At 37.5% G+C, this 144179-nt stretch overlaps 1 protein-coding gene across 1 annotated transcript; it reads left to right on the top strand.

Moving 5' to 3' along the window:
- The first annotated feature begins 39218 nt into the window (after window positions 1-39218).
- On the top strand, window positions 39219-108080 carry TRAT1 (T cell receptor associated transmembrane adaptor 1). Its single transcript, XM_072614051.1, has 6 exons — window positions 39219-39419; window positions 53422-53532; window positions 73541-73577; window positions 95645-95706; window positions 98366-98454; window positions 102426-108080. Exons 1-6 carry the CDS (start codon window positions 39413-39415, stop codon window positions 102693-102695), a joined length of 576 nt encoding a protein of 191 aa, XP_072470152.1. The 5' UTR covers window positions 39219-39412; the 3' UTR covers window positions 102696-108080.
- The last annotated feature ends 36099 nt before the right edge of the window (window positions 108081-144179 follow it).

The following is a 144179-nucleotide window of genomic DNA, read 5'->3' as shown; positions in this document are numbered from 1 at the left end:
GGCTAGCATTTGGCACATTATGGCAAGCCAGCATGCATTAGCAAGAATATGTGGGTGTAATGACTTGTTTACAATATAATACTTTGCAGTTACATGATGCAATATTGCATCATCAAAATTTCAATGAAGGAAAAAACTCCAAAAATTGACAATAAATTATTAAACTTAAGATGCATCATTTCAAAAAGTTACATATTTTTTGGAATGATGCGAATTTAAAAAAAACTCATTAAAGGGTTAAAAAAATAGATTTCCAGGCTGAGTAATTTTTTAAAGGGGACAATAGGCCAAATAAGTTGGGAACTTCTGGTAGAAGGGATTTCCTAACTGGGAGCTGCCTATACTGGGGAAATAAGAGGTCTGGGTCAAAAAATAATAGTCCTTCAGAATCACAGAATGTTGGGGATAGAAAGAGATCTCTGAGATCATTTAGTCCAACCTTGTCATATTACATGTAGCCCAAACACCTGTATGTTCCTGTGTGTATATAGTCTAGGATCCTTATCCCAACTCCCAATTACATAGACAAGTCAGGTCCCAAGAAGGTAGCTATATCTTTCCCTCTGGGCCCTAGAGGTTCTGCTGAAGGACTAGGGGTGTTCTTTAATTCTATTGGCTCAATCTCTTATCTCCTCCATTCAAGCATGTTGTTAACAGCATTGATCACCAATTTTCTTTTTGATTTGACTACCATCGATTTGCATCTTACTCTCAATTTAACTAATAAACCTCAGTTAGTTTCTGCAAAGAGATATTTATTAAAAGAATATAGTCAGAACCAAAGCATAAAATGTCCCTGCCAAAACTGGGACTCATTCACCCCTTTACCACCTTGGTTCCCGAAGAAGAGTGGGCTCCAATTCAGAGCAGTTGCTACAAAACATTAACTTCTGCAGATTCACTTCCACATGTGACATGGTTGCTGAACAAGTTGTTCTTTGGCCACAGGACATGACACTTTGGCTTCCATTGATCTACTGCTAGGCTGGGTCATTCTTCACTGGGTTCCTCATTGGACTTGACTGCTGGCTAACTCTGATATGGATTCCAGTTACTGGATCTTTCTAGCTCTCACAAGGCCCTGTGCCAAAGGACAGAAGAAGCTAACAAAAGGTGGCCTCCATGAAAGATACAGGCTTGCTCAGGCATCATGCTCTCAGTGGCTTGCTTGATAAGGGGTAAGGCTGCCTTCCCACTGTCTCTCTAGAGCTCAGAGAGAAATTCTTATACTTTGTGGCCAGCAGGAAAAAAAGAGAAAAAAATTTAATCATTGGATACTTTTGTATGTATCCTCAGTTCTGGCTCAGCAGCCAACAAAAGGGACCAAAAGGCCTTTTCTTCACCTCAAAATAAGCAGATAGGAAAGAGAATATCTGTGCTTGCTCTGTAGTAGATGACTGGGCACCTCTATTCACATCTTCACAAATTTTCAGAATCAGGCTAATCAAACATCCACCTGGGTCCCCTGTGCATGCTTTCACTCACATCCCTACTCAGTCCTTACTGGCCAGGGTCCATTATATACAGATGAGGAAATCCAGGCTCAAAGAAGGAAACTGATTTGGCAAGAGATAAAGATAATTAAGGTTATAACTGGATTGCCAACGTGAGTTTTCTCATTACTTCCTGCACTCCAAGATTATTTGTTTATAACTGAACACACACACACACACACACACACACACACACACACACACACACACACACACACACAAGATAGTATAATGGAGAAGCTGAAAGACAGATTTTAATCGCAGCTTTGTCACTTATTACTTGTGTGACCTTGGGTAAGTCATTCAATTTCTCTGGGCCTCAATTTCCTCTATGGTAAAATGAGTGTAAAATAACCTGTTCAGACAGGTCTTTGACTGGTTGCCTCAAGGCACTGAAGAACCTGGGGATCTGTAATCCTTACAGACCTGGGAACTATTGTGCCCTTGGAATTGGAAAGCAGGATTTTCTGTTTCAGTGGGAGATTTTAAAATTGCTCTGTCTCAAATTCAGAGGATGGGAGAGAGGGGAGGTGAAGTTAAAAGTTGAGTGTGACAGAGAGAAAGCCATGGTATGCCTGTGGCAACCAGGGCAATGGACTGAGCAGAGAGGCTGGCTTTGGTAGGCTCTGCTTTCTGGAATGAAGAAATTAAAGCCTATCAGGCTACTGCCCCTTTAGTGACTGTTTGTCATGATTTTATTCTTCACTATTCTTTTCAGCTTTGTCTTCAACCTGATTTTTTTATTCACATAAAACCCATGCTTGGTCATGAATGTTGTATACCACATCGTCCACATATTGGGTCTATCTCAGGGAAATGGTGGAAACCAGTGATTAGCTTAAAACACACAAGAATTCCATTTAAATGGAATTTAAATTTAAAGTTAAATTTAAATTTGAAGAGAATATTTATATAGTACCTAATATGTTCTAGAAAGTGTACCAAGTGCTTTACAAAGACTATCTTACTTGATCTTCACAACAGCTCTGAGAGGTAGTTGTTGTTATTATACCTATTTTACAGTTGAGAAAACTGAGGCAAACTTGCCCAGGGTCACACAGCTAGTCTGTGTCTTATGCTGGATTTGAACTCAGGTCCTCCTGACTAGGTCTTGCACTCTATCTGCTGTACTGCACTCTATCCTATGGGTCATTCCTGAGAACCATGAATTAGGATACTCACAATCCCTGTCCTGATGACTAGATTTTGAGTCTGGCCTAGTTTGCCTACTAAAATTTTTTTTAAAAATTAATAATAACTGAAATAATAAAATTATGACTTGTAAGTTCCATAAAATAACAGAAGAAAAACCTATGTAGATTCCAGTCATTGTCTTTTGGATAAAACCAATCTCTTTCTTTGCAGTAAGAGTGGGTAGTAGTATAATTATTAGGATTAAGTAATCACTATCCCTTATTCTACTCACCAATCAGAGAGAAGAAGAAAGAAATCAAACAAGCAAAGATTTATTAAGCAATTACTGTGAGCCAAGGACTGGGCTAAGGATTTTACAAATATTATCTCATTTGTAAATGAGAGAGGGGAGGAGAACGGGACAAAGGATGTGGAATATTGGTGGGAATCAGAGAGATGACCATTCCCTTAAATCTCAGTGTCATTGGCAGACATGGTCTGGAAGAATTAACCCTAACTACTTCCAGATGAGAGAAAAGTTCTCATTTTCAAAAATATTCTCCATAGCAACACCTGCTGGTTACATCTGTCTGCTAAATGCTTAACCACTTATTGGCCATAGGATCTTGGGCACATCACTTAGCTTCTCTGGCTCTCAGCTTCTCTATTTGTAAAAGGGGAGAATTATATGATGTGTGCCATTGTACAGGTGTTGTAAGACAACACTTTGCAAACCATAAAGTGTAACATAAATCTCATCTATTGCACTGAATTTCAAGAGATTTAAAGACAGAAAATTTGAAGTGGGCAACAAAATGAGACCCATTCAGTCAGTCAGTGAGTAAGTAGGTGCACACAATTTGAGAGATTAGAAGGCATTTTTATGTGCCTTTCTCTTTGTCTCTACCTCTCTCTCTCTCTCTCTCTCTCTCTCTCTCTCTCTCTCTCTCTCTCTCTCTCTCTCTCTCTCTCTCTCTCTCTCTCTCCCTCCCTCTCTCTCTGTCTCTCTCTATCTCTCTCTCCACCTCTCTGTCTCTATCTCTTGCTCTAGTACTGGGTCTCTGATTTCATTGGTAAAGGAAACTCCTAGTCGGAAAATCCCTCTACCAATGGAATATCCCCTCTATCAATGCAGGTCAACACCTGTTCTATAACCTATACTCTTAGAAAATTGCCTAAAGCACTAAAGGATTAAGTGACTTGCTTATGGTCACTGCAACCAATCTAGGGAAGAAGCAGAGACTAGAATTGAGATCTTCTGGATTCCAAGGTCATCTTTCTATCCACCACACCAAGGTCCTCCGAGTGACATAAAGAGTTTGGTCAGTTAGTCAAACAACTTTTATTAAGCCCTTACTGTGTACCAGGCACAGTGCTAGGCACTGGAAATAGAAATACAAGCAACATATAAAAAGAAATTGAAAAAGGAAGAGGAGATAGGAGAAGATGCCTGGTGCTGGGGTCTGATGAAAAAGTTCAGACAAATACAGTCAGTCTGGTGGGAAATGAAGAGCTGGCTGACCTGGGCACCCTCCTTAAAAGTAGCCTCTGGGAAGAACCATCCACACTTAGGGAAGGGGATGTGGCGGAGGGTACTTCAGAGGTATGAGGTGGAAGGGATCTTCCAGGATGAGATTCTTGAAACTGGTGGAGTTTAATCTTCTTTGGGTTTCTCGTTTTGCCACCTTGCTTGAGTTTATAGTAAGCAAACAAACAAAGAAAAAATAGCACAGTTTTTGAGGTTAGGACCTCTGTGTGCTAAATAAAGACTATTGCTAAACAAATAAAAAATACAAGTACAGCGCTTACACATTTCCCATCTGTTCATTCTTTTTCTTAGAAATGTTGATCTTAGAAGAATCTCAGCTCGCTTAAAAATACTGCAAACTCTGCTAAGCTCCCTTGACAATTCTTCCAGTCATAGCTCAGAGGAGGGGTTGGGGTGGGATTAGGGGCAGAGTGGTGGTTTCCCACAGGAAATCCATTCTGCAGCTTGTAGTAGAACTGACTTCAAGAGCCCGCTAATGAGATTACAACTTGCAAACATTCAGAAATCCATTGCTTATGGGTTACAGACTAGACTGTAATTGCCAGGTTGTTTATCTTGAAACGCCTAGAATATTGAGCTGCAATACTTAGCAACACAGTCTAACAAACACAGTTTAAAAACTGACTTCAAATTAAGGCCAAAAGAAGGGAGAGTGTTTAGCTTTGTTGAAAAGTTTAGCCCTGTTGCTTTGCCTGTTGCAAGTTTATTCAATCAATCAATCAATCTCTCTCTCTCTCCTCCCTCCTCCTCCCTCCCTCCCTCTCTCCTCTTCTCTTCTCTTCTCTTCTCTTCTCTTCTCTTCTCTTCTCTTCTCTTCTCTTCTCTTCTGTTCTCTTCTCTTCTGTTCTCTTCTCTTCTCTTCTCTCTCTCCCTCTCTCCCTACCAACTAGATGGCAAAGTGGACAGAGTGCAGGGTCTGAAGACAAGAAGAGTTCCAATCAAGCTTCAGCTGTTTAATAGCTGTGTGATCCTGAGCAAGTCACAACTCTGTTTGTCTCCATTTCCTTATCTGTAAAATGATCAGGAGAAGGAAATGGCAAAACTGCTCTAGTACTTTTGCTAAGAAAGCACCAATAGGGACAGGGAACCTCTGTCTATGTCCACTCATGAATCCTCCAGCTAGGATCTACCTATGATTCTGGAGCCTTTCCTCTATGTCTTTTAACACTGCATTTGTCCCAGGATAGGATGCAAGCTGTCCTTCTGTTATCCTTTGCCTTCACTATGTGATCAGTCCAACACTTTTTTTCAGTTATTTCCTTGGATGATCTTTTCTGTTACATCTTATGCACAAGTCATCACTGGTCACTGGTCATATGCTGCAGTCTTATATTCTGGGAAGACCCACCATGTGTCTCCCTCATTTTTTTTTAAATTAAATCCTCCTTCCTCTCTAACCCTACCAAAAGAGAAAAGAGCGCTTCTATATATACAATGGAACACTAAAGTTTGTATATAAATCCATGAATCACCATTTTATATCCTATTTTTTAAAAAAGCATAAAATAAATTCCAAACATTAGTGTGAAACCATTCTGCTCATCTATTCCTTCTGTCCTCTTCTATTATACAATTAAAATATTTTGATGGCCCACTTTTTAATATCAGTATTACTTATATCCCTTTCTTCTTAAAAAAAATGAGAGAAAAAAACTAGTAACAAATAAGCATAGTCAAACAGTACAAAACAGCTTGTCTCTTTTTGCATCTTGAGTCTATCAGATTTTGGTCAGGATGAAGGTGATATTGTTCAATATAAGTCCTATGGAGACATGGCTGGTTGTTGTATTGATCAGAGTTCTTAAATTTTTCAAAGTTGTTTTTCTATTTAGTGCTGTTATCCTTGAATAAATTGTTCTCATAGTTCTGCTCACTTCACTTTTCAAGAGTTCATGCTACCCAGGATTTCCTTCAGTTGTGTCTCTTGGAACTTCTTACAGCACACTAATATTTTTTACATTAATATACAACACTATATTCAGCCATTCTTCCTCAATTCCAGTTTTTCTTTAATAGTATTCTCTCCTCCCCTCCCCTCCCCTCCCCTCTCTCCTTCCTTTCCCTCTCCCCTCCTCTCCTCTCCTCTCCTCTCCTCTCCTGTCCTCTCCTGTCCTCTCCTCTCCTCTCCTCTCCTCTCTTCTCCTCTCCTCTCCTCCTCTCTCCCCTCCCCTCCTCCCCTCCCCTCCCTTCTCTCTGCTCCTCCATCCATTTCCCCTCCCTTGATTTCAGGATTAGGAAGTTTGTTTTTCTTGCAACCAATCCCTCCCTGGCATTACCGTCCCTCTCAACTTCTCCCATCATCTTTGTTTTTTCCTCTGTTGAATATGATATATTTCTGTGAGAAACTGTGTGTTCAATCTTCCTTTATCTGTTTCGGATAAGAGTGAGGTGCATTTGATGCTCTCTCCTCCCACCATGTTGTTACACTCTTATTTTAAGAAATAATAAGAATATTATATAGAAGTATAAGAAATCATAAGAAATAGCAAGTTCCATCCCCTTTTTCCTTTTTTCAGCCCCTTTAGCCCTCTCTTCTTTACCTTCTTAAAATCTTCAGAACAGAGCCAATTCATTCCCAGCTCCTCTGGTTTTCTTAACTCTCTCAACACCCTTTGAAGACATAAGGGAGACTTGTTTCTCTTTCCTCATTAGAAAATTAGCACTAAATAATCATATGGCTCTTTCTAATCACTGAGATAAATTTACTTTTCTTTGTTTCTCAGAACTTTTATGTTTGTATTTCAGTGTTCCTGATGAGGTGCTTGGGTGCCTGTCCTTGGACCACAATTCTAAAATCATGTTTCTCTCTAAAAAATCACATTTCTTCCTAGCCTCAAAGGACTATCCCAGGTAGTTTCTCCTCAGCCCAAGGACACAGCTTGCCTCAGCAAGAACCGTTATCTCCCTTCCTGATATGGCAGCCAACTGCACCTATAAAATTTATTAGTTTGAACCAGCTATGTACTGACTGAGCTGGCAGTATACTGGGTGATAACATTTGCTACTCACTGACTAATCATATATAGCCTAGACTTAGATATAGGTATACGCTCTTACAATAATCTTGTCTAACAAGACAGTGATGAGAGCAACCTGGTATTCCTTAGTCAGTCCTGACCGTTAGTTGACTTAGTGATGATTCAGGCCTAAAACCACAGCTCCATGTAGCCCCACCTTGGGCTGTTTCCCATGAACTCTAGGTAAAATACCTGTGCAGTAGATACTAAAAGTGCAAGTTCCTGTAAGAACTAACCACTACTTAACCACTCCCTAATCCCACCCTGAATCACCTAGTAAGCATATTTGGCATGTGTTTTCCTGCAGAATATCCTATGTAAACTTTACCTGTACCCCATTCAAATCACAGGTTCCCTAAGAACTCTTGACCTCTGAAAAATGTAATAAATCTTTACTTTGACCTCAAGAATGCTTGAGTCTGTGAATTCATTCCAGGAGACTTGTCCCTGTACTCTGGTCTTTGGGGGATTTCAGAATTTCATCTATTCCATCCCCCTTTCCAGCCCTCATCATTCCTACTCAGCTGTCCCTTTTCCTCAAGAATGCTTGAAAGTTATTTCTTATAGTAAAAGTCCATTTTCCCTCACCCCCACTCCCAGGACTACTGTTAACATTTTTAGAGTAAGTTATTCTTGTTTATAAACCTAACTTTTTGCCTTCTGTAATATTGTATCCCAAGTTTTCCTCTCATTTTTTAGTAGAAGCTGCCAGGTCTTTTGTGATCCTAACAGTGAATCCTTGATAAATGAACTTCTTTATGAGTGCTTATGGTATTTTTCTTTTATATAGGAGTTTTAGATTTTGACTAAGATATTCTTGGAAATTTCCCTTTATTTTCAGGAAATGATCAGTGTGTGTGTGTGTGTGTGTGTGTGTGTGTGTGTGTGTGTGTGTGTGTGTGTGTGTGTGTGTGTGTTCTATTGTTGTTGTTGTTGTGTTCATCCTTCGTTGCCGAAGAAGACCATGCCATCAGAGAAATGATGACATGACTTGTACTTGACTTTGTTTTGAGTGAGGGAGGGCTGTGCAGGTCACCAGCCTCACTTCTCCTCCAGAGCCATCTGAATCCAGTGACCAGATATTCATCAGGATGACTGGAGATGACCCAGGATGCAGTGGGAGACCTTGGCCTTTTAGGCCAAGGTCTATTCAGTACTCACTTATGGTGAGGTAACACCCTTTTAGAGAATGGGCCTATTTAAGAAGTAGTCAGGGAATAGCCTCTTTAATAAGACAAAAAAACCCCCAAAGCAAAAAAACCAAAACCTAAATCAGGCTGGGAGGGAAACAGCAATAATTACTATTGATAATCACTCTTAATTCAGGAGGGTCCAGAAAGCAGCCCTTAAGTGGAGCTTGGGCAGGGGTCCAGTGTGGTACAATCTATGGACTTTAGAGTGCAGTAGGTTTAAGGATTTGGGAAAGGGAAGGGAAGGGCAGAAAAGGGAAGGACCTAGCCAGTAAACCCCAAGTTAACTGGGCATCCTGTGGACATCCAATTTTATCTTCCTTTGGATAAGAGAAGGAAGGGGAGGGGCAGAATCTTTACTTTGTACACTCAGTCTAACAGACTAGGCAGTTTTAGTTTATGATTTCTTAAAATATGGTGTTCCAGTTTTGTTTCAGATGTGAAAGAAATCACTTAGACATTCCCAGTAGCCATTGGGAGCTTTATTGACACAAAAGCAGCAGGCCTAAAATTTAGCAAGGAGCTAAACAAAGGCAGTGATATAGGAAAAAGACCAGACATATAGGAAGAAAACCCTTACATATTTAGGGTTTTCTTATGGGGGTTGGAGATCTAGGATAAGTCTTGCAAGATAAACACATAGGATGGGGATGATGAATGACACGAGATAAGAGAGACAAGGGAATCTCATGATATAGGATGGGGTGGAGGGAGACAAGGAATTCCATGGTCCAGGATGAGGGGAAGTTTTGTGGTATTTCAAGGTAAGGGGAGACTTTAGGGAACCCTGAGGGAAAGAGCAACTCAACCCTTAGGGCACCTTTGTATCCATATCATCAGAACAGGGTGCTAGGGACTTCAGAGCCCCAGACTGTCCTGTGTGCTATTGGGCCCACACTGATACTATCACTTCTCAGGGCTTTCAAAGCCATTCCCTGTGGTTTTATAACTACCCCAGGGTTTTTATGGGGAGTCTTTTGTTCTTGATGCCTCCAAAGAGAGAGCCCTGTAAGCTTCTTGTGTATCTTGTGTTGAGAGGTCTGTTTGCTTTCTCTTTTTCCTGGCTTTGCTGGTGGCTCCCTTTCCTATGTACTTTTTATATAGTTCTGAGGTGGAAGAACTTGCTGAAATTGCCATTGGATTTCTTGGTCATTGCTTGGTCTGGTGCAAATTGCAGGTTTTTGTTGGAGTAGCTGTTGAGCTGGGTTGCATGCTTCTGTTTGGGCCCCAAATTGGTTGGAAAAAGGCCCCATTATATGCCCCATTCCTCCAGTACCCTTGAGAGTTACTCACAACTCTGATATTTTTGGAGACTGTGGTGTTTGGTGAAATATGGTCAAATGGGATTAGCAGGAGAATATTAGTATTGCTCAAAAATACTCACTGTGCTCAAAATGTTTGTCAAATGCCTCTTTTAGAATTGTCTTCTGAGTCAGTTTTACAACCCTACCTACAAGAGAACTATTCTCATTATTTTTTAGCTAAAGGACATTAGCCAGAGGACATCCTATTATATTATTCCTCTCTCCTGTCCCTGCCCTCTCAATACCAGGTTCTGTTTAGTTTCATTCTTTCTCTTCTGGTAGCTGATAGTGCCCTAGAACCAACAGAGGAAGAGAAGTTGTATTAGTGTAGGCACATAAAAGCCCTGATGACATGAGTCCAGAAAGTAAAGATGTACTTTGTGGTGAGAGAACATAGTACAGTGGAACTCCCACTGATTGGGGAAACGAGATTTGAGTTGATATCGTGCCTCCAATTTATTTGCTCATGTGACCTTGAGTAAGTCACTTAATTTCTGTGTTCTTACTTCCCTCCTCTGCAAAATGAGGGGGTTGGATAAGGTAGTCTCTAAGATCCCTGCCAGCTCAAGAGTCAGAATCCTATGACAGATACCATGAGTCTTATATGTGGTACATGCGGAAGTAACTGACTAATCTCAGTTAATTTATTGAATGCCTGACTACCCTAAATAAGTGTAATTGGCTGAAGGTAGTATAGGCCAACTTCATAAATGGAGAACTAATTTTTGATTGATTCAAGTGTTATAATGGATAAAATCCTGGACTGGGAGTCAATAAGATAAAGTTGTTGTTCAGCTGTGTCCGATTCTTCATGACCCCATGTGGCAAAGACACTGGAATGGTTTTCCATTTCCTTCTCCATCTCATTTTACAGATGAGGATATGAGGTAAACAGAGTTAAATGACTTATCTAGGGCATCTGAGGCTGGATTTGAATTCAGGAAGATGAATCTTCCTGATTCCAGGCCCAGTGCTCTAATCACTATGCCACCTGGAGTCAGGAAGATCAGAGATCAAATCCTGCCTCAGATACTTCTTATTATACGACTGGGGAAATCATTTAACCAGTCTCAGCCTCAGTTTTCTCACCTGTAAAATGGGAATAATAAGAATGCCTACCTCACAGGGTTATTGTGAGGATCAAATAAGATAGCATATACTTTGTAATTCTTAAATCACCATATAAATATGAGCTGTTATTATAACTTACTAAATAGCATCATCCACAACACGTTTCTATCAAACAGTGCTATAGATGTAGGGCTAGAAGGCACCTTAGGGATCATCTAGTCCAATTCCATTTTATAGGTGAGTAAATTGAGCATAGAGGTTAAGTGACTTGCTCAAGACCACACAGGTAGCCAGTGGCAGATTCAAACCCAGGCTTTCTGATTCCAAACAAAGTGTCCTTTCTATTGCCCTATGCTTTCTCCACCAAAAATAATTTACTGAGCAGCTAATATTTGCCCCAGAATTATGTTAAGTAGTATTGGGAGGGAACAGGATTCTCAAGAAGTGTAAGATATATTCCTTTCCTTCAGGGAGCTTACTGTCCAGTTAGTGAAGCAAAATTAATATATATGAAACAAAAGTAAAATAGTTCATTTATTCAGGTTAAACCTGCCCCCTTCCCCTCAATCATTCTGTCAGTCAACAAGAATTTATGAAGTACCTACTACGTGCTGGGCACCATGATAAAAATAAAGGCTTAAAACCCCAAAACAAGCCCCATTTCCTGTAGTCAAGGAGCTTACAGTCCTACCTCATGATGTGAGTGCATATCTATGAAGTAACCAACCCATGATCCTTTGGACACCATTTCTACTGTTGTCTAAAAAGCTGGATCTTGGCTCAATGCCACTGACTTTTACCTTTCGCTTCAGATGTTTGTAGTCCCTTGGGCTCTCACTACATTGTGCTTGAGTGACACCAGATTTCTGTTCTTAATCACAGACTTGCATTACAGACAGTACTGTGGAACTAAACATTTCTGCCCTGGTCTTCCTGAGTGTCTCATCATCAGCGAATAATATTGGGTTCAGAAGAAACTAATCCTGGTTAATTTACTTTTAACAAAAAAAAATAGGAAATATTGTATTTAATGGTATGGGAATAGCTATAATTGACCAAGGCCATGAATGATATGGCAGTTCGATGAAAAAACAAAATTGTTATAGAAGGTTACACAGAAGAGGGAAGACTCCATCTGGTTGTCAAAAATAGATAGGATTTTGAAAGGCAAAAGAAAGAAGATAAGGAATTTTAGAGTTGTCTGAGGACCATGGAAATAGGAGTTATTATCAGTAAATGCATGTCAATAGAGAACTTTAGGTAGAGGTATTACTAAATAAATTTCTTTTGTAGTTTAGCTGTTGCGTGTCATTAAAAAATTTCAAGAGGAGAATAAAGGAGTTATTTTTTTTTTAACATTTTTGTTTTAAGGTCTACAATTGAAACTGATTCCATCATCCTTCAGAACATCAACCTGTAGTTTATGGCTCACAGATCAAGGATAGAACTAGAGATGATTTCCTGTGGCAGGTGGGGCCCTTGTTAAAATGTCAAAGCAGACAAAGGCTCGTCTTTTGTGCCCTCCTGCATTCTTTTCTGCACCTCTCTCCTACTTCCCTGTTCTTTCCCATACTTACTACAAATGTGGTTCAGTCCGTGACTCCTGGACTCCTAGACCTCCTCTGCAGTGGTCATCTTCAGAATGGCAATGCCTCTATCTCTGTGATTTCTTCTTCCGATTGGTGAGTTTGTCTCAGAATTTCCATTTGAGGAAGGAGTCACATCAGACACGTTCACTCTAAACCTAGCTCAGGGCATGACTGACAGGGCTCTTTCTGGACCTCCTACCATTACCATTTTTCAGCTCTTTTTCTGTACTATCCTTCCCTAACAAAATGTAAGCTTCCTGAGGTCAGGATCTGTATTGCTTTTTTATTTGCATTTGTATTCTCAGTGTTTTTGCACAGGGCCTATCACATTTCTGTCTGTCTGTCTGTCTGTCTGTCTGTCTGTCTATCTATCTATCTATCTATCTATCTATCTATCTATCTATCTATCCATCTATCTTCCTCTAAATGTCCAGGGAACTCATTGTCTTCAGGTAATCCTCTAACTGTCTAAAATTTCTTTCTTTGGAGCTACCCCCAAATCTCTTCTTCCACATGCCCCCATATTCCAGAATTGCCCTTTTCCCTCTCCCTAATCAAAACTTCTACCCCTAAGTACAATTCTTAACTCTGGGGAAAGTTATTTGGTTACCTGATTAAAGTAATGAATGCATGGATGATGTCTGTGTTTCGCCTTCCCTTAGGGATAATTGACATTCCTAGTCACTACTGAATCTAGACATCTGCTGGCATTCTTTCTGTCCCCGAAAGAGTAGCTAGTAATCTCTTGGTTTGCCTTAATTACATTTTCATCTTTTAAAAGATGAAGGTATCCGCAAGGCAGAATTTCTTTTGTGAAATGGATTTTCATCAAGGATGAACTGATTGCTGAGGCAGAAATAATAGTATCCCAGGGGGCAAGGATCAGAGGATCTCATTTTGAACCTTGTCAACATTTCCCTCTGCTGGGTGGGTGACTCTCTTAAACTCACTATAACCTCAAAGCATCCAAGCTCATAGCAAGCTGACAGCATGATTTATATTTTGTATAGGGCCTTGAATATAGTAGAAGCTGACTAAATATTTATTGGATACGTCCAATGGGCAGCATCCTAGTGTTATGCATGAGGTGCTAGATAGGAAGTCAGGAAAGCCTGGGTTATTTTCCCACCTCTAACTAGCTGTGTGACTTTAAGCAAATCACATTTTCTCATTCTCAGTTACTTAGGGGTAGAAGTTTTGATTGAGGAGAGGGAAAAGGGCAATTCTGGAATATGGGGACATATGAGGACAGCCAGAGGATTACCTGAAGACAATGAGCTCCCTGGATATATAGAAGAAAGAAAGAAAGAAAGAAGGAAAGAAAGAAGGAAAGAAAGAAGGAAAGAAAGAAAGAAAAGAAGGAAAAAAGAAAGAAAGAAAAAGAAAGAAAGAAAGAAAAAGAAAGATAGATAGACAGATAGATAGATAGATAGATAGATAGATAGATAGATAGATAGATAGATCTTACTGGTTTGTTCTGAGGCTTAAATGAGCCTCAGTTATGTTAAGTATGTTAACAGAGTATGTTAAGTATTTTGCAATCTTTGAAGCACTAAATGGATGGCAGTTATTATTAATAGTGCCTCTAAATAAGAGGTAAAAAGAGAGAATGACACTATCCTGGAAAGACATTTGTTAACAGACTCAAGGGTGGGGAACCTGAAGCCTCCAAGCCACATGTGACCCTGGACTAGGCACACTCCAGAAGAGCATGAATTTGTTACTTCCTAGATACATGTAAAGTACCATGATACTGAATAATCAAATCTGATTTTCATATGCCACATTAAGATCTGCAAAACTCTTTACATTTGATCATTTGAGTTTCACAAAGACTATGTAAAGCCATAGAGTCATAGCATCAAAGACCTAGAGCTACAAGGGACCTTGGATGTTAATTAGTACATTCTGTTCCTCTCCCCCTCCACCTTATACAGCAGAGGAAACTGAGACCCAGAGAGAGGAAATTATTTATTCAAGGTCATATAGATAGCAAGTATCAGAGCTGGGATTTGAATCCATCTCCAGTACCAGAGAGGGAAAACAATTTACAATGGTTTTACTAGTAAGTGTCAAAAGTAGAATTTGAACCCAAGTAGGTATGTTGCATCTCCTGGACACTGTTGGGATCCACTCCACTCCAGTGCCTCTAATAAAGTACAGGGAGGTAGCTAAGGAGGCTATGGTTATTGCCTCCTATGGATTGTGAGGAAGAGATATCATTTATTAAAGGGGATAACGTAAACTTAGCAGAGGACTCTGTGACTTCCTATGCTACAGAAACTGGCATGTTCACGAAAAAGGACTCTGATTGCATCCAGATAAAAATAACTAGTATAGAGAGTCACAGGATGTTAGATGTGGCCCGTACCTAATGTTGATTTCACACCTACTTCTTTGTTCAGTTTTGACCACATCCTAAAACAAAATATTGCATGTTAATAGCTCAGAATTCAAATATGGGATTGGAATCATAACAATAACATCAATAAAATATTAGCACAATCTGGATATGCTTTTACTTTGTTTAAAGCCTACTGGCTGCTCCTAACAATGTGACTAGGAAATAGTCACAGACCCAACCAACAAGTTAATGAACCATGCAACAGAAAGTAAGTTGGAAGGATTTAGGGTCCTGGAAATCATTGTTCAACGGCTTCCATTCCCCATCCTCCACTCTCCAATGTTACTTCAGTGTCAAACACAAATAGAAATAGGGCATTAAAGTATATATAAGGATTCCTGCAGCCACATCCTGACTTAGAAAAAAATGCATATTAACATTTTGTAGAGTCATTTCAGTCATGACCAGTTCTACATGACCCCATTTGGAGTTTTCTCAGCAAAGATACTGGATTGGTTTGCCGTTTCATTCTCTTCATTTTACACATGAGGAAACTGAGGCAACTAAGTTTAAGTGACTTGCCCAGGGTACCACAGCTAATAAGTATCTGACCCTTGATAGCTGTTGTTTTTCATCCTTCATTCTTGAGGAGCATCAATGACATCAGGAGGGTGATGTCTTGACTTGAAAGTGAATTGTATTTAAGCGAGGCAGGACTGTGCAAACTCATCAGCCTCACTGTCTCCTCCTCACCTGAGTCTACTGGCAAGACACAGGTCAGGACAATTGGCGTTGGACCTAGATGTAGTAGGAGACCCTGGCTGTTTTAAGCTAATGGTCTTTCCCAAGTTTGTCTGGGGCAACATCCATTCAGTGATTAAAGGCGAGGTAAGAATTGAAGCAAAAGATGACCTTGTTTGCCTTTGCAGAAGAATCAGTCTGTATGACTATAAACAGTTTCCTGAACTCTGTAAAATGAGGGGTTGGATAAGATGACCTACAGGGTTTCTTCCAAATCTAAATCTATGATTCTGCTTCACAGGTTGTTGAGTAAAAGTGCTTTGTAAACCTTAAAACACCACAGAATATGTTATTAATATTACATCAACTATTGAGATAGTTGAGCAGGAGTGGTTAGTAGTAGTGGGGCAGCTAGGTGGTGCCATAGTGTATAGAGCACTGGATCTGCAGTCAAGAAGACTCATGTTCCTCAGTTCAAATCTGGCTCTTCCTAGCTGCGTGGCTTTTGGCAAGTCACTTAACCCTGTTTGCGTCAGTTTCCTCATCAGTAAAATGAGCTGGAGAAGGAAATGACAGACCACTCCAGTATCTTTACCAAGAAAACCAACAGAGATTCACATGTGACTGAAAATAATTGAACAACACGAGTCATTACTGTTTTATAGAACTCCAAAAATTATTTGGATAATTCAGGTACCATAAATAACTTATCTAGTTAATTTCTTCCAAAGTGGATCTCATGAAGCAGCATGATAGAGTACTAGATTTCTAGTTATAGGAAACTGTTAGCACTACTGGTGTGATACTGGGAAAGTCCTCTAACTTCTTTGGAACTCAGTTTCCTTTTACATAAATGATCTTTAGTGTTCCTTCCTACTCTAAATCCCATGCCTTTGTAGCTAGGAATATTTTATGGGTCCAGTACTCTTCCCACTATGTTCTACTGCCTCTCAAGTCCCTGAATAATTGCTTTATAATCTAATTGCCTTTGTCTAAGAAAAACTTAGCTTAATGGGATGGGGGGGATGTCCAGTCACTTAACAATTAGAAGACAGACTTCAGTTAGGAGCCAAGTAAACTGCATTGAGGATCAGGTTGGAAACTACAAAATGAATGTGCTGTCAGCCCCTATTCTCTAGATAGGAGGTTGGGAAGTCATCTGTTAAGGAAAGAAAAGTCCATTACTTAGAGACTGGAGAGCCTGTGACTACCAGTATAGGTTGGGCTGTGTGTGTGCTCATCTTTCATTGCTGAAGACCAAGCTATCAGAGAAATAATGACATGACTTGCACTTGACTTTGTTTTGAGTGAGGGAAGGATGTGGAGGTCACCAGCCTCCCCCTCCAGAGTCATCTGAATCCAGTGATCATCAGTGTCATCAGGATGACAGCAGATGACCCATGATGAGGCAGTTGGGGTTAAGTGACTTGCTCAAGGTCACACAACTAGTGAGTGTCAAGTCTGAGGTGAGATTTGAACTCAGGTCCTCCTGACTCCTGCAGCTGTGCTCTAGCCACTGCACCACCTATCTGGTCACTGGATTCAGATGGCTCTGGAGGAGAAGTGAGGCTGGTGACCTACACAGCCCTCCCTCACTCAAAACAAAGTCAAATGGTGGGTTTAGGGCTAAGTTTGCTACATAGGGAACTTCAGAGAAGGCTCCCAGAATTCCTGCAAGACCAAATTAATGTGAATATCTTATGGTAATGAGAAAAAAAGATGCATAGCACTTGCAAAAAAAACAGAGGCTACAAATTGCAGCTGGATCCCAATTAGTACGAATAATGAATTCCCCTAAAGAAACTGCATCAAATCCAAATTCACACAATTTACAAGTTGCAATTATGTAGTTATGGTAATAGGTTCTATCTCAATAGGAATATGTAGTGTGAATACAAATAATGTGACCGCTTCATAGGATTTACTATTTATATTAATTGGTATCTAGCTGTATCAACACCCATTTTTAACTACAGGTTTTACAGGTGTGGATCTGTACTTTTCAGAAATATTTAGACATATTTAACTTTGTTGGAGATGGGGGACCATGGAAGACTTTATCGTAGCCAAGTCCTTTACTTAATCGTGGCCTCCTGAAAGCAATATCCAGAATCAAGATGTAGAGTCAGCATCCGTTCAAAGCCTTTGCTAATTAACCCCATTCAATGTATCTCTTCTTCAAATAAGACCCAACCAGAGTACACATTACCTCAAAACAAAGACATTTAATTAAATAGAAAGCAAGGGTAGATCACATATTCACACACACAGGACCACACTCTCCTACAGATTCTCATTGAGAAAATGCAGAAGACCCAGACAACTCAGACTCGGACAACTACTTCCCACAGCTGGACCACCTTTCTGCTTTTGGAGTTGCAGTTTGTTGTTTTCTTACAGAATTACAGATGTTTTCTCTACCCCGCTGCCTTCTGTTAAATCTTCTACCAACTTGTTATTGCCACCTGCTGGATCTTTGATGAATTGCACATATCTGTGTGTGGCTTCTTTCCACATGGGGAATGGTCACTGCTTTTTTTTTTTTTTTTTTTTTTTGATACATCATATAGGGTTTCAAGCTCTTCTGTGTTATGGCTCATTCTTCGTTCTCAAAGAGGACAAATGATATCATGGATGATGTCTTGACTTGTACATAAATTGGATTTAAGTGAGGCAGAGCCACACAGGTGCCAACCCCCCTCTCCCCTCCAGAGACAAAAGTCAAGGAAACTGGTGAGGGCCTGGGGTGAAGTGATTGACTTCGGTATTTCTAAATTAAAGTCTTTCCTCAGTTTGTCTGAGGCTATGTCCATTCAATGACTAAGGGCTAGGCAAGAGTGGAGACAAAATGCTGCCCTTGAGAGTAAATAGTTAAAGGGCAGTATTACTACTCAGAGAGAAGCTAAAACATAGGCATGTTCCATAGTTGCCCAGGTCTGCCCAGATCTAGAGTTACTCAAATTTTTTCTTTTCTTTTTTAACAAAAATATATAATTTATTTATTTTCAGTTTTTAACTTCACTTCCACAGGTTTTAAATTTTCTCCCCCTTACTCCCCAAGAAGGCATGTAATGTGATCTGGACTCTGCACATACAAATGCATTAAACACATTTTCACATTAGTCATGCTGCACTGAAGAATTATGACAAATAGAAGAAACCATGAGAAAGAAAAACAAAACAAAAGAGAAAAGAGTCTGCTTCACTCTGCAATCCAGTTCCATAGTTCTTTCTCTGGATATGGATGGCATTTTCCTTTGGAAAAGTTTTAGGTCCTTGCATTGCTGTGAAGGGCTAAGTCTATCAGAAACAGTCCTCATACACTGTGGCTTTTACTGTGTATAATGTTCTCCTGGCTCTGCTCATTTCACTCAGCATCAGTTCAAATGTCTTTCCAGGTGTTTCCAGTCTGCCTACTCATCATTTTTTATAGCACAACATATTCCATTACATTCATATACCACAACTTATTCAGCCATTCCCTTCAATTTCCAGTTCTTGACCACTACAAAAAGAGATGCTATAAATATTTTTGTACATATGAGTCCTTTTCCCATTTTTATGATCTCTTTGGATACAGCCCTAGAAGCAATATTGCTGGGTCAAAGGGTATGCACTTTTTTATAGTCCTTTGGGCATAATTCCAAATTACTCTCCAGAATGGTTGGATCAGTTCACAGCTCCACCAACTTTCCCACATCTTCTTCAACAAATATCATTTTCCTGTTTTGTCATGCTAGCCAATATGATAGGTGTGATGTGGTACCTCAGAGGTGTTTTGATTTGCATCTCTCTAATCAATAGTGACTTATAGCATTTTTCATAGGACTATAGATAGCTTTAATTTTTTCCTTTGAAAATTGTCTGTTCATATTCTTTGATCCTTTATCAATTGGGGAATGACTTGTATTCTTGTAAATTTGATTCAGTTTTCTATGTATTTTAGAAATGAGGCCTTTGTCAGAGACACTAGTTATAAAAATTCTTTCCTAGTTTTTTGTTTCCCTCCTAATCTTGGTTGTATTGGCTTTGCTTGTGCAAAAACTTTTCAATTAACCAATTTTTTCTTAAAGGAAATGTGTGTGGAGGGAGGAGCCAAGATGGTGGAGTAGAAAGATACACATATGCTAGCTCCAAACCCATAGCCCATAAAATACCTGTAAAGAAGAACTCCCAACAAATTTGGGAGCAGCAGAAGCCACAGAACAACGGAGGGGAGATTTCTGTTCCAGAGAGACCTGAAAAACTGACCTGAAAGGTCCATTGTGCACTGAACCCAGAGCAGAGCCCAGCCCTGCCTCAGCCACAGGGCACCAAGAGGAGCAGATCCAAGCAGGCTTCGGGGACAGAATCTCCAGCGGCCGTGCAGGTCCCTCCACCCACAGGTGCAAAGGTCAGTGAGAGAGTCTTTTTGGCTTGCCAAGAGGGGAGCGGGGTGTCTCCATAACTCAGGCCCCCTCAGGAGGCAGCAGCTGAAGCAGCAGCGGAGACAGCAGCAGACAAGGGCTCCCAAAGCAGGCAGGAGCTCGGATCCATTGTGGAAGGTCTCCACATAAGCCCCCTGAGGGAACTGAGCCCTTTGTGGTGGCCCTGCCCCTACCTGAGCACCTGAACTTAATCTCACACTGAATAGCAGCCCCACCCCCACCAAAAGCCCTGAGGCTGGGAATCAGCATTTGAATCTCAGACCCCAAGCACTGGCTGGGCAGATCTGGAGGCAAGGTGGGTGTGGAGAGGACACTCAGAAGTCAAGTCACTGGCTGGGAAAATGTCCAGAAAAGGGGAAAAAAATAAGACCATAGAAGGCTACTTTCTTGGCAAACAGAAATCTCCTCCCATCCTTTCTGATGAGGAAGAACAATGCTTACCATCAGGGAAAGACATAAATGCCAAGGCTTCTATATCCAAACATCCAAAATAAATATTCAATGGGCTCAGGCCATGGAAAAGCTCAAAAAGGATTTTGAAAATCAAGTTAGAGAAGTGGAGGAAAAACTGGGAAGAGAAATGAGAGAGATGCAAGAAAAGCATGAAAAGCAGGTCAACACCTTGCTAAAGGATACCCAAAAAAATGCTGAAGAAAATAACACTTTGAAAAATAGGCAAACTCAAAGAGGTTCAAAAAGCCAATGAGGAGAAGAATGCTTTCAAAAGCAGAATTAGCAAAATAGAAAAGGAGGTTCAAAAGCTTGCTGAAGAAAATAGTTCTTTCAAAATTAGAATGGAACAGATGGAGGCTAATGACTTTATGAGAAACCAAGAAATCACAAAACAAAACCAAAAGAATGAAAAATAGAAGATAATGTGAAATATCTCATTGGAAAAACAAGTGACCTGGAAAATAGGTCCAGGAGAGACAGTTTAAAAATTATGGGACTACCTGAAAGCCATGATCAAAAAAAGAGCCTAGACATCATCTTTCATGAAATTATCAAAGAAAACTGCCCTGATATTCTAGAAACAGAGGGCAAAATAAGTATTCAAGGAATCCACCAATCACCACCTGAAAGAGATCCAAAAAGAGAAACTCCTAGGAACATTGTGGCCAAATTCCAGAGTTCCCTGGTCAAGGAGAAAATATTGCAAGCAGCCAGAAAGAAACAATTCAAGTATTGTGGAAATACAATCAGGATAACACAAGATCTAGCAGCTTCTACATTAAGGGATCAAAGGGTGTGAAATATCATATTCCAGAAGTCAAAGGAACTAGGACTAAAACCAAGAATCACCTACCCAGCAAAACCAAGTATAATACTTCAGGGGAAAAAATGGTCATTCAATGAAATAGAGGACTTTCAAGCATTCTTGATGAAAAGATCAGAGCTAAAAAGAAAATTTGACTTTCAAACACAAGAATGAAGAGCAGCATGAAAAGGTGAACAGCAAAGAGAAGTCATAAGGGACTTACTAAAGTTGAACTGTTTACATTCCTACATGGAAAGACAATATTTGTAACTCTTGAAACTATTCAGTATCTGGGTAGTTGGTGAGATTACATACACACATACACACACACACACACACACAGCACAGCACAGAGTGAATGGAGTAGGATGGGATCATATCTTAAAAAAATGAAATTAAGGGGTGAGAGAGAAATATATTGGGAGAAGAAAGAGAGAAATGGAATGGGGAAAATTATCTCACATAAAAGAGGCAAGCAAAAGACTTTTTAGTGGAGGGAAAAAGAGGGGAGGTGAGAGAAAAACATGAAATTTACTCTCATCACATTCGACTGAAGGAAGGAATAAAATGCACACTCATTTTGGTATGAAAACCTATCTTACAATACAGAATAGTGGGGGAGAAGGGGATAAGCATGGGGGGGATGATTCAAGGGAGAGCAATGGGAGGAGGGAGCAATTTGAAGTCAACACTCTTGGGGAGGGACAGGATCAAAAGAGAGAATAGAAGCAATGGGGGGCAGGATAGGATGGAGGGAAATATAGTTAGTCTTACACAGCATGACTATCATGGAAGTCATTTGCAAAATTACACAGATATGGCCTATATTAAATTGCTTGCCTTCCCAAAGGGAATAGGTGGGGAGGGAGGAATGAAGAGAAGTTGGAGCTCAAAGTTTTAGGAACAACTGTCGAGTACTGTTCTTGCTACCAGGAAATAAGAAATACAGGTAATGGGGTATAGAAAGTTATCTGGCCCTGCAGCACAAAAGAGAAAATGGGACAAGGGAAGGGAGGGATGTTAGAAGGGAGGGCAGATTGGTGATAGGGGTAATTATAATGCTTGGCATTTTGGGGTGGGGGGAGGGGAGAAATGGGGAGAAAATTTGGAACCCAAAATTTTGTGGAAATGAGTGTTAAAAGTTAAATAAATAAATAAATAAGAAAAGTTTGCAAATCAAAAAAAAACAAAAGGAAATGTGTGTGTGTGTGTGTGTGTGTGTGTGTGTGTGTGTGCATGTAGGGGGTTTTGGAACCTGATATTTCATTGATGCAGGAACTTCATGATGAAGAACTTCTACCAATATAGATCCCCAATATGTAGTTCTGAGAGCTGCCTAGAGATATTGAGAGGTTAATTAACTTGCCCAGGGATACACAGATAACATGTTTCAGAGGTGAGACTTGTACCTAGGCCTTCCTGATTCCATGGACAACTCAATGCCTCTCAAGAAAATAAGACCTGAAATGCATTCTCATCTGAAAAAGACTGCAAAAACAAACAAAACCAAACCAAACCCCCACAGACGTACCTTCCAACAAAGCAAGAACCCTTAAATCTGTCTTAAAATGTCTTAATCACTCCTTCAGTGTCAATTCCTCCAAACTAGATTGCTACTTGGCTTGAGATGAGTAAGTGCCCCTGGCAGATGTATTTGGGTTACACAGGTCATCCTGGAACTTTACCCAACAGGACAAGAGGAGAGAGATACATTTGGCAAACTGTCCTGCATGCAGCTGCATGCAAATTGCTGCACTTTCTACATATGATTGGTTAGAGTTGTGGGGAAGGGGTAGGGAGCAAATTGGAAATAATTTTTCACTTTTTCCCCAGAAAATTGAAAAGCTTAAGTATCTTACTTACAGGTTAACACCCTTCTCTCCCTCCCTCCAGCATAAACACCCATCAACAGACTATTAGCACTTGCCCTGTGCCTGTTCTTTCATTTGTTCTGGCCTTTCTTTGCTTTCGATTCTCTTTTTTTTCTCTTCATATATCCTTTTGTTTCCAGTCTGACTTTTCAGTGTTTACATTCTGTAAGACAAGAAAAGAGCTTTATGAAAAGAAAAAAAAAGCTTGTGCCAAACCAAATCATTGTTCTTTACTTTTTAACTTCTCTATTTCCATCTGTGTAATTATGTTTTCTCTCTGATTTCTGTGGAATCTTTTGGTCTTGAACTCAACAAAAATATGAATCATCAGTATAGTTTCATGAGCTGTGATAGTGTTACACTGTAATTAATTTTTGAAGGATTTTACATATTTTTAAAAGCCTATTAGGAAACAAAGGATTTTTCTCCTCTTTACTTTCATAAAATTATTTACTTATGTTGTATTAACTTTGGTCTGACTGCACAATTAAATCACTGTACTACAGAGGGAAAGCACAGAGAAGAAATCAGTTTTATTGCTATCAAAGGAACAGGCTTTAATTCCACAAAGTATTTTTCAAGTGCATCAGTTCTATCTGCGATTTCACTTCTGATTTTTCCCCCCACATAATCAAAGGCTATTCCACTAATCTGCAAGCAATTCTTAACACCAAGGTCTGATTAATGTCAGTGAAGACATAAGGAAATGAGAAACTCACTCTACAAGAAAAGATTCTGCGAAAAAATGTTCTAGAATGGTCAGTGTTGTTTAGTGGATAGAGTGCTGGACTTGGCATTAGGAAGGTCTAGAATCAATTTCCATTTCTGATAGGTACCTACTATATGACCATGGACAAATCATTAATGTCTCTCTGTCTTTGTCTCTGTCTCATTTCCACACAAAATGTTTACCTTATATCCTCTGCATGTAAAGAAACCACTGTTAGTGTGTTATTCTGCCAGTCCTTTCCCCAGGGAGAGCCCAGGAAGAAGGAGACACAAGAAAACAGATTATTGGCTTGCTGAAGAATGGAGATTTTCTCCATTATCATATGTGGTGCTTACAACATTTTGTTAGGTTAAGGAAGGAGAAAAAGCAACACAAGAAGAGATGATGATACCATATCTATGAGATGGTTTCATTTTGGGGAAAGGAGACTGAGGGATATCAAATTAAGGTCTTGGTGTCACCCTTCTACTATTTGGTGAAAGAAACTTCAAACATCAGGAGGTTAGTGCACTGATATACATTTTTTTCCATTTAAGTTCTGAGTACTTTCTAACCTCACCTAAAGCAAGAGTAACCTATAGTCATTCCTTGGCTCTGAAAGGTTTTAAGATTCCCAGCTTAAACTCTGAGCATAGGAATCCTTGGAGATTTTTTTAGGGGGAATAGATTCCAGAGTCTTAGTTAATCTATGTGGACTCACAAGTATGAATCAGTGAATAAAGTCAAATTTTATTTTGTCTTCATGAATATCAAAATGAGCATGGAGTTATAAGACTCATGTCAGAATAGAGAAGACGTTTCAGATTATTGAGCCAAACACTAAACTAAGAGTAATAGACTAGCTAGACTGAAATTTTTTTTTAAATGCTACCTGAAGTCATTTTATTAGGAGCAATCCCATCCTGCTAGACTAATTAAAATACGAAATTGGGATTTAGCTATACTTATGTCAGAAAGCTTTAGGAAACTAGAGAAGATGGAAGGAATGGATGAAGACAGGGATGCTATGAAAGATTTTGGGAACATGGAACTTGCCATCTCTATAATATTTGGCTTTCTATCTACACTGTTCCTAGAATTTACTGATTTACTAAAAATTTCCACCAAATGTTCCAAGCTGTCAAGTTACACGTTTATTCTTTTGTATTCTTTAAGTACTGTTGTGTCCATTTTTAAAGATGCCAGATCGCCATTTTTATCGCTATTCTCAAGGTTCTTAATTTTGGTCCGTTATTTTTTCTTGGTATCTAGTTGTTATTGAGGTCTGGTTCTTTCCCTTGTGAGATTTTACCTTTATTGTTTATTCATTGTTGTTATTATTATTTTCCTAATTCATTTCTGCAATATCAACTATTCATTGTGAGATTTTCACTCTAAGGATTTCTTTTCTTTACCATTTTGGGGGGAGTGTATTGCTCTTTTTAAGAGACAGCATGGCATAGGACTTGGAGTCTGAAAGATCTTGGTTCAAGTTCCATCTCATACATATTCTAGGTATGTAACCTTGGGTATATCACAACCTTTTAGTTCTCTGGGCAGGTCTCTAAGGCAAAAAGTAGCAGAGAATATGTAGTTTGTCATTGATAGAAGAAGTTCCTCAGTGGTGACTCCCTATATTAATGAAATCACAGGTCCCCTTCCTATCCCTATTGTCCTTTTCCTTTATTTAACATTAGAGAGATGAAGGGGAGGTGGGCTTAATTATGATCGTTTCCTCAGTCCTCTTCACAGATAATCCACTCATCCACTGGACAATTTGGCATTTGTTCTGTCTTCTGGTCCTCCCTCCCCCATCCCCTTTCCCTTCTTCTCACTTGTAAACCTTGAGACTAGGTCTCTAGGGACCATACCTTTCGACCTGAGAGGAGTTAATGCATTTAGTTTTAGAATTCTGCCTTGGGACTGAATGGTCTTGTTAGATTGAATGGATTTAAACTTGCCTAATTCACTATATCTAGCTGTTGTTGTTTAGTTGTTTTTTCAATTGTTTCCAACTCTCTGTGACCCCATTTGGGGTTTTCTTGATGAAGATACTAGAGTGGTTTTGCCATTTTCTTCTCCAGCTCATTTTACAGATGAGGAAAGTGGGGCAAATAGGTTTAAATGACTTGGCCAGGGTCACCTAGGTAGTAAGTATCTGAGGTTAGATTTGAACTCAGGAAGATGAGTCTTCCTGACTCCAGGTCTAGAACACAATCCGCTGTGCCACCTAGATGCCCCACTATATCTAGTTAGCTCCAGACTATGTTTTATATCCCATTTCCCTAGGATGTCTTGTTATCTGTCCTGTTGCCACGCATGTGACTCATGGTCCAACTCCATTTCCATTTTTGGCTCTGGGTACAGTAATACAATCAAAAAATAAAAATCAATACTACCATTGCTTTTAAGAAAGAGTATGCTAATTAATTCCCTATGGTTCAATTATCATTCCTGTGATTCCTGGGACCAAAATTTCCTTTCCTGGCTACAGTTTCCCTTTGCGGTGTCTTTACCCACTAGAATGTAAGTTTCTTGAGGGCAAAAATTGTTTCTCTCTTTCTGATGTATGACTGGTTACTAGGAGAATGCTTGGAATATTGTAGGCCTTTGATAATTAAATGCCTAGCATTAGAATTAGCAATTTTAATTCATTTATTTTTCCGCAACTCTGAGCAGAGACCTCCTTAGCAAAGCTATTCCTGGGATTTCTTGTCCATAAGAGAGAAAGTTTAGATCAAGATAACTCACTGGAAGATTCTAGGGAATAATACTTCAAAACAGCTATATTTTTATTGCTGTAAGTATTCACTCCACTGATGCAGGTGGCAACCCTTGTCTATCACTGCAGTTTATCTTCATAAATTGTGACAAAGAAATCCCTATTCATCACTTAGTGTCCAACCCTTTAGTGCTTAGCCTTGCTAAGTATGGCTAAAGTTTTCCTTGGATGACAGACATTTCTAGGCCACTATGGTAGAATGCGTCAGAGCTTGGGTTCTGTGGCTTTTTGAAAACCCTAGGTCATCTTCACACCACAATGTGGTAATACAGCAAGACTTTAGTGGAGGCAGTGATAATTCCTTTTGGGATTCCTGTCAGAGGTAAATGACCAGAGCTTTCTAGTAGCCACTCCAATGACCAATTCAGAGGAACTGGAGCCCACGTCTTAGGATACAGTTGGATTTTTTTCCTCTTCCACAGGTTTTTTGAACCACTATTTTGTGATCATTAAAAATGTTTTCTGATGCTTCAGTAAAAGAGATCAGAGAGAGTGAGCATTTATTACTATGTGCTAGGTACTGTATTAATCACTAGGAATACAAGATTAGCAAAAAATAAGATAGTCCCTGTCCTCATTCTAACAGAGAAAGACATTGGTAAAAAAGAGCTCCAAAAAGGGGGGAAGAAGTACCTGGTAGGAGGCAAGGCAGAGAAGTCATCTGAGTACTCATGAGCTGGACCAAGTTTGAAGTGACCATGGCTGATGTGAATATTTTCTCAATAGATAAGCTAAGGGTTGAGAAATGGGATATAGAATGGCAAAGATAAAGGAAAAATACTTTATTTGATAAAGAAGAAAAGATTTGGTATGCCATTTTCACAAATCAGTGTTTTTGGACGCTAATTCATCTTCAAAAAATCATTAGTATAATTTTATTTCCATATTAAATTTATCTTGTTTTTAGTTTCTAGATTATGGGGAGGGAAAGTACATATGTATCACAATTTTTTCAATGAAATGAAAAAAATCATTTACTTGTGATAACTGTGTAACAACATTTAATGGAATTTGTTTTGTTATCCTATGTTAGTGCATGGGGAATCCACAGGGCACCTTGTGTTTTGCAGCTCCCTATGACGTAGTGGATCAAAATCATTATCATTAAGTATCTCTAGAGTTATCATAAGGAAGAGGCTATTAGACTTCTGTTTGTTTCTAGAGAAAGCTAGCATCAAAGGGGTCAATCAATAAATCAGCAAGCATTTACTACAGCATCCACTATGCTCCAAGCACTGAGCTGGGTAGAGAGGATACAAAGACAAAAATTAAGCAGCTCTTATCTTCAGGGAGCATACATCCTACTGAGTAAAAAACAAAAGATGTAGAAATATAAATATGTACATAATTTGTACAGCATAAATATAACTAAGATAAAAATAAAGTTAAATTTCATTTTAAAAATATTTGGAGGGATAATCCATTGCTCGTGGTTGGGCCATTCCAATGTAATAAAAAATAAAGATACTCCATAAATTGATTAACAGACTCAATGCTAAACTAATCAGATTACCAAGGGATATTTTATAGAACTAGACAAAATAACATCAAAAATCATTTGGAAGAACAAAAAAAATCTCGACCCTCAGGAAAAATAGAGAAAAAAAGTAGGAATGAGGACATTACAGTACTTTTAGCTCTCAATTTTAAAAGGAATAATTGTAGAAAAAAAATGGCACTCATTAAAAATAGAAAAGTAGATCGGTGGAATAGATTAGACAATGAAGAATTAGAAACAATCAAACTCAATAACCAAGACTTCAATAAATCATCCTGAGGGGGAAAAAACTCCCAATCAGACAAGAACTACTGAGTAAACTGCAAAGCAGGCTTTTAGAAAGCAGGTTTAGAGTAGCATCTTATGTCACTGCATTATAATAAGTTCAAAATGGAGGTGGGTGACTTGAGTATTAAAGGCCATACCATTAAAAACATGAAAAGAGAAACAACCTTTCACAGCTGTGGTAAGGGGAAAAGTTCTTAATGAAAAAAGGGATATGAATGATCATGAATGATGAAATAAATACTAAAATTGAAATTCTTTAGCACTAACAAAATCAATTCAACAAATATAAGGAAGGGGAACAATACGAGGTCAATAGAGGTCAAGTGGAAGTTATATGACCAATTGTCATGAGTTCTGTAGAAAAGGCTACTTCAGGACTAGATTACCTCTTAGCGTGCTTCCAGCTCCAGGATTTTGTGCTTCAGATGAGGTCAAAGAGCAGTTTTGTCATGGAACCAAGAGTCCTAAACCTGGAGGGCAGACTAGGGGGGTATTATCCAAAAGGTATTGAGTGACTAATGTACACCCAACCAACCTCAGGATGAAATATTGAAGTCCTAGATGAAGCTAATGATTCCTTAAGTCATGTCCAACTGAAATGAATGATTGTACCTATAATTCAATTATTCTTCATGCAATTTATCTCCTGAAATTCCTTCACAGTGTAGCAAAATGATTTGTGCATTTAAATGGCTAACTTTTTACAACCTCAACCCCAATTAAGGTAATTAACAAGATTTTTTGAGCCCTGATATCTATATACTATCAGTTATATACTAGGTGTGAATAATTTTTAGATACCTGTGTTAAATCCATTAAAGATATGAACAAAATGTGGACACATTCTTAATTAATTTGAGAGGTGGGAAGTACTTCTAAGTATTTGGTGCAATCAGGTGATGATGCACAGTAAATATGTTGAGACTAGTTGAAAGAAAAATAATATTACCTTTGGACCCATGTATATCATAGAAGAGATTTCAATAGGAATCTCAAGTTTCAGGAACATTTTGAGGAAACAAACTCTGTAGCCCATAACCAGAGGGGAAATGATCAGAGAGTAGGAGCGGGGTATGATTGAGTTTCTCTCCTTTATATCTGTTGACCAGGGTATGATCTTGTAAATTCCAAAGATTAGAAGACTTGGACTTTCCACCAGGTCCCCAGAACAAGATTGGCTGATAGCAGCATCTGTCTTGGGAGTAGAGAGAAATGCGGAGGACAAACTAAAAATAGCTTCAGGACTCTACAAAGAGGCAGACACTCAGAGTCCACAAAGAGCTACACCCACTTAAGAGAAACTTCATGAGGACTCCACAAAGGGGGAAAGAGAACTGCCGTTGACCAAAAATTGTAAGTTATCCTTTGACCACATGTGCTATCTGGGTTTCAGCCCATTCTCTCCAGGGAACAATTGTGTGACACTACTTGTCTTGGTTTAGGAGAGTATTCTGAATCAACTGTTTTCACTATATCACATGAGTAAATGCCCCTCTCTCAAAGTTAATTAAACCTAGATAGTTGATAATAACAAAGAACATACTGAATGGGGACTTATGAGCAATACTACTGGAAACCCTAAACCCCAAGGGTCATACCTAATATCCTGAGAAATAGACAACTGCCTTCTAGGGACCTGGATCACTACTGAGTTTGAGTTGGAGAAGCAACCCAGAGGGATTTTTTTCATGTGCATGGTACAAAATAGAACCACAGAAGGAATGAATGGGAAATGCTTAGAGGCTTAGCCTTTGTGGAGAAATCCTCCTGTCTTATGTGATGTTGGAAGAAAGTTGCCCACGTAGGGAAGTAATTGTTTGGAGGAGCTCTGGATCCATTTAATTACTGGTTTTAACTGGGCCTCCTCTGGCTCTCTGGAGCACCCTACTTCATATTTAGAAGGTTCCAAGTGGCAGCTGCCACTTTGATGTATATCCTACATTCACTTTTGACAATAAAATTCCAATTTTGTTGACCTCAGAATCCTCATTTCTCTGACACATGTTCATCAAGATTATTCTACATCCCCTCAAAATCCCTGCAATATTTCATGGTCTTTAATAAGCCTGTCAGTACATGTCTTCAAACCTGATGAGTCTAGCCATATTCTAAACTTCCTTTTGATAGTCCTGTCTTATTAAAAATTATTATAAAAGCACTCATGTTTATTTATTATGTAAGTATGATGTATGAAATCATCAACCACATCACTAAGCGCATTTATTGATATCTTTCCTGACAAATATATATCTATAGCACTTACGTATTCCGATAATGTCCCTTAGTGCAAAATTATCTACATTTAATGAAAAGTCATTACTTTTTCCTCCTTTTCAGTATTAATCATTTGCATCTTGGTAAAACAGGGACAAATTCACAAAGACCCATAGTTTCTATGTGACTTTGAGTGATCTGTCAACCCTCTTTATTACATATGGCTATAAAGCAGAGAAACTTGTATGCATATCTGCTTTCTAATGGCATTAAGATAACTACAAATTGTAAAGTACTTTTGCTATCTTTTCTTATTCCACAGATATGTATTAGTTTTCTTGTATGTGCATTTATTTTTAGGTCTCCAGTTGATTAGATTATTACTTACTAAATTACCATTTAGTGTGTTAAATGGAACCATATTATCAAAAAGTGATAAATAAGCAGTTTATAGATTCAAAAGACATAGGTCCAATATGCAAAAAGTAACACTAATGTTGTTGTTGTTCAGTTGTTTCAGTCGTGTCTGACTCTTTGTGACCCCATCTGGAATTTTCTACGCAAAGATATTGGAGTAGTTTGCTATTTCCTTCTCTAGCTCATTTTACAGATGAGGAAACTGAGACAACAAGCATTAAATAACTTGCCCAGAGTCATATAGCTAAGAAGTGTCTGAAGCCAGATTTGAACTCAGGAAGATGAGTCTTCCTAACTTTAGGTCCAAGGGGGCAGCTAGGTAGTGCAGTAGATAGAGTATAGGGCCTTTGACAGGAAAATCCCAAATGGGGTCATGAAGAGTCAGATACAATTGAACAACATTCATATACATATATATGTATAAATATAAAATATGTACCTATGTATATATGTACACACATACATATATACACATATATTCACATATATCATACATGTATATAATATACATATTATCACATCCTTTTGAAAGAAACCTCTAAGTCATTAGCCAGTACACTTGTTCTTTCAGGTACCCGTTTTGTGCTTTGATCACCTGCACACATTTGTCAGAGAGAGAAGAAGGTACTTCACAATTAATTTTTTATGTATGGTGTGATAATTATAGCTTCTTTGACGTTTCTGGTGTCACAAGAGATGAAATATAACACGATGTAAATGGAACATTTTGGGAGGTATTGGCAAAAAATCCCAGATGCCAGTTTACTATAAATTTTTTTATTTTGGATGGATTAAGAAGTGTATAGAATATAAAATATAATTGATATTCACATTACAATGCATATTTACAGTAATATATTAATATATAATCATATAAACTTACTAATCATACTATATTAATAATGTGACTATTTGGGGGTACCTTGGTCACTTTGCTAGTGTTAAGTGTGAAGAGTTCCAAAATGGAATGGGCTGTCTTAGGAATTTGTATGTGTCCCTTCACTCGAAGTCTTTATGCAGAGCCTCAGTGACCATTGTCAAGGTCACTGTATGAAGGGATTCCTATTCATCCAGATGAAATTTTAGACCCTTACCAACTGATAATCACAGAACTTCAGAGAGAGAAGAGATTTTAAGGGACATTCAACCCAAATGTACTTAAACAGGAATCTCCTATACAACAAGTCCCCAAATGATCAGCCAATCTTTATTTGAAAATTTTAATAATAGCAAACCTACTACTTCTCAAAGTTCCTGTTTTATTTTCCTATCCCTCCAACTGTGAGGAAGTTTTTCTTACATGAATTCAAGTCCACTAAAACTCCCAGATCTTCTAAAACAAATGTATAGTCATGCCTTCCCATCATGTACTACTGAAATTTGTTTTGAAACTAAATGAACTTTATATTTATCTGTATAAATTTCATCTTATTAGATTCAGCCCAAAGTCTGAGTCTATTGTACTTAATTCTGAGATTCTATGGCAAATAACCTAATGATCTGCTAGAATTCTTAACATTTTTTACGTTTGACATCATCCAGGAAAAATAAAACTACCAAGAAGGTTCATCCCAAGCACCATCTTCTACATGAAATTATTCTTGATTCTCATTTTTTTATTGCCATACCAGTCAAGCTACCAAACTGTTACTATACAGAGCTAGAAAACAGAAGTTTATATGGAAGCACAAAAGATTAAAGATCCCAAGTAAAACAATGGAAAAAAAGTAAGGGAGCCTAACAGTACCAAATCTCAAAGTATGCTTTGAGACTACTACACAATAATGATCAAAATTATTTTGTACTAGTCAAAAAAATAAAAAGTTCATCAGTGAGACAGGCCCAGAAGCAACCAAATATAGATATTAAATAGACACAAAGTCTCCCAACTGCTGGAGAAAAGACTTATTATTTGACAAAAAAAATGGCTTTTAAATCTGGAAAGCAATGTGACAGAAACTGGATTCAGACCAACATCGCACACCATATACCACAATAATTTCCAAATGATCTAGATCAGGGGTGGGGAACCTGCAGCCTCGAGGCCACATGTGGCCCTGTAGGTCCTCAAGTGTAGCCCTTTCACTGAATCCAAACTTCACAGAATAAATCCTCTTAATAAAGGGAAAAAACCTAGAAGGCTGCAGGTTCTTTGAGGCCACAGGTCCCCAACCCCTGTAAAAGGTCACATCCTAAACAGGAGAGCAGAGAAGTATATGTATTTTTTGTTTTTGTTTTTGTTTTTTTTTTGAGCTATGAATAAAGTCAGAATTCTTGATAAAACAAGTGATAGGGAGGATCACAAGAGACAAAACTGATAATTGTGAGTATATAAAAATAAGCTTCTATTTAAACAAAACCAATGCAGCTGAAATTAGAAAACTGAAAATAAGTTAACTAGGGAAAAAATCTTTGTCACACATTTCTTGGATAAAAGTTTGATAGCCAAGATATATAAGGTTTAATCAAATATATAAGAGCAGCCACTCCCCTTTCTGGGCACTAAATGGTCACAGGATATGAACACGCAGTTCTCAAAAGATGAAAAGCAAGCTCTCAATAGTCATATGAAAATGCTGCAGATTATTAATAATTATAGAAATGTAAAGTAGGCAGAGCCAAGATGGCAGAGTAGAAAGACACATATACTCTAGTGCTTCCTCCACAGCCCACAAAATACCTGTAAAAAATGTCTCTCAACAAATTCTAGAGCAGCAGAAGCCACAGAACAACAGAGTGAAAGAGGTTTCCAGCCAAAGGTAACCTGGAAGGCCAACAGGAAAGCAGAGCCCAGCCCTGGCCACCCAGCACTGGGAGGAACAGGACCTGAACAGACCTTCAGGGCAGAATTCCCAGCAGGAAGGGTCCCAGACCCCTAAACCCACAACCAACAAAGAAATCTCCAAAAGTCAGTGTGGGAGGGCTTTCCCAACTGGGAGACAAGGGAATGGGGTTCCCCCAGCACTTGTCCCAGGCAGTGGCAGCAGGGGGAGGCTCCACAGAAGCAGCCTGGGTCCATTGTCCAGGAAGCTCAGCTTAAAGACCTGGGGAAATAGAGCAGCTGATCTGAACCTCAGCCCTTAGTGGTGGCTCCATCCCCACCCAAAGCCTCTCGGGGAGTTGAGCAGCTGATCTGAATCTCAGCCTTGAGCATGGTACTAGGGAGAGAAGGAGCACTAGGACCCTCCTCTTGACAAAGAATTCAGAAGTCAAGTAACTGGCTGGGAAAATGCCCAAAAAAGGAAAAAAATAAGACCATAGAAGGTTACTTTCTTGGTGAACAGGTGTCTCCTTCCCTCCTTTCAGATGAGGAAGAACAAGGCATACTGTCAGAAGAAGTCAAGGCTTCTGCCTCTAGTATCTCCAAAATGAATACAAAATGGGCTCAGGTCATAGAAGAGTTTGAAAAGCGTGTCAGCAGCCTGCTGAAGGAGAACCAAAAAAATGCTGAGGAAAATAACACCTTTAAAAAGAGGCTAACTCAATTGGAAAAAGAGGTTCAAAAAGCCAACGAGGAGAAGGAGGCTTTAAAAAGCAGAATTAGCCAAATGAAAAATAAAGTTCAAAAGCTCACTGAACAAAACAGCTCTTTGAAAGGGAGAGTGGAGTTCAGGGAAGCTAATGACTATGAGATAAACCAAGGAGTTAGAAAACAAAACCAAAAGTTTGAAAAAATAGAAGATAATGTGAAATGTCTCATTGGAAAAAACAACTGACTTAGAAAATAGATCCAGGAGAGACAATTTAAAAATTATGGGACTACCTGAAAGCCATGATCAAAAAAAGAGCCTACACATTATCTTCCATGAAGTTATCAAGGAAAACTGCCCTGATATTCTAGAACCAGAGGGCAAAATAAATATTGAAAGAATCTACCAATCACCTCCTGAAAGAAATTTGAAAAGAAAAACTTCTACAACAATTGTAGCCAAATTCCAGAGTTCCCAGGTTAAGGAGAAAATATTGCAAGCAGCTAGAAAGAAATAATTTGTGTGTTGTAGAAATACAATCAGGATAACACAGGAACTGGCAGCTTCTACATTAAGGGATTGAAGGGTTTGGAATAGGATATTCCAGAAGTCAAAGGAACTGAGATTAAAACCAAGAATCACCTACCTAGCAAAACTGAGTATAATATTTCAAGGGAATAAATGGTCATTCCATGATATAGAGGACTTTCAAGCATTCATGATGAAAAGACCAGAACTGTATAGAAAATTTGACTTTCAAACACAAGAATCAAGAGAAGCATGAAAAGAGAAATCTTAAGGGACTTACTAAAGTTGAACTGTTTATATTTCTACATGGAAAGATAATATTTGCAACTCTTGAGACTTTTCTCAGTATTTAGGTAGGTAGAGAGATTACATACATACACATACACACATACACACACACACACATAGACAGAGAATACAGGTTGATTTGAATCAGAAGAGATGATATCCATAAAAAAATAAAATAAAAATTAAGGGATGAGGGAGGAAAATACTGGGAGGAGAAAGGGAGAAATGGAATGTTCAATGGAGGAGAAAAGGGAGAAAGTAAGAGTGGAAAAGTGAAGCTTACCCTCTTCACATATGGCTTAAAGAGGGAATAACATGCTCACTCAATTTGGTAAGAAAATCTATCTTACACTACAGGAAAGTAGGAAAGAAGGGGACGAGTGGGGTGAGGGGGATGATAGAAGGCAGGGCAAATGGGAGAAGGGAGTAACTAGAAGTAAACACTTTTGGGAAGGGATAAAGTCAAATGAGAGACTAAAAATAAAAGGGGGGACAGGGTAGGATACAGGGCAATATAATTAGTATTACACAACATGATTATTATGAAAGTCTTTTGCAAAACGACACACATATAGCCTGTATTGAATTGCTTGTCTTCTTAGTGGGGATGGGTAGGGAAGGAGGGAGGGAGGGAGAGAAGTTGGAATTCAAAGTATTAGAAATGAATGTTGAGAATTATTATTGCATATAACTGGGAAATAAGAAACACAGGTAATGGGATATAGAAATTTATCTTGCCCTACAAGAAAAGAGAGAAGATGGGGATGAGAAAAGGGTGGGGTATGATAGAAGGGAGGGTACATTAGGGAAGGGGTAATAAGAATGTAAGGTATTGGGGGGTGAGATGAGGGGAGAAATGGGAAGAAAAATTGGAACTCAAAATTTTGTGGAAATGAATGTCAAAATCTAAAAATAAATAAATAAATATAAGAAAAAAAGAGAAATGTAAGTTAAAACCACTCCTAGGTGCATATACTATCATATTGACAATGATAAACAAAAAGTAAAATGACAATTGTTGGAGGGGATATGGTGAAACAGGCACACTTATGTACTGTTAACATAGTTATGAATTGGTATAGCATTCTGGAAAGCAATTTGGAGATATTGTCCTAAAGATGTTAAACTCTGCATACCCTTTAACCCATGATTATCCTTATTAGGCATATATCCCAAAGATATCAAAGAAAGAAGGAAAGAATCCATATGTACCAAAATATTCATTAGCACCTTTTTCTTGTATCAAAGAATTGGAAAAATAAGGGGATGCCCCTTCCCTAAGGGGAATGACTAAGCAAATTATGGTAGCTGAGAATAATGGACCTTTATTGCCCTATAAAATGATAGAAGTGACAGATTCAGAGAAACCTGTAAAGTCTTGTATGAACTGCTAAAGAGTGAAATGAACAGAAACAAGAGCACAATTTATGCCATGAATACAACACTGAAAAAAAAGACGAGTTTAAAACTCTGATCTATGCGGTAACCAGTCACAATGACACAGGATAGATGATGATATTTCCCACTTACTGACAGAGAGGTGACAGTCTAGAGATGCAGAATGGGCAAACGTATCTTGAAAATTAAATCTTTATCAGAGAAACTTGCAGCAAAAACTCCCCCCCCCCCCCCCCCGGTTGTTTTAATTTTAGCTTCATTAGATTTATTTGTACAAAATGTTTTAATTTTATATAAGTGAAACTATCCATTTTATCTTTTGTGATCTCCTTTACCTTTTTATTAAGTACTTGCTACATGCCATGTACTAGAGACGCAAAAAAGGCAAAACCCTTTCCTCCCTTTAAGATTACTTCTATGCTAAAGATTAACAATTAAAAAGAAAAAGAAAATACAAGTACATGAGCTTGTCCAGGGATTGTACAAAAAGGCAAAGTTAAGAGACCCAGAACTGAACACTGGAGAAAACCCATAATTCATCAGAAAAGAGTTGAAGGGTAAAAGAGAAAGAATTTGAAAGGAAAACTGGAAGACTTTCTTCTCATTAAGGAAATTGAAGTTAGCAAAAGGAGAGAAAGGCCTGCAATTCAAAAGTAAAGATTGAGGATCATGATTTGTTCCTTAGATTTTGCCAGAATCTTGTAGGGTTTGGTTTTTGTAGAAAAACTCTCTGTTGTTACATAGAAATCTGAATGGGCTTTTTTCTAAGATGGCTTTTACATCCTTCCCTATATCTCTAGACTAAACAACCCCATTTCTATCAACTTATCCTTTAATGGGATAATCATTCATGCATTATCTGTCTCACAGAGTTGCTATGAAGATCAAATATGGTAAAATATGTAAATCTCTATGTAAATGTCAGTTATTATTATTGTCGAGTAATTTAGGGCTAAAAGGAATGTTTTATAGATGTAACCTACCTTGGATGAGAGTTCTATTTTAAGGCTCCATCTCCCTAAAAGGGAGAAGGGGTTGGAGGGATTAGGGAAAAGTGAGAGTTTTAAAAGAGGACTGAGCATAAAAGAGGTTGGGGTAATGTCACTTGGCTAGTGCCACCTGGGCATCCTTTTACCCAGCAGCCTAGATAAAACAAAGAAATCTAGGCCATTCATGTTTTTTCAGAAAAGAATTCCCACCCTTTGCACCTGCAGGTGTGAAAGGGCACAAAGCTGAGGAGTGAGCAGAGATCACAGGGGTCTTTTGGGATAAGAGATTAATGCCCAATATTTTTGGTGAGGTATCTGCTACCTACTCAAGTTGAGCCCACCCACACAGGAGGTAGAGACCAGCCAGAGGTCCTCTGAGGTCCTGATAAAAATCTGTAGAAGTTCTACAAAAACCAAAGTGCTAAAACCTTGCTAGTTCTTTGTTTCACGTTTCTGGAGTGCTCCATTCATATTCCTTTAATGAGTCATCTTTCTGATTGTACAAAGTAAGCTCTGAAATGCACAAACTGAATCCTGAAATATTATCTACAGGTCTACACTTCTTCTCATTAGGATGACTCAGGTACCTTCCTTCCAGTTATGGAATTTTGTCCTAACTCCATTCATTCATCTACCTAGAAACATGCCTTCCTAATGTAATTGCCCACCCCCCACCCCTGTGTACCCCTGATCCTCCTCAGTCTTCAACATATGCAGATATTCTCTGTCTGCTTTTAGAAGACCATGTAGGAGCTCTGAAGGGCAGTCTCTGGACATGTATTACTTGTTTTCTGAGAGTGTTCTAATTGTCCACTGAGGCATAAGAGATGATAATATAGGATGCCATATATGGCATACGAAGAGGTACCTTATATATGTATACACACACACATACACACACACACACATATATATATATAACAGGATATACACAAGATATATATATATATATGTACACACACACAGAGGATATATACATATATACAGGATATACACACACACATATCTATATATATATATACACACATATATACATATACATATGTGTATATGTATATTTCCTCCTCTGTCCTTCTTGACAAACACCTTCTCCCCATTTTACTCAGAAATTGCTGAACCACATGCGTGTTAGCCCATCCTGGAGCAGGGTACAACAGATAGCAATACTTGTAATATGTGCAGGGGCCTTGTGAGGAAATTTATGTAGTCCAAGGACTATATAAATGGCAACCTGTTATTATCAGGGATATGTAATTCTGGCTTGGGCTCATCCTAGTTTAGCATTTTTGTTTTCATTTTCTTCTTCTAAGGACTTCTGTTTGCTAGGGGACATTGTTCTGCTGACACTCCTCATTGTTTACTCTGAGTAGGAAGAAGAAATTCAGAGGATGGGAACCCAACTACTCATAGAGTGACCTAAAGAAATTTTGATGGATAAGCCCAATGAGTTCCTTCTAGTGTAACCTGTGTCTTAGTCGAATAGTTTCTTTCCTTGTTGGATTCACATCATTGATGGAGAACAAAAGCCAGAATAGAGAGAGGCCTGTGAAGTTTTCCTCTCCTGTTACAAAACAAAACAAAAAGGACCCGCTAGTTATGTATTTCAACTGAAGAAGCCTCTATCACCACATTTCCTGTTTGCAACTGAACCAAGTGCACACAAAGGATTTTAAGAAACAGGCATGAAAAACTGAGTTGCAGATGAAGATCAGGCACATTGCCATGTTATTTGTAGTGCTGGGGAGCAGAATCATTTAGAAGAAAGATATTTGTGGGCATTTATTTCTTTTAACTGCTTACATTTTACTTATGGGGGTAAACAAATCTGTCTGAGAAAACAAGGATGTCAGGTAAGTGTTGCTTTAAAATCTATTCCCTTACTCTATGTAGGCTGAAATTAAATGCTTTTAACAGGCCAGGGTGAATCTAAGCTCTTAAAGCAAGAAATTCATGACTTAGTATCTAAATTTCTCACTGCAAATGATGTGAAAATGGAAGAAAAACTGATGGAATTAGAAAATGTACTGAAGATTATACAGCAATGAATAGTTGTTGGGAAAGCAATGATATCGAAGGCCTTGCTGTAGCTGTAACGTCAAGGTTCTTATGGGTTCCTGGATGATACCACAATTGTTTTTGACTTAAAAATATGATTCCCATCCTGAGGAGCTCCTGGTTAACTGAATTTTTTTTTCCTTTGGAAATAATCACTTTAGTTTATAATCAATGAACCTTGTTCTAATTCATAGCAGTTTAGGCAAAGGAATTTTCCAAAGGAATCAATTCAATCCCTGTGAAAGTTTTGCTAGCAGTAACTCATCTACTTGCCCACTTAATGGATTACTTCTGAATCCTGTGCCTACTGAGTTCATTTTATGACCCTCTTTAACAGTGATGGCATATTTCTCCTTCTTTTAATTTGCAAGGGCAGCATTTTAAAAAAGTTGTTTTAAAATTATAACTTACACTAGAAAAATAAACTGGTAGATGATTTTCATACTTCTGGGTCAGCAGGCATGAAAAGTAACTAAAAGAAATGCTGTCACTTTAATGGAAACTAATTTCATTATCTCTTCATAGTGGACAGGATTTTTTTTTTGTTTTGCATTAGTTTGATTGACAGAGAAGTACCTCTCTTTACAGTACCTTATTGTAAAATTTGGTTTAAGCATTTGGTCATAGACTCTGTGTGATCTGCTGGTCTATGGCTTCTACAAAATTCCCATCCTCCCAAATTCCCATGATATATGGAAACCGTGATGAGGAAAGTCGTGATGAGGAAGGGATAAATGTTCTATAAATATTTTTGTACATGTGGGCCTTTTTTTTTCTATTTTTTTAACTCTGGGATTATATGTCACTTTAATTTTCTCAATATTATTTCAGGCATTTATTAATTATGCATCCATACAAAGCATTCGTGACAAGGAAGGAGTATATAATTCCTAATTTATAGAAGAGGGCACAGAAACTGGCTTTGGTGCTCAAACTAAAACAATGAATTAAGGAATAATATTCAGAATTCAGAGTCACTAGATTGGAGACTTTTGCAAACCTTAAAGTGCTATATTGATACTATTATTATTAACGAAGATTATTTCAATCACTGAGATACTAAGGAGAAAGGGAAGTAAAATCTAGACTAGCTAGAATGCAAGTAAAGAGAGAGAACTTTCATCCAAAATTTTCAGAAATGACTAGGCATTTTGAAAGCATTTTGCTCTAAATGTGAGTTTTGATGTTGTCTTGGCCACTTTTCTTCCCCAATAGTCCAAGATATTTCTCTTGCTTTACCATCTTCCCCTCTTTCAGATATTTTGATAACAGTTTTCTCAATGCCCTCCCAATTCTGTCTCCTCCAGTATAGACATTCTCTGAATACATTTGTTCTGATCCAACTTCTTTACCTGTCTCCGCTTTCTGAGGGGAAATTTCTACCACCTGTATAAGTAAACTAGGACTATGGTTTTAGATTCTGATATCCTTGATGTTGAAGAGTTTGCTCCTGCTTAAATGGACCCAGAAAGCCTTTAGTAAGTTAAGTCTCTTGCTAAGTTTTCTTACACTGGCTTTTAGCTTCCTTTGTTCCTTTCTGGTTTATGCGGTAATATTACTTACAATCGTCTACTACCCTTCTCTGTAGGTTTTACGTGCAAGTTTATATTCTAAATTGCTGTTGACCTCAGTTGTCATATCTCTCTTGGCAAGTGATTCAAGTGTTGACTGAGTAAGGTGACTTCTAATTGATTTTATTCTCCTCATTATGGAAACTGATATATATAGTTTAAACTCTATGAAAATACTGTAATTAGTGTCAATAGCCTTCTTTCCACCCATATCTCAATTGTAAAGTTCTTTAATGACCCCAAACTATTCCTTAAAACAAAGACCCATTTAAAAATGTCAAAAGGCTAGTGGTGTTGAGTAACTATGAAGAATAGAACATTATAGTCTCCAAAAAATTAAAAACTCGTATCAGTAAGAAGGCACAGACTGTAACATGTTATAAATAAGGAATTACAAAGGATGACTAGAATTTACAATAAAAAAATAAAGAAAAAAGAGTATTGGTCTCATGGTGAGAGAAAGAGATAGCTGAAGGATGGCGTTTGTACTCAATTAGTATCAGTGTTAGGCAAAAGCAAGGAAGACACCTATTGTTTTGGGAGGACTTTCTATGATGAATTTATGAGAGAACATGGCCAAGCGTTGCAAATAATGGGCTGGCACAGATGAACATTTTCTCTAATGGTTTTCATCATCAACGGAAATGTCTTCCTTGATGAAGTCACAGATCTCTTTGAGTAGTTGAGTAGATTTTTAAGATCAGCAATCTAAATTAATTAATTAGTCTAGTAAAAAAGATTGGTCATGACCTGGAGAATTTTACTGAAAGAACTAAATAATTGTGTATGAACATCTCTCTGATGCTGTATGATTCTTCAGCTTTGTCACCAACATATTCCTTAGTAAAAGTACAGCTCAGTCACTGAGCATATGATACAAGAAAGATGTATTTACAATCTAGTTGATGAGTTAACTGGCCATGATTAAGGATATATAGAATTTTCTCTGTGTATAGTCTATTATTTTTGTGCCTCCCCACTTTAGCATGTACAATTCTGCATGTACAATTGGTACTCAAATAATCCTTCTGAGATTCAGTTGCCTTATCATTGATCAACAAGCTTCCATTATTAAGCTTTTAGGGTCTATAGGGCTCAGTGCTAAGCACTGGAGATACAAAGACAAAAATGAAATAGTTTCTACCTTCAAGGAACTTACATTCTAAAGGAATAAAAACATGAAAATTTGTACGTATATACATAGTGTATACAAAATTAATACAAAGTAGTTTGAGAAGGGATAACACTAGCTTCTGGGGGATCAGGTAAGACTTCATTTAGATGCTGGTATTTGAGCTGAGTTTTGAAGAAAACCAGAGATTCCCAGAGGTATAGGAGAGGAAGGAGTGCATTCTAGACACAAGGTATTCACCACAAAGTTATGGAGAGTGGATATGGAGTGTCATTTACACAGAACAGGGAGTAGGTCAACATGGCTAGATTATAGAATGCAAGGAAGGAAATAATGTATAAGAGGACAGTTCAGTGTGGAGGGGCCAAGTTGTGAAGAAATTTAAATGTCAAAGAGAGGACTTTATATCTGATCCTAGAGGCAGTAGGTTATCTCTGAAGTTTATTTAATAGAGGGAGGTGATACGGTCACATACATGCTTTAGGAAACTTTGATTGATATGTGGAAGATGGATAATAATACTTTAACACCTGAGAGGCAGGAGTTGGATAAGACGATAAAATCTTGGGTTTTAGATCTAGAAGAGACCTTCAAGATAGACTAAATCAGAAGTTTTCAATCTTTTTTTGGTAAAGCTTCTCATGCCCCTCTATTAAACATAAAAGGAAATAAATTCTAGAATTTAACATTTTTATAAGGTAATTAGGTAATACAGCAGAGAGAATGCCCATCTTCTCAAATCTGGCCTCAAACTCTTACTAGTTACTTAACCTTTTTTGCTTCAGTTTCCTCATCTGTAAAATGAGCTGGAGAAGAAATGGCAAACCAGCATCTCTGCCAATAAAACCCTAAGTTGGGTCACAAAGAGTTGGACATGACTGAAAAATGATTGAACAACAATACTATGTATATGCATATAAGAAATAAAATAGAGAGGTTATTTAATTTTTTCATAAAGACAACTTTATTTACTTTGTAAGAAGGCAGGGGAAGGGAATAAGCCTTTATATATCACTTATTATGTGCCAGGTATTCTGTTAAGCCCAATTGTGAAGGGAAGTCTTTAGCTAGAAGGGCACAGTAATCAACTCTTGGTTTTTGCTAATGTATTCTTTGCACCGTGCTACCCCACAGTAGGTGTTGCTGCTGACAACTTAGTCCTAGTCTAGGTGTCTGGTTTATGTTCATGAGGCTCCTAATGAGGAACCACATGGTGTTTGCAGTTGGATTAGAAGAGAATAGGACGGTTCTTTGGATACTGAGAAAAGTGATGTTGGCAATAGGTGGGGGATAATTAATCACACTTTAATGTGGCACAGGGACTACAGAGAAAGGTGGCATGGGGAAGGAAATGGGGGAGAAATAAGGGTACATAGAGTCACATAACAGCAGATGAGAGTTGGGAGCACTCAAGGCAGGATGATGTGAGGAGTGCTTGAGAGGCAGGGTTTGGAGGCTTCATTTGTATAGGTTTTAGTTGGGGGCGGGGGATGGACTAAATGTAATCCGTACCATGGTAGGTTTGCCTTCCTAGTATACTGATGTGCCCTTAGAGTGGTCTTATTTGTATATCATTTTCGGATTTTACTGAACACGCTGGGCTGGTGCTTATCTTGCACCTGTAGACCAGGGGCCATTTACTGGGACCTAATTGGCTTTTCCTAGTTTAGTATATAATCTCTGGAGGTATAAATGTGGTCTTAATTAGTTTAGGATACAGTTTTAGCCAGTGACATCCATGTCCCTCTTTTCCACTTTTAGATCCTGTTTGTTTTTATAACTACCTTATACTAGTCACATATATTTGTTTACCATATTGGTGAGGTGGCCATGGGGACCATAATGAGACATATTTTCAACAACACGCCTTGTACTAAGCACTTTACAACTATTACCAAATTTGATTATAACAACATTTTTAGTATCATAAAGTTGTTAGATACTCATAACAATCATCAAATAAATTAGTGAGACCTTTAATTTCTGATTCTTTTTTAAAATCAAATTTTATTTTTTTTAATGAGCAAGTATCCATTCTCTCTCCTTCCCTTCACACCCTCCTCTAAATAAGATGACAGAAAATCAAACTCCGCAGTATAAACACGTGTAGTAAAGTAAAGTAAATTTCCACATTGACCACATCTAACAGAAAAAAAAAAGTCTTATTCTGTGCTCCAAGTCTTTCAGCCCTGTCAGGGGGAAGGCAGTACATTCCATCATTAATTCACTGAAATTATAATTGGTATTACACTGATCTGAGTTCCTGAGGTTTTTGTTAAGTTGTTTGTCTTCATATTATTGTTGTATAAATTGTTCTCCTGGTTCTGTTCAGTTCACTATGCATCAGTCAATGCAAGTTTCCCCAGGTTTCTCTGAAACTCTCTTTCATAATTTCTTACAGTACAATAGTATTCCATCATAATTTATACACTGTAACTTGTTCAATTTTCCCCCAATTGGTGGGCATCTCCTTAGAATGCAATTTTTTTGCCACTTTAAGATGAGCTATAAATATTTTTGTACAACCTTAGAGTTTGTTTCCCTTAGGAATTATCCTTCCTTTAATCTACCCTCTTGCTAAATCCTCCCTTCTCCTCTTTCCCTTTTAGTTCCCTGTTGAGTGAAATGTATTTCTGTATCCAATTGTGTCTATGCATATGTATGTGTATTCTTCACTATTTTGACCTATTCAGAAGAGTGAGGTTGAAAAGTCAGTCACTATCCCCATCTTTTTCTCCTTATATTAAATAATTTTCATTAATCTTCCTTTCCCATCCCCCACTGCCATCAATATGTTTCTCTTCACTTCTCTCCCCCCTCTTTTAAAAGATTATCAAGACATAAAAGAATTAAGCTAGGATTTCTAACTAGATCCCCTCTATGACCTCTGATAATAGGATTCAGAGGAGACATGTGTATCATCTCCTCTTATTAGCATGTAAGAATTTTATCTTTGTTTAGTCTTTTATCATTGTTCATACTTACATTTTGATGTTTCTATTAACTCCTGTGTTTTAACTTAAAAGTTTCTACACAGCTCTGACATATCATGAAGACTTCTATTTCATTAAAGATCTGTTATTCTTCTGTAAGATTATACTAAATTTTTCCGGCTAAATTATTCTTTACAGTAGTCTTTGTTTTCTGGAATGTCACATTCCAAGCTCTCCACTCCTTTAGAGTGGAGGGCATAACTGTGGGCCATAAATATTTGAATTATTTCTTTCCGACTGTTTGCAGTATTATTTTCTTTGACCTGGAAGCTCCATATTTTGACTATAATGTTCCTGAGAGATTTCATTTTTGGGGTTTCTTTCAAGAAGTGACAGCTTCTATTTTTAATTTGCCCTATGTTTCTAAGAGATCTAGGCAATTTCCTTTTAAGATTTATTGAAAATGAAATTTAGGTTCTCTTCTTTGGTCATGATTTTCAGGTAGTCTGATGATTCTTAAGTTTTTTCTCCTCAGTTTCTTTTCCTGGTCAGTCATTTTTGTCAGGAGATTGTTTACTTTTTCTTCTTCTTCTCCTCCTCCTTCTCCTCTTCCTCCTCCTCTCTGAGCATTGGTCCTAGATCTGAAAAGGGTAGTGGGTAACAAAGTTGCCTTCTGACACTTGTTCCCACGCTCTGAATAAGGCTGCCCTCAGTATGGGTTTGGGACCTTGTCATTACTCTGGGCACAGACCCTGGGAATGGTCAGATCCCATCCTTGGTGCCTACTGACTTCTCTGTGTCTTTCTCGCTGTGCCAACCTAGGATGTGACTTTTTCTGGGATCTCCCCATCCACATTTGGTCTGGTGTATTTTCTGGATCTGTTTGGAAGAGTTTTTAGTGCAGAGCTCACAGTATGTCCTGCTACTCTGCCATCTTGACTCTGCCTCTACTCTGTTCCTTATTTACTAACACTTTGACTCTGGGCATAATTTTTGAAAGATATGCCTGCACTTATGATCACCCTCCTGTTTGTTTCTTCTTATGGATTTGACTGAGAACAAGGCCGAGATTCCTAATTCACAAAGAGGAGTTACTATAAATGGAATGAATGGCTTCTGGTCACCTTTAGTAAGAATGGGGTAGGCTTATCTGAGAATATATTAAAATTTTGATTTTATTAATTCTAGGTGTTGGGAAAATCTGTTAGCTTATGTTTGACTAGGTTATTTGTGCTGTTTTTTTTCTAGCTTGACATGAAAACAGTTTTGTGTATAAATATTATTGTTTTGGTTTTGGTTAGAAGGAATTATTCCTTTAATTGTCACAGTTTTTTCACTTCCCCACTTTTGTCTCCTCACTATTCTCTCTACAAATCAATTTTTTTCATTAACACCACTATTTTTAGCATATCTAAATAGACTGATATAGTATTTACTAAATCTTCTCCATCCTTTCATGTCAAACTTCTTGTACAATGTTGAGGGTACACATACAATAGGTCAGGAATCCCCAGACTAGATGATTTCTTGAAGTCCCTACAGCTCCAAAATTATTATTCTAATACTTTTTGGTGATGATGTGCCATTACATATAAGATTCATGGACAAAGTGAATGGGTAGTTCAGCACAAACTTACCATGACTGCAAAATTTCATACTTCACTATTGAGAGACTAGTTATAAAGTATACACAAAAGGAAGATTCAATCTATGTTTGAGAAGAAAGTTTTTACATTAGGAATTTCCTACATGTACAATTTTCCACATTAGTGGATGTTTAGTCTATAAATACTGAAAATGCTGATTCATTATACCAGCCTGTAGCTATTATGTATTGTTAATTTGTCTCTATAGACATTGATAACATAATATTCACAAAAATACAATGTTATCTTTGGAGAAGAATTAATGGGCTGTAATAGGATCTTTCATATGAGTGTCTTTAGCTTAAGAGTTCCTAAATATTTAACTATACATTCCCCAGCTAAATAGATCACTATTTCTCTTGTTTCTTTAAAACAAGGAGACATCCGTCATTACTAACATTCAGAAATTTGAAAGAGGCATCAGGAAGGTAAGCATACCTTAATATCATTAATTAGTTCTGCGTAAAGATAAATTTAGGTGACATAGCATTACAATAGGCAATTAACTCCATAGGAGCTATTTTATAAATGTTATAAATGGGCCATTGGGTAAGTGAGTGGGGAAGTAAGGGTTTTGCATCCTTAAGGGAAGGGTTGTTGGTATTTTCAATGTTATTGGGAAACGTTAGTCAAGGTATCCTGTTGTGGAGTATATTTGTACTTAAAACTCTGAGATGCTGTATTTCTCTTTTCCCAGTCAAAACATTAGATTAGTAATCTAATTAGTAATCAGGAGTATGAAATCCTGAGAAATAGAAGGATCCAAGAGAAATCTTTGCAAACTACAGCTAGAAGGAAGTTTGAAAGGTAATAGTGGTGATGCTAAGTTGTAATAGTAGTAGTAGTAGTAGTAGTAGTAGTAGTAGAGGTAGTAGTAGCAGCAGCAGCAGCAGTAGTAGTAGTAGTAGAAGTAGTAGTAGCAGTACTCATAATATTCTTTCCTTCTCTCATTTGCCTATCCTATTCAAGTTCTTTGAATCTGTTTAAATTATTAATTTTCCTTTTTCTATTTTGCTGTTTCTCTCACTTTTAACCCTTCTCTCCATCTAATTAAGCAAATACTAAAAATCCTTTATTCCTCCCCTCCAACCTCATATTTTTAGTAGCTTTACTGTACCCTTTTTAAAGAAGTATTCCTTGGTCTTCCTCATTATTTCCCTTATCTTCCATTCATCCCAATGCTTTTATTCAATTAAAATATCAATTATTCTCACCACCTTCATGAGAGTTTGCTATACACTATTGACAATAATAACTTTTATATAATTGTTTCAAATTTGCAAAATGTTTGAAAAACATAAAAGGAACAATAATAGAATTCCAACTTGTCCTACCACAGTTTTTGCCTAAATTCCATTGAACATAAAAAGTCAAAAACACAAAATAGTAAGTTTCATTTATATAATGTTATGTATGGTGACAAAGCACTTTCATTTCATTTCAATAAACATTTATAAAGCACCAGTATTCAAGTTCTTTAGCTAATCTACAGTGATTACATTTAATCCTGTCATTTAGAACATCACAATCTCAGACAGGTGAGAATCCATGTTGTTTTAAAAAGGCCTCCTGAGAAGGCATTTGAACAATATGTTAGGAATATTTATCATGTTACATTAAACAGGTTTCCCACTCTCAAAGGAATATACAAAATGACCCAAATTCTGCTGTGGTGTTGATGGTATGTTTTACAATGACTCTTAGGATATTCCCTGAAGCTGTCCATGTAAATGCAGCTTTATAGTACTAAGCTGATTGTGGCATTGTGGCTAAGAGCTAAATTATCTTCTTGAGGGAGTTAATGGACTAATACAATTATTTCAAAGCTCCATTTCATTTGAAAAGGGGAAAGAACACTTCTATTTGACAGCATAATAGTGAGAATCCTATCATCACCAGTGTTAGTTGTAATTTCTGTAAAAATTAGGATTTTCAGCTTACTTACTTGAAACATGGGAATTACAGCACATTAAGTATAGTCATGTAGGTCAGGAGGCTGGTAGGCTCTTTTTTTTAGAGGGCTCTCAAATCCTGCTATTACTTCTGTGCTTTCCTGTCTGGTTCTCAGCTTTGAGGAATCTGATTTTATGAGCTCATTTTAGATGAAATAATGGGTGAGGAGGCTAGGGTCTTTTGTTCTCACCTCACCCTCATTTGTGAATGGGTCCTTTCCCAATCCCTTATCTAGTGAGCTATCATTCATGGCTATAATTACTTCTCTAGAGTCATGGCCCAGGGTTCTTGACGTCTAGAAAAGAGGAATATAAACTGTGTCACACACTGCCAAGCTAGGAAGGTTTTGAATACGGTCACAGTCATGGATTATATATATATATATAATCTGAATTCCAGTCTAGTGAATATCAAAGTGGCTCACTACCAACTGGGCTTCAGGCTGGTGATGGTTTTTTAACTCTCAAAATATTTTTTTCTTAAAAAGTTGAACATAAAGATTGTACAAACAACTGATTTCATGAATCAAATTAAAAAAACCAAACTTTTGGGAATGGAAAGAGGGAAAGGAGACACATGAAATCTCAGCCTGGTGCTTTATTACTTATATTTATTCCAAAACTTCTAACATGATGATATAACTTCCTTACATTACTACCATTCCCGTATTGTTCTTTTGTACACCAGGCGCCATCTCTATGCATTCATCAATCACAAGAAACACATATGGATTAACCCTCCTTCTTTCTTCTCCCTGAATTCTTTGGACATGCCTCTCTCTCAAAACATCTTTTATTTTGGGTGGCTTTGCTTGGCTCATTCTATTTCATTTGTGACCTTCGTCCCTTCCCTGGGCATGCTGTACTATGGTGAATTTTTTGAGCCCTGGTAACTTTGCTAAGTTGCAAGAGAATAGATGCTAAGTTAGGGAAGGGTATGCTGTGAAATATGTAGGTAAAAAGAGTGTCCACATTAAAGAAATAATCAATTAAAGAATTTAATTGAATCAATTGAAGAGATGGTTTTTGAAGAAGATAATTTGACAAGCAAGTTTGGTGAATTAGGAAGAACCTGGGACTTGGTGTCAAAAGACTTGGATTTGAGTTTTCTCCTTATTAACTATGGAACTTTAGACAAATCACAATCTCTCAACATAAGTTTCCTCATGTGCAAATTAAGGCGATAATACTTCAGTGTCTACCTTGCATAATTGTTGCAAACATCAAATGAGATAATGTATGTAGAAGTGAGTTGTAACTACAAATTGTTATGTAAATATAAGCTAATAAATGGATAAATCTTATCCATCATAAGGATATATTTGCTAGGGTGACTGGAATAGTTGTGCCAATGGGTCAATCTTATTTTCTCTTTCAAACATGACTGAAGACACACTGACAATTTTTCATTTTCCAACCCTTGTTCAGTTGTTTCCGACTCTTTGTGACCCCATTTGGAGTTTTCATGGCAAAGATACTAGAGTGGTTTTTCCATTTCCTTCTACAGATCATTTTACAGATGAGGAAATTGAGGCTAACAGGGGTAAATGACTTGCCCAGGGTCACACAGTTAGTAAGTATCTGAGGCCAGATTTCAACTCTTGAAGATGAGTTTTCTTGACTCCAGGTCCAGTGTTCTCTCCACTGTACCATCTAGCTGTCTACTTTCCAATCCTACTTTTTTTTTCCTATTTTCCCCCCACCCCTTGTATTCCACACATAAGCCCATTATCTCTTTTCTTTATTTCTAGTTAACATTTAAAAATTGACAGTTTCCACATATTACAGCTTGTTCTACATCAATTCTGCATTATAGCTAAGTGGAATGGTGGAGAAAAGGAAAACCTGGCCTCAAATTCAGTGTCAGGCATTTATGATGTGTGACTCTGAGCAAATCACTTTAACTTCCAGAAACCTCAATTTCTTCATCAGTAAAATGGGAATTTTAATAGCACCTGCCTCCCAGGGTTATTGCAAGAATCAAGTTAGATAACATTTGCATAGTGCTATGGAAACCTTGAAGCACTATATCAATGTTATCTATTATTATTATTAGCTACCTCTTAAAGGACATCTAGGAAGCAATTTTTTATCTATACACGTAGACATAAGACCTATGTAATAAGTTAAATTAGAGATTTTAATGCAATGAAGCATATTCAGACTCCTAGTTTTCAATGAGACCTGACAGAGTAGGAAATATGATCATAGGGCAGTCAGATATAGCATCATGGTGTCCAAAGGAGTCAAGATGGAGAGTAGTGTTATATATTCAGAAGATATATTACATATTGTATGTTAAGAAGACACATTTACGTCAGGAAAGTCAGTAACTAGTATATTTTGGAAACTGAGTTATCATTGGCTCTATTACAGATCACATAGACAGAAGTAAAAAACAGAGCAGAACTTTGTGAAATAGATCTTAAGCCAGGAATGGAGATATGATTTCGTAGTAATGGGGGACTTCAATTTGCTGGGCCTATAATAGAGTTCTGTTTCAGGCAAAATCAGAGCAGTCAATTTTTTGGCTTACTTAAGTAATACTTTCATTCTTCAAAATATATGAAATCCAATCAACACAACATGTGTTCTAGGTCTGCTCATTAACAAGGAGGAATGAGATGCAAAGGTAACAATTATGAAGATCTCATAATTTTAAACTTTCTGATGAAGGAAGAGAACTGGCATATTATGACATAAACCCTAAATTTTGGAGAGAATAAATTTCAAAAAGTTCAGAGAAAGAAGAGGCATGAGCCTGGGAACTAAATTTCTAAAGGGGAAGTCAATCTACGTGGAATGGGATATTTGCAAGAATAAATTTCTGAAGAAATTTATATATATATGTACATATGTACATATATATATAATATGTGTCTATGTAAGCACACACATATACATATGCACATGTATATATACATGCATGTATGCCTGTATGTGTATACACACACACACAGAGAAAAAACAATTCCTGTCAGAGGAGAAGGGGAAGTCAAAAGTGACTGATAAGGATGCGTAAAGAACTAATTAACGAGCAAGTTTTTAAAAGACATCTCCAAAAGGTGACTCAAAGCAATACTGCTTTACATACTTACAAACACCACTGGACCGAGAGAGCCTTTACATCTGAGCAATCAGGGGTCTGAACATAAAACTACTCAGAGTTTCGACCAGGGAATCACGAGGTCCTTCTCATAAGCCAGCGCCCAAAGCAAAATATCAACTCAGAGTATATACACGCTTCTCAGAGCCAGAAGGTATCACAACCCTTGTGACTCAGTGCCTAATCAACTTATTCCAAAAGGTCTGGAAGCCTTCCTGCAAGCAAGCCTCCCCCTAAGCAAGTTCCTTCTTAGTCAAGTCTCTCCCCCTATGGGTTTCCTTGAGGCCTATTAATGGGCAGGGAAGATTTTATTATCCCTTTAACATTACAGAGATGTTCTCCAGATCCACGACCATGATTCCTGGATCTGCTATGTTCCCAAAGATGACTTTCCCCTTCTATCTAGTAACCCTCTGTTTCACACAGAACAATGGAAGGAAGCAGTGGATTATTCACTGCTTTGTTTCCTTCCATAGATGCCATCTAGTTAGCTTTCATTTCAATGGTAATGAGTCAGAGAAAGAAGATTTATCAAGGAGGACACAGCTGTCTCTACGTAGCTAAAAGGCTGTCATAGGGAAGAGATTGGTTCACAGAACAAAGAGCATTTGGTTGAAAGTTACAAAGAGGCAGCTTTAGGTTTAGGCAAAAACTTCCTACTAAAAGGTAGAATGGGATGCCTTGGGAAGTAGTGGGATCCCCATCAGTGGAGGACTTATTTGTTAAAGTATATGAGATCTCTTCCAACTGGGAGAGTCTGTGATTTGTATAAAAAAAAGGGGGAAAGGTTTTAGGAATTTGATCTATAAGTTGAAAAGAAGTGGAACAGGAAGAATGATTTAAGATATTGGAAGAGGTATAGGAAATCTGTTTTTTGTAATTATTAATTATAATCATTCAACCAACCAATCAACCACTCAATCAACAACCCAACCACCATCATCACATAAAGTATATCTTTAGGTAGTCAGGCTGATACATAAGGAAAACTTTCCATGCGATTAATTACATAAAATATACTAATAGCAGCTTGAATTAATTTATGGCATTTTAAGGTTTGCAAAGTGCTTTACAAGAACTCTGATCTTCATAGCAACCCTGTGAGGTAGGTTTTTTAAAAATTAATACTCCCATTTCACAGATGAGGAAATTGAAGCTGAGGGAGATTAAATGACTTGCCCAAGGTCATGAGGCTAGTGTCTGAGGTTGGATTTAAACTCAGGTCTTGCTGATTTTAAATCCAGTGCTGCTTAGCTGATTCTATAACATGCTTAGAATAAATTCAAAGAAGTGTAAGTCTTTGGTTTCTCAACAGTTTTAGCTAGTACTAAATATTTTTTAATGAACTTGCTCAGCATTCAAGCAATAAACAACAATGTTAACTATGTGATGAACCAAACTAAAAATAAAATAGCTAGCAATCATCTCATGCTAAGTATATCTGCTTTTTATTTCAGGAATTAGTCAATGCCCCGTTTTTGTCTGGGGACTTTTAGCACTCTTGAGTTTGTGTCTGATCGTCTCCCTAATCTTCAATGTTTCCTACTGGTTGGAAAAACAGCGACAAGGTAAGATAGACATGATGGAATCTAACAAATTTTAAAATGACCATAACTACTAGGTATTTTAACTTAATTCAGCCAACATTTGTTTCATGAGTGCTATGTCAAGACCTTATGTGAGATACTTAGGTTAGAATGATGAAATGACATATCCCTTGTTTTTAAGGTGCTGACTGAGACAATACAACATTACAAAGACAAGTCTAATACAAGGAAGGTAATTTGAGGAAGGAAGAGTCTGTTAGCAACAGGGGGTGGGGAAGATGGAAGGTTTAAGAGGGGGTATTATTAAAACTGAGCCTAGAAGGAAGACAAGAGTTCAAAAAGCCAAAGATGAGGAGGAAGCACATTACAGGTGTGTCTGTAATTCCTGTGCAAATGCATGGAGGTAGGAGATGTCACTAATTTGAAGAACAGATAATAATCCAGTTAGACTGTGATGTAGGGCATATGGATAGGAGTCATATGAAATAAGGCTAGGCTAGAAATGGCAAGTTGTAGTCAGATTGTGGCAGCCCTTAGATATCAAATGAATGAGTTTGCATTTCATTCTATAGGCAATATGAGAGCCATAAAGGTTTTTGAAAAGGAAAGTAGCAGGCTCAGACACATGTCTTAGAAGGATTATTTTGGCAACTTTGTGAAGTATGGATTGGAGAAGGAAGAATTTGCAGGGAGAGAAATAAATTAGGGGACTATTATGATAGTCTAGGCAAGTGATGGTAAAAGTTTGAACTAGAATGGCAGTATAAGCTAGTTAATAGAAGGAGATGGAAAGATCGAAGTGATAGCACCTGATTGAATCTGGAGTGGTGTGAGGAAAAGTTTTGAACCTGGGTAAGTGAGATGGTGATCGCTCTCATCTTTAGAAACACTCTCAGTATGCAAAGAAATGGGTTTACTTTGTTTCTTTCTAAGGAATATAATTTCCTTCTGTCTTAATGCAAATTTAGAATTTTAAAAAAAATCTCTCAAGTCTAAAATCTTGGGCTGATAGGCTGGCCAGAAACTATAATTTTTTGTGTTATACCTGGGCAATAGTCAGGAAAATAAATGGACCCAGGAGATCCTATATCAGAGTAATCCTAGGCCAAAGGCCCACCTGGAAGATTTATTAGTTCTAGAATGGCCATGGATATTCTGATATACTGAATATAGAGAAGATCAAGAAGCCACATGATACTCCAAGTGTCCATTTAATCTTGCTCAGGAATGGAAGACAGTGCAAGGTTCCACTTTTGATGGTTTCCTCAAAGACCTACCCAATTTTCTGTGGTTCTCTAGACTAGGACCAAATTTAAACCTAGATTAAATCATCTTTAATTGCTGTAGAACATGCTACTCTGTAATTCACCCAGGGCCTAGGGGTAAAGAAAAGAGGTTATTAGTGGCCATTGGCTGCCTGTGTGATGCACATGGATATGTGTATGGATATCACTGAGTAGGATATGCTGTTATTAAAATCCTGACCTGATTTTAGATCCTAGAACATCATATTCTAAAATCTGGCAGCCAGTGGAAAAAGGTGTAATAGTTGGGAAGGAACAGAAGAGAGTAGGGAAACAAATTTCACCTTCTTAGAGGAAATGTATTGTCGTGCTGAAGCATACAGATGGCCCTAGATTTAGTTAATACATATCACACATAAATACCTCTGATGCCCATGTTCCTTTAGAGCAGGAGTTTTTAACCTGGGATTCATAAACTTGTTTTTTTAAAGTGTCTTGTTAATTATATTTCAATATTGTTGGTTTTCTTTTATTATCCTATTTTATTTTTAGGCATTTATGCATTTACATATTTTATTTTATACTTTTAAAAACATATTGAGAAGAGGTCCAAAGGTTTCATCAAACTATCAAAGGGTCCATGACATAAATACACATTAAGAACCCCTACTCTATGTATTCCTTTAAATAAAATTTTGCCTTGTTTTGTTGCCTGGTATGCATTTGATTTTATTTAGGGAATTTCCTTTCTGTTCTACTTGTCTATTTGTTTCAACTCAGTAATAGACAGTTTTAACTAGAACTACTTTAAAATGTTATAGGGCAAGTCCAACTTCATGCATTTCCACATTCCCATCAAATAAAACCTTGATATTCTTTCCTTTGTGTTTTTACATCAACTCCATTGCGTTTTTTCTAGTTCTATAAATTGCATCAGTTTTATTATCATTGCCTAGTAAGTTAATGTTTGTAACATTATCATTTTTACTATATTGATCTGACCTATGCATGCACATTGAATTTCCCTCTAATTATATACGCTATTATTTCTAACAATGCAGTTTTATAGCATCTTCATATGGAGCATAGCTAATCTTCAGATTTTTATGCTTTTTGTTGTTAAAAATGAGACTCTAAAATATTTTATTGGTCTTTGATGTAGAACTCATTAGTTTAAAATGTTCTTTAAGGAAAGAGTGTTGCTTTTAGCAGTTTTTTTTTTAAATCTTAACGGAAGGGATTCTCAGTACTATGCAGCAGACACCAGATGACAACTTTATGAGCTGTATTTCAAGTCCCATTTATTTCCTTTGATGCATTTAGAAGTTGAAAAAAATGCTTTATTGAGATTACTAATTGAAATCAATGTTAGTAGGAGGGCTGAATTTAGGAATTTATTAGACAGTATTGCTTCTTTCACACACACAAAAATCTACTTTTTCAGTCTGAGAACTTGTAAGAGACAACTTTGTGGACAACTAGGTGGTTCAGTGGATAGAAATCTGGCCCTACAGTCAGGAAGACCATCTTCTTGAGTTCAGATCTGGCGTCAGACATTTACCAGCTGTGTGACAGTGGGCAAATCACTTAATCCTGTTTGTCTCAGTTTCTTCCTCTGTAAAATGAGTTGGAGAAGGAAGTGGCAAACCATCCCAATATCTTTGCCAAGAAAACCTCAAAATGGGATCACAAAGAGTTGTACATGACTGAAACAATTGAATAACAATGACAAGGGATAACTTTAAAGGTGGTATGGTCTTCTGAAAATCAAACCCATTTTGGACTGAGAGTTTCAGAAAATCTAGGAATAAAAATTTTACTTCACCACAGAAAAATCGTGTGATCTTACCCCTCATATTTTTATTTCTCATCATAGGGACAAAAATGTCTTTTTTCTATTTTACCTTAAAATTCTCAATCTAGTCCTGGGGAGGATCAGGGTTTTGCACTGAACTGATTACAACAATTCATATTTACATAGGCTTCTCTAGTTTACAAAGTTATCTATATACATTGTCTTTCATAATCCTTAGAGCAACTCTGTAAGGAAGATATGATCCCATTTTATGCATAAGGAAACTGAGTTGTGAGATAATTAGTCAAATATTATATTTCTTTACACCAGTATACCAATGGTTTTATCATTCACTTGTGTTTATTGTCTTAACTGGTACAGAATACAAACTTCGTTCTGTGTGATTCTTATCCATTTCCTTCCATGGAATCCATACAACATCTACCAGTGTGCTTCAGGTCCACTTTCAGGAGTTTCGGTGTTTTCATTAATGCCAGTGACCCAGTGGATACAAAACTAGCCTTGGAGTCTGGGAGGCCAGGATTCATCTTTCCTTTAGCATATACTATGTGACTTTGGGAAAGTCACTTAGCCTTGTAATGTATCAGACAACTTTCTAAGACAATTGCAGAGCAGATCCTCAGCTACTTTGGTAGAAGGTGTTTTTATATCCATAGAATGACAAATCTGGTTCAATTAAAAAAATAATTAGTCCCAGAACAATATTCAGCCCTATCCATTATTCCCCTATTGTTAATATATGACCAGTATCCCTCCTTTTCTGGTTATATAACTCCTTAAAGATGTCTTGATGCTTATTTGAAGCCTTTTAAAAAAAAATTACACATTTTTGACACAATGGATATTTGCCATCAGAATTGGAGAACTTTTTCTGTGTATTACCAGACCTTAGTAATAGTGTCTATCACAGTAATTGTGTGTTTGCTTACTTGTTTGATTTCCAACTAACACCTAAATAATCTCCCTCCTCGGAAATTATACAACCTGAAAATAGTTAAACCAAATTGCCTAATAATGAGATTGCCGCTAATAGAAAGTGTCATATTTCTACTGTTGTAGTTTATAAATTGTTACATACAGAAAGTATGTGCTCTTTGACCATGATGGCATGGCACCAACTTTTCTGATTTTATTTCACTTCAGTTTTGTCATCTTTTTTACACTCCTTGCCTTTCCAGCCATTTATGTTGATTAAAGAATTTTTAAAGAATTATGTTCTTCCATTTATGAAACATTGGCCTCTTGTGAATGTTTGCATCCATGACTTGTCTATGTGATCTATGTTCATATTTTTGCATAACTGGATAATTTTTATAATTAGTGATTTATTATATATGTATATAATTATGTATTATATCAATATATATTATTCATTATATTACATTTTTATATTATATATTATATTAATTTATACACAACTATGTTATATTTACATATATATGTAAAAGATCACTAAATATATATATGACATATATAATTATATAGATACACGCACACCCATAGGCTCCCTGACATGTAAGCCTCTAAAGAAGTCAGATAGGAGGTATTTTGTGAGTTTGCATCTTTCTAACATCATAGTTCATGAACCTTCAGCAATGTGTTTCCTCTCTTATACCAACCAGAGGATGTTGTAGCTCAAAATCAATTAGTTAATCGGTAAACACATGCAAAATCCTTTACTTGTCTTTATCAAAGACAAACCACATAGAAAAACAAGGGACAGTAAAGATTCCCCCATAGATATGAGGCACATTCTCTCATAATTTGTCACAATATCATTGTAGATAATGTGACTGGTAAAGAAACATGGAGTCCATAACCCTTCTTCCCTATGGATGAATGGGTGGGTGGGAGCTTTCCAACTCTTTGTCTTATAGTTCCAGGGGCTATTAATAAAGGGGCATATACATAGAAAACATGGGACATCTGGGAAAGGTCATGTATATAGGCTCAGAAGTATCAAATTCATTGCTGAATGGGGCTCAAAGCAGATTAAAATTTAATTAGGAAATGTTTAAAAATAAATAAAAATACAATAATAATGTTAAATTGTGGTTTTCTAAGTCAATATGTTCTGTTTTTATTTGAATTTGACACCACTGTAGGGAACCTCTATTGCCAGAGAATGTGCAACGCTGGGACAACCCATGCTTGTGATTCTGCAGAGCTGCTAATGTTCTCTAGCACCATCATGGTTCTCCCAGGCAGCTGTTCTTTGCTGGCTGCCCACACTGAGATGTCAGCACCTTCTCTATGCCTCCATCTGTTGATCATTGGTTATGATGTGGCTTCTTTACTGATCTGCAGCTGCTCCTGTTCATCTATGATGTGGCTTCTTTAGGTGCTGATGCTATTGTCTGCCAGTCCTCAGCTGCAAAGCCCCTTCCCTTGTGTGTGTGTGTGTGTGTGTGTGTGTGTGTGTGTGTGTGTGTGTGAGAGAGAGAGAGAGAGAGAGAGAGATGATTTGAGTGTGGGTGTGGGTGATTATAGCTCTTTATTGTTTCATGGTCTATTTTGAGCTTTATTTGTGATGAAGTCCCCATTTAGATAGCTAGATAAGCCCTTAGACTTTTAGGTGTCTTCTGAATTTCTTTGATTTTATATGACCTGCCAATGTGTGAGTCCAGTCCCTATGTGACTTAGTGAAACAGTTCCTTCCAAATTCCATCATTTTAGATTTTGCCCAATGTTCTAGGCTGTTGAGACCTTTTTGAATTCAGACTCTGTCATCCAGTGTGTTAAACATTCTTTCAAGTCTTGTATCATCTGTATATGCAACTCTGTGTCATGAACTCTTTCTTTCTTAAAGAAGAAGGAGAAGAACTGGTAGGTTGTAGACATGGTGAACACAAAAATTGCTCTACTGTGGTGTGGACATTATCCCTAAGATGATCAACAGGTAAGAGTGAAGATTAGAATGTGTGAAGAAGGTGAACGTAAAGACAAAGATGATGGAGGAGAAGAAGGAGACAGAGAAGAAGGAGGAGAAGAAGAGTGAAAAGGGGAAGGAGAAAAGAGAGAAAAAGGAGAATGAAGCATATGAAAAAAATTATAATAAAAAACAGTATGGAGCATAATTAAAATTATAGAACCATGAATTATTTAAAGCAATTGAAAATTTTAAAAATATGAAATGGACAACAGAAATGAATTTAAAACAAATTATAATATTTTTTCAAGAAGTTTAATCAGTGTAAGCTAATTACCTCGAGGAGATCAAAGGAGTCCAGAAAGTATCTTAGTCAGTAGTCACCTGACTTATTTGCCATATGAAGATAGAAGGTTAGATTCTAACCTTGTCTGGAAACATTTTTTCTTCAAATTAGATAACGTTTTTTCTTGGTGATTTATTAATGCTTAAACTTATACTTAATTTATTTTATAATAAGAATAAAATAACTTAATTATAATTATAGTTATATTATTATATGGGTTGACATATTTTTAGGACAATTTTGCACACCAAATTAGTATTTGTTGAGTCATGTTTCTGAGTGTATCATTTCAGAGTGTGCACCTCTCACAGATCTGGAGGAAGAACCTGGTGTCTTGAGAGCAGATCCTTCTCCCTGATGGTTGATTATGAGCAGTACTACTTCATAAAGCAAAGGCAAATAGTGAAAGATAAAACCTGTCTGAAGACTCCATGACAAAATATCCAACTAAGCAAAATCATCCCAAGGGCATTTAAGGATGAAAATGACTGAAAGTCCAAAAACAGAAGAAAAATGGAAAAGATTTTCAAAAGTCATTTTAACAAACTGATTATTCCATCAAAGACAGTAGAACCACTACACTTGAACCCTCACACCCTAGTCCCTTAAGTACTTATAAAGGAGGTATAAATGGCACCAAAGAAAACAAAGATGAGAAAATCAGTTGGATTGCACCAACTAGGGGAGGTCCATGCTAGGGATCATGCAATTAAGAGGACATTGAGGGACTGATATATAGTAATTTACCTAAATTTTATCAAGGCGTTTGACAAAGTCTCTCCTGCTATTTTGTTAGAAGAGATGGAGGAATATAGGATAGATGAAATTGCAATTGGATAGCTCAGAACTGGTTGAATGTTCAGTCACAAAGAGCAGTCAATAATGGTTTGATATCAGTTTAGAAAGTCTCCACCAGTAGTTTCCCCAGGGTCTATGGTCAGTCCTTTGCTGTTTAACATTTTTTTTTTATCAGTGAGTTGGATAGAGGGATAGTTAACATTATTAAGAGAAAATGAATGCCTGTTAATTTTAAGATTTGAATTAAAAAGTCAGATCTATTGCAAATATTACAATATACTACAAAAGACCTTCAGTTACAATTTTGCCCTTATCATTTCTCCTTCCCAACCTTCCTCCAACCTCAATTTACATTTTCCTCCAGATCTTATAATTTTTTCTTCCTTTTTATTCTACATTAACAGCTAACAGCATTTTCCTTTTTTATCTTGCTGTTTAAGAGCTCCTGAAAGAAATTTGGTTCACCTTCTAGAGGTTTTTTGTTTTTTTTTTTTTTGTGGAGGGTCACTGGTTTCCTAAAAGATTTCATCTGGTACGTACAAAAGAGGGCTTATTCCATCACACTGGTTAGATTTTCTTCCTCTGGATTCATTTAATGCCATGTCACATTTCAGTTTGTATTTCTATTATTGGAGGTGGCATTGCCCTATGTAAAGGGCAACACTAGCAGAGCCATAAAGGCAGGGAATAAATTTTGCTGGTAAATTTAATAAGGCAACAAAAGAAAAAGCCCATCACAGCAACAATAAGATATTGCCATAGATCTAATCAGATAGACAGAAAGGTAAGTGAACCCTCAGCGATCTCTGTAGCAATATGTAAAAGTTTCAAAATATTACTTTCTACTTTCCCTTCTCGTCAAGCACAATCCCTTACCGTTGTATGAAATTCATTCTTAAATGATTTTTTAGGAGGAATTTTTTTGATGGAAATGTGTTGACTTATTTATAGACAGAAAAAATTTTGTTCCCTTTTCCTACCTATTCACTTTTAGGAAGGGGTAGGGAAAATTAATTGTGCTTAGTTCTATGCAGCTCCATTCTAAGACACCCCCTGATTGCTGAGAGCTCACTAGATATATCCAGTCCTAGACCCTTGACCATGCTAAACACCAACCATCTTCCCTGCCATGCCCTGATGCTATATATTCCTAACTGAATCTCTAGAGACCATGCCTTGGAGGAGTTAAGTCATTCAGCTGTGGAATTCTGGTCCTGGAGTCAGGGATATACTGGTAAATGTTTGTCAACTGGTTCTCCAAAAAAGAAGGAGGAGGAGGAGGAACAGAAGGAGGAGAAGGAGAAATTCCAAGAGACACTTTAAAATTTAGTGTGCATTATTAATGTTTTCTCTTTCTGTCACTTTTTTTCACTTTCTCTTATACTTAAGTCTAACCAATCATCAAGGCAATAGATTAAGTCCTGGTTTGTGTTTGTAATTTCCAAGGTGTAAATATACACTCTGAAAACAGAACAATCCACTTCTGAAAGCCAGTCTGAGCTGGCTCCAGCACACCTGTGCCAAGAGCCAACTATATCTAGCTAGAAGCAGACCCTTGGCCATTCTCTTGACATGCACATGCTTTCTTTCCCCACCTCCTCATCTCTCCTTGGACCAATAATTACACCATTACTACTGTAATTACTACATAATTACTACCATTGCTACTGGAAGACTATGTCAGTTGACCTTCCTGTGATTTTACTTATCATCCCTGTGACTCCTCTGACAAAAACATTTTCCCTAGTCACCAACCCCCATGCATTGTTCCCCCTTAGAATTTAAACCTCTTAAGGGTGGGAACAGTCTTTCATATTTACATTCCCTATACTTAGTACAGTGCCTACCTAACCCAATTTTATTTTTCATTTAATACATTCATTCATATTCACCTCTTTGTGCACATATTAGATTTTATTTGGTGGTGGTGGTGGTGGTGGCAGCAGCAGTGTGTGTGTGTGTGTGTGTGTGTGTGTGTGTGTGTGTGTGTGTGTGTGTGTATGTATGCATGTTTTCATAGACCTTTGATTTCAATATTTAAAGACAGCTTCCAAAGAGGGAAGTCCTTCTATAAATACAAGTTGCACCAGCTCTGCAATTTTGTCTTAGAGTCTCCTGAGCCACTGAGAACAAAGTTTACACAGCCAGCATATGTCAGAGGCAGAACGTGAAGCCAGGTCTTTCTTACTCAGAGACTGTCTCTCTATCCATTGCCCTTTTCTCAGTGTGGTGAGATTTTTGTTTTGTTTTATCAGAACCTGTAACTGGGTCTTATAGTTATAGTTTTATGTTACAGTCTTAGAAAGTTACCTGGGACATTGGTATTAAGTGACTTGATCAGGGTCACACAGTACTTATGGATCAAAGGCAGAACTTGAATCTACATCTCCAGCTGTCTGCTCACTTCAGCTATGGTGGCCTCCCTGTATGCTGTGGGTTAAATTATGCTTCTGTCTGTATGATGGCAGAGTGCATGTCTCTCACTGAAACATGAAAACACTCCACAACTAACTTTATGACAGGGTATAATGGTAATTTAAATGGGAAGATCTTTCCCATTCATTAATAAGCCCATGTGACCTGTTTAAATCACAGGGAAGCCAAAGTCACATGTGGTAGGAGGAACTTGCTGAAAGGGAGGAATAAGAAGGGTGGAGTAGAGCTGGGAGGAAGTTGATGAGAGGGGTTGGGAGCAGAGGAGAGAGGACTCAGGAAAGCAGGCATAACTAGGCTCCTGAGTATTTGTTTGCTAATGTGTATTGACTTCTTGGTTACTATGACAGATTTGGCTGTATGGTTTTGGGATTTGGCTTTCTGGTGTCTGAATAAATGTTTTTCTTCTTGCCTTCTATATGGTGAGTCTGTTATACTTTGTGATTCAGAACTATGCTGGCATATTCATAGTGACTGTCAGTGCTGTGAATATTGCCTGGGTGATACACAGAGTTAGATTGCATACTTTGGGACAAGATGGACAGATAAAGACTATTTTCCATGAGACACAGAGATAAAAGACATCATGGCACATACTCTCAAACCTGATTCTAAATTCCTTGTTCAGAAAATAGGACCGTAAGACTACTCAGGCAGCTGTTAAATACCCATGATCTTCTAAGCTGAGTGCTTGAGCCCCAATATTCTAGTTCTCAAGCTGGGTAGGAATGGTGTCACTTGTTCTTTCACTGGTGTTTTATACAGCTTCAGAACCATCTATAAAGCCTGACATTTATTTTTATGTAACTTAAAAGTATGTGGATAAACTACCTCTCTATGGCACTTCTCTGGCCTTTCTTTCCAACCAAAATTACTGGAATTTTCTTTTGCTTATCTTCATTAAGGGTTTTTAAGACCATATTTTACTTATTAGAAGCCTTTTTCTCTCCAGCTCCACACCCAAATACAACTGAAATTTCTAGAGAAATATTGAAATTCACACATCTAACACTATTTTTCATGTTTTCTACCTTAAACCTAAAACTCAAGGTGAAGCACAGGAGGAATGTATGTTTCAATCAATTATGTCATATAACTTCCTTTCTTGATCATGTTGCAAAATATCTTTTCCATTTCTTACTTGCCAAGAATTTCCTTTCAGCATTGACCTGGAAAAAATGGTTTGTTGTTTAGTCATTTTCAGTAATGCCTGACTCTTCACGATCCCGTTTGGGGTTTTCTTGGGGATATAGTGGAGTGGTTTGCCATTTCCTCCTCCAGCTCATTTTATAGATGAGGAAACTGAGGCAAACAGAGTTAACTGACTAATGCAGGGTCACACAGTTAGTAAGTGTCTGAATCCAAATTTGAATTCAGGAAGAAGAGTCTTCCCAACTCCAGGCCTTGGAACTTTATCCATTGTGCCTCCTAGTTGTCCCTACAACAAGTCAATAGAGACTCCAAATTCAGTGATATGATTGTTTAAAGCTTAGGTCAGTTTCACATTTTACCTGTATTCCATAATAAACATTTTAAGTCATAAACTAATACATCCACCAATCCTCCTCCCATCTACATACACCTTTGTCTAAGGTAAAATAACACTTTCGAATTTTCAAAATTATTTGATATTTTTTCCACATCCCATTAGTTCCAACAGATTTTTTTTTGTAATGATGGTGAGGATGAAGCATGGTTGATTTTTTATAAGTATTTCGAAACTAAAACTACAATGCTATCGATAATTCATGTTCCAGTTACATATAGGAGTTCAAATATTTGCATGGAATTTGCATGTAAATATACTTTTTGCTATTTTTTCCTCTGACTTTATCTGTATGTTGTCCTTTGTAGTTTTCTTTATTGCATCATTCCTGCTACTTTCACCTGAACTCCAACTTATTTTGGAATACTTCAGCTTTCTTACAACTTTCCTCCTCTGACCATCCACTGTCAATTAAGTCTGTTGTCTGTTCCTTTCTGGTGAGGGTCAATGACAATATTTTAAACTCTTCTCTAGAAGGTATTATTGGTGCAACTTCATATAACATAACAACATTCATTCCCCCAGTGCTTTCAGTAGAACAGCTTTACATTATTAGCATTAAAAAAAAATTGACCAAATTCTCAGAATGTTTTTCACACTCCACCCTCTTTTTATTTCTCGCTTGACATATTGCCAGTTAAAACATTTCTCACTTAAAGTTTTTCGAGAGTCTATTTTTGATTTCCCAAATAATAACTCAGCTGTGATAATCCCATTGACATCAGCATAATTCTATAGTTTGATACCAAATCAAGTTGCATTGTGAGGTATTACTTGACAATAATTCTTAATTATTTTGACCCCATTTTCCATGAAAGGAGATATATCCTCAGCTAAAGGTGACATACTCAACTGCATTTTTCTTTGGTATTTTGCAATTTCTTAAATTCAGCCCTATTAAAGTTATTATTAAATTAGAGAGGAAGTAAGGGGAGCTGCCCTAGAAACCAGGAAGACCTGGATTCAAGTCCTGCATCACCACATGCTGTCTGTGTGACTAATTCATTTAATCTCTCAGTAGTCTAGATAACTGTCTGTAACTATAAGATGCGGAGACAGTGCTCACTTTTGTTGGTAGAGAGAGAAGTTTTTTTGCTTGTAAATTCCTCATACCAATGAAATCTCAAATTTAGTCCCCATCTCTAAGTTATATCTCAATTGTCTGTTACAACTTCAGAATATATACTATAGACCTTGACAAGTTGAACTAGATTATAGCTATTACATTTGTCATTTCAGCACATTATATTAATAGAGAATTAAATTAAATAAATATTTATCAAGTACCAGCTCTGTGCTTACATCATGCTAGGGATAGATGCAACAGTTCCTGTCCTTAATGAGTTTGCAACCTAGTAGGAGCTAAGACTTGAGTATAAGAAGCTAAAATGAATTAGAAAGGCATGAAGTGTATAAGAGGTAAAACAGAGAGGACTAAAAGGTTTGAGTAGATAGGGATCATTTCTAACTGGAAGTTTAGGGAAGACTACATGGATGATGGATATTGGAAAAGGGTAAAGATGTGAAAGGAGGAACTGGGGGAAGGTGAGATTAGGTAGAATCTGTTCAGTGCATGGAGGATGGAGCACTAATTGGAGAACTCCAATTTGGCTGGTATATAGAGTTCATGAAAGTGAGTGCTATGAAATATGGATGGAGAGGCAGGGTAGAGTTAGGTAATATAATAGCATCTACCTCTTAGTGTTGTTGTGGAGGTCAAATGAGATGCCTGTAAAGTGCTTTGAAAATGTTAGTGATATACATATATGCTAATTATTATTATATTTATATTATATTATCATTTTATCACATAAATGCTAGTTATTATTATCATATTATCATTATATTTTATGACCAACAAATGGAAGGGTTTTGAGAAAGAATAGCCAAATCAAAGCATTTCAGTTGGGATATTTTAGGAAAAGTATAAAGGATAGATTGGAGAGAGGTCGATTGTCCCTCATACTGCATTCCTTGCCTTTATTCAAAAAAGATTAACTAGGAAAGAGAAAAGACAAATCAGATGGATTGCATGGACAAAAGTTTGACCATTTGCTCTTTTTGTACCTATATTGATAATTAATATATGGGTGGGAGAGGAAAGACATTGTGTTACCTCCAGGTGTAGTTTCAGACCAGGACTTATCTCATGGCTGATTTTACTTGTCCTGGCAAGCACCAACTCACCCACGCTTACTTTTCTGCTCTACTCAAATCACTCTTACTATGACTCATTATCCTGTTTGCTGTTTCCCATACATCCACTGAATTACTGAATCAGCCTCTGAACATTCTCTCACTTTTTTCAAACTGTGTCCAATAATATCGCCTTTGTCATTTCTTCCACACTAGTCTCTTAACCTTGAAAGTGACCAAATACCAGCTCCAAGGTAATGACATACTTAAATAGACCTGGGAAATCATGTGAAACTGTCCTCCTGAAGTATTGGGTATTCTCCTTCTTCTGACCATTTCTGGAAGAGAAAGAGAGGCAACAAACTGGAGAGTTAATAACGTTCTGAATTAGGGAGATGGAAGTGGGAATAACAGGAGAGATTCCAGGTCATAAAATGGTTATGGCATACTGATTGTATGTGGGGAGGGAAGGTTCAGAGATGGTACCAAGGTATTGACCCTGGAAGACAAGGAGGAGAATGGTACAAAGTCAGGGAAGTTAGAAAGAGGAATGAGTTTAGAGCCAGGGAGCCAAGTTTGGGGCAGGGTCAATATTGAATTTCCTAGATTTCCAGTTGCTTTATACTTTGCTCCCCTCTATGACTTAGTGACACTGACCTTGTTCCTCATACAAGGTATGAGGTGTGGTCTGGAAGGAACTCTGGGGCTCAACTATCCAACCCCTGACTTTGCCTTTTCACTGGCTGTCCCCTGTGCCCAGAATTCCCTCCCACCTCATCTCTGCCTCCATACTTTCCTGCCTTTCCAGTCTCAGCTAAAATCCTACCTCATACAAAAACGCCTTTGCCAGTTCCTGTTAATGCTATTGCCTTTCTTCTATAGATTATCTTCAATATGTACTGTATGTATCTTGTTTGTACTTAGTTCTGATTTTTTCTCTCCCATTAGATTGTAAGTTCTTTAAAGACAGGGATTACTTTTGTGTTTCTTTGTATCCCTAATATTTAGCACAGTTCCTGAAACATAGTAAGTGCTGAATAAATGTTTGTTGACAACATATCTTTAGTTTGATATAAAAGTAGAGCATCAAGTTAGAAATGTATAAGTAGCTGCAAACATAGTATTGAAGCTCAATTTTGGTGTATAGATGCAGATTTGGGAATGAGCTGGAAATTAAAGCCATGAGAATGGATAAGATTGTCAAAGAATGGTCTCTTAGTTGTTGTTGACTCTATGCTAGAGTCAAGTTACAGTGTGTCCATTTGTGGCTCATCAAACCAATACGAACTTGGAATGCTGTACCATAGGTCAGGCATAAATAGTCCTTGTGAACATTTGGGGTAGATTCTCTAAATTTGTGCATTCTGTATTTCCTTTGAGATGTTTCAATTCTGCTTTGCTCAAGGCAAAATACCTTCTCTGATGTGGGCAAGCCATGCTGAGCAGTTCTGTGCCAACGTGTCCCATATCACACAATCAATTCCACAAGGGAGACCTTGAGAGTGTCCTTGTATCACTTCTTCTGACCACCACGTGAATGCTTGCGCTGTGTGAGTTCTCCATAAAAGTCTTTATGGCAAGTGTACGTTTTGCATTCAAACAACGTAGCCAACCCATTGGAGGTGTGCTCTCTGAAGCAGAGTTTGAATGCTTGGCAATTTAGTTCGAATGAGGACCTCAGTGTCTGGTACCTTCTCCCATCAAGTGATCTTCAGAATTTTTCTAAGACAATTCAAATGGAAGGGATTCAGTTTCCTGGTTTGTCCTTCATTCTCAAAGAGGACCATGATATTAGGGAGATGATGATATGACTTGCAATTGACTTTGATTTGAGTGAGGGAGACCTGTGCAATGTCACCAGCCTCAGTTTTTCCTCCAGAGACATCTGAGTCCAGTGACCAGATATTCATCAGGATGATTGGAGATGGCCCAGGAAATCAAAAAAGGATGAAGGAAAGGAGGAGAAGGAAGAAGAAGAAGAAGGAAGAGGAGGAGACAAAGTCAAAGAAGAAGAAGACAAAGACACAGAAGAAGAAGAGGAAGGAAGAAGACAAAGATGAAGATGAAGAAGAGGAAGAAGACAAACATGAAGATGAAGAAGAGGAAGAAGAAGAAGAGAAAAAAGAGAAATTATCTTCACTTTCAAGTACCTTGTCAGAGAGATCTTACGTATTTATATATGTATATATAGAATAAATCCAAATTAAATACGATGTACTTAGGGAGGGAGGATAGTAGTAGTTGGGGAGATTCAGGCAAAGCTTTTTGTAGGAACTGGTGCTTGATCTGTGTCTTGTAGGGAGAGATACATTCTGTGAGGTTGAATTGAGGAGGGAGTGCATTTCAGGCATGGAGGACAGTGTGCAAAGACACAGACAGGGGATGTTGTGTGTGAGGGACTGAGAAAGGGTTACTCTGTGGCCAATACAGTAGAATATGGGTATGAAAATGGACATGAATGATGAAACAAAATCCTGGAGGAGAAGTCAATCATTCAGCTAGCATATAATAAGTACTTACCACATGCCCAGGGAGCTATGTGCTAAGCACTTGGGATACAAAGAAAGGCAAAATACTAGGACAAGAAATTATGACCGTTAGAAGGATCAGAGGGACAGTGTTATAACAGGAGTACTACTTTTAGTAAAAGTGAATCATTACCAACTGGGCTGGACATGGGATCAAGAATATTTAAGTTTGAACACTTCCTTTGACACTTGCTACATGCGTGATGCTGGGCCCATCACTTAACTACTCTGGCCCTCAGTTTTCTCATCTATAAAATGGATAGGTTAGAATTCCTGACCTCTGAAGTCCCTTCCAACTATAACACTATAATCCTAAGTCCTCTCATCCTATAAAAATAAATCGATCGCTACTTTGGACCAGTCTTCTTTATTTCCTAACTTACAATTTCTTTATTGCCAAGCATTGGTAATATATTTTATGTCTTGATATTTTATTCCACCCACAAGGTTTTACAATTTTATTTATATCTGTTGATTCAGGGTCTATAGAGAACCTCCCTTGTGCTTCTTATGCATTTTGCCTTAGCTCAGTGACTTTCAAGTAGCCCAGTACACATATGATCTCTTGTGCTTGGAACCACAAGTTTAGTTAAGTTAGGAAAGTTTCCCTTTGAAGTTACATATCTGTCAGTTCAGAACTCCATTCCCTATAGGATAATGAAGTTTTCTTTTTGACACATTGCAACAGTTGCATTCATCACTTCTTCTAGCACTGAGCCTTGATGTGTAGATTCTGTAGCAAACCTCCCACATTGTTTCTGCTACCGACATTAAAAAAAAATACATTTGCATGTGAAATATCCACTTCTGCCTCCAACTTTCAATCTTATTCCAGATAATGGATCTTCAACAATTAATGATCTCCTTGGAGACACATTTAAAATCAGTCTATAACTCCCACGAAGAAAGTGATCTTTGTATTTTTGTGGAGTTGTTTCACTAGTACATACACACACACACACACACTCACATTCTGCTTGAGGTTTGTATAAAGAATAATCTTTCTTAACAAAAAGCATGGAATTGTTACTTGTAATACCAGTTAAAACAAATCCTCTTCATTACTTGCTTCTTCATTATTTGATCTTTACAGTCTCCAAACCATCCTTTCATTATTTAATTTTTCTTGTCCCAGTTTTGTTAAGTGCCTATGATGTGCAGAATTCATTTGTCATTGTCATATGATTAGGTGTACTTATTATTGGCTTTGATTTTTTTTTACTTATTTATTTAGCTTTTGGGTCTAGATTGATTATTTCATCTCTGTAGAGAACTTTGTGATGTGAAAACTCTCTTCACTGATATATATCTGCAAATTCCTCTGCCCTGAGGGGTTGTTGCTTATCTTTCACTCTAGAAAAGGATCATGACATCAGAAAGATGTCATGACTTGTGAGTGAATTGGATTTTAGTGAGGGAGTGTATCAGCAAGGCAATATTCACAGTTCGTATGGTGGCTATGAATATGCCAGAACAACTCTGAATCACAAAATGTAACAGACTCTCCACATGGAAGACAGAACCAAAACATTTATTCAAACATCAGAAAGCTGAATCCCAACAAAACCAAATCCATTACAGCAACAAAGAAATCTATGCGCAATAACAATGCAGGGGCACTACCATCCCCAAACTTTCCCCCTGCTAGGCTTTCCACAAATCAGCTCCCTTAAACAAAATCACAAACAAGCTCTCCCATTCATACTAATTGCTGCCTACTTTCTCTTTCTCAGCTCTGGCTGCTCTGACTCACTTCCTGTTCCACTTGTTCAGCAAACTCCTCCCACCAGAGGCTCTATGTGACTCAGACTTCCATCTGACCCAGACCAGTCACATGGACCTATTAATAGATGGGAAAGATCTTCCCATTTAAGTTACCATTACAGGCTGTACAAAGTCACCTTCACTTTCTTCTCTGGAGCCATTTGGGTCCAGAGGCAAGCTATAGATCAGGATAACTGGAGATGGCCCTCGATACAGTGGCAGGGGAATTTGACCTTTTTAATTAAGCTAAGGTCTTTCCTAGGTCTTAGTCTAAGGCAATGTCCATTCACTGATTAAGACTAGGTAGAAATGAGACAAGGAATGGCCTCTTTTACCTGCCCTGAGTGGTGTAGTATGGGTAGCTAAGTGGAACAGTGGATAGAGTACCTGGCCTGGAATCAAGAAGACCCATCTTCCTGAGTTCAAATGTAGCCTCAGACATTTATTAGCTGTGTGATCCTGGGCAAGTCACTTAGCTCTGCTTGACGAGTTGAAGAAGGAAATGGTAAACCACTCCAGTGTCTTTGCCAAGATGACTCCAAATGAAGTCACAAAGGGTTGAACATGATTGAAATGACTCAGCAACAACAATGTGTATAGTGGTCTTCTGAGGGTCATCCAGAGGGTATATTTAAGAAGCAAGACCTGAACCTACGTCTTCCTGACCACAAGGTCAGCCTTCTATATGTTGTATCATGGGCTCTTAGTAACCTCCCTCTTTAAAAAAAAAATCGCAACAAAAACCACAACATGTAGATCAAGTTTTAGCCATAATGGCTAGCATGAAAAGATTAAGTGCACAAACAATTCAATGCTAGGCCAAATTAATGAGTGATCTTCTATTCCAGAATTCTGTTCCTGGTAGTAGAACAAAATGTTCATGTCCATGTTCTCTGCAATGCTGGCAGAGAATCAGGGGTAATATCGCCAGCATTTCTTACTTTCCTCTTAATAATTTATCAATTAATCAAGCAACAAGTACCCATTAAGCTCCTACTGTGTGCCAGACACTATACTAGATGCTGGGGATACAAACAAAAACACCAAATGAAACAGTTCCTATTCACAAAGTACCTACAACCATCAATTCTTCATTTACTTAAAGCCTTCTTAAAACTATATTTGCCACATGTATTATCCATGTTCTCAATTTCTCCCTAGAAAAGGGAATACTTTCTATCTTTTTTTTCATTTTTGAACAAAAAACCATTTTCTACCTATTTCTACTTTTCCTGATCATAGGCATTTAGATCTAGCGCTGGGAGTGAACTTAGAGATGATTTGGCCCAACATCCTCATTTTACAGATGAGTAAACAAAGGCAAAGAAAGATTTGAGTGTATTCTCTTTGTCCTTCCAGCTGAAGACTGCTCCTAGCTTTTTTAATCTTTGTTCACCTGAGGCCAATTTATCATTTTGGTGACAGAGTTAATGTATATAAGACACAGCAATAAACAATGATATAAATTCCAGTTAATATTATCATTTTAGTTGTCTGTCCCTGGATCTTCTCTAGGTGTATTATGTATTATGTTCAACTCTAACACTATCTCAAGCTCATTTTCCCCAAGTTGGCACTTCTGGACTATTGACTTCTCAGTGTAAAGGGCAGGTAGAATATGCAACCTGCATATTCTAGGACACTAACGTTCTCAATTCTAATTTTTTCTAAATATTTTGCAGGATTTTTATTACCAGAGAATCCGCAATAATAACTGATATACCTTAATTTCAATGGACACTAAAAGGAACAGCTATTAGTGAAATTTGATGAATACAAAGTAATAAAAAAGTGTTTATTTCTATTTATTTATTTCTATTGCTGAAGAATTCTGTTATTTCTCCTGCATCCTTACAGTAAGGAACCAGAATAATTTCTTAAACATCAGAAGAATCAAAATGGAAAATTCACCTGGTGTGGAGCTGGAACAGAAATGTCAACAGCATGACATTTTTGGAAAGACTTACTTCCAATAAAATACTACCCCAAGGGTAGGAGTCAGCCCTCTCTTCTGTCTTTAGCCCTTCTTTGCCACGTTCATTCAAGGAATTTCAGAACATTAGACCAAGAAGAGAACCTCATTTTTTAGCTATTAAAATGGAAGCACCCAGAGAGAAGAATCAGATGTGGAAAAAAAAGTCTTTGGACTCTAAGCTTGTTGTCTTTTCCACCCTCTCACAGAAATAAAAGGGGATGGCAGCAGAACAATTCTTTAAGAATACTTTTTGTTAAAAAATGAGTATTCAAATGGTTAGATTCAATGATGACAAGCACATCAAAAGTCACACTCAAGAAGAGGACTTCTTAACAATTTTTGTGTCATGGATCCTTTGCTGGAAACTTTTTAGAATAATGAAATGTACGAAATAAAATTCATAGGCTAAGCAAAGGGACCAATTGTATTGAAATATAGTTATTAGAATGTTAACATAAAACAGGTTCATGAAACACAAGTTAAAAATCGTTGTGTTTAGAATATACTCTGTGTAGAATCAACATTGTCATGATTCCAAGTGTCTTTTAACATTCATTTTACAATTCTTTTACAGAAAAAACCTATGACTACACTGATGATTACATTCCAAGGTAAGTGCTCAGATCTTTCAATAATAAAGTAGAATCTGGGTGGGCCAAGGAGGAGGGGGATAAAAGATTGACGTCTTGAAAGAAAGAAAAGTGAGTTTTTGCTTTGTTACAGAGATTATAAACCCTCATGGATTATTACTTTCCTTTGGATATAGAAGCCCTCACTTTGAACAGTTTCTCATTCTATGTCAGCATGAGTACAGGGTAAAAGACAGAAATGAAACACTAACTTGGTATCTACAGACTTTGTGGAGCTTTGGAGATTCATAGATGTTTGAGTTGAAAGAGACTTAGATTATCCTGAACCTGTGACCTTGAGGCCACATGCGGCCCTCTGCATCCTCAAGCTTGACCCTTTGATTGGCAACCTTTTTCTATGAAGTTTGGATTCAGTCAATGGGCTGCATTTGAGAACCTAGAGGGTTGCAGTTTCTCCACCCCGGATCTGGACCCTCTCTCCTCCCCCCACCCCCTCCACATATTACAGAATAGGAAAGTGAGATTCAAAGAAGAGAGTATGGTGTCCAAATTGACATCTTGCCAGTGCTGGGACTCAAATCCCAATCTCTTTGACTCTTAGTCCCTAGGACTAAGGACTGCAGTTTCTGCAGTTCTTTCTGACTTCACCAATATGAGAGATTCTCTATAGATAGGAAAGAAGAGGGGGAAAAAAAACCAATTATGAAGCACATACTGTATACCATATTTTGTACTAAGTGCTTTACAATTATTATCTCATTTGATCCTCACAACAACCTGGGAGGTAGGTGCTATTATTATCTCCATTTTACAGAGGAGGAAACTGAGGCAAATAGAGATTAAGTGACTTGCCAAGGGTCAAAAGCGTCAGATTTGAATTTAGGTCTGCCTGATTCTGGGCCAAATGCTATCCATTAAGCTAATTGCCTCTAATTGTAGAGGCATACATAGAAGCCAATATAAAGAGTCTGAGATGATATTATAGAAGAGTCTATAGTATTATGGAATGCCTAAGGCATGCTAAATAGGCAAGGATAAAATACATGGTAGAGACAGCACTGCTTTTCCCAAATAGCACAACCTACTCTGAGTTATGGTGTGCCATCAAACAGATTCTTTTCATATCAGGATGATCTTTTTTTTTTAATAGTACTTAGAACTCTGTGATGATGTAGGCTTACATGAAAAGAGACAAGGTTGTTCAATAACAATGTGCTTCTTATCAGGGTAGGAGAGAGTGATCAGATTCTTGTCTCTGTCAGTCTCTCTGTCTCTCTTTTTCTCTTTCTCTCTCTCTCCCTCCCTTTCCCTTCCTCCCTCTGTCCCTTCTTTCTTTTCTTGGCCTTTCTCTCTCTCTGCCTCTCTCTCTCTCTGTCTCTCTCTGTCTCTGTCTCTGTCTCTGTCTGTCTCTCTCTCTCTCTCTGTCTCCCCCTCCCTCATTTTCTCCCTCCCCACCCCTAACCCTGGGACAATTTTCTTTATTGTGCTTTTTAAAAAATTCATTGCTCCTAATTGAAAAAAATTACTTGTGGCTTCTGCAGTTAAGCTACAGAGAGACTCAGAGATGGTTAGAACTCCACTTACTACACCATGAGGCTATTTCCATGTCATAGCAAATGCCCCAGGGATTTACTGTTGTGGTTAGAAAAAAGCAAGGCTTATAAATGAAAGTCCTGAATAACAAATACTGTCAGCAGTCTAGCCACATCAATCTCTCTGCAAAAACATTATTTAAAAAATATTTATAACTTCTTGTTATCTTTACCTAAATATAATATGATATTCTTAAAACTTAGGAAGTTCCATAAAAGATTACATTAGTTATGGGTAGAGGGGTAGGGAGAAAGGATTGGGAATGTCAACAATGAGTGATCTTGAATTGGAATGCTAAGAAGTTCTATTGAGATTTCAGGGTACTGGGACCCCGAAATAGCGACACACGGGTTCTGCCTGAATGAATTCGACTCAAACCTTCTTTCAGCCAAAGACAAGGTTTATAAGAACATCAATTCAGGGTGGGTGTGATTCTGAAAATCTGCCATATTGGCCATATTTTAAGGAATCTGAGCACTGGCCAGATTCTTAAGGAGTCTGAGCACTTTAACGGAGGCAAGATAGATTCTTTATACAGAAGACTGTGGTAACAGAGAAGGGGTCTAGATGGAATTAAGGAGTAGAGGTCCAGGGTGGGGCCAGGTGCAGAAAATGAAAGAGCAGTTAATTAACTGGGAAAGGCTGATTGCTTCAGGCAAATCCTGTGGACCGGGGCCATGTGGGAAAGTCCAGGGTTTTACCTTTTTGGGGTCCAGATCCCAAAATGTGGTCTTTTTCTTTTAGGGATTAAGATCTCATCCCCATCAATTCTAGGACACAGGGTGATTAAACGAGCATAGTGAGAGGGGAAAGAGAAAGGAAAATATGACAGGTCTGAGCAAGGGATGAACAGAAGACCAAATATCTCTCTCTGTACACTACCATTACCATGGTTATATATCCTGGATTTTCAAAAGATCGCCTCAATGGCAGATGTTCCTAGTGTTTCTGTAACCTGTTGAAATGTCCAACTAGGAAGCGGCCAAAGATGATTTTGTGCCTGTTGTCCTCCTGCCTCACTTACTTACTGCTTTTCCCTTGATACACAATTATAGAAGTTGTTCTATGCTCTGTCAGCAATACCTAATATAACAGGTGTTTGAATGTATTAAAACAACTTCACTATTTCCATAAGTAATGGGTTCAGGGTGGAGGCGAAGGTGACGAGAGTATTGATTTTCACAGTTTCAGAAGACTTGTCATACCTTCCTCTAGATAGAGATGGGATGGACTCAGTACAGATGGAAGCATATTTTCTATTTTTGGACATAGCTAATGTAAGAATTTGTTGTGCTTAACTTTACATGTTTGCAATTTAAAAACAATTCTCAATGAGGGGGTAAGAGGAGGTGGGAGGGACAGAATTTGGAATTGAAAATAAAATGAAATTTTAAAAAATTGAGTCATTATATCACTCTTTCTCAACTGAAACCCTATAATCCCCCTGGATTGGTTTATCAGAAACACAATAACTTAAAAGTGAGAGAGCATCTATAATTACACAATGTGTTGGACTTAGACTGAAGTGAGAAGATGTGGGTTCGAGCCCTGCCTCTGACACATACTAGTTACTTGACCACAGACAAGTCATTTAGTAATAACTCAGATGTTTGGACAACTCTATAACATGACAAGTTATAGATGTTTTTCCAATATGAATCAGCAGAGGAAATTTCACTGTGAATGTTCCCTTAACTGATGAAATTGGTATAATTTTAGACCAATTGGTCTAAAAAAAAAACAAACCCACTTCATAATGAACCAAAATCCAGTCTGTTCTACGCTTCTTTCTATAGTTTTGTTGTCACCGTGTGTTTCAATAATAATGACAATGTTAATCATTTTTCCACTTGTCTTTCAAGTTTTTACATTCATTATCCAAATCATCAAGCAGGAGAGTCATGTACACATGACTAAAATTAAAGTCTGGGGGAAGGAGAGAAGGGAAGAGGAAAGGAGAGACAGACAGACACAGACATAAAGACAGAAACAGACAGAAACTGAGAGAGTGTGTGTGTGTCTAGAAGGCAGAGGAAGAGGTGACCCAGTTGATTCTAATGTCTGAAAATAGTCTAGTTTTATAATTGTCCATCTTATGGTATAGCAGAGAAATCGCTAAAACAACAAGGAGATCTAGGTTATTCCCGTAACGATTAACTGTGGGTAAATCGCTTAACTTCTCTCTGTCTCTTGTGTCTTATTAGCGAAAGGTAGAGCACAAGGGAACAGATGTAGAGTTTGAAGGAACCTCAGAGATCATCTAGTCCAACCCACTTATTTTACAGATGAAGAAACTGAGGCCAGGAATTTGGACTTACAGGGATTTCATGCCAGGTCATCTGACTCTAAAATCAGTACTCTTGTTTGTTCTTTTATCACACAAAAATTCTTGATATCTTCAGCCATAAATATACTTTTAAAAAATGGTTCTCTTACCTATATTAAGTGAGACATAAATTAAAGAGACATGGTACTTGTACTTTGATTTAGTAGGCCTGGGCCTGAATCCTCACTCTGACACTCACTAGCCATATGACCTTGGGTGGAACATTTCTCTTAACTAGAATTCAATTTCCTTATCTGTAACATGAAGAGATCAGGCTAGATCACCTCTAAGATCCATTTCAGCCCCAAATCCTATGATTAATGAACTTTACTTCTATATAGCTCATCTGAAGCAAATAATTAAAATGTAGTTAATGCTGTAGCATGGCTAATATAGGAGTAAGACTCCATATTTTGAACATTAGATTTTTTTTTAAATTGAAAAATATTTTGTTTTCCTAATCAACTAAAATCCACTTTCTTACCTCCCACTTCCACCTTTCCACCTGAGAACACAAGAAAAATAAAAACCATTCCAGAAATGTATAGTCAATCTAATTTCCATTTTAGCCATGTCCAAACTTTTTCTTTGTCTCATTATGCATTCTGAGTTCTTCTCTTCTCTATCAGGATGTGGGTAGTATGTTTCCTCATTATTCCTCTGGAATCATAGTTCATCATTTGCATATGAGCTGGCATAATAACATTCCATCATATTTAAATACAATAACTTGTTCAGCCATTCTCCAATTTGTGGGCATCCCTCATATTCTTTTTCTTCGTTACCTCAAAAAAAAATCTATAAATATTTTTGCATGTCTTTGGAGTTTTTTCTTAGGACTAATTCCTCCCTAAATCTACCTTCTCTCTAATTCCTGTTCCCCTGTTCCTTCTTTTCCCCTTCCTGTTTCCTTGTTGAATGACGTGTTTCTGTACTCAACTGTATGCGGACATTGCTCCTTCTTTGGACCAGTTCAGGTGAGAGTGAAGGTCCATTGTTCCCCCTGACCCATTTTCCTTGTTTGTGTTTACCTGTGCACTCTGATTAGGTAACACAATTTTTTCTAACCTTTTAATTCCTCCAATGCATTTAATTTCCTTTTAATTTTCCTTTTTCTTTCTACTCTTTTCTTAAAATCATTAAGATGTCTGAAACTACTTCCAAGCTTTGTCTACTTAGATTCTTTGTGATTCCTGATGATGACAGAGTTCAGAAGGGACACATGTATCATCTCCCCATATTTGAATGTAAACAACTTATATTTCATTTTTGTTTACCTTTTTATCTTTCTATCACTCCTGTGTTTGAACTTTAAAGTTTCTACTTAGTTCTGGTCTTTTCATCAGCAATGTTTGGAAGTCATCTATTTCATTTATAACATTACATTTGCTTTTTCTGGGTAAGATATTCTTGTCTATAAGTCCACATCTTTTACCTTTTTGAATATCATATTTCAGATTTTCCCCTCTTTTATAATGGTGGCTGCTAAATCATGTATGATCCTGACTGTGTGATCCTCAGCTCTTGAATTCTTTCTGGATGCTTGTGATTAATTTTTTTTTTTTTTTTGCCTGGAAATTCTGGATTTTGGCTATGATGTCCCTTGGAGTTTTCACTTAGGAATTTCTTTCAGGAGGTGACCAGTGGACTTTATTTCCACTTTGTACCCTGATTCTGGGCACTTTTCTTTCAAGATTTCTTGAAATATGACATCCAGGATCTTTTTTTAGAGGGAGTGGAAGGGGTGATGGCATTCTCAACATTTTTCTCTTCTCTCTGTTTTCCAGGTCTTTTTTTTTTTTTGCTATGTGAAAGCTTCCATTTTTTATATTCTTTTAATTTTCTGACTTTGTTTTGATATTTGTTGCCTCATGTAGTCATTGGTTTCTGCTTGATCTATTCTATTTTTAAGGACTTTGTCATTGGGGTAAGATTTTGCCCTTCTTGAACCAAACTATTAATTCTCTTTCCAATTCTTTCTTCAACAGATTTCATTTCTTTTCCATTTTTTTCCTTCAAATGGTCTCATTTTATTAAAAAGGAAGTTGCCAGACTTTTCAAAGACCCTTGCTTTATCCCTTTCAGAGTCCCAGTTGAATTGTTGTCCACACAGTGATTCTCTCCGGGACGTTGTAGATGTTTAGAAGTCGTTATCTTCTTCTGGGTTTATGTCTTGAGCTTTACCTGCCGTTACCACAGCTCCTTATGATGGGACTCTTGCTTTGTTTGCTCTTTCTTCCTGTGTCCAGATGTGATGTTAAGGCTGGGTTCCGTGCATTTCTGGATGGAAGGTCTGGGTTGGTTCTGTTGCTGCTTTCTTGTGTTGTTCCAGGACCTCAAGGACAGGCCAGGGACCTACAATGCTCCCAAAGTGGTCTGATTGCTGCCTCCCTGGTCTGAGCTCTGCAAATTCCTGACTTGGGTTTGGGTCTGTACAAGAACAGCCTATTGCTGCATTCAGCATCCATTGGCCATCTCGAGATCTCCCTTAACTCAGAGAAGTAGGATTGTAGGCTCTCCTTTGGTCTTGGATTCCTGCCTTACTTATTCCTCTATAGGCTGAGTAAGATGCTGGAAGTGAGCTGTGCTCATGGCAGTGACCTGCTATGAGTGTGTTGGTGTTCCAGTGTGAGACTGGGGCCTCCCCTTCCCCTAGTGCACAGCCTTTTCCTGGGCACTGGAGAGATCCATGGGTGGTGTGCTCTTGGTTGAACCCTGTCCCCAGTGTCCACAGACCTCCTGGTCTATCTCTCTATGGAGAACTTGGCTGGACAAATGATTTACCATGACTCTTTACCTATTTCCCCATAATGATTCAGTTTGGTGTGCTTTCTAGATCTGTTTGGAGGAATTTATGGAGGAAAACTCTGCACTACTTCCTAATAATCCAACAGTTTGACTCCATCCTTGAGAGTTTTAGATTTGGACTCAGAATTCAAATCCAGGCTCAGCAACATACTCCGTGTGTGATCTTGGGAAAATTACAGTCTTTCAGCCTCAGTTTTGTCATCTATAAAATAGGAGGCTGGGATTGGTGATCAATAAAGTCCTTCCAGATCTAAATCCTATGTTCTATAAACATTTGATCCTAGGCTCAAGTTTGGGGAAAAGCAAGGAAAAGTAAGGGGAGAGTCAGAAAAATAGACAGAGAAATGGGGTAACTAGAGCCTAGTGGTTAGATTAGTGTTAGTTCAACGATAAACAGTCTTTTTTTGGATGCATGAGATGATAAATTATAACATTATAGCTTTAAAGCTCAAAGGAACCTCAGATCTTATGTACTCCAATTTCTTCATTTTGCAAACAAAGAAACTGAGGCACATGGGTGACTTGCTTTGTAGTTCATCTGAATTCAGGACATTAATGACTTTTGAAATTCTGATAGCCCTTTAGCAAATTAAATATACTCTCCCCTTTACATTTTGGAAAAAGATTTTCTGATTTTATATTGAATTCAAGGTTTATGTAACTTATGACCCAGAACCAGAATTCTGACCTCATGAGAACCAGGTTTACTCTTAAAGGTCTCTCTGTAATGACAATTTTTATAGTACGTCATTTTGCCACTCCCCAGGACAACCTTGAAAACATCTGAATTTAGCTGGTTTTTAGCTTTCCAGTAGAGACTTTCAATTCCTTTGCACAAATTAGGATAACAATAAACATTTAAACATAGCACAGAATAAGAGGACAGAAAAAGAACTTAAATCCAGTTAGCAAAAGAATTATCATCATAGGATGCCTTCCGTAGTGGTTCATTTCTTTCTTCCCAATTACAGTCCTCACCAAATATATGGCATCATATAGTTAAGCCTCTGATTTATGTACTATTATTATTGTGGGTCTGACACAGCTCAGTTTCATGTGCCATTCTTATCTCTGAGGTCAATTCTCTCTTTTCCTCTAGCATCTGTGGCTTTGATTCTATCTCTTGTGAATTACACCATCATCCCCTTATTCTGATGTCTGCTGCCTTTACCCAATGTCTTGTTTACCACATCACCACTGTCTCTCACCATGACCACACTTCCTGGAACTCTCAGCTTACTCCAAGAGCTCCTCATGGTTCACTTGGTGACTGCTGCTTGTCCACTATTCAACCCAGAGATCTAATCTACCCCCTTCTAGTTGCTTATCCCCAGAAGTCCCTGCTCAGGCTTCTCATATGAATGTATCCTCAGAACCTTTCGACTCTTCTTGGCTCCTTTTGACACGAATTAACTCAATATTTATTTTTGAAAATAAAATTCTGAAGATTGGACACAAAATTCTGGAGCTACATAAGCTCATAAACAACATGTAGTTCAATCCCCTTATTTGTAAAACAAAATAAAACAAAGGTGAGGTTGAGAGAAGTTCAGTGATTTGCCCAAGAATCAATCAACAAGCATTTATTAAACACCTACTATGTGCCAGACACTACGTTAGATGCTGGGGATATAAATGTAAAGAATGAAATTATTATTCACAAAGAACTCACATTCTAGTGGAAGAGGCAAGAAGTCCATATATAAATAGGTACACTTCAATATAAAAAGGAAAAATACAAAGTAGTTTGGAATGGTGCACACTGGCAAAGTTGGGGGGAATCATGAAAGGCTTCGTGTAGAAGGTGGTACCTGTGGTTTAGTCTGTTCCCTAAAACAAACCATTCACCAAACACTTTCTAGCTGTGTGACCCTGAGCAAGTCATTTAACATTGTTTGCCTCAGTTTCCTCATCTGTAAAATGAGCTGGAGAAGGAAATGGCAAACCACTTCAGTATCTCTGCCAAGATATAACCCTCCCCCCCAAAGCTGTCATGAAAGGTTGGAGATGACCTGAAACGACTGAACAACAAGTGAACAAAATTCCAAGCCCTGTGCTAACAGTTAAAGATGAAAATAAAAACAAGTAAGGTAGTTTCTGCTATCATTGAGCTTATGTATTAATGGGGGAAGACTACACATGAAGGAGTGCCTGAAAGTCTCAAGAAGGAGGGCAGGAGTGGTATGAGCATGGCGACATGGTCAGGAGATGGCCAGGAAGTGAAGTGAAGGCCTGAATCTGGGCAAGATACAACGAAAACCCATCCAGAGTCCAGAGTGGTTACAAATCATCTTCTTCTCTTGACAGTCTCTTCTAGATTTTCGTGATACTACTCTCTCTCCTGGTTCTCCTCTACCTGTTGCCTGATCTGATTCTCTACTTCCTGCTCCTTCTTACTTTCTTTTGCTGAATCTTTCTCAAGAACACACTTGATAAAGGTGACTATTCCCCAGGGCTCTGTTCTGGGATCATTTTTCTCCTTTTATGCAATTTCACTCATTGATCTCATCAGCTTCTATAGATTCAATTATCATCTCCATGCTGATTATGCTCAGAGTGACTTTTACAGCCCTAAACTCTCTCCTAACCTCCAGACTCCCATCTCCTACTGTTTATAGGGTATCTGAAACCAGATATGTTGTAGACATATTAAAATTCCACATGTCCAAAACTAAAATCATCATCTTTCCCCCCAAACTCTTCCCTCTTCTTAACTTCTCTTATTATTACAGAGTCTTCTATCTTCCCAGGCTCACAACCTAGGCATCATCCTCAACTCCTTACTCTCCCCTCCATATTCAATCTGTTGCTAAGGCTTGTCAAGTTTATTTTTGTAACATTTCTCACACACTCCCTCTTCTCTCCTCTGACATTACCACCACCCTTGTGCAAACCCTCATACTTATGCCTGCACTATTGTAAAAATCTGCTGGTTTGTCCCCTTCACTCAAGTTGCTCCCTGTTCTAGTCCATCTGCTCTTTAGCTGTCAAATTGATCTTCCTAAAATGCAGGTTTGACTATATCATCCCATTTCCATTCATTAAACTACCATGGCTCCCTATTACCTCAAATATATAATCTTCTGTTTGGCTTTTAAAGTCCTTCATAACCTGTCCCTTTCTTAGCTTTATAGTTTTCTTAAACCTGACTCTGTCTCCATTTCCCCTGTTATTTAAGATTCAGTAACACTGACCTCCTTGGTAGTCTTTGTACTAGACACCCTATTTCCCATCTCTAGGCATTTTCACTGGCTGATGTCCTCTGTGTTTGTAATTCCCTCTTCATCTCTGCCTTCTAGCATTGCTGATTTCCTTCAGGTCCCAGATAAAATTCCATCTTTTACAGGAAGTCTTTCCCTAACTCTTTTAGTATAACTGCCTTCTTTCTCTCTGTTGATTATCCTCAATTTCTACTGTTTATATTTTGTTTACGTATAGCTGTTTGCATTTATCTTCCCCATTAGACTTAGCTCCTTGAGAACATCAGCTATCTTTTACCTCTTTTTTTGTACCCTTAGTGTCTTGTACACAGCAGGTACCTAACAAATGCTTGTTGACTGCTGTTTGTCTAACTTTATACAGGCTTTCCCTCCTGTCCTGGAATATGATCCACATTCACCTCTATCCATTTCAGAATTTTCATCTTCTTTTAAAGATCAGATCAAATGCCACCTTCTACACAAGTTCTTTCCTAATTTCCCCAAAATAGCTATTGCATCTCCCTTCCACACATCTCTTCCTCACTCTGAAATTACCTTGAACATATTTTGTATTTTTGATATATACACATATATGTGTATGTGCATTGGTTTATATGGCAATCATATTATTTCTCATGGCAGATCCTTGGGGGCAGGATGTTTTCTCTTTTTCTCCTTTGTATTCTCAGTGCCTCAGGTAGTGTCTGCCACATAGAAGACACTTGATTTTTTTCTTGATGGATACTTCAAGTGTTAAGCGTACTTGAGGAAACTGCTATGAAAGGGATGGGCCCATAGTCTACTGCCTTTCCTGGTCCCCACAGATACTAGTGCCTTCCCCCTAAAGGTATCTTGCATTATGTATCTATTTGTAAATACCAATGTGTGTTTCCCTAAAACCCCTCAATGAAATCTAAACTCTTCTAGGGCAGCGATGATTTCTTTATTGTTTTTGCATACCTAGCATAGTGTGTGTCACATGAAAGGAATTTAACAAATATTTGTGGATTTATTGATTGAATAAGGTCATGAAGTATTTGTTTTCTAGGCTACTTCAATGCAACCAAGGAAATATGATCTTTCAGGGGAAAACTTGGTAAAATCAGGCAGTGATTCAGTTTTGGATCTGGTCTAAATGCCAGGAGTACCTTAACCTTTCTATCACAGGCCCATTGGTGTGTTTATTTTGAAAAATCAATCAGTTCTCCCTGTAAAAACACCAACCATATTTACAAAAGCAGAAATAATAATAATGCTTGTCATAGCCCATGGACCATTTTTTGGTACTGGGAAACAAAAGCATTTTTTTTAACTTGCTGGTTGAATAATAGCTCATTTGGAGTGATTAATCATCAGCAATGTGTATGTATACTCAGGGCACTACATTATAAATCACATCTTATTTTCATTTGTGGGGAATGAAATGATGTTCATATTTGGGTATGATTTATCATTTGCAGGTTGCATCTGCTATCTTTAAGATAGATTGTGCCTTATTAAAAATCATTCACTGTTTGCTACTTGAACTGGCTGACCAAAGAAAAACTGCCACCAGGGAGTATTTTATATCCCACTGTTAACCCTGTGCTGACAGGGACAGCACAGTTATTTATGTCAGCATGAGCAATACCCCTGCTTTACACTTCATTTTTAAAATCTTATTCTGTGGTTATTATACCAATATTTATAGGTATACATAACCTCATCTCTTATTAACCATGGAGCAATTGCCTGGATGGGTAATTCTGACATTTCCGTGGTAATCTACTGTCAGCGTTATAATAGCTACCATTTACGTAACACTTTACATACATTATCTCAGTTGATCCTCACCAGAGCACTGGAAAACAAGTGCTGTTATTTACAATGAGGAAATTGAGACTTAAGTGACTTGCCCAGGTCACACCCCTAGAGAGTGACTGAAGTAGGATTTGAACACAGATCTTCCTAACTCCACATCCAGAACTCTGTGAACTATGCCACTTACCTACTTCTGGATGTTATATCCTCAGTATCTTTAAATCTATTGACAGTAGTTTCAATCTTGAGTCTTTCAATAGTACAGGATGACTATTATTGTACCTGGGCAACTCTGTTCCCTTTCAGCAACCACAATTAAATTATTACTTAAGGGGTGGTCCCTGGTATCTCTTCTACCCCTTTAGTTCAGGCAGAAGTTTCCTCAGTCTGGGAAAAGTCTTGAATAGCAGCTTTATATGTCCATTGAATATCATGGTTTTTTATAGGTTCTCCTTGTTTACCATCATCAACCATCACAATTCCATATTTAACTAGTGCATAGGTCCAATCTCTTATTTCCTTTGCTTTTACCCCAAATATGCTTTGTTTCCTTTTCCTTTTCCTATACCATATCATGTGATCACCGCATCATGGTTTCACAGGGATCTAACAACTTAGAGCTTTCTCCAAAGAAGAGCAGAGCAATATGTTGTTTATGAGGAAAACATTTGAAACAAAGGTTGAAACAGAGTTAAAATAAGAGACTGGCACAAAATCTACTATACTTCTGCAGAATTAAAGAAAAAGAAGTAAGAAAAGCAAGCATGGTCTTGATAAGGCAATAGCAAAAATAGATTTAATTCAAAGAGATAAATAGGGAAACTATATTATGGTGAAATGTAACATAGGCACTGAATAAATGTCAGCACTTCACATATATGTACCAAATGGCATATGATTTAAATACTTAAAAGAAAAACTAAAATGAGCGATGAGGAGAGCTAGACAGTAAGTACATTGTGTAGACGAATTTAACAAAAACAAAAAGGAAGAAATCAAAGACCCGACTAGAATTTTATAAAAGTTAAATATCATAGACCTCTGGTGATTATTGGATGGAATTTTTAGATAGTATAGTTATTTCTCAGCTGTGCACCTATACAGAAAATGATTATGTAGTATATAGAATCATAAAAGCCTCAAAAAAAATCAGAAAAGGAGAAATGTTAAATACATTTTTTGCTGATGACAGTACAATGAAAATTATATTCAAGAAAGGATCATTGAATAGAAGGTTAAAATTAGGGGGGGAAATTTAATCCTGAAGAATCAATGGGTCAAAGAATAAATTGAAGAAACAATAAATAACTTCCTTAATGATAATGACAATAACACAACACATCAAAATTATTGGGATGCAGCCAGTCTTAAAAGAAAATTGTATATCTCTGAACATTTAAACCAACCAAAGAGGAAGAATAAATCATTAAATAAGTTATGAAACCAATAAATTAATAAATTTAAATACAAATTGAAAACTCTGAAAATCAAATAAATTTTAAAATATTAAAAGAAAAAAACATTTAATTAATATGTAGAACTGGAAACTATTTATAAAAATAGACAAATCATTAGCAAATTTGATTTTTAGAAAAGGAAAAACAAACTATCAGTACTGAAAACAAACAAAAAGTTCACAACAAATAAAAAAGAAATAGAATTTGTTGTAGACTATTCTGACAAACCATTAAAAATATATATAAAGCATCTTAAATAACAGAATAAGGTATAAAGAACTTACATAATGCAACCTTTGAAAAAGAAATGGAACAAGCCATAAATGATCTTCAAAGGAAAAATAAAACCAAATGAACAAATGGATTTACAAGGAAATTCCATCAAACATTCAAAGAATAATTAATTAGGATATTATATAAACTGTTGGAAAAATAGGAAAAAATATCCTACAATCCCTTATAGAAACTGTAGGGCAATATCTCTAATGAACATTGACACAGACATCTAAAATAAAATATTATCAAAGAAGCCATAGCAACATATCACAAATATTTTATATGATGACCATGTTAGATGTATGTCAGAAATACATGATTGGTAGATCAAAATAAGAATAAGAACAACAAAATCATATGGTTGTGTCAATAAGTACAGGAAAAAATATTGATAAAATACAACATCCCTTCCTGTTAAAGACATTAGAAAGCATGAACTTTCTTTAATATGACAAATAATATTTATCAAAAAATGAACCAGTGTTATATATAATGGGGATAAATTAAAGGCCTTTCTAATAGAGTAGGGGGTAAAGCAAAGATGTCCATGATCAATGATAATGCTAAAAATGCTAATTATAGTAATAAGACAACAACAATATTTATAGGTGAAGAGAAAACAGAATTGTCACCTTTTGTAAGTGATAAGATCATTTACTTAAAGAACCACAGAGTCAACTAAAAATTAATTGAAACAATGGACAATTTCAGCAAAGTTGCTGAATATAAAACAAATCCACGTATCAATGACCTTTCTGTATAGTACCAACAAAGCCAATTAGGAGGAGATAAAATGAGAAATTTCACTTAAAACAACTACAGATTGTATAAATGAGATAGAAGATCTGTATCCCAAGAGCTTTGGATACAAGATATAACCAGGAACTATGTGAATACAACTGCAAGACACTATAGATATAAAGATAGACCCAGTGGAGAAATAGTAATTGCTCATGGGTAGGCCAAAACATAATAAAAATGATAATACTATCTAAATTAGTTGACATATTTAGTGCTATACTGATCAATCTACCAACAATTATTGGAAAAATAATGATGAAATTCCTCTGTAGGAACAAAAAGTCAAAAGTCTCAAGGGAAATAATTACTAAAAATGGGAATAAAAGGGGGCTAGCAGTTCCAGATCTATATTACACAGCAGTAAGCATCACATTGGTTATATAGAAAAGTCAATCAATGAAACAGAATAAATATAAATGTGCAGAAACAGATAAACAGAATGTGTTAGTGTTGGATAAACTCAGACACTTCAATACTCTTCAACAAAAACCCTCGGGAAATTGGAAAGCAGTCTAGCAGAAACCAGGTATAGGCTAACATTTCACATGAGACACCAAGATAAATTCCAAATGGATACATCACTTCGACATGAAGAGTGACATCATAAAAAAAACAGAGGACCAAAGAATGAATTACTTTTATATATAGATATAGATAGATAAATGACAGATAGATAGATAGTTGATAGATAGATAGATGATAGATAGATAGATAGATAGATAGATAGATAGATAGTTGATAGATAGATGATAGATAGATAGATAGATAGATAGTTGATAGATAGATAGATAGATAGATAGATAGATAGATAGATAGATAGATAGTTGATAGATAGATAGATGATAAATAGATAGATAGACCAGTTCCTGACCAAACAAGGGGAAAAGAGGATCACAGAGAATTTCTTGTTTTTCAGTCATTTCAGTTGTGTCTGAGTCTAAGATCTGCTTTGGGGTGTTTTTGGCAAAGATATTGAAATGGTTTGACATTTCCTTCTCTAGCTCATTTTTACAGATGAGGAAACTGATGCAAACAGGGTTAAGTGACTTGCCCAGAGTTACACAGTAAATGTCTGAGGTCAGATTTGGACTCAGGAAGATGAGTCTTCTGAATTCCAGCCCAGGTATCCTATCCACCTAGCCATCCTATCCCAGAAGATAAAATGGATTATTTCAGTTACATAAAATTAACAAGTTTTTGTACAATCGAATGCAGCTAAAATTAAAATTGAAACAAGTAACTGTAAAAACAATCTTTGTAGCAAGTTTCTTTAATAAAGCTCTCATTTGCAAGATATATAAAGAATTTATTCAAATTTATAAGAACAAGAGTCATTCCCAACTGATAAATGGTCAAAGGGTATGAACAGACAGTTTTAAAAAGGGGAAATCTAAGCTATTATTTGTTTCTTATATTATGAAAAATAATGTTCTAAATAACTAACATTTAAAGAAATGAAAATTAAAACAAATCAGAGGTTCCACCTCAGATCCATCAGATTGGCAAAGTTGACTAATTGGGGAAATGACAAATGTTGGTGTCTACAGAAAATACAGACACATTAATGCACCATTGTTAAAACTGTGAATTGGTCTAGTAATTTTGTAGAACTGGTTGGAACTTTACTCAAATAATCTTTAAACTATGCATATCCTTTGACCCAACAGTACCTCTGCCAGGCCTATACACCACAGAGATGAAAGAAAGAAGAAAAAGTTTCATATAAAAAATATTTATAGTAGTTCTTGTAGTGGCCAAGAATTGGAAATTAAAGAAGTTCCCATCACTGCACAAATTATTATATATGAATGTAATGGAATACTATCTGCCATGAGAAAAAATAGAAGGAATGGATTCAGAGAAATCTGTAAAACTTGAATGAACTGATACAGAAGGAAGTGAGGAAAATCCAATGAACAATTTATAGCATAACAATCACTGTAAAAACAAATAACTTTGAAAGACTTTAGACCTCTGAACAATGCAATAAAGAGCCATCCTTCTAAAGGAGTGATAACGAGAGACTCAGGGTACACAGTAGGTTAGTGCTTAGCATCATGCTTTGCATATAGTAAGTGCCTAATAAATATTTCATTCATTCAGACAGAATGAGAAATGGTCAGTGTGAGAATTTATTTTGCTTGATTTTGCATATTGTCTGTAAAGATTTTCTTTTTCTATGGTGAAGAAGGTAAAAGAAAGAGAAAATAAGTTTTTGTTAATTGAAAAAAAGATAATTAAAAAAAACAAGCAAAAGAAAAAGAGCTCTTGCCTACTGAGTTGCTATGGACCTACCCAGGTGGGGAACCTGTGGCCTCAAGGTCATTTGTTCTGTAAAACTTGCACCTAATGCAAAGGCCACACCCAAGGACCTATAAGCCCACCTGTGGCCTTGAGGCCATAGGTGCCCCATCCCTGTGACTAAACTTATATTGTAGAGGTTCCATTAAGATCAAATGTTCCTTTAGAATCTATGTATAATAATTACTGTGATTTCATCAGTATAGATACTCCCTCTAGGTAAACAGATTGCAACCACTCCACATTTTCTCATCTTGTGTGACTTATATTCACACTTTTCTATAAAATCCTCCCTAGAGGACCGATCAATGCACAGCACCTTACTTCTTTGTCTTTCAGGATATCAGGAATATCACCATGTCACTTATGTTGTTCAATATGGCACAATCGAAAAATCATTGTTTTTGGAGTCAGAGGATCAGAATTCAAATCATCTCTTTGCCAACATATGTAACCTTGGGCATGTCACCTAACCTCTCTGTGCCTGTTTCCTCTAATGTAAAATGAGTGGGTTGGACTAGATGGTCCCTGAAGTATCATCAGTTTTAAATCCTGGGATTCATTTATTTCACAAATAGACCAAAGCATATGAAAATGTTGTACTATGCATAATAATACTACATTAAAACATTATATTTAAACATGACAGTTTACAAAACATGTTTATTTATATAATCTCACTTGATTCTCATGACAAACTCATAAGGTTGGTTATATTCTTCAATTTATACATGGAAAAACTCAGGCATTATTCTATAGATTACCTCCTGTAGAGATGATATTAATTCTTTTAGGGTTCAAAATTATTTGAACATCTACTCAAATACATATTGCTCTTTTATAGATCTGGCAAAGTCACATCAAGAGTATTATGCTTTCTTCTATCATAAGTTTTTCTTGGTATTTTCCCTTCCTTTATAATGTAAGGGTTTTTAACAGCAAGCACCATTTGCATTGTGTAATAATTATAGTGAGTCAGAAATTTTCTTTTGCCTAAACCTGTCATAGTGATGGCCAATCACTCATGCTATCTCCTCTAGTCATTCCTTTAAGGGGATGGGAACTTCCAATGCCATGTTTTCCCTATGAAGGGGAGATGAGATTGTAAAGAAATCTAAACATAATAAAATAACTAGTTTATTAATTCTAAAAAGGAGGTAGTGACTGACTTTGTTTCCTAGACCATCAAAGATCCTTGTTGAGAGTTATAGGTTTGTATTTCCTAAGTGTTTCAAGGTCGGTTTCTTCTTATGCCCAAACCCTTGCCTATTTCATGCGTTTGCTTACTCTACTGTTTTTTTTTCATACACATCTATCTTACAATACTTCTTTTTCATGAAGATCCAGTAATATTTATGCTTTTGTTTTTTCATGGCATTTGAAGTCCAGAATGTGCAAATAACTAACAGTCCCTGACTCAAAAAGAATGGATTTAATTAGAATATTTTGTTGATAATTTTTATTTTTATAACATCTTTCACTTCTGAGTACTCTTTTCTTTTTCCCTACCAACAAGTCATCCTTGTAATAAATAACTTTTTTAAAAAAGAGAAAAAGTATCACTTCAACAAAACTAATAAATACACCAACCATGTCTGACAGTATATAGAATATTTAACACTTACAGTATCCTATCTTTGCAAAAATGGGAAAAAAGGTTCTTTTTCATCTCTCCATCAGTGGTCATTATAATGATACTGTTTAATTCAGTTTAGTTTTGTTGTTGTTGTTTTTCTCTCCATTTTTACTATTGTAATTGTATATATTGTTTTCCTTTCCTGCTTTCTTCATTTTGGTTCAGATCATACATGTTTTTCCATGCTTCTCTGAATTTGTTACATTCATAACTTCTTATAACAATGATATATTCCATTACATTCATGTATCACAACTAATTTATTCATTCCCTAATTGAATCTGCTTTGTTTTCAGTACTTTTCAAGTAAAATAATGGTGCTTTGAATGTTTTGTTGTGTACATGAGACCTTTCAGTCTTTCTGTCTTTAACCTCCTTTGGGCATATACTTAAGTGATAGGATCCCTGGCTCAAAAGGTATGGACATTTTAAAGTCACTTTCTTAGCATAAGGTTTGACATTATATGAGTGTGCCTGTATTACCATAACATCGCCCCCTTAAAAATCTAAATTTCTCATCTTTTATCAACTTTGCCAATTTGGGCATGAGGTAAAACCTGGGAGTTGTTTTCATTTGCATTTCTATTATTAGTGATATATTTCATATGGATAATAGTAACATGCAATTCATATTTAAATTGTTTAAATCATTTGGTCACTTATCTATTAGGAAATGATTGTGATATATAGACCCATATGTGACAATATATGATATAAAAACTCTTCCTATTTGATAGTTTCCTTTCTTATTCTAGTTGCATTGATTGTTAGTACAAACACTTGTCAATTTCATGAAACTAAAATGATCTGTTTTATCTTTTTTTGATTACCCCTACCAAGTATTGATACACTTTGGGTAAAAATCACACTTTGGTTGTGTTAGCTGAAATTGCCAAAACCAGAAAAGCAACACAAATCATAGGTCCTGGAAACTTTAAGTAGTGAACTCTACATGGTATAATTTATAGGCTCCCAAGTGAGTCATACTCTACCCCCAACCCCACCGGGAGGTGTTAAAATGATCCAGGGGGTAGGTCTGGCGCAATTTGGAGGTGTTAAATAAAAGTAACTGTTTTGTACATGTTTCATGTATTACATAACAGAGTTAAAGTCACAGTGATTATATTATTTTCCAAATAAACACACAAAAATGCAAGTTATAACTGATTGGTGGTCAAGTCTGCTGACAGGTCTTGTGGTTGTGGTCATTGTGTGTGGTTTGTCCATCATCCTCAAAGAGGACCATGACATCGGGGAGATGATGACATGACTTGGAGTTGACTTTGATTTGAGTGAGGGAGGGCAGTGCAAAGTCACTAGCCTCACTTTCTCCTCCAGAGCCACCTGGGTCCAGTGGTCAGATATTCATAAGGACAACTGGAGATGGCCCAGGATGCAGTGGGGGATCTTGACCCTTTTAAGCTATGGTCTTTTCAAGTTCTCACTTTGAGTGAGGAAACACCCATTAAGTGATTAGGCCTCTTTAAAAAGTGAATCAAGGGATGGCTCCTTTAATTTAAAAAAAATCAAACTGGGAGGGAAAGACCCTCAGGGCTGCTGACTGAGCCAGGAAGGCCTAAAAAATAACCATTCAGTGGTGCTTGGGCAGGGACCTATTGTTGTCCAATCCAAGGGATCCACAGTGAATTGGGTTTAAGGCTTGGTTAAAAATATATGCATGTAATGACTTGTTTACAATATGATACTACATGGTTACATGATGTAATATTGCATCATCAAAATTCCAGTGTAGAAAAATGAACAAATTTACAATAAATAATTAAATTTAAGATGTGATATAAAAAATTATATTTTTGAAATAATGCAAATTTTAAAAAAATGAAAGGTTAAATAAAGTAAATTTCCAGGCAAGTGCTGAGTAATTTTTGTTTTTGAAGAGGAGATGGTAGGCCAAATAAGTTTGGGAACCTCTAGTATCATTAAAAGGTTGTCAGGAAGCCTACTCCCATCCTTCCAAAATATGTTCTCTTTGTTCCTGTCACAGTACCTGAAATTTCGATTTGCTTCAGTCCTTTAGGACCTGGATCCATTTCAGTTTTCTGTTCACTCCTAGGAAGGGAGTGACATTAGTTCCTTTGCGATGGAGTGTAGGCCATGATGTAGCTGAAAGAATATCGGATTTCAAGTAGGAGACTTGGATTTTTCTCCTAGAAGTCTTTCACTCATTATCTGTGTAGTGATATGATTCTCCTCACCTCTTCTTGACTCAACGTCTTACCCAGAAGAATAATGGAATTGATTAAATACTATCAAAAGCCCTTTCAAGTTCCAACACTCTATGTTCCTATGACAATGAGATAACATTTGCAAAAAGTACTTCCCACAGTGCTTAGCACATAACAGAAACTATTTTTGTTGTTGAGTTGTTTCAATCAAGGCCAATTTCTCATGACCTCATTTGGCAAAGACGTTGAAATTGTTCACCATTTCCTTCTCCAGTTCATTGTATAGATAAGAAACTGAGACAAACAGGGTTAAGTGACTTGCCTAGGGTTACACAGCAAGTAAGTGTCTGAGGCTGGATTTGGAGTCAGGAACTCAGGAAGAAGTCTTCCTGACTCCAGACCCAGAGCTCTGTCTACTGCACCACCTACCTATACTAATAGGTACTATATAAAAGTTTATTCACTTCCCCTTCCCCATGGGATAGGAGCCTAAGGTGTTTAGGATAAAGAGTGCCAAGAACAGAAAGTAAGATCACAGATTTATAGCTATTTAGTCATCTATAAGTCATCTGGTCTCACCCACTTATTTTATAGATGAACAAACTGGGGCTGAGACAGGTTAAACATCAGAGCCATAAACTGAACCCAGCTCTTCTGATTCCAAATATAGTGGTCTTTCCACTATACCACATTGCTTCTTTATTTAAGGAATAAAGTGTTAAATAAATGTTTGTCAAGTGGATGATGAACAAGAGAAGCAAGGTGTTGATGACAACTCACCTATTTCACAATGGCAGTCCCTGAATTGGGTGTGATTCAGGGATGGAAAGTGAAATGTAGAATTAAAGTATGCATATTTAGGACAATCACACATAGATACTGGGCAGCTGGGTGCTACAGTGGACAGAGTGCCAGGACTGGAGGCAGCAAGACAGCCTTCTGAGTTCAAGGTGGCCTCGGACATGTGCTAGATGTGTGACCCTAGACAAGTCACTTAAACTTGTTTGCCTTGGGTTTTTCATCTACAAAGAGCTGGAGAAGAAAATGGTACACTATACCATTATCTTTGCCAAATAGGGTCACAAAGAATCATCCATGACTGAAAAATGACTGAACAAATGTTTAGGTCAAGGTAGGAATCAAGAATAAAAGGATTCATGGTAGTGAGAAATCAAAACCTTTTTTTTTTTTTTTGGAGAGGACAGACCTCCCTCATTAGTAGATGGATAGCTGTTTGAACCATTGTAATCTTTACGTTGTCTTTTAATAGCCTAATAATCCTTTATGAGCCTGGGTTAAGGAATGGACTAGAAACTCAAAACCTCATAGGTCATTGCAACTTGCTATATGACATTACTCTAAATGAATCTTCTCCTCAGCCTCAGTTTTCATAACTACAAAATGTTAGATGATAGATACTAGCCTAGCTGTGTGGAGATATTGGGAGACAACTCATTTCTATTCATCAAGTAGTTTTCCCATCATAAAATACTGAGTGGTTAATAGCAGAAATAAGTTTCATTTTTCTCAATCTTCTTTCCCTTACCTCATTTTTTTCGAAAGCCTGAATGGCAAGTAATGAAATTTGTGACAAAACCATATTTGTATGAGTGAGATTTTCTTTCTCCTTGGTGTAAAAAGCATAAAATATGCATTTGTTCTCTACAGTAATTCCATGTGGTAATTTCATTTTCATTATTACAGAGGTGATGAGTATTACACTGAAGATACACCAATTTATGGTAACCTTGATAATGTGCTTTCTGGTAAGTTGTATTTTATTGTGTTCATGTTAAAATGATTTTACAGTAAATATATGTGTTCTAGGAAGAGGAGGAGATTAATATTATCCTGTTGTGTGGATAATTTATCTCCATCTTATTTACAAGAGCACTATTGTAAAATATTAGCTAAATTTCCAGCTACTTCAGGGTTGCCTACATTTGACTCTGGTCATGATGAGAATACAGATAAAAATTCTGTTATAATGAATACTGATGGAAGAAAAATTTTCCTTGTAAAAAAGTTGTTTCCAGTGCAGGGGGTGTCCCACAGAAACCATGCTCCATTTTCCTGGTTACAACAAATTTTCTAAAAAGAATAACCCCTAACAATTTTGGTTTCTGGCTATGCTTGATAATTAAAGGATCTATTTCTGTGTTGTTTAATTGTAGACAGAGGTGAGGAGAGCTTAAATATAGCTGAGCTCTTTATAGTTGTTTTATGCTGGGGGCAGTCTTGGTTCAGTTCCCATCACTCCTTCCTAACTGACACATTCCAACTACTTAAGTAGAACCTATCAAAATCTCCTTACCATTAACCAAGATAAATACTGCAGAAGTCTAAAAGTTATTAGACGGAAAAAAGTTGGCAGCACATGCAAGGCATTTTCCTTGTCCCCTTTGGGGTCTAGATAGCTCTTTTAACTTGCTAAATTGTGGCAGAAAGGCTTTCTCTTTTCTTTTGTCTCTAGACCCTACAATTCTTGATTTCAGACACCATGCTAATTTTAACATAGGACTAATAAAACAATGTGGATGTCTCTTTGATATTTTGCCTATAATTAAGTTTCTAAAGCTTTTTAGATACATCTAGATTGTATTTTTAAAGGTTTCTTTTTTTTCCATTTTCCTTTCTATTCTCTGTTCTGTGATGAGTTAAGAGAAAACCAAGTGTATATGTGGGCTAGGGCAGCTAGGTGGCACAGGGGATAGAGTGCCAGTCTGGAGTCAGGATACAGGATACTGACTAACTGTGTGACCCTAGACAAGTCACTCAACCCTGTTTGCCTCAGTTTCCTCATCTGGAAAATCAACTGGAGAAGGAAATGGCAAATCACTCCAGTATCTTTGCCAAGAAAACTCCAAGTGGGGTCATGAAAAGTGGAACGACTGAACAATAACAAATCTGTGGCCTGGGTACTTATTTGTTTGCTTTCTTTTTGGTCCAGACTAGTATTTTATTGGGGAAGGGAACTATTGGTGACAGCCCTTCAATGCAGATCAGCTAGTGTTTTACCATTTAATAGTTTTAGAATGCTGTCTTGGGCATTGGAAGTTTAAATAACTTGCTCAAAGTCATAAAACTATACTATGTGAGAGGATGAGCTTGAACCCAGGTCTTGATTCTGCAGCTGGTTCTCCCTAGTATCAAAGTTGAGTTTATTACTGCCTGTTTCACCCTTTCCAATATCAGTGCCAGGTTCTATGTATTTGAGAACTACTGATAGCCATTCCAACAAAGATTAGAGATATCTTTGTGCTTCATGGAACGTAAGTTTTACATTATATTTCAGAAAATGTTGATTTATAATTAGGCATAATCATATTCTAGGAAATGTATTTTATATTCTATGGCTCAAAATTGGACAATTCATAAATAAAGAATTTCTTGGTCCCTGCTAGAGATGATTATCACTGTCCCCAACCCCCTCTTCCCAAGCATATCCACTTGGGCACACAAGCTGTCAGCTAACATCTTATTATCTGTAAGATGAGGCATGAAGGAGACAAAGGGGCAAGACAAAGTTTCTCATACCTTTGTCTTCTTAATAAGAAATGAATGAAATTTTGCTGGCTCGCCAAAGCTGTATAGAGAGATTATTTAGGACAAAGCTTAAGGGAGGCAGGGACTTTTGTCAGTAGTTACTTGATAGATTCCTTAATGTAAACACACTTTCTCAGGCTTATAGACTTCCACTGCTTAAAGGCATTGTTTATCTTTCAGTCTTGCAAACTTCATTTTCCTTCTTGTTCATATACAATCAATCAAAGAGTAATAATGCATTTCGACTGAGTTGTTATACGCTCCTAATTTTTAGTAGTAGATAAGTGTCATGAGTCAAAAAGGCTTAGGCCCTAATCCTGCCCCAGACATTTTTCAGTTGTGGGATGCTGGACAAATGATTCATTTTCTCTGGGCCTCATTCTCCTCATCTGTAAATGAGGAAGTTGAATTCAATGACCGCCAAGGTCTCTTTTTGCTCTAAATCTATTATCCTTTGGTCCTATGAGTTTGCTGGAAAATTCATTGGTTTTCCATAATATTTAGACATTGTTCTCCTGCTGTGGGTTTCTATATTGTAGTTACTTTTACACTGAATTTTCCATTGAGGATGGAAATCAGATTAATGTGATTGTCTCCTCTAGCTGACTAATTTTCTTCTCACTATTAACTGTGTGGTCAAAGACACTTTCACATTGTACAGACTTACTACAGAGAGAAAGATACTTTCTAGAGAAGGAACTATATAAGCTGAAGCACTTTTTCTTCCCCACCTCCACCAGTTGATAGAGGGTGACTCAAAAAGACATGTACTCTTCAGAACTTCAGAGTTACTTGTAAATGTTGTTTTCAGCCCACATTTCAATTTGAGTTGCAAATTTTCCATTTGTCTTCATTCTAACCATATTCTTTTTAACTTAGAAGGACCTACGGATGAAAATTGCTATGAACAAATGAAAGCCCGGCCAGAGAGAGCTGTAAATGAAAAGCAAGAATTCTCCCCTATGCAGGTAACTTTTCCCATGGGGCTCATGGACATGTTTAAGGGAAACGTGGAGGCCTACTAAGGCAGCTAGGGGGTGCAGTGGATAGAGTTCTGGTCCTGGAGTCAGGAAGACCCGAGTTCAAGTCTCAGACACTATTGAACCCTGGGCAAGCCACTTAACTTCTGTTTGCCCCAGTTTCTTCATCTATAAAACGGGATAATAATAACACCAATCCCGGAGTAGAAATGAGAATTAAATGAGATAATACTTGTAAAGTACTTTGGAAAATGCTATATCATTGCTAAACATTAATAACCAAATAAGTGGGAGATTCTGGTTACATACACAATGCCCACCTATCTAATCCATGCTTTCTGTTAGGACTTTCCTGTATTATATGTGATTCAATACCTTCTATGTACAGACTTATTGCCTAAGTAAAAGGAATTCAACTTTTAGTCTCAGGATAAAAAAGAGAATAATTTGCATGTTAGAAAATATTGTATCTCTGCTTAGCCAGTTCAACCTTTTTACTATTTGGAACAATGTGCGTATAATATCTATATTAATGTCAAGGATTCTCCAATAAAAAAGATAACAGATGCCATTTCAAGTGTCTTTGTCATTAAGATAAATTAGGTCCTATTTTCTGTATTTTTTTTCCTTGGAAGAAAATACCTACAGTATTCACTCAGGTAGAACAGACCTGGACATAGAAAAACAGGAACTTTGACAAATCAGCAACAAAATGCTACTAGCGAAGTGACCACACTCTCTTTCCAGTTTCAATCTCTTCTAATTCTGGGAAGGTATAGAATAGGTTTTGATAGAAACTCAAAGTGTGAGTAATGCAATGGCTTGCATTTTAACCATCTTGATAATTTAAGTAGAACCTAGGAATTTCACAGAATTGCCCTGGGATGTAGGATTCCCCTCTCCTCACTGCTTAGTTTTACATACTCTCCAGAAATTGATAGGTCTTCCTGAAATTTTCATTAAGAATCCCAGAAACCTTCTCAATGATCTAAAGATACTAGTTTCTAATAATATTTATAACCAAACCACAGCTCAGATCATAAATATGTGGTTAAACTTATGCAAAGTGGGAAGTTGCCTTCTGACTAACAAATGTATTGTTTGGTGTGTTCATTTCAGCATGTGTATTGGGCTTGAAAAAAAATTTATGCACCCCAGCTGCACTGTGGTTTCCTATCAATTGTTTGATCCTGGAAGGTCAAATAACCCTTTTTTCTAAAGCACTTTTCAGACAGTTTGCAAGTAGGACCACAGCAACTGAACTAGAACTACAGATCAGTAATGCTTGAGTGGAGCATAAGCTGGAGATTTTGAATGGCAGTTAATGAAGTCTTTGGTACACAGCATACGTAAACATAAAAGGCCACTGTATTTCAGACAGCATCTGGTTTTTACCCAAGTGAAGCCTGCACAAAGCCTCAAGGCATTAAAGGAAAAAAATGGTATCACTTTATATAATAGCTTTTCAGAAGTGGTGTTAGCATTTCTAGTCTGGCTATTGTACTCTTCCCATAGATGTGGCAATACCAATTTAAAATAATTGTTTTAGAGTCCCTCACTTCTATCTGATTAAAATGGTCACAACACTAAAAATTGTAACACTTGTTACCACGGAACCTGCTTATTGAGAGGTGGTAGAGTGAGGTAATAGAGAGCAACCCCAGAGGCAGAGAAACCTGAGTTTAGGTCAGGGGTGGAGAACCTGTGACCTCGAGGCCACATTTGGCCCTCTAGGTCCTCAAGTGCATCCGTTTCACTGAACCCAAACTTCACAGAACAAATCCCCTTAGTAAAAGGATTTGTTCTATAAACTTGGACTCAGTGAAAAGACCACACTTCTGGATCTAGAGGGCCACATGTGGCCTCGAGGCCCAGGTTCCCCACCCATGGTTTAGGTCCTACTTCTGACTTATACTGGCTGTAGGACCCTGAGCAAGTCATTTGTCATCTTAGTGTCCCAGGCAGAATAATTTCTAATCCATGTAAGTAGAGGGAGTTTCCTAAAATGGGACATCCCTACACCTATGCTTTCACAAGTCCGGACTCCTCCCAAATTCCCAGGTCCTTACTACAACTGTTCACTATTAGTTATTAATAAGGGATTTACTGCAGAGCCACAACTAAGAATTGTTGCATTCAAAGAAAATTCAATTGCAAGAAGTAAGGAGAGAGTTGAAAATGACAGGATAGTTTCTAAGAAGGAATATAGTCCCCCTGCCAAAATGTCAAGGTGGCATTCCATGCTTCTAAGTCCCAGCCATTCGGGGGAAGAGATAGCAGCAATGGCAAAGGCGAGAATAACACCATGACTATACCTAGAGGTAGTGGTCCAGAGGCAGCAGGTGAAAAACCAAAGAAGGAGATGGTCCATCTTGCCTTTGGCCAAACCTCTGGTTGAGCCGTACTAGTTGGGTCTCAATTCCACTGTATTATAAAGGAAATTTTTAAAGATAAAATGTTACTTTTTTTTTTTAAACTGCTAGACAAAAATGGAAACATCCATTTTAATTGTGAATCTAGAGTTGAAAGGTAAAAATTTAATCTTTCAGTCCATTTTAATTCTACTACCAAAATGGGGATTATGACGTTCCTTCTTTTTTTAGCTTGGACTGTTCACTTTTTTTTCTTTTGTCTCTTATGAGGTGTTCCTTTGCTTTTCTGAGTTTAACCCTTCTATTTGTGCCCTTGACCTTCTCTGTCTTGCCCCCAGGATTTTGCTTCCTCCAAGTATTCCTTAAACTTTGTAAAGAATCAACAACCTCTTTCTTAAAAGAAATACCCTTCAATTTTACTGACCCCCCCCCCAATTGCCATCACAATTCTCTTGTCTGTCACAAACTTCTCAAAAATGGTGATATACACCTACTCTATTTTCTTATCACTCAATCTAGCCTCAACTCCAAAGTCTGGCTTCAACTCCCACCACTCTACTGAAACAGTATTCAAATCAGGTATCACGGACCTGATATCTGCCAAGACCAATGGTCTTTTCTTTTCAGTTCTCCTCTTCTTTGGTAGGGGCATTTTTGATGTAGTAGAAAGAGCATGGGCTCTGGTACCATAACAATAGTATATAAATCTTGGCTCTGCCACTTGAGATCTCTGTTTCCTCACAACTAGTAATCATCCAAGGCAAGATGTAAACTAAGGTCTTCTTCAGTGTAAGTCCAGTTCTCTGGAACCTACCCACTATACTACTTATTGGTTGTCTAGAATATACCTTGTGCCTTCCATGGCTTGTTCATGCTGTTTCCTATGCCTGAAAAGCTGTTCCTCACATCTCTACCTACCGCTGTTCTTTGAGACCTTATTTCAGATTGCTTTCACAAATCATGTGGATCAAAAGCCTTCTCTACCTTTAAATGAATTGTCCTTAACATGGTTATGACACTTGTATATAGCTTTTTATTAGAGTTGTACATGTACATGTATTATTTTCTCTAATGAAATATGCACACATATGTATGTGTGTGTATATGTGTGTGTGTATAATATTCAAGGTCAAGAAGCATTTCTTACTCATATTCATATATCTCATATCACTGTGCTTCATACATAGTAGGTATTTAACAAGTATCCGTTGAATCAGCAAATAAATTCATACCTCTCTGTAGTTCTCAAATCATCTCAATTCTGAAATTTTTATAAAATTTCTTCCTTCCCTGTCTTACTCTGGATTTGGGAAGAAGTCATAATTGGGCTGATACTTTGTTATTATTATACTCTGTTAAGTCCGATTGGCTTCCACTCTTGCTAAAAGGCATGGTGTATGTACCCTATCCCAAAGAATTTGATTCATTCTTTTCCCTTTTCTACCCTGATTTGAAAAGTTTAGCACTAGCAAGTAATCTGGTAGGGGTCAAGTGTGAAAAAAACAACAACAAAAGCTAGTGTGAACCATTGAAATAAAAGGATATGCTGAACAATGAAAAATTAACATGTTTTTCTTCCTCCTTCAGGCAGCGGCTGACACACAGATGTGCTATGCCGCACTGGATCACAGTTTCAAGGGGAAACGCAGAAAGCCAAAAGTTCACTTTTCACACAAGGATGAAAATGAGAAATTACATGCAGTGGATACCAGTCTACTCCAAAACAATTCGATCTCCAGTTTCAGAGAAGAAAGCGATATGATGGAGGAAAACATTCACGACGATCCCATTAGACTGTTTGGTTTGATCCATGCAAAGAAAGAGCAGATATGTATGCAAGACTACGACCCAGCTTAGTGAATGGATGATTTTTGCAACAACAGCAATGAAAACCACATCATGTGATGATGTAAGGGAATAACTTAGGAGAGTTACATGTTGATCAACTGTTTACTAGAAGTTCAATTTACATCTGGTTCATCACCAATTTGCTACTCTGGCTGATACTGATTTGAAAAGAAAATCTGTGTTAACACATGACATAGATATTGCTTATAGAAATGAAATAATGAAAATGCACATTAAACATGATCATTGAATTGAATCTGTGACCCAAATGTTCTGTCCTAATGACTCAACTACTAATGATTCATCTTCATCTGGGGGAAAAAAAATCAATTCTCTTCAAACCAAAGTGTGCTCATGAGCAGATTTAAAGAAAGATTGGGAAAACCAATCACAACCTCTCTATTTTTATCAGGGTGATTCACCCACTTTTGCCCATCTCTTGGGTTTTTTGTCTTTCACAGACTCACACAATTTTAGAGTTTTGAAAGGACTTTGGTGGCCATCTAGTTCAATCCTTCCATGAAAGAAATGCCCACTATAATATACCTGATGAGAGGTCATTCGGTTTCTGCTTAAAGATGAACAAGAACTCAAGGCAGTCCATTCCACTTGTGGGCAGCTCTAATTGTTAGGAAGTTATTCCTAATATCTAGCCTAAATCTGACTCTGCAATTTCTATCTATTGCTCCTGCTTCTGTCCCCTCTCTGGGACCAAATAGAACATGTCCAAATCCCTCTTCTAAATAAGAGTCCTTCAAATACTTAAACATTAAACAGTTTTTTATTTTCTTCTCCAGGATAAATATCACCTTCAACCAGTCTTGATATGACATAGACATAAAGCCCTTTGCCACCTTGGTTGACCTCCTCTAGATGTTATCTGGCTTATTAATCAACATCCTTCTTAAACAGAAGCAGAAAGAACTAAACAAAATACTTTGACCAAGTTAGAGTACAGAGTGGAAAGTTGTCTTCTTTTCTTGGAGTTTTATGAATCAGCATTTCAGAGAGCAGCATGGCATAGTGGAAACAGAACCAGTTATAGGATACCTAAATTCTGATTCCATCTTATAGCTGTGTGGCCTTAAACAAGTCTTTTCATTTCTCTGATGCTTTACTCACCCCCGGCCTCCCTTCCCGCCAATGTCCCAATGTTTAAGTCTGGGGACATATAAAGTTTGAGAAATATAAAGGAAATAAAATAGGATAGTGACTCAGAAGACTTTTTTTTAATATAACTCTGAGAGCAGGTAGGTGGTATAGTAGACAGAGCACTGGTCCAAGAAGACTCATCTTCCTGAGTTCAAATATGTCCTCAGAGAGTTACCAGTTGTATGATTCCAGATAAGTCACTTACTCTGGTTTGCTTCAGTTTCCTCATCTGTAAAAAAGGAAAGAAGTGGCAAACCACTTCAGTATCTTTGCCAAGAAGACCCCGAAGACAAAGAATTGGATATGACTGAAAAATGATAGTTATAATTATAATTTTATTCCTTCATCATTTCAGGGAAACCAAAGCACATGAGGATAAATTGAAGGACCTAGAAAAAATTAGAATGAAGAACAGCTGTCAAATGGAAAAGGGAGTTTTCTTTGGTTGGATTGCTCCAGAGGGTAGAAGTAGGACCAGTGAGTGGAAGATGCAAAGATTTCAGTTCAATATAAATAAGAATTTTTTCACATTGGAAGTCATCCAATGAGGAAATAGACTTCCTTCTTCTAATAGAGCCTAGATGGCCATCTCTTAGAAATACTATAGGATGGTATAAATAAAGAAATACTATAGGATGGTATAAATAAAGTATTTAAGCTGGATTAGCTTTAAAGAAACTTCCAATTTTAAGAGTCCATGATTTTATGAAGTAAAAGAGATTATTTCAACCTGGAAAGAATTCCATCCCCCTCTCTCAATTTCTCAGCTTTTATCTAGCCTTGACTGCAACCTTCCATTTATAATTGCTTAGACGTTTGAGAAATACCTGTATTACATTTGTGTAAAATTAGTCTTTTTAGGTATAGTGAGTATATGGGGTGACTATTCACAGTGAAGTGCCTCATACCTCTGAGAAAGGTCACATGGCCACGTACATCTGGGTTGGCTCACTCATCCCAACCTGCTCTCACACTGGCAAGTCTAAGTTCCCAGAAATGTTACTATCATGTGATTACATTCAAATTCTTTCAGTGTCCTGGAGGTAAACCCTTTTGGTGGGTGAGTAGGAGGGAGTGAGAAACACTTTCCCTAATAACTACTTTAAGGTCTAAAAATGTCATCATTTGTGTGGCTATATGTGTAAATGAAAATGTATCTATGAGGACTGAATAGCTATGGTAGTAAGTAAGGGGAGTATATTCTCCTCCTTCAGTCCCACTCAAAAGTATTATCTCTAGAATTCTGAGAGAGTTTTTATTTAGTACAGAAATCACAATAGGTACTCATATATTAAAGACCAATGCAGGAATAATAAAACATCATATCACATCGTAATTACCACATCACATTTATACGTTAAAGTAAAAGCAGCAATAAAAAATACATCTTCTTAAACTGTGGCAGACAAAACTGGAAAAAATAATCCAGCTATAGTTTGAGTATGGAGTGGAAAAGTGTCCTCTTTTCTTGGGCTTTTATGAATTGATGTTTCAGAGAACAGTATGATATTGAAGTAGATTTAGGGCATTTAAGTGAATCCTGTTCTCCTACCAATCTACTCAGTATCTGTGGGGAACACTGGTCACACACACACACAAATCTGGTAAGGGAATACAAGTGAGAAAAAGTCATGCGTTCAAAGTATTGAATAACTCTGGACTGAAGGCTCTGATGTAATTGGTCTAGCCAGGAACGTGGATATCACACAAACCCTCTTCTTTGCTATCTGCTTTCCTTCTGATCCCCATTGCTCTCCAGCTGGACAAATTTTCTTCTTTCCCACAAGCCCTTTCTAGTTACAATCAGTTAAAAGGGGATTAGAAAGGAGTTATGATATTGATTTGGCTAAGTTTCCTTAAAGCCCAAGAACTGCAAAGTCCATCCTACTGCTTCTTTCTAGGCAAGGCAGACAAACCCAGTTAGGTATTTACTCTCCAAGATGCTAAAAGATTCTATTAGCCTGTGGCAAACAGAGTTCACAGCTCGTTGCCCTCAGTTTGACTCTGAGCAAGGCAAACAAATCCAGTCAGTCATCAGGATTCTGCACTGTCTAATTAGATGTCAGCATCTCTTTGTATATAGCAAAGCAGCTGCCTCACCTTCCTTCCCTTTTCTGCTTACCAAAGGGCAATAAGCCACACAGAGAAACTTCCGAAGAGCAATAGGTGGAAGTTAAACTCTTCCAATGAGCTCTGGTTTTATCCAGTCCATCAGGAAATAGCCATTCTTGTCAGCTAATGAACTGCTTCTGATTTTTTCACACTGCTGAGACAGAGCAGCTCTTCTAGTTGATGAGCTTTCCCTCTTTTGAATATATTTTACCACTCCTATCGGGCTTCTTTAATTTCATGTGACCCTTCATGTCACAGCCATTAGAAGTCTTGACACTTGGTGACTCACCTTTCACTTTATGAAGTAAAAAAAAAAATCACCACATTTCTCCTGTGACACGAGCATTCCTTGTTTAATAATCAGTCTACAGTTACGTGGTTTTTCATTTTGTAAATTTTATACTCTTAACTCTTAAAAGATGTATGTTTGAGAGACCTGAGGGATGATAGTATCTTACAGCTCCAATCATGTATCAGAAGTGACTCTTCTACAGTCTCTCTCTGAAAATTGTTAACATTTTCTAAATTTTTTATAAGAAAAGTTCTTTCTCTGCCCCTTTAACATGTTAAACTGTTTACATGCAAAAAAGTCATCAACTTATATCCTTTAACAAGGTGACTAAGACTTTATGCTGCAATTCAATTTCTGCCCCAAACTTATTACATCCCATCTGAAGATCATTTAATTACATATGTATTTTTTAACAGTTTTTATTAAACCAGAGTTATTTTCCTGCTCCTTTCAGGCATCAAACTGTTCACGTGTGAAGACCTTATATCTTTTACTGGTTGATTTAATTATTTTTATTTATACAAGAGTAATTTTTCTGCCCCTTTCAATACTAAACTGCTCATATGAAAGGGAAATTCCTTATATAGGGGAGGAAACCAATAGAAACATTTTCCTGAGGAATCTTCACCATAGGACATCTAGGACCCCTAGATCCATGGCCACAGAAAATAGAAGGAAGTGGACCAGAGACCATATGGGAGCAATTTTGCTGGAGGTCTAATGATGTCATTCCCTGTACTCAGTAAAATCCAGTGACTCCCTAGCAACTCCAGGGTCGGATATAAAATCCTCTGTTTAGCATTCAAAGCCCTTCATGACTCAGCTTTGACCCCTTCCCCTCCCCTTTCTAGTGACAATGGCCTCCTTACTGTTCCTCACAAAACATATGCCATCTCTGAGCACTGGAGCTTTTCACAGCCTGTCCCCCATCTCTTCCCTCATCTCTGCTTCCTGACATCTCAGGCTTCCTTCAAGTTCCCAATAAAATTTCACTTTTTACAGGAAGCCTTTCCTGATCCCTCTTAATCTTCATATGGTTTGGGGAATCTTTGATTTCCTTTCATTCTTCTTGCATCTTTTGGTGGATATTAACCTTATCAAACCAAAATGGGAAATAATAATTTACTTAGGAGTTTCAAACATTCCTTAGATAAGAAGCCAGAGGAAGAATCTCATCTGTCTCTGACTCCTTGGCAACATATAAATCCTCCTCCTCAATTTGTCTGTTTGTGAATATGTAACCTGACTTGGTTGACCTATGGAGTTTGTTCGATGAGGTTTGTTTCCTTAGGGAAGTATGGGATTGTGACTTTGTTCTAAGTATTTGTTCAACTTTTATGACATTAAAAGAAATATGGGATTATGGAAATATCTCCTCTTCAACTTTTGTGACCTAAGAGGAATGAGCAAGATTACAATATATAAAAGAATTATTTCTCTGCCAGACTGATGTAATTTTTCTTATTTCTGTTTTTCTCTGAAGTCTGAACCCTATGCTTGAGCATAATGATAAAACTTAGGTTCTTACTTGCATCATTTTTGCATTGAGGTAAATAGATTTTTGGCAACAGTTACCTACCACATGAACTCAGGGAGGAGATATTTCTCCTTTAACATTATCTTCCCTATGTTAATTATCTCCTATTTATCCTATATATAGCTTGTTTATATAAAGACATTTACTATTTCCCTATTAGATTGTGAACTCCATGGGGTCAGGGACTATTTTTTTCTTTGTATCCCCAGTACTTCATACAGTGCCTGGCACATAGCAAGCACTTACTAAACGCTTATTTACTGACTAATTGAGGTGGAAAAATAAATAAAACGTATCATGACCTAATCTGGCCACTGCTTCTCTTTGGAACTCCTGACATTTGGGGAAGGTGTCAACTCAACCTCTTTTACTTGCTTCATTTACCCACTTTTTCTGCATGATAGACTCACTGCTTCTGTTAGATTATCTTTTTCCTCCATTTACCAAATTAGTGACTCTCTCAGTTACACAGCAATCAGTGGAACTAATTGGATCATCAAGATTCTAACCTCCAATGCTTTGTCATCACTTCACACTATGAAAAAGTGGCATGCAGATCAAAATGATCACAATTTTGGATTTCTTTCTATGTTTCAAAATTTAAAAGGGTTTTGACTAAAATTCTTTATTATTTTTTGCAAGGCAGATGCTCAATTAATTTTCACTTAATATTCATTTAAAAAAATAAGTTCCAAATTCTCTTTCTCCCTCCCACACCCCACCTATTAAGCAGGCAAGAAATGTGATATCAGTTATACATGCCATACTTTAATCTATAATGACCTTACTTGGCAGGTAAAATATTATTAACTATTTTACAAATGAAGAAACTGAGGTGTGGAGAACTGACATCATATGGCCATGTTTAAATGGGAAAGGAAAGAAAAGGAAATAAGTCTTTATATCGTACCCTCTATGTGCCAATCACTGTATTAAGCCTTTTTTTTTATTTTTTTACTTTTTTTTACAAATTTATCTCATTTAAACCTCCCAACAACCCTGGGAGGTGAACTGATTAGCAGAATCTGAATCTGAACCCAGATCTCCTAGTTTCTAGTCCAGTGATCATTCCACACAATACTCTTCTGGTTGAGGGAATAGATCATAAATATAGAGCTAGAGGAAATCTCAAAACCATCTTTTTATCTTACAGATGATAAAATTGAGTCCCAGAGAGATGATGACTTGCCCAGGGTTGTATAATTCATAAATATCTTACTTAAGATTTGGACTCAAGTCTTTCTGACTCCAACTCCTTTGCTTTAATCACAAGATGAGCAAGTCAATACAACTGAGGTCACAACTTTTTGCTCATAGCAGTTAAAGTGGGGATATGGTAAATGTGAATGCAAAAGGGAATGAAATTTTATTTTATCTAATGGGAATTGCATCTTTCTTAGCTTTAGTTTAAGAAAAGTTTTTAAAATTTCACTTTATAGTCCAAAAATGTTGCATTTCATTCCATTCTATCGCCTGACACACCGGACTGGGCTGATGTAGGCTGGACCAAGAATACTTTCCTCTAGATGTTTGAATATTTTGTACCGCCAGCCATGCATTTGTATTTTGGATGGATGGCCATTCATTATTCCTAAACTTCATTACTTGACTAGTCATTTCCTTCTGTATTTATGTGTTTATTTATACATACATACCTTTTTATGCCATTTTATATACAAAGTCACCAGTAGAAATATACTGAATCTTACTTGTGTTCATGGGTCTTCCCTATGAGTTATGTGCCATTTTGATTCCTTGGAGATTGTGCTCTCCCATGATTTTCAGTCACAGAGCATCACCAAGAGAATATTGCCATTGAAAAGATAGATTTTTATACTAGGAAACAAGTTGAAAATCACTGAAAGTGCTGCACAATTTCCTAAGTACAATCTAGTCGACTTGCTTCTTCCAATTTGATTCTGAGTCTAATGTGTAATGCTAGGAGGTAATTAGAAGCAGTTGCCTCTAATAGTTGGCCATCCACTGCTGGACCTGTCAGACAGTTTTCTAGTATACCTCTCTCCCTACATCCACTGTGATTATTGTACATTGCTGTTTTCATTGTGTTCTGATAGACGGGAATGTTTGCTTCCAATCCGTAGGATACCTTTCTCTCACCCTTCATTCTTTTTGCTATTGTTGAAATTACATCCCCTCTCTATTCGATTATTCCTTGATGATAGCTTTCTTTTTTTTGAATCTTTTTGTTTTCCACCTTGATAAACCATTTTCATTGTTATATAATGGGCTCCAGATTGCTGCCTTTTTCTACCTCTTATTGGTCACTTATGGCAGAGGTGTTAAACTTGGTGTAAGCCACAAAACTCTCTAGTAAGGCTCTGACTAGATTAAAATGTAATTGAGAAATGTTTAACAAAAATAAATGGAAATACAACACAATAAAAATAATGTTAATTTGTATTTTTAAGTCAATATGCAGCCCAAAGGAATTCCCTCATTTTGAGTTTCATATCATTGGCTTATTGGACTTTGAAAATTATCTAAGTTATAGATGGAGTACCATGTGCAGAAGGGAGAAGTGACTTGCTCAAAGAAACACAATTAAATAAACACCAGAGACTTTTATCTGAGAAACTGTCTATAAATTTTTTTCTCAGTTTTCTGCTTTCTTTCTGATCTTGGCTACATTTGTTTTATTTGTATGAAACCTGTTTAATTTAAAATAATCAAAATTATACATTATACCTGCTGCTCTCTATCTGTTGTTTATTTATAAATTGTTCATCTATCCTTAAGTCTGATCGGTAATATATTTCATGTTCTTCAACTTTTTTATTATTTCTATCTTTATATCTTGGTCATGTGTCTATTTTGACCTTATTTTGGTAAATGGTTTAAGATGTTGGTCTATGCTCAATTTCTACCAGACTGCTTTCCAGTTTTCCCAACGTTTGCCAAATAATGAATTCTTATTCCCAAAACTCAAGTCTTTACACTTGTCAAATACAAGATTACTATATTCATTTGCTGCTATAAAATGCATGTCTACTCTGTTTCATTGATCTAGTTTTCTAATTCTTAGCCAGTACCAGATACTGGTTGTACAATGTAGTTTAAGATCTGATACTGCACAGAAAAGAAAGTTTTCTGGTAGTATTCCTTGTACCACACTCATCACACTGTTTCATTGACAAAATTATTGACTAGATTACGGTTAAACAGAGAGCCCTGAGACACACTACTAGGGAACTCTGTTCATGTCAACATTAATTCAATAATAAATTCTTCTTGACTTAAAAATTTTCCCCAATAATAAATTCTATTGGTATAACCCACATAGAATAGATGTGAAATTTATAGATCCCCTTGTCACACTTTAGCCATGTAATGGAGTGCTTAGGCCCAAAATTGACTCACATTCTGTCTTCCATAAAGAAGGCATCTGCCTTGCACTATAGTCCAGTTGTGAGTCACTTATTAGCTATTCAGTGATAGATTATAAATCTCTGAGTTGTCCACCAGGTGGCGATACACTCAAGCCACCAGCCAAATGATACCACTAGCCTTTCTATCACATGAATTCATGACAATGTCCCACATCCCCAGACTTCATGATTTCATGTGACTGGTTAAGTGAAAAAGAGCTACGTTGGTTAGATTCTGAATTTAAACTAGTGGAAAAGTGGAAATTAAAATATTGCTGAATTATTATTTAAAAAAGCAGAAAGCCATGGCTAAGAATCATCCTGAATCTAAAACTCCTTCTACAACAACACTTTCACAGAACACCAGTAATCAACACACATAATTTATTAGATATAATTGAAATGTAAAACCAGCTTGTTAAGCACTCTCTATGTGGCATCCTCTAAGTAGCTGTCTTCCCAAACTCCTGATTATCCTTCCCACTCTCAAGGGCACTTGGGGTTTCCTACACAAAATTCACCCACAGAGAAGAAATAAAGATGGAAGTTTGTGTCTCTAGGACTCCATCCCTGGACCCTGAAGGACAAACAGAGACAACAATGGAAGGAGGGGGAGGATGAGCCCATCCCTTCCATGGGTTTCATAATAGCTTCCAGTCTGATTTTCAGGGAACTCTTCTTGCTCTGATGATTCTGGTTTTCTTCCCAGTGTAGCTGTTTCCACAGCACTGGTCCAAGTCATCAGAAACAGAGGATTGGGTCATAGCACTTGGCATTGTCTGCCATCTGATCACAACCTACTCAGTCCCTGGACCAAGCAATGCAAGTTAGAGGTTAGATCCAGGGCAACCAATAACCCAGGATTGTCATTCCTACATGATGGCAGGGAACCTCAGTTTGGTTGCAGCAGCCCTCTAACTCCTATGACCTTAGAAGATGAATAGGAGGTCTCTTTCTAAGGCATAGGAAAGAAGGGAGATGGAGGACCCAGTTCTAGGCAGCTTTTTGCCTAATTTATGATGAGCTTGTACTCTCCCAAAACACAGGGTGGAGGGTGGGCTGAGGAATGGTTGAAAGAGTAAATATCAACTGTGTTCTTCCAGTCCTGTTCCTGCTTCCATATGATCATCATCCAGGGGTCCTGGGTAAGTAATAATTGATAACAAATAAGAGCATGATTGAACCACAAGTTATATTACAATGCTCCCTATTAATTACCTATTCAGTTTACCAAGTCCATGGATGGGAGGCAGGGGCTTGCTCCTTTAACATTTATTGACATGATACTGATGGGCAATAGATTCATTGCCAGAGGAGCTAGGTTTACGGCCTTCTTTTGCTATGTCTACTTGTATACCTTTGGACCTCTGGATTTCAGTTTTCAATAAAATGAGTGGGTGGTCTGGGGAATCACAAAAGTACTTTTTCCTCTAAATTCTATGGACTTGGTTCAGCTTCCCTACCAAGAGAAAAGCCTCCATTTCAGAGATTTGTCTTGAAGTGGTATGGACTGGCCCCATGGATTCAATGTCTCTAGAGATATGCTATTTTTCCAAGGTCACAAGAATAGACATTAAATCCCCCTTAACATAGCAGATAGTTTTTTTAAGTATACAGAGACAGGAACCACAGAAAAGAAGAGGATGAGGGGAAAGGGAAAGAAAAAAGGAGAAAGAAAAGATGAGAAGAAAATGGATAAAAATTATAATCCAGAAAACAGAGAAAAGGAAAATAAATGGTCCATCCTAAGTCTTTCTGTTGACACAAAGGTTCATTTTGGCTTCATCTTTCAAGACTCATTTCTGGCACATATTTACTATGGGACCTTGGACCATTTACTACACCTCCCAGTCCTCTATGCAATTCTGTAAGGAAATAAGTTGCTAGTAGGTTGCTATCTGAGTTGGTAACTTCCTAAATCATCTAGTAAGTGCCTGAGGCCAGATTTGAACTCAGAAAGATGAGTCTTCCTGACTCCAAACCTAGCGCTCTATCCCCTGTGCCACCTAGCTGTCCATGAAAAATTATAAGAGCTACAAAAAGAAGTTCTAATTTTCTCTTTTTTTCCTTTTTTAATGTGCTAATATGCTATTCCTAAACCAATGAAATCACAAGTTCCAATGTCTATCCCAATATCTCTCAACTCTAGCCTTAGTGAAGCATTTAACCTCTTTAGCTATTTCCTGATTCTTGGTTTGGGTCATTTAACCAATTCCTAATTTACCTAACTATACTGTCATTCAGCCAAGAGCTAGTCATCTCGTCCATAATTATATTGTCAATTAATTAGTCAATAATCATTTATTTAAATTATATTATATATTTATATTTTATATATGTATAAGTAAAATATTTTATATCTAAATGCATATGTAAATATGCTTTGCATTTATTAAGTGTCTATTAAGTGTTAGACACTGGCCTAAGTATTATATCTACAGTGTCCCAAAAGCATTTGTAGATTCCAAAAGAATCAGCATAGTTGTTGCAATACTATCATTGATTTTTGAGGAATTATAGAGAAATGGAGAAGTACTGAATGACTAGAGCTAGATGGTGGTCTCAGTTTTCAGAAGAGAAAGAAAGAAAGTTTTTCTGTAATACAGATGAGTGAGTTTAATATTCATTCCTGGTAAAATTCCAGAATATATTTATTAATAATGGATGTGAGCATTAGGAAATGGAGGTGATCTGGGATCTCTGGGAGCTAATGTTTCTTTATTTTATGTTTATTAATGGGAAGTCATGTCAAGCAAATCTCATTTATTTTGTTAACAGGGTTACTAGATGAGTAAGTTGACAAGGAAGGAATACTTTTGGATATATCATCTGTGTCAGGTTTTAGAGTATTTAGAGCAATAATATGCTCTATTATCTTCATACTTATTTTGGTTTTCATGTATATCAGCCATTTTTCCTCTCTTCCTTTCTTTCCATGTTTTACATTTAATCACAAATAATTAAATGAGAAAGGAATCATGTTGATAACACAAGATATATAAAATGTGAGTCATATAAACCTGGAATTCAGGGTGAATATTTGCACAATAACTAAATTTGTCTCATGTTAAATGAATTCAAAAGATGGATTTTTGTATTCAGAGTCCCAAAATACAGAGTATAACATCTAAGTCAGAAGGCTTCATTTTGACAATAAGGAAATTCAATCCTGAAATGGTAAAATGACTTGTCTAAGCTCACACAGCCAGTTACTGGTGGATGTGGGACAAGAACTCTTAACTTCCAACCAGAGTGTTTAATCTTTTCAAGAGGAAGACTTAATAGTCCTTGATAAAGGACACCACAGAAGAGGTGAATAATTTCAATTTGCTTAGGTCATCTCCTAAAATTGCTTCATCTACCCCAAGCAGCAGGCCTATTTTTTCTTTGTTCTTGTCTTTAGCATATTAAAAAAAAAAGAAAAAGAAGAAAATAATTAAAACTCCTTTCTGTAGTTCTTACCATTTTTTCTGGACAGCTAGGTGGCGCAGGGGATAGAGTGCCAGGTTTGGGGGTCAGAAAGCCTCATCTTCCTGAGTTTAAATCTGCCCTCAGACACTTCCTAGCTGTGTGACCGTGGGCAAGTCACTTAACCCTGTTTGCCTCAGTCTCCACACCTGTAAAATAAGTTGGAGAAGGAAATGGGAAATCACTCCAGTATCTTTGCTAAGAACATCCCAAATAGAATCATGAAAAGTTGGACACAGCCGAAAAAACATGACTAAACAACAAAAGCTAAATACCTCTTAGGGTTGTAGCAAGATTCAAATGAGATATTGCAATGTAGTTTGTAAATCTATAAAAGTCTATAGAAAGTCAGCTTTTATTGTTGTCATTACTCTGTAATGTAGCTACACTGAATAATTACGTGTAGGAAGCAACAAGTCCTTCCTTCTGGTAAAAGGTGCTCCACATTCTAGGTCATTAATTGTTGATTCTAGGAGCAAGGATCAAAGTGTACTTTCAGTTGCTAGCCATATATCTTTCAATGGCTTATTTTTAATTTATAGTCTTAAAGAGGCAAATCTGAAACTGAAGAAGACATCAAACATTTATTACAAAGCAAAGACACTGAGGCAAAGGGTTCTTTTTCTTCTAACCATTTAGATTCTCTTTATAATAAACTCAAACTTTTGCATAGTCAAATCTTTGTCCTCTAAGGCTTAACTTGATTTTTTTTTAAACCGATAAAAGTCATTCAAGGCTAACAAAAGAGATGAGACTATAGTTTTATTAGTAGAGTGGTTGAGTAAGCTTCATTACCCAATGCAAGTCAGCACCTGTTGCTTAGAACGCTCAGAGGTTAAGTGACTAGTCCAGAATCACATACTCAGCATGTGTCACAGATGGGACTGGAATCCAGGTCCCCATGAGTTTAAGGTCAACTCTCTATCCACTATGCACCACTGACAACAAGAATAATAAAGGGGGACATAGGGGATAAGTTGCCAAAAATTAAGATACATCTACAAAATGATGAGACCATTGTCTTACATGGTTCAGAAATGGACTGTGGAATACCCCAAAGTGTTAGGCAATGGGGACATCGTTGAGATGTGGTGCACTGCCTCCTAAGGTGACTTTTTGAAATGCCTACTACATAGTTCAAAAGACTGATAGAATTTGAGTCTATAATCTTGCGTGAACATTTAAAATGCATGTCATAGCCATCTGTGTTTCTGTCTGTCTTGCTATTGATCTATTATTTCTTGGTTAGTTTATAATATTATAAAGATGATCACTATTGGGGGAAGGAGTCAAGATGGTGGAGTAGAAGGATGGACCTGCTCTAGCTCTCCCTCCATAACCCACAAAATACCTGTAAAAAAATGACTCAACAAATTCTAGAGCAGCAGAAGCCACAAAATGACAGAGTGAAAGAGATTTCCAGTTCAAGACAGCCAGGAAAGCTGACAGGAAAGGTTTATCACACTGGGCTTGAAGTGAAGCTCAGCCTAGCCTTGGCTGTGCAGTACTGAAGCAGACTTCAGGGCACAGAATCATGGGCAGCAGCTGCAGTTCCCAGATCTCTCAATCCAGAAAAGCCAAAGACAGCTTCAAAGGTCAGTGAGAAAGCTCTTTCACCTGGGTGAGACAGGGTGTGGGTTTGGCCCAAGCCCTGGCCCCACGGCAGTGGCAGCCACTGCAGCAGTAGCATCCATTTTTGAAGCCCTTGGCCTAAAGACCCAGAGGGAATTGAGCAGCTGATCTGAGTCTCAGTTCTGAGTGGTGGTCCTGGGATGAGGAGGAATGCAGGCGTGGTGGAGCTGGTAGAGGTTTTGGAAAGGATCCTAGGCAGAGGAGCTTGTAGTTGCTCCCAGACCAGAGCACAAGCCAAGAGAGGAATAAACTCCTCTCCCTTCATTGTGCCACCTTGGAGGAACTGAGAACTTACAGGTCCCTAGAGTATACCCTGTTAGGGCCCAGCTCTGAACCGTGGCCTCCTGTATGGAAAGTAGAGACACCTGGAGGTGTTAACCTGCCTACGTGGCATGCTAGCTGGTCTAGCAAGCTATGAGGTACTGGGACCGCCTCAGTAACAGGGTAGGATCCGCCTACGGGGAGGAACATGGGAGGAGCTCGGGTGCCTAAAGATATACTGGAGCATTGCGGGGATCCCGGGGGGAAGTGAATGAACAATTAAAGAGTGGACTGCTGCCAACTCGGGTGTTTTGTCTAGTTATTCCCCTCCCCCACGGGAGGGACCAGGGACGCCTGAGGACCGACAAAGATGTAGATCTTGAGGTAAGATTCCAAGCGAAGCCCCAGGGAGGGATGATTAGCTTAGAGAGCCCGGGACATTTCAACAAGTGAAAGGAGCCTGGGATATTTAAATTAGTGCAGAAATCCCAGGACATTTCAATACCCGCCACTTGACAAAGGATTGAAAAGTCAAGTAACTGGCTGGGAAAATACCCAACAAAGAGAAAAAGAATAAGACTGTAGAAGGTTACTTTCTTGGCAAAAAGGTACTTTCTTTCATCCTTTCAGATGAGGAAGAACAAAGCATACTGTCAGAGAAAAACATAAAAGTCAAGGCTTCTACATTTCAAACTTTCAAAAAAAATATACAGTGGTATGAGGCCATGGAAGAACTCAAAAAAATTTTTGAAAATCAAGTAAGAGATGTGGAGGAAAAATTGGGAAGAGAAATCAGAGCAATGCAAGAAAATCATGAAAAAAAAAGTCAGCTGCTTGCTAAAGAAGACCCAAAAAATGCTTAAGAAAATAACACCTTCAAGATGGTGGAGTAGAAAGATGCATATACACATAGCTCTGAACCCACAACCCATACAACATCGGTAAAAAGGAACTCATGGCGAATTCTGGAGCAGTGAGGCCACAGCACAGTGGAGCAAAGGAGATTTCTGTTCCAGAGGGACCTGCAAACCTCTTGCAAAAGGTTTGTCGTGCTGCGGACGCAGAGCCCAGCCCAGCCCTGCCGCAGCCGCGTCACAGAGAGGAGCAGATCTGAGCAGGCTTCAGGGACGGGATCTCCAGCGGCCGTGCAGGTCCCTCCACCCACAGGTGACGGGGGCCGGTGAGAGGGTCTCTTTGGGGGGTTGAGAGGGGAGTGGGGTGCTCCCATAACTCAGGCCCCCTCGGGAGGCAGTAGCTGATGCAGTGGCAGACCAGGGCTCCCCAAGCAGGCAGGAGCCTGGATCCATTGTTGAAGGTCTCTGGATAAACCCCCTGAGGGAACTGAGCCTGAGAGGCAGCCCTGCCCCAACTTCAGCACCTAAACTTAATCTCACACTGAATAGCAGCCCTACCCCTGCCGAAGCCCCGAGGCTGGGGAGCAGCATTTGAATCTCAGACCCCAAGCGCTGGCTAGGAGGATCAGGAGGCGAGGTGGGTGTGAGGAGAATATTCAGAGGTCAAGTCACTGGCTGGGAAAATGCCCAGAAAAGGGAAAAAAAATAAGACTATAGAAGGTTACTTTCTTGGTGAACAGGCATCTCCTCCCTTCCCTTCTGATGAGGAAGAACAATGCTTACCATCAGGCAAAGACATGAAGTCAAGGCCTCTGTATCCCAAACATCCAGACTAAATATTCTGTGGGCTCAGGCCATGGAAGAGCTCAAAAAGGATTTTGAAAATCAAGTTAGAGTGGTGGAGGAAAAACTGGGAAGAGAAATGAGATACATGCAAGAAAAGCATGAAAAGCAGGTTAACACCTTGCTAAAGGAGACCCAAAAAGATGCTGAAGAAAATAACACCTTGAAAAACAGGCTAACTCAATTGGCAAAAGAGGTTCAAAAAGCCAATGAGGAGAAGAATGCTTTCAAAAGCAGAATTAGCCAAATGGAAAAGGAGATTCAAAAGCTCACTGAAGAAAATAGTTCTTTCAAAATTAGAATGGAACAGATGGAGGCTAATGACTTTATGAGAAACCAAGAAATCACAAAACAAAACCAAAAGAATGAAAAAATGGAATATAATGTGAAATATCTCATTGGAAAAACAACTGACCTGGAGAATAGATCCAGGAGAGACAATTTAAAAATTATGGGACTACCTGAAAGCCATGATCAATAAAAGAGCCTAGACATCATCTTTCATGAAATTATCAAGGAAAACTGCCCTGAGATTCTAGAACCAGAGGGCAAAATAAATATTCAAGGAATCCACAGAATACCGCCTGAAAGAGACCCAAAAAGAGAAACTCCTAGGAACATTGTGTCCAAATTCCAGAGTTCTCAGGTCAAGGAGAAAATATTGCAAGCAGCTAGAAAGAAACAATTCAAGTATTATGGAAATACAATAAGGATAACAGAAGATCTAGCAGCTTCTACATTAAGGGATCAAAGGGTGTGAAATATCATATTCCAGAAGTCAAAGGAACTAGGAGTAAAACCAAGAATCACCTACCCAGCAAAACTGAGTATAGTACTTCAGGGGTAAAAATGGTCTTTCAATGAAATAGAGGACTTTCAAGCATTCTTGATGAAAAGACCAGAGCTGAAAAGAAAATTTGACTTTCAAACACAAGAATGAAGAGAAGTATGAAAAGGTGAACAGCAAAGAGAAGTCCTAAAGGACTTACTAAAGTTGAACTGTTTACATTCCTACATGGAAAGACAATATTTGTAACTCTTGAAACTTTTCAGTATCTGGGTACTGGGTGGGATTACACACGCACACATACACACACACACACACACACACACACATAGAGACAGAGTGTACAGAGTGAATTGAAGAGGATGGGATCATATCTTAAAAAAATGAAATCAAGCAGTGAGAGAGAAATATATTGGGAGGAGAAAGGGAGAAATGGAATGGGGCAAATTATCTCTCATAAAAGAGGCAAGCAAAAGACTTATTAGTGGAGGGATAAAGAGGGGAGGTGAGAGAAAAACATGAAGTTTACTCTCATCACATCCCACTAAAGGAAGGAATAAAATGCACGCTCATTTTGGTATGAAAACCTATCTTACAATACAGGAAAGTGGGGGATAAGGGGATAAGCAGGGTGGGGGGGATGATGGAAGGGAGGGCATGGGGAGGAGGGAGCAATTTGAGGTTGACACTCATGGGGAGGGACAGGATCAAAAGAGAATAGAAGTAATGGGGGACAGGATAGGATGGAGGGAAATATAGTCAGTCTTATACAACGCAACTATTATGGAAGCCATTTGCAAAACTACACAGATTTGGCCTATATTGAATTGCTTGTTTTCCAAAGGGAAGGGGGGGGAGGGGGGGAGGTAAAGAAGTTGGAACTCAAAGTGTTAGGAACAACTGTCGAGTAATGTTCTTGCCACTAGGAAATAAGAAATACAGGTAAAGGGGTATAGAAAGTTATCTGGCCCTACAGGACAAAAGAGAAGATGGAGACAAGGAAAGAGAGGGATGATAGAAGAGAGAGCAGATTGGTGATAGGGGCAATTAGAATGCTCGGTGTTTGGGGGGGGAGGGAACAAAAGGGGAGAAAATTTGGAACTCAAAATTTTGTTAAAATGAATGTCAAATAAATAAATTTAAAAAAAAAAGAAAATAACACCTTCAAAAATAGATTAACTCAAATGGCAAAAAAAGTCCAAGCTCACTGAAGAAAATAGGTCTTTAAAATTAGAATGGAGCAGATGGAAGACAATGACTTTATGAGAAACCAAGAAATTACAAAAAAAAACCCAGAAGAATGAAAAAAAATAGAAGTCAATGTGAAATATCTCATTGCAAAAACAACTGTCCTGGAAAGTAGATCCAGGAGAGATAATTCAAAAATTATGGGATTACCTGAAAGCCATGATCAAAAAAAGAGCCTAGATATCATCTTTCATGAAATTATCAAGGAAAACTGCCCTGATATTCCAGAATCAGAGGGTAAAATAAATATTGAAAGAATCCATTGATCACCTAGAAAAATGCCTAGGAATACTGTAGCCAAATTCTAGAATTCCCAGGTTAAGGAGAAATTATTGCAAGCAGTCAGAAAGGAACAATTCATGTATTGTGGAAATACAATCAGGATAACACAAGATCTAGCAGCTTCTACATTAAGGGATCAAAGGGCTTGGAATATGATATTCCAGAAGTCAAAGGAACTGGGATTAAAAGCAGGCATCACCTACCCAGCAAAACTGAGTATAATACTTCAGGGGGGAAAAAAATGGTCATTCAATGAAATAGAGGACTTTCAAGCATTCATGATGAAAAGGCTAGAGCTGAATAGAAAATTTGACTTTCAAACACAAGTATCAAGAAAAGCATGAAAAGGAAGCAATGTGAGTATGGCTTGTAAAGCTTGTTTGGGAAAAGGCTTATAGATGATAGATAAAGTCCAAAGGTGTGTTTAAAAAAAGAAAATTATTAACTGCATCAAAATTCTTGATTTTCTGAGGAAAAAGAAGCACCAAGGTAATATTAAGTAGCCTTAATTTTTTTTCTTTCATGAATTTTGCAATCTACAGAATAATTACTAAAGGCAACAAACAATTTGGTTTCTTGGATCTACTGAGAAACTATAGAACCTTCTCTTTAAGAATAGCCAATATGAAAAAAGAAGATCTCTCCTTGGAATTTTATTGTTGGGCCTTGAATGAGTCTGTAATGAAAGAATACAGCCTAAGAATTGATGTGGTTTAGGGATGTAGAGGATATATATATAACAGTGACAAAGAGAGGCAGAGCTCCTTTAGGGAATTCACAAACTAACAGAAGTGATATTAAAGCTTATATAGAAAAGTACAGTGAGTTGTGTGGCAGCTATGCTAATTAGGTGGTAAATATACAGTTTCTGTGCCTTGGGCACTGGTGTCATTCACTACTTGCTGTGGCCTGGGTAGAGGAGTGCTTCTAAGGAGTTTGTACATCTGTACTTATATGTCTGTAACAGGATAGCCTTGGGAGTTGACCTCTATAGCTTGACTTCTGGATTCTTCTATACAATAACTGTGGGGATCAGTGCATGATGGTTCTGATGGTACAAGATAGTCTTGTTCATATAAGGGAAATTTTGCAGAAATCAGCTTGTTCTTGCAATAGGGAGAGATTGTTTACCTCATTGGGCACACTCATGAATTATTGCCAGAGATAAGGTCTTTGTGCTGGGGAGAGATATGGTCCTAGGGCTGGAGCTCAAGCACCCAACTCAGAATCAGAATAAAAAAGACAAGTAAGAAGTAAAAAAAAAAAAAGATGATCATTATTTTGTTTTCCAAATGTAGCCTCTTCCTTTGCCTAGCACCAGGTATAATAGGCAGACCTGATGTTCCTATCTTTCTCTAGATTATAATAGCCATCTCTTTGTATGTATATCTCCTTCCCACCCCCCAACCATTTTTACTTTACTGAGTAAATTTTCTTGTGTAGCTTACAAGTCTTTTTTCATAACATTAATTAAAACACATAATACATGCATAGGAAAAAATCATCCCTCTGTAGGTAACAAGGGTGTGTTAGAGGGTAATAGTGCTTTTTGTAAAACACAGGTGAGACATAAAAAGCAGAATATTTAAGATGGTCTTACTGATTAATGAGGAGGGAACTAGGTGGCTCAGTGGATTGAGTGCTGAACTTGGTGTCAAGAAGAAACATCTTTCTGAGTTCAAACCTGGCCTCAGACACTTATGAACTGTGTGATCCTGGACAAGTCACTTAACCCTGTTTGCCTCCCTTTCCTTATCTGTAAAATGAGCTGGAGAAGGAAATGATTGCTTCAATATCTTGGCCAAGAAAACCCAAATGGCATCACAGAGAGTCAGACACAACTGAAAACAACTCATCAACAATAACAAATATAACATCTCAATATTAGTGTGTGTTCCAAGGTAGTTTAGGAGAGTGTGTGTGACTAACTACATATAGACTTTTTCATCTGAAATATCATTGCTTTAAAATAATCTCTCTGTCATGACACATTATTTCTAAAACTTCTAATTCTAACAAAGGATATAAGAAAAATTATATGACATTTCAGAAAAATGACTAAGCGGATGTGTTTTCCTTTAAGCCAGACCATATCTGTACATGAAATGCTGGTGGAGTGACAAAGAAAGATATCACACTCACTTATAAAACAGGTATATCTGAAAGTAAGTCAATTTCATTTAGTCCTAGAAACCTTTTTTTTTATTCCTAAGCTTCTTTACAGAATAAAGAAGGAAGTAGTTTGATATAGGAAAGTTAAAATGAATTAAAGTTTTGAAATATGGAGATCATCATATACCATTTTTATAACTAACAAGCATAAAATGCAATGCCCTTATAATGAAAATGAATAATAGAAAGTAATGGAAATAATGCCAATGAAATTTACTCAAATAGAAAAGTCTCATGTAGGCAGAGCTTAACCTTGAAATCTTGAAGATGTCAATAAAATTGACAATTTTAAGAATTTTAAAAAAACCCAATTCTCAGGATACCTAGTGCTGAAGTTTTCTAGACATAAAATCTTTTTTCTTCTTTCCAAATTGGGCTTGCTGTTCACTTCAAGGGAAAAGGTGTTTAAGAGATAAATTCCAATAAAATAATCACATAAAATGCAATGACTTGTATTTCTGGTTCCCTTCTAAAACTTTTTTATTCCCTTTAAGATACAGCTGTACTGATATATGTATCATCCTTTTCTTTTCTTGCAGATCAAGAAGAAGTAAATTACAAGGAGAATAGAAGAAAGGAGGTGGATGAAAGAAGTAAGTTGTTATTTCTTGAAATCCGAAGTACATTTAAATAAGAGAGATAGCATAATGGAAAAAGGTGAGCCCTACACCATACTTTAATTTGGACTGGACAAAAAAAGTGTAAAAACAATAATGTCAGTAAAAGTAGAATTCAGACATCTGGGTTAGGCAGGAGAAGGTGTAATATGTGTCTGTGAATGTGAAGCCAAGAACCTCATAATTTCAACGAAAACAAGTTACGTGGTATCATTGCTGATTTTTAAAAGGATTTTAACTCACAAATCCACAACAGGATTTGATGAAGTGAAATCCAAGTCTAACAGTTATCTTGAATGTTAATGGATTGAACTCATTCATAAGTTGTAAGAGAACTGTAGAATGCTTGTTAGCAAATACACACACACTTAAAAACAGGGATATATACAGATTTAAAATGAAAGATTGGACTACTATTTCTTCTGAAGGATGGAAATAAGCATTTATTAAGTGCTTACCATGTGTCAGGCGCTGTACTTTTATAAAACGCTTTGCAAATATCTCATTTGAGCCTCCTAACAACCCTGGAAGGTAGGTGCTATAATTTCCCCCATTTTACAGTTGCAGAAACTGAGGCAGACTTGCCCAGGATTGCATAGATTTTAAGTGTCTGAGGTGAGATTGTAACTCTGGACTTTCTGACCTTGTGTCCAGTTCTCTATCCATTATGTCAACTAGCTTTCTCATGATTCATTTGAACACACACACAGGCACACACACATGTTTAATAAATATTTTTTCATTTGTTCATTCATAATGGCAATTTCTGTGTCAACCTCATTGTCAATGTGTACATCCCTGGAAAGTGTACTACAAAGGTAAATGAACTTATCCACAGCATTCAAAACTTCTTCATATGTTGTAACCAATGGTTCCACATATGAATGGTGATGGTGGCTGGTGTTTTCTTGGTGTTAATTATTAGGTCAAAATTTGCGCAGGCATAAGAGAATTGATCCATACTTTGTTGCATCTCAGTTTCAGAGGCTGCATTGCATGCACAATCATCTGCAAATGGAAAATCATGCACCAACACTCCCTCCACTTTGGTCTTGGCTTGTAGCCTTTTCAAATTGAAGAATTTATCCTTAGTATGGTAGCTGAGCTTGATGCCGTGGTCATTCTCATGGAAAGCATTTGACAATATGGCTGGAACCATCATGCTAAAAACCGTGGAAGCAAGCACACAGCCCTGTTTCACTCCATTGGTAACTGGGAAGGCATGAGAGCATTGTCCACTATCCAGAAGCCAGGCCAGCATGCCATCATGAAATTGTTGTACAATACTGAGGAACTTTTCTGGACAACCAAATTTTGACATAATTTTCCATAAATCCTCATGACTAACACTGTCAAAAGCCTTGGTCAGATCTACAAACATTTTGTACAATGTTCTGCTCTGTTCTGCTCCTGGTGTTTCTCCTGGAAAAATGTTGTTGGGCAGCAAAAACCATATCAACTGTTTTTTGAAGCCTTTCTGAAGCCACACTGGCTCTCAGGTAGATGACTATCTTCCAGGTGAAGGATCATACTATTAAGGAAGACTCTAGCAAGAATCTTGCCAGCAATGACTAAAAGACAACCCCTCTCCTTCCTGATTGCCACAAGACAATCCATTTCCTTTACCTTTATAGAGATGGACAATGGAGGCATCCTTGACCTCCTGGGGGATAACCTTCTCTTGCCATATAACCTGGAAAATTTCAGTCATCTTTTGTACAATCAGTGGTCCCCCTACCTTATACATCTCAGATGGAATAGAATCAGCACGAGGTGCTTCGCCACATGAAAGGAGCCTAATGGCCCTGAAATCTTCTTCAGTTGGATGTTCAGCTAAGGAGGGATTGACTATTGACCTGAGGTAAATAATCAATGGCCTCAGCATTGATTGATGATGGTCTGTTGAGAACACTGTGGAAGTGTTCATCCCGTCTCTCTAGGATCATGTCCTTATCACTAATCAATGTGGCTCTATCAGTCCTGAGTAGCTGTGTTGCACCATAGGCTTTTCATCCATAAATAGCTTTCAGGGAATCATAAAAGCATTTTGGATTGTTACTATCAGCATAAAACTGATTTTCATCTGCCTTCTTACTGAATCAGGAATCTTGCATCTCTCTAAACTTTGCTTGTACTTTTACTTTTGATGGAATTATATGCTACCTTCTTAGAGATAGATGAACTATCCTGCTGGTAAATCCTGTGTAGTTCTCATTTTTAATTTAGCAGCTTCTGAATTTCCCCATCATTTTCATCAAACCAGCCTTGGTGTTTATGAGTGTTCTGATCCAGATGAGCAAACGTAGTGCTGTACAACAAATCTCTGAAAGTTGTCCACTCCTTTTCTGCTCTACTGTTGCCAACTGTGTTGGCTCAACTTTCCCTCCAAGTTAGCAACAAACTGTTCACATTCAAGAGAAGAGCTCTAATTTGTTGACATTAATTCTTCTAGTAGTCACTTTGCCTTGTTGGTGGCATTTCTGTTGAATGCAAATATTTAGCTTGGAAAGGGTAAGTCTATGATCAGTCCAGCACTCTGCACCACACATTGCTTTTGTCACTCTTACATCTTTCCTTACAATCACATAGTCTATTAGATGCTGATGTTTGCTGCGAGAGTGCATCCATGTGGGTAACAAAGGGGTCTCAAACCCATTGGTGAGTTAGGGGGGTGTCTACCCCAAGCATGTGAAGACTTCTCCTTCTAGAATGGGATGAGAACAATTTGTTCCAACGGCCTTGAAGGCAGCTGAAGTAGATGGTATGGAGTGCTTAGAGCTTGGTTAGACACCAAAGATGCCAAGGTCATCCACTGCATCCTGAGCCACTGCCAGTCATTTTGACTCTGTCCTGCCATTGGACTATGATGACTCTGGAGGAGACAATGAGGCTGATGACTTCGTGCAACTCTGCCTCACTAAAATTCAATTTATATGCAAATCAAAAGACATCACCCATACCATTTTCCTGTTATACCTTAAAGTCCCTGTGGCAACAGGCAAGTGATGAAGCAGCAGGTGCAGATACACTGGGAGCTATAGTCACAACCCTGCACTTAGGCAGCCCAGGCCATAGGGTTGTTTCTCACAGGAAGGAGCAGTAGGACTTGGCAGCCCCCGGGTGTCTGAGCAGCCTTTTAAGGATCACATTGCCCACCTCCTGGTATGAGGAAGGGGGCTAGAAAAGTTGTCCTATACATTGTCTGCTTACCCAACCCTAGCCTGATTATCACAGCAGGCAGGAAATCCCACTCTGTGGTCAAAACACAAAAAAATGTACAAAATCATCTGCAAAGATGATTCTACTTGCCATTGGCACATGGAACATATACACACCTGTAGACAACACAAAATCCAGTAGACCTGAAAGACAAACTGCTCTTGTTGCAAGAGAACTCAACAGGTATCGTAAACAAATAGTGGCCCTGAGTGAAACAAGACGGGCAAATGAAGGCCAGCTTACTGAAGTTGGATACACATTTTTCTGGAGTGACCACAGTGAAGTGGCCATCTTGAAACTGGCGTAGGTTTTGCAATCAAAACTGATCTAGTCAGCAAGCTGGTATACCCGCCAAAACAAGTGAATGACAGACTCATTACAACATGATTGTCACTTGCAGCAAAGTGTCATGCCACCATCATCACTGCCTATGCTCTCACCATGATGAGGTCAAAGAAAAGTTTTGTGAAGACATAAAGACCCTTATCATCAATGTGCCAAAAGAGTACAAGCTTAAAATTCTGGGTGACTTTAGTGTTAGAGCAGGCTCAGATTACTAGACTTGGCAGGGAGTCCTAGGGAGGAATGGAGTTGAAAACACCAGCAGCAATGGTCATTTACTGCTGAAGACTTATGCATCACATGGCCTTCTCATCACCAACATACACATACACACAGACTCACACACACACACACACACACACACTCATCTTTATTGAAAAAAAGGAGAAATTGACATGATATTTTATTATTCATTTTTGAAGGAATAGCAAGTTATATATAATAGATTTGCAGTGTCATGTACAATCATCTTTTTTATTATTATATGTTATGTAAATGTTTGTTTTTCCCATAAATTAATAATAAAAATTTAGAAACAGGGAACAAAATAGAAGTCCTGGGATTAAAATTTGGGAAAAGCCTACCTTTAAGAGGATATAGAAGGTACATGGAAAAAGCCAAGGAAAGAGCAGCAGTTAGAGAGGTAAAAGGAGAACCAGGAGAGTGATGGTAGCAAACAGAGGCTCATGTGTCTGAGCCACTGGTTTCTCAGGTGTTCTGCTGTACAACCTGACCATGGACTCCACTCTGCCTATATCTGCAGGCATGACCATCATTGGATTGGTTCAAATTTAAAACCAGGAATCTCACATAGGCTAGTAATCATTAGATAGAAAGCTTCACAGGGTTATTGGGGACCTGAATTATTATAGCTCTCCCAGTGGCCATGGTAACACCCAATTAGTCCTTTTAAGAGTTGTACTTTTACCCATGTATTGACACAATTTGTGCCATGCTTATGGAACAGCCCTATTAGGGCAAAACCAACCAATTTGCTGAGTACACTCAACTTTTCACACCCCTCAAAAATTACTGTTTACTTATTTTGAATACGTTATATACATATAAATGTAATATATAAATAATATTTGAATATACTCTACCCACCATATCACTCACATACATATATACGTTATATACATAAATACATACATGTACATATATATGTGAGTATACATTCATTGCTTCCTCTAATAGAATTTATGTACTTTGAAAACGTTTGTTTCATTTCAATCTTCCTGTTCTCCTATGTATCCTCCTCACTGTTTCTCCCCTTTCTCCCTCCACCGATTTCCAATCTGTGGCCAAAGTCTGTATTTGACCTTTGCTGGAGTTCTCAATATGCCCCCTTCTCTCCTCTGACCCTGTCGCCACTCTAATGTAGGTCCTTGTCACCTCATGCCTTAATTCCTACAATAGACTGCTGGTGAGTCTGCTTGCCTCAGGCTTGTACCCACTCTAGTCCGTCCTCAATCAGCCACTACAGTGATTTTCTCTGTCTTGGCTTCTGGCAAGTTTCTCTGGCTGACCCGCATGCATGGAATACTCCTTCTTCATCTCCACCAGCTGCCTGTCTTATCCTCCTTTAGGTCTCAACTAGAATCTCATCTTCTATAGGAAGCCTTTATTAACCCCTCTTAACTCTAGTACCATCCTTTTTTATTCATTTCCTGTTTGTCTCATGTATAGCTTGATTGTATATATTTGTTTGCATGTTTTCTTCCCATTAGACTGTAAGCTTCCTAAAGAAAGGAAGTCTTTTGCCCCTTTTAGTATCCCCAGTCCTTAGCACAGTGGCTGGCACATAGTAGGCTCTTAATAAATGTTGATTGATTATCTCTCCAATGTCTAGCACAGTGACTGAAACACAGTAGGCATTAAATAAATGTTTGTAGATTAATTGACTAATTGAATTACAGGTACTTTGCTTTGGTTTGAACAGTGACAGAGGGTGAAGAATGAAAGAAATTCCTGCATTGGTTAATTTGGACTTTTTTTAACCATTGAGAAATTCCAGACCTGTTTAGTTTATCTACCCAGTAGAGCCTCCAATAGGGGTAACACTGCCAGAAATATGACTACTAAAATACCAAGTGAGGCAACAAATTATAACACATATATATATATACATGCATACAAAATAAGAAAAAGAGACAGAGTGGTAGTAGTAGCAGCAGTAGTAATAGTACTTGTAGTAGGATTATGAGTAGTAGGAGTAGTAATGGTAGTAGTAGTGGTGGTGGTGGTGGTGGTGGTAGTGGTAATAGTAGTAGTAGTAGTGGTGGTGGTGGTGGTGGTGGTGGTAGTAGTGGTGATGGTGGTGGTGGTGGTGGTGGTAGTAGTGGTGATGGTGGTGGTGGTAGTGGTAGCAGTAGTAATGGTGGTGGTGGTGGTGGTGGTAGTAGTGGTGATGGTGGTGGTGGTGGTGGCAGTAGTAGTAGTGGTGGTGGTGGTGGTGGTAGTAGTAGTAGTAATGGTGGTGGTGGTAGTAGTAGTGGTGATGGTGGTGGTAGTAGTAGTAGTAGTAGTAGTAGTAGTAGTAGTAGTAGTAGTGGTAGATAGAGAACTGGTCTCAGAACCAGGAAGATCTGGGTCCGAGTCCTGTGTCTGACACATTTTGACTATGTGACCTTGAATATGTTCTTTAATCTCTCAAGTCTCGTGAAGCTTTCTGGGATCATAAATTCAGGAGAAAGTTTGGATCTGAATTGGTAGAAGGAGTTTCGTCATCCTGGAGTTCCTATATCAATGACATTTTCCCCATGACCTATTAGAAACCTCAAAATATTATGTTAAAGAAACCCTTCCAAAAAAAAGAAATACTAAAAATAATAGGTGTCAGTTAAAATAAGCGAGAGTGTTTCAGAGTGATTTATACCTTTCTCTTTGGATAAAAAAGTCCTATAATCTAATATAATTCTTTAATATCTTTAGGACTAAATTATAACACTTCTTAAATCCTACCTCAGAAAAGGGTATGTGTTTTATGGGAACTACCAAAAGTGCTATTTCTAAACTTCATTGTCATCTATTATATCTCATGTTGAGATAAGTACACTGTAGGTCCTTAAAAAACAAAGTTCTATTACAGAAAATCACTGTGTTGGTTTCTTTTTTCCCCAAACCTACATAACAAAGTAGTAGGGACCATCGCAGAGACATTTATTTCACAGTGGCAATAGACTAGAAACTGAGAAGCTCCTTATTGCACTAAGAGCTGTCACATAGCTCAAACACAGTGTAGGAGCAGAAGGGTCTGGCTGTCTCTTTGATGCGGGCATAATTTAATCTTGACAAAATTTCATCGGTGTGCATTAGTTGCTCACAAAGGTACATCTGCAGAACAGAAATGTAACAGATTCACTATTTTGCAAAGAACTGCTTCAAAAATGTATAGATATGTAGTGATGTCAATGATCATATAAATCAATGAGGATGGGCCTTTATGAGATAAGGGACTTAATTCCATCTCTGAAACAGGCAGGAAAAGTGGGCAGTTGGCCCCATCTATCTGGTTGTATAGACAGGAAATTGTCCCAAGTTCCAAATATCATTGAACATCTCCCTTCACTGACTTACTCCCACTTCTTGTTTGGTATTAATTTGTTTTTCAGTCATGTCTGACTCTCCATGACGTGTTTTGGGGGTTTTTATATTGGACTGTTTTGTCATTTCCTTCTCCAGCTCATTTTACAGATGAGGAAAATGAAGCAAGCAGGGTTAAGTGACTTGTCCAAGGTCACACAGCTGGTAAGTGTCTTAGGCCAGATTTGAACTCTGGAAGATGAATCTTCCTGAATTCAGGCTCAACTCTCTAGTCACCTAGCCAACTCCCATTTACCCTGGCTCAGGTCTTTGATTTTAAAATATAAAACAATCACTTGCATATGATTTCATAAATTAAAAATTGAGCTCCTAACTCATCCCTACTCTTGAGGAACTCCAGAGAAATCTCCAAATAGTGTGTATGTCTTGTTTTCCCATTAAGGGTCTGATCTCCATCATCTATATCCTAGCTTCATGTGACCTATAAGGGAAGAACTCTCACCAGTCCAGGATCTCTGCTACAGTAGAAACAGTACTGACTCTGAAGTCAGAAGGCTGAGTGCAAATCTCACCTCCGAGGGTCACTGCTCATATGAACTTGCATATGCTGTAGGCTTTAATCACCTTTTCTGTAAAACCAGGGGGCAAACTAGATAACCTTTGAAATGCCTCCCAACTCTCAACTGATGATTCCCACTACAAGAAATAAAGGAAGATAGTATAGAGCAAGGGTGGGGAACTTGTGGCCTCAAGATCACATGTGGCCTTCTAGGTCCTTGAGTTTGGCTTTTTGACTGAGTCCAAGTTTTACAGAACAAATTCTTTTATTAATGGGGTTTATTCTGTGAAGTTTGGATTCAAAGGGCTGCACTTGAGGCCACAGGTATAGAGGCTCTAGATGCTACAAAAGGATAAAGAAGGATCCTTTATCCATACTGCAACTTTCCCCATTCATGACTGCTAACACATTTCCTTTCCCCAGTTCAGAGCCTGATATGGTCTCCCACCAAAGGAAACTACTCTCATAAAATCAAAGGCAATTTGTCATTTAGTCCCTTCTCCCACCAATATTAGCCATAGATAGAGGAAGGGAAATTTAATCTGTATTTCCCCCAACCTCATTCCAATTCTTGTGAATGTAACTGATTTTTGTCCTTTAGTCACTTCAGTTGTGTCTGATTCTTCCTGACCCCTTTATGGAGTGTTCTTGGCAGATATGGACATGATTTGCTATTAACTTCTCCAGTCCATTTTACAGATAAGAAAACAGGTAAACAGGGTTAAGTGACTTTCCTAGGGTCACAAAGCTATTCAGTGTTTGGGGTCAGATTTGAACTCCAGAAGAAGAGTCTTGCTGACTCTAGGCTCAACACTCTATCCACTGCACTACCCAGCTGCCCTTATGTAACTGATTATCAATTGCAAAGGACCTCTGGAGTCCTGTGGGGTCCTGAAAATTCCTGTTGAGGGAATCTTGCTCCTCTTCCGGCTAGAAGCTCTGATCTCTGATGTCTCCAGTGTTCCAGGTAGTCACAGTTCTAACCCCTTGGACACTTGAGGTAAGGTATAGGCAGGGATGTCCTGGAGCCTGCTTGAACTGGTTCATAAGGGCCAATTATTAAATTTTTATTGTGAGTATTTACTCCTTAGAAAGAAACCAGTTCTACAATCAGAGTTTACTTTATTATTTTGCTGATTGTCTTGGCTCAAGAAAGTGGAGAAAAATCTTAATTTTAAAATTTAGGTTAAACTTGAAAATGTCATATTTTTGGGAAGGAGAACCCATTAAACATTTATCAGCACCCCCCGGACATAGGATGGTTTCTCCCTATCATTTAAAGTGACTCCCCTCTCATGGCATGGCAGACTGGCCTATCTTTTTGGAGTTCTGGGTGGTTCTCATCTTTGGAGCTCTGGTACTTCACAGCTATGGCACCTGTCTTTTAAAGCCCCTCATTCAACCCAGCATCCTGCTGGTATTATAGCACCAGGTACCTTCTCTCAGCTCTCTATGGTTTTGCTCTGGAGTACATAGACCAGATCCAAACAAGAGAAGCGTGAACAAAGGTTCAACATTCATAGTAAGAGCTACACATATTTCTTGCCTCGGTTGAAAGAGTTTGTGCAGTTAATCTTTTGGGTCAGTAGATAAGCAGCTGATATCCTGGATCCTGTTAACAAGACCAGGTTGGAAAGGATCTATAATACAATATAATCTCAGGCAGCAAAATCAAAAAACAGTAGACAACAAAAATTTTGCAAAGCCCTAATTTCAGTCCCTGCTGAAGTCAAGATTCATCAGTGTTATATTTATAAGATGGAAGAAAGCACTATAGATAGGGAAGTGTGAGGAAATATCTATAAAGCCTATGAATGAGAAGCGAAAAGAGGCAGACATCATATGTAATTAGATAATACATATGACACAAAGATAAGTAGTAATGGGAATTCAAGTAATCAGACACTTATGGGTGCTTTTTCTCTACCAAAAATAGGGTAGCTGACAGATGCTTAACTTGCTTTAGTGATAATTCATTACCTAAATAAGAGGAGAAAGGACCATAATAATAGTTAACATCTACAGAGCATTTACTATGTACCAGACACTGTGCTAAGTACTTTGCAATTATTGTTGCATTTGATCTTCTCATCAGCCCTGGGAGGTAGGTGCTATTATTATGTACATTTTACAGATGAGGAAACTGAGTCTTAAGTCAATTGTCCAGGGCCACACAGCTACTGGATTGGAATTGAACTTAGGTCTTCCAGGTTCCAGGTCTAGTGCTCTATCCACTGTATCTTCTAGCTATCCAACTACTATTCTGTACTTTATTTGACAAAAAAAATGCAGAAAAATAACTTTTCACTAAATTATAAATAATGGACATCTTGTAGTGAAGAAATATAAAGTGACCATCTTAGTCTATCTTAGAACTTATGCTAGAGAAAGGAAAGAGAGCTGTTCACAGGATAAGCTGCACTCTACAAGAGCAGTTTTCAAAGGTTAAAATTCTAAGGGAGAAGAGAACTGTCCAACACTTCAGCGCTGCTAAGAGCAAAATTCTGAAAATAAACAGTAATAATTCTCATAAGAAAAGCAGGGGCTTCAAAGAGATCACGAAAAGAAAAAGGTTCCACATGTACAAAAATATTTATAGCAGCTCTCTTTGTGGTGGCCAAAAACTGGAAATCAAGGGAATGACCAATTGACCAATGATCAATTGAGGAATGACTGAACAAGTTGTGGTATATAAATGTAATGGAATACTATTGTGCTATAAGAAATGATGAATAGGTGGACTTCAGAAAAGCCTGGAAAAACTTATATGAACTGATGCTGAGTGAAATGAGTAGAACCAGGAGAACATTATACACAATAACAGCCACAGTGTGCAAGGATTGTATCTGATAGATAGCCCTTCACAGCAATGCAAGGAACTAAAACATCCCCAAAGGACTCTTGAGGAAAGATGCCAGAGAAAGAACTATGGAATTGGAACATAGAATGGAGCAGACTATTTTCTCTTGTGCTATGTTTTGTTTTGTTTTTTTCTCATGGTTTCTCCGGTTCATTTTAATTCTTCTATGCAACATGACTAACGTGGGAAATGTGTTTAATAAGAACATCTGTGTAGAACCCATATACGATTACATGTCATCTCAGGGAGGGAGTGGGGGAAGAGAAGAAAATTAAGATTTATGGAAGTGATTGTTGAAAACTGAAAACAAATTAATTTAAAAAAAGAAAAGCAGGGGCTAATAACTCCCATTTAAAAAGTTCTTTAAGGTTTGTACAATCTTTCTCTCAGGACCCTAGGTTTAAATGAAACCCTAAAACCCTGATTAGCTATTGATAGCAAACAAGCCTCTCAGAACCTCAGTTTCCTAAACCACAAAATGGGAATAATCATTATTGCAATACCTACCTTTCAGAGTTGTTACAGGATGGTAAAGTTTGCATTCCATGCCATGAATTGGCATTGGAGTGGGAGTTTATTGGAAGTTAAATGGTTCACTTGACAAAAATGTTCAGTTAGATTTAGTGATTTTTTTTTTAATATGGAAAAATCTGTTTATTGTTCATTTGCATACAAGATGAATGTATTCATCACCCAGCTGCATGGGCTGTCCATGCAACTGCACAACATAGCCTGGACAATAGGTATTCTTTGTCCACAAATTTTCACTACGTGGATAGTTTAGGCCAAGCTTTTTGAATTTTTATGGCTTTTGCACTGAGACTTTGCAATGTTGTAGGACTCGATGCCATAAAAGCAATCATATTTAGAGAGAGGAGTATCTGGAGGACCTTACCACCCATAGGATATCTCTCTTCTATTTGGATTCTGTATTAGATTTCCTCTAGCACCATGGCAATGACCTCTGGTGAACATACATAACTTCATTATTTTTTTATGTGTTTTAAAGTCCATCCTCAGTGGTTTGTGTACAAGAAGAGAGTACCAGGGCAGGAAGTGACTCCTGGTTCCATGAAGAACCCTGTCTACCATACTATGCTTCCTCTCTAAAAGAATGATGTAGATGTACAAGGAACTTACCAACCAACTTAGAAGACATATGGAAGATTTATGGGAGTATATGAACAAGAACCAATAGGGAGGAAAAGCATGGAGAGAATGTGATTTACACCAGTAGAGGGCAGTGCTGTGTTGTTATTGTTAAGTAGTTTCTGACCATGACATCAGGGAATGATGACACAACCCGCACTTGACTTTGGTTTGAGTGAGGGAGGGCTGTGCAAGGTTGCCAGCCTTACTTTTTCCTCCAGAGTCATCTGGATCCAGTGGCCCAAAATTCATCAGGATGTCTGGATATGGCCCAGGTTGCAATGGGAGACCCTGACCCTTTGAGGCTAAGGTCTTTTCAGGTTCTCACTTTGAATGAGGTAATGTCCATTCAGTGAATAGGCCTTTTTTAACAAGTTTTCTTGGCAAAGATAGTAGAGAAGTTTTGACATTTCCTTCTCCAGTTCACTTTACAGATGAGAAAACTGAGGGAAACAGGATTAAGTGACAGGGTCACACAGCTAGCAAATTGTCTAAGGCCTGATATGAGCTAAGGTCCTCCTGACTCCAGGCCTGGTACTGTATCCACTGTGCTACCTACCTGCCGTCATAGAGGGAGTGACTGCATCAGTAATTGATACACTCAATCAACTAATAACCATTTATGAATCTTCTACTCTGTGCCTGCCATGGGGTGAGTGCTGGGGATATAATTGCAAGTAATGAAGCAATCCCTTTTAAGAATGAATTAAATCAATTTGTCATTAACATAAAACATAATTTATGGTTGAGACAGGTAAAAGATCCAAGTGGTAACAGGGCTGGCCTTGAAGTCAGGAAGATCTGGGTTCAGATCCTGCCTCTGAAATGCACTAGTTGAATGACAATGAGCCAGACACGAGCTCCCCTAGGTAATTTTCTAAGACATGAAGTAATTCACTATTTTCAGGTCTGTGTCAAAAGAGAGGGGCTGCTAGGTGGTGCCATAGTGCCCAGAGCAGAACACCAGGTCTGGGATCTGGAAGACTCATCTTCCTGAGATTAAACCTCAGACACTTTCTCGCTGTATGACCCTGGACCAGTCACTTCATCCACTTGCCTTAGTTTCCTCAACTGTAAAATGAGCTGGAGAAGGAAATGGCAAACCATCTCAACTCTGCCAAGAAAGCCCCAAAAGGGGTCACAAAGAGTTGGACATGACTAAAATGACTAAGCAACAATGATGACGAAGGTCAAAAGAAAAATTTCTATACCAGGAATACTAAGTACCAATGAAAACATAGTTCAAATATATTCAGGTGTTCCAAAAGTCTTACTTTTTAAACTAAAATGTTCAGATATCAAAGTCATGGCCTAAGTCTGCACTAAAGCTTTTAACACCTATATACATACATATACATGTGTGCATACAAATATAATGTATATATGACTATAAATACACATAAATTACAAATTGTTATAACATAATTTCATAATCAATTTAATTATAAATCAATCATTGTAATAAAGAGCATTATGTATTTATATAAAACATACATATTCAGTAACTATATTATGCATGTATATTATATATCATAATTATGGAATCTTGTAATCATAAATATGATATGATATATATATAGTATTATTATAAAACTGATATTTACATGGTTCTTTAAGTTTTGCAAACCACATAGCTTGTCTTATTTGATAACTACAACAAGCGCATTAGGTGATACTATTACCCCAATTTTATAGATGAAGAAGCTAAATCCACCAGGGATTAAATAAGCTGCCCAGGGTCACACAGTTAGTCTCTGAGACAAGATTTGAACATAGGTCTCCCGGTGCCAAGTCCAGCCACTCCTCTAGTCTGCCATATCATATGGTGAGAGCAGATTTATATATACAGAAAAAAGGAAAGTATTTGCAAGGTTAAGAACCATTTAATGCTATTGAAGCATGTAACCATGTAGTTAATGCTCATCAGTATGTATAAAAGCTACTTGTGAAAATTACCAAGTTGCCAGAAAATAGAAAAAAGGGACTGAAGACTTCTTAAAAGGACATCACTAGTATTAGGAAACCAAAGACCACCCTAAGCCAAAGATCATCTCATCCAGGCTGTGTTTATGTCAGATTTCATTCCAATTAAATACTTTGGCAAATTAAGGTCTGAAAAGAAAGCAGCTGTTTTGTTGTGATAAGGAGATCATTTTACAGGCAGCAATACACACAACTTAAAAGAAACAGTGACGGATCAAAACATTTTCCATTTACTCTGAAACCAAAAATGAAAAATGAAGTTGTCTTGGATGTTATCCAAGACTTTTCTAGGAACTTAAAATCAAATGGGCTAAAAATAGAAAAGTTTTATGTCATTTTTGAGCAAAAATACATTACATTTAACTTTATATATCCTCTTAAAATGGGGGAGGTCAGATCTTGAAAGGTTGACATAATATCTATTATAAAAATGCAATATTACACTAATATTACAAACGTAAGTCATAAACTAAAAGTTCCAAAAAATGCAGAATTTATCCTTTCTTCCTCATCCAATAAAATGGTTGGGAGAAGTGCCTATGAATTCACAATACAGAGAGCCAGGAAAAAGTAATCATCTTCCCTGCCCAAGACTTTCTACATAGGGAATATTATTGTAGTTTGATATTATCAGTATGTCATTTGCAAATCAAGTAAACAAACATTTATTAATAATTATTAGCACTTACTATTTGCCAGATGCTGTGCTATGTTGGATAATTTGCATTATTTTAAAATTTTCTTGTTCTATGTGGAGAAGAAATTAAATCTCTACTTCACAGCTTTCAAAAATAATAGTCAAGTATTTTATCAGTCACAGATTTAAAGGTAAAAGTGACCTTAGCTGCCATCTAGTCCAGCCCTTTCATTTTTCAGCTAAGGAAACTGATTCTCAGACAGACTAAGTGATTTGCTCAGTACTGAATCCTCCTTGGCCATCTCCCTCCCATTATAACTTAATGGCAGCTCTCAGTCCTTTTCAGCTCAGTTACTATGGTGAATAGCAAAGTATCCACTTTAAATGTAAACCATCCTAAGACATAGGGTCTTATAAAGGATTGTTGTAAAATTCCATCTCAACTGTGGCTTCTGCTGCCTTCAACTGTTTGGACACAGGAGAACACCATCAAATGAGTTAGTAGAGGTATTTATTAGGAAGCATCCTAATAAGACTTTCTGCACCTTTGTAAGAGCTGTAATATAACCAATGGTCATAAAGCAGGCTCTGTAGAGCCTTTTCAGATATCAAAGACATGAAGTTCATTCACTGCATCCTGAGCCACTGACAGTCATCCTGACTTTTGCCTCGCCATTGCATTTCAATGACTCTGGAAGAGAGTGAGGCTGATGACTTTGCACAACTCTGCCTCACTTAAATCCAATATACGCCCAATCCAAGATATCACCCTGTGATGTCATTGGTCCTCTCTGAAAATGAAGGACAGAAGACAACACATATTAAATGTCTAAGCCTAGATTTGAACACAAGATAGCGAGTTGAGCTTAGAATCTGGAAGACCTGGACTCTCTGGTACTCACTAACCTCTGTCCTCCTCAATTTCTTCAATTATAAAATGGCAATAATTGCATCTTCCTCCCAGGGTTGTTGTGGGTTTTAAAGTAGATAATATTTGTAAAGCACTTAGGACAATGCCTGACACACAGTAAGCCCTTAATAGATGCTTATTTCATTCCCTTCCCATATCAGGATGTCTCTTCAACAGGGAAGAAAATATCTTCTAGGATAGTTTCTAGGAAGAAAACTATTCCTGACTAAACAACTTACTGTCCATCCTATAAAGGCCCTATGAGAAAATGGAAGGAGTGTTGACTTTGGCGTCAGAGGTTGTTTGGTCATTTTCAGTCATGTCTGACTCTTTGAGATCCCATTTGGAGTTTTCTTGGTAGAGATACTGGAGTGGTGTGCTATTTCCTTCTCCAGCTTATTTTATAGATAAGGAAACTGAGGAAAACAGTATTAAATGATTTGCCCAGAGTCACACAGCTTGTAAGTGTCCGAGGCTAGATTTGAACTCAAGTCTTACTGACTCCAGAGTTGCTGCTCTATACACTGTGCCACCTAGCTGCCTTTGAGTCTGAGGACTTGGGTTCAGATCTCTTCCCTCTGTCACTTACTGTGTGATTTAAAATAAGTCATTTAACCTCCATAGGTCTCAGTTTGCTCATCTGTCAAATGAGTATATTGGATCATATGACTGCTATGATTCTTTCTGACTTTAAATCCGTGACCTTGGAATAAAAGACATGACTATTTTTTTGAAAGCACTGACACACAAATCTAATTACAAGTGCTCATCTCTAAGATGGAATGATTGACCTCTGAAGTTCTTCCAGATTTATATCCATGGTGCTATGTAGAGAAGAGTTGAGTGAATGTTCCTTTTACTCTTTGCTTCTCCTTGGAAATAATTTTTATTTTTCTTCTCCAAAGAAAGAAATTTTTTAAAAAATCTAGAAATCCTAAACATCTGAGATACAGTTCCAATCTAGCTGCTAAGGGTTTAAACAGCTAAAATATGTCCTTCTTAGCAGTTTCAAGGATATTCCCATTAAACTTCAACAGTTATTAGTGCTCTTTGAAATACTAATATGCTAGGGGCTGCCGACTATCCCCCCAAACCTATAATGGGAAATTATGCTCCAGCTGCATTTGTAACCAAACTTTGGGTTGCTAGAATAATATGATTGCATGGCCCTTCCCTTATCATTTTTTAAGAGTTAAACTGAGAGGGTCCAGGACTGGGGAAATTCAACTAATTTGAATTCTAAGAGAATCTCAATTCAATTCAGTTTAACCATCATTTATTAAGCAACTACTTTGAGCATCAGTGTCGTACAGTGGTAAGAACAGGAGATGTAGCACCAGAAAAGGTGGCTCTGATACTTACTACCTGTGTAGCCTTGGGTATTGTAACCAGATCTCTGAGAGTTGATGAATAGCAGAGTCCATTAGAGTAATGAGCCTACCACAGATGCTGTATTCAGAGATGACCAGGCAGTGAAAGGTGCATGATGCCATCAGCTGAAGATGCCATGATGCCAAGAGCTGCAAGCTGCCTCTCTGTGTTTCCCTCACTTATTCACCCTTCATGCACGAACACTAAGTAATGTCTGCGTGAGAAAGTATGCTTAAGTCTACAGGACAGGGTGGGGATGAGGAATGCTTTGCTGTAAAACTTCTTACTATGCTATTTCATTAAATAAATTTGCTTTGAACTGTACCCTCTGACAAGCTAAAGAAAAAGTTAACACATTGGTGGGCTAATACAAAGTTAATAAAGAAAAAGTTAATACTATCTTAAGCAAATATGGACTCACAAAGTATCTTGAACCTGGTATGCTTTGGATCGGGGGTTCTTCCTAGACACTACAATTTATTTCCCTGTAACTCTGGAGAACTTATATTCTTAAGGAGAACTATTAGTTAAGATATAGACTTAAGGACTTGAAGTAAGAGGACCTGGATTCAGACCTTTGGACTTGATTCTGCTACTGTACTGTCCAAGTATAACAGGACAAGTCATTTAAATTCTCTGAACCCGAGGAACTTCATCTGTAAAAGGAAGGGGTTGGACTAGGGTTGGATGAAATGACCCCTGACTTCCTTTGAAACTTTAGATCAGGGGTGGGGAACCTGAAGCCTCAAGACCATATGTGACCTTCTGGGTCCTTGGGGGCAGCCTTTTGATGGAGTCCAAGTTTTACAAAACAAATCCTTTTATTAAGGGGATTTTTTCTGTGAAGTTTGGACTCAGTCAAAAGGCTGAACCTGAAGACCTAGAAGGCCACATGTGAGCTTGAGGCCACAGGTTCCCCATCCCTGCTTACATCTTCAGCCATAAGGACTCAGAAAGATTACTTTGAACTTTACCAATTTTAGGAAAAACCAAGAGAAGGGAGGTTAGAGAAGGGGAAAGAGAGGTGATGAAAGGGAAAAGGGAGGTGAGGGAAAGGAGAAGAAAAGAAGAAAGCAAATGTATATGCTTTACAGGAATAGTCTTCCTGAAAAAAAAGTTAGAAAATGATAGCATGTATGAGTACTTTGCTCATACTGGCTTACTTTAGTAGGACCTAAAAAGTAGCAAATACAGGTCCGCTGGAAAAACAGTAGACTTTCAGAAAGCACTGGCTAATAATTAACACACATCCAGAACAAGACATTTTAGCAGTCAATTGTGATTAAATAAGCCTAATTTTCCCCTAAGATATTTTATCTCATCTAAACTTTCTCAGCCTTTTGAGAAGAACAAAAAAGATAAATGTATCACATAAATCATTTTATTTTAATAGTGAATTTATTTTCAATCTGCTTTTTAAAAAACATAACGAAGATTATTTAGGAGTGTGAACTTCCAGGTGATTAATAGCAAAAGAAATATCCAAGGTTAAAAGCAAGTTAAAAATTTTCAGATTTAATATCAGATAACATTTTTCATTCATAGCTATCTGGCTGAGTCTTTTCATATTTAGGATTAATCATAAATTAAATTTATTAAAATTTGAAATTACAGTGGAAATAAAGTGGGATATAAGTAATAGGGTCATTGATATAGAACTGGAGATCATGGAGTCTAACTCCTTAATTTTACATATGAGAAAACTGAGGAACAGAGCAAATAAGTGATTTTCCTAGGGTCACTTGGCTAAGACTGAGATCTTCCTGACTGCAAGTTCAGTGGCCTGTGCTGCCTTTTAAATTGTTATAAAGGCCTGAACTCAGCCTTATGACTTTGGGCAGCAACCTTAATTTTTTGTCATTCATTTCTTTGATTGATAATATCAACTGCTTCGCCAATCACACAAACCTTCCTCTCTCTGTTATTTCAGAGGTGTTCTCTAGCCCTTCTCTCAAATTCTCTTATTCAGATATGAGCCAACAAGCATTTAATAAGTCCCTGCTATGTGTCAGGCACTGTGCTAAGTGCAGGGGACATAATACCCCGGATTCTACCACTAGAAATTCATTCTTTGGGGTTAAGCAGGATCCAAAAGGGTTCATTGATATTTTAAATGTAAAGATTGCTGATAAAGGTAGAAATTGTCACTAACACTTTTGCATAAATTTCATTATCACATTGTTTATCTTTGAAAAAGTGGTAAGACAAAAGGGTAGGTGGAATCAATTTAAAGTACAGAAGACCAGAAGGGAAAAAAAGAGGCACTTTCATCTCCCAAATAAACCATTCTGCTTTGCAAATTTCGCTTAGACCCAGCCTTACTCTGTGCTACTAAGGAGCATCTTTACATGTAAAAATCAAATAAAGGCTTCACTTAAACATAGACATTAGGATTATTTATAAATACCTACTTCTCTAACACAAATTCATTAAAAAGAACTTTCTTTCCAATTCAGAATAATCTGCATAAGAATGAGAGCAGGATGCAAATGTTACGTGGAATTCATTTGCTTTATTTATGTTCAGAATAAGTTCATTAAAAAAAGAGACAGAAAAGCAAATATGTGGATCTTAAAAAGTACTTATAAATTCACATGTGTCATTAAAGTAGGATTTTAGTGGAAGTAAAGTGGTCCATTTGACAAAAATATAAAGATTTATTGACATCTTAGTTTACTGTCCATACAAGGTTTATGTACTAATCAACCACGTTATCTGTATTTACTGTCTGTCTAACTGTCTACCATAGTCCACACAGTGGCCATTCTTTATCCGCAAGGATTTTCCTGTTTGGATAGTAAGGTCAAACTTAATACATACATATGCATGTATACACACATATATACATATACATATATGTATATATAGATATATAATATAAATAGTAAGATAGATACATAGATATATATGTGTGGGTGATGTGTATTTTTTTTTTAAATTAAAGGGATCATCCCTAGACTCACTTCTTAAAGAGAACTATTCTCTGAATGGGCATTACCTCACTCAAAGTGAGAACCTGAAAAGACCTTAGCCTAAAAGGGTCAGGGTCTCCCATTGCATCCTGGACCATCTCCATATCTGGCCACTGGACAGAGGTGGCTCTGGAGGAGAAAGTGAGACTAGTGACCTTGCACTAGTGAGCCTTTCCTCACTCAGATCAAAGTCAACTGCAAGTGATGTCATCATTCCCTGATATCATGGTCCTCTTTAAAAAAAGGACAAGTACAATGTGCATATGTGTGTTTATGAATGTATACACACATATACAGGTATACATATATCTGCACCATAATGGGTAAAGAAAGTCAGTCAACACAGTATGATTAAATATTCTGTTGAAGTTATTCTGAATTCTAAAACATTTACAATAGAGTTTAATTATTCTGTGCAGGTATTCTGAATTCCTATACCATTGGGAATGTCCATTTAAAATTTAGGAGTTATGACCAGAGCTCCCCTTGTCAAACTAAGAAGGTTAAAGGATACAACCTTTGTTCTTACCTTAAAAATGTTGTTTTGAGTGGTGTGGACATCTTCCATGAATGAAACCACATTACAGTTATTATTCCCCTTGCGTTCTCAGAGTATGGAGAATACCCTTGGCCTGGATACTTGTTGACTCATTAATACCACATTGAGGATGATTGATTAGGTCATGACTGTTGTAGATATGAGCCATGCCCTTGGTCCCCTGCCTATAAAATGGAACATCCCATTTTAGAAGAAAAATGAGAGATCTAGAATTGTACAGGCATTATCTTTCTCAGTAAGTGCCTTTTGTGTCTGCTTTGACACATCTCACAATTCTGAGGTTGTCTTGATGACTGTACTTCCACTCACAGAAGAAAAGCTAAATAATGGATGACACTTGTGCATAGGCTTGGATCCATTTTAAGTGGATCCATTTTGGATTATTCATTCATTTTTCTATCTGTTTATTCCTTCATTTGCTTACTTATCTATTTGTTCATTCATTATTCTTTCATGCATGCATTCATTCATCTATTAATTAATTTTTGTTTGTATGCTTAAACCAGCAGTGAAACTCTAGCTCTAGGACATTAACTTTCTGAGCCGAAAAAACACATATTACATATAGTGAATAACTTTGAGTATTAGGAGTCAACAGTTTTCTTTAATATATATCATTCCCTTTATAGCTCAGTGAAGACTTGGACACCTGCACTCTAAGAGGAGGGTGGTCTGTAGATCATTGTCAAGATAAATCATTATTAGCAGCTATACTATGCAACCCACCTACCTTGAAACAACAT

Source organism: Notamacropus eugenii, chromosome 5 (genome assembly GCF_028372415.1).
Source record: "Notamacropus eugenii isolate mMacEug1 chromosome 5, mMacEug1.pri_v2, whole genome shotgun sequence".
Taxonomy (NCBI): Eukaryota; Metazoa; Chordata; class Mammalia; order Diprotodontia; family Macropodidae; genus Notamacropus; species Notamacropus eugenii.
The sequence above is the reverse complement of the archived record's forward strand: the minus strand, read 5'-3'. Positions and strand labels throughout refer to the sequence as shown.

Bases quoted from the DNA above. Each gene is read 5' to 3' on its own strand.
- TRAT1 (XM_072614051.1), top strand. The intron at 53,533-73,540 runs GTAAGATAGACA...ATTCTTTTACAG, and splicing joins GTTGGAAAAACAGCGACAAG to AAAAAACCTATGACTACACT. The intron at 73,578-95,644 runs GTAAGTGCTCAG...TCATTATTACAG, and splicing joins ACTGATGATTACATTCCAAG to AGGTGATGAGTATTACACTG.